General features: G+C 35.8%; 2 protein-coding genes across 4 annotated transcripts; one reads left to right on the top strand and one right to left on the bottom strand.

The window, feature by feature from the left end:
- Positions 1-46,970: 46,970 nt before the first annotated feature.
- Positions 46,971-50,569, bottom strand: LOC306801401 (uncharacterized protein; the record flags this gene model as incomplete). The annotated part of the gene is made up of 4 exons (XM_079304469.1): positions 46,971-47,581; positions 47,840-49,150; positions 49,737-50,321; positions 50,494-50,569. The coding sequence occupies 3 exons, from the start codon at positions 50,567-50,569 to the stop codon at positions 49,047-49,049; spliced, it is 765 nt and encodes a 254-aa protein (XP_079160595.1). The 3' UTR covers positions 46,971-47,581; positions 47,840-49,046.
- SLC16A7 (solute carrier family 16 member 7) lies at positions 49,584-128,370 on the top strand. 3 transcript variants are annotated; one of them, XM_079304691.1, is made up of 6 exons: positions 49,584-49,801; positions 82,015-82,107; positions 94,753-94,997; positions 116,052-116,195; positions 117,730-118,542; positions 120,912-128,370. In XM_079304691.1, the coding sequence occupies exons 3-6, from the start codon at positions 94,784-94,786 to the stop codon at positions 121,181-121,183; spliced, it is 1,443 nt and encodes a 480-aa protein (XP_079160817.1). In that variant the 5' UTR covers positions 49,584-49,801; positions 82,015-82,107; positions 94,753-94,783; the 3' UTR covers positions 121,184-128,370. The 3 variants fall into 3 exon arrangements, with proteins under 3 accessions (XP_079160817.1, XP_079160816.1, XP_079160818.1); XM_079304690.1 differs by lacking the exon at positions 82,015-82,107; XM_079304692.1 differs by lacking the exons at positions 49,584-49,801; positions 82,015-82,107 and adding an exon at positions 66,043-66,096.
- Positions 128,371-144,179: the final 15,809 nt, after the last annotated feature.

Below are 144,179 nucleotides of genomic sequence, written 5' to 3'. Positions count from 1 at the left end.
TGGGTATCCAGGGAACATAATTCTGGACCAGAAACATTGCAATGTCTTAAGCGAAAATAAATGTTATTTGACTTGACAACAAAGAGATTGGTTTCAGCTGATTTAAATCAGAAGGAAAGTTTTAACATTTTCACCTAAACCCTGGGGATCTAAAGTTCATGGAATCATTGGATTCATACAAGGTTATTCCATAGATCTGGATCTTCAACCATGTAAAGACACACTTTTCCTTTTTTTCCCTCCTAACATTCCACTGTAGTTGAGCCTAATTTGTGTAGTAATAATCTTTGTGTATAACTGCAGGGAGAACACAGAATTAACAGTTTGGTGACTATAAAAGGGTTTTACTCAATTTTTATTACTTTATATTCAAGCAGCACACTGGTTGGTTGAGAGATCTTTAACTAAGAGTGAACTGTACCTAAATACATTGTAGTGAGACAAAATCCAGAACCACTTTGTTTAGACAGTCTTGGTGACAGCAAATTAGTGCTGAAGTTATACTGCTACTGTGCTCTCAAGGGACTGATTCTACTAAGCATTTTTTGTAGAAATTTTAAATCAACACAGTTGAAACCTATGTCTTTGACAGGAATATAGTTAATACCATATGGAGATGATTTATTATGAACTCCATAATACTTGAACAAGTATCATGACACAAAAAACCCTGTTAAATAAAGTCTTTTTTGGAGTGCCAATTTAGTTGTGCAGTACATTTCATCAGTTGAGATAAATCACAGAAATGACATGTTTTTCACTTAGAAAATTATTAAAAACACTTGAATATAGGATAGGAAGAATGACTTTCTAAGTCAAATGATATGAACATTCAAAAATGATAAACCCAGCTGAAAGGTAAGTCTTGGATGACTTCTATTTGTTTGGAAAAGGGGAGTATCAAAGTGAAGATGATGGTATAGGCAACTCTCCAAAAAATTTATTTAAAAATATATATGTTCTTGAAAATTTAGTGTGAAAAATTGTTTTATTTTTGCAAATTAAAGGTCAATTAAGTTAAATAAATTACTCTGTTTATAATCAAAATATTTATCAAAAAAAGCTATGTAAGTTATGAGTGGCTTTTTTTCTGTTAAAAAATAGCATTCTAAGTCCACATGGTTTTATCCAGAGGACTACTTATTTTTCTAGTCCTCATTTTTGGCAAGATTAGATGCTCTCATTTGATTTTGTCCCTAGCTAAGGGTCATTTCTGGTTCAGCCTACACAGTATCATTCCAATATCCCATTGGAAATGGGAATTAAATTAGAGGTAATAAGGTGGGATACAGAGGAATGCTGAGTCAGACATTTCTTCTGATGTTAAATAATTATTACACTTTGTATTCTTCCCTTACCAATGGATACAGCTCAACACTGTTGTTCATCTTATTTTCACCATATTAGCCTAAAAAACCCACTGCTCCCATTCTGGGATTTTTCTGCTTTGGCTGTGGATTTGCTGTCATTTGTTAAAAACCTAATTTATTTCAAAACCTATGGGACAGATTATTTATTTCTTTTTTTCAAATGTCTTTCAGGCCTTGAGTCATTTTGTTGACTCAGCCTCTGTCATGGCTTCTGAGTCTGTGGCCAAAAGTTCATAGCCTTCAGGCTGTTAGCTGCATTTCAGTGCCAAAAAAGGGCAGTCTGATTCAGAGAGGGCATAAGGAGAAAGGAGAGCAAAAATTAATGCCAAGGGTAGAAAAGACCTGAAAGGATGGATTAAATCAGTGCCAAAATGTTGACAGTGCCAGTGCACTGTGAGGACAGGAGTGGTGGAGACTGCCTATGAGCCAGGCAGGGTGAACATCAGCAGCCAGGGCCAGTTCCATGATCTCCAGGACCTCAGCCAGAAAGGTCCTGCCCTGTCTGCCCCCAACTGGGGACATTATCCCAGGACTGTTTTTGTAACGTAGACCTGACAATTTGGTCGGGTTTTTTTTTCCTTTTACAAGAAACTGAAACAATTGGAAATGCTCGCAAAGGACCTTTTCAAAGTTAAAAGATTTGACAGTAAGATAAGTTTAATTTCAAAATGTCAGTCTCCTAAAAAGTTAAATTTAAGGTGATTTGCATTCCCTGTACAGGCCCTGATACAGGCACCTCGTAAAATTACTTTATTGTTCTGGTTCATTGTCCTATAATAAGGATTTCTGACCAAGTTGCCAACCTGGAGAGAATGTCTTAGACTACAGAGGAGCTTTAAGTCTCACCTTAAGTAGACTGCAAACTCTAAGGTAGTTAGATAAATCCCTTCTCCCAGGACAGAACTGGCCATTATCAGTTTATAGTGGTTGGACTCTCTGGGCACAGGTGTAGCTCTCCTCTATTCCCAAGCAGTTGATCTAAAATATCTAGTTTATCAGAGAGATAAACTGGGTGGGTCTCTTTAAGGAAGTGTCAGCAAATATGAACAAAGAGCTTTATGGGATACAAATCCCTTTTTGGCACAGGGCACTCTGATCAAGCCCAGTTTTCAAAGCAATTAGGATATTTGAAACTATGAGCCATAAATTCTTCCCTTTACTGTGATGTAATTTATCCAGGAGGGAAAAAAAAACCCCTCAGAATACTGAGGAAAAAAGTATAAATCATACTTAAGGGTGAAATTCCAAGAATTAAAAAATAATTGCAGCCTTCAATTATCATTTCTTCAAAGAAATAACAAACTTCATATCTATAATAAATAGCAAATAAGCCTATCTTGTATAAACATGACCTCTGGGTAGCTTACCTGAAATCCTGAACTAAACTCATTAGGAGAGTTAAGTTTTGAAAATGATGAAATATATAAGCCTCATTCAAGCAAAATGGCAAACTTTGCTCTAGAAAATAATAATGAGATTACTTCTAACCATGTGTGTAATTCCAGTTGAATGATATTCTTCATGTTCCTGATGAAATTATGAATGTGGTAAGTTAAGGACATGCCTAAATGCTGAGAGGTGCCACAGAATTCAGTATATTCCTGAAATGGAGTATGAGATGCAGTGAAGATCATCTTTGGCTTGAAATTTTACAGAGAAGTTAGTTATAGCTAAACTGATTAGATTATATGTTCAAACAGATAAAACTCAATTTTCAGGCTAAAAGGGCAAGTTTTAATCACTTCTTGACCTATTCTTATGTCTCCCACCACCATACTTATTCTCTAAGTCCTTTAGAACATTGAAACCACCATAATATGTCTGAAGCATCCCACAGAATTTGTTGTTTTCTGTAAAGAAAAAAGAAAAATTGGTTAGACTTTAAATTATTTGAGATGGAATAATGTCTTCAAATATGGTTATAAGACCTTGATACTGGTTTAACCTTCAGTACTAATTAGAAATATTACTCTAAGTAGCTCTACCTCCCTGTCCACAATTATGAAGCTGATGTTCATTTGAAATAATTTATCAGCCAATAGGTGGCACTGAAAGTATTTAACATTTATCTAAATATTTTTTATTTCTTTTAGGATAATTCAAGTTTCCCTCAAATAAATGGTATGGTTCTGCTCACAAATTAAAAGCTGAGTCACATATTGAATTTTCTTATTAAAGATATTTTAAATAGTTGGAGAACTGTTGAGAATTTAAACAGTTCCCTGAAAATATGAACAAGTGCATCCTAGTACTTGTATCCCTTTTAAAACCCAATCTAAAACAGGAGCTCCTTTTGAGATTATGGAACCATTGACATTCCAGGGAGTATCTAACAATGAAGTTTAAACTAAAAATATCTGGGAAAATGTGGTGTTTCAGAAACTGGTTCATATTGCAGTTTTTGCATGCTGTATGTTAATTTATTTTCTTTTCCCAGCTGCTTTCATTCTTGTAAACCTGTAAGGAAAGAAGGAGAGTTTTGTAGTAAATATATAGTAATGTTTTGTAACTAGCATTCACCTAAATTAGGACAAATTTTAAAAGAAACTTCTTCATTCTCTGTGGTAAACAAGTTCACAAACTATTCTACAAATACAGATAATGAGACATTTTAGATCAGATTTCTATGTGCCATAAGATATTCATAAAGAAACAACCTAGCTATGTTAAGTTTTAATTTAAATATATTTTTTTGAGCAAATGTGATTCAGAAGATTTGTTAAGTATCAGTGTTTTGGTTTATACTGAGTGTAATTCAGTTGATTTCCATGCATTGTTTCATACCTGCATATTACAGTTCCTCCAAGGTTTTACTGAAAGTTATGCCAGGATGGTGAAATAAGAGTGACCTGATCTGAAAAAATATAATATTGTGATAGAATAGAGAACCTAACTCTTCCACTTTCAGACTACCTCTCTACCACCTTTGTATAGAAATCTAACTTCAGAACAAATGTAGGTCACATAGGTTTCAGCTATGCCAAATAAAAATGTGACAAGATTCATTGTACTGTCATCAACCACAGTGTTAGAGAGGACAAGTGAATAGCAGTAAAATAGAAATACACCCAAAACTGGGTAGTGTATAGAGAGAAACAGATTCACTTAGCTGTACTAATGCATCTTAATTACAAGGAACTAAAAGCTTTGAGTGTGTTCCTGCCTTCATCATTTCCTGCCAGCAGGAAAATTAAAGTGCCTTCAGATTGCAAAGCAGTAGAAAACAATAATTTAATGCTATAGCACCAGAGCTCAGCAAGGTATAAGACTCTCTAGCTTCACCTGAATAGGTTCTGAAGACTTATGATGTTGCAATTGGAGATGAGAATTAATGTATCATATCAGAAAGTAATTCAAATTAAAACCCAAGCCATTAATTTAAAATAAGGTATTGTTTTCTCTGTTGAGGGAGCAAAGCAAGGAACTACATAAATCAAGGAAGACCAAGCAAAGACATAGTCTTTATTAGCAATACAACTGAAAATGTCATCCTTCTGAGATTACTGGGAATATGAGTGGGTATGACAAAAAGAAAGACCAATATTCTAGCTGTAGATATCTTGTCCAGTTAATTCCTTTTAAACAATTTATATAAACTAATAGCAAACAGAGGACCATTACAGTGTAAGCAAGGGGAGAAGTAGGAATAAAAGAATTCCTAAATATTCTGGGAAAGAAAAACATTGAATTTTATTGCCATACATATTTATGAACACCTGCATAACCATAGCCTGGTCACAAAAGTAAAACTAAGCTTAAAAATTGAATGTCTTTAAAATACCATATTTTTAAATTAAAAATTTGTCACTAATTTAAAGATACATAGACAAAAAAATCTACAAAATAAATTAAACATTTTAGACTGCCTTCAGATAAGTAGTCTGCTATTGTTTATTTTATATTTTGCAAAACATTTGTGGATCAAATATTATGAGAAGCTTATGTATTTCCAGTCACTTTATTATGTAACTATTTGCAAACAGATATTTGAATAGAATTTAAATAGAACATCAAAAAGTGAGAAAAGGCCAATTCCAAAAATATCAGTCTCAAGACTATGAAATAAGTGGGATACAGTATTTCACAGGAGTGTGTTCACAAGTGTATCCAAAGTCCTGAGCCCTCCATGAAACCCCACAAATTAAAAAGCAAGTCCTGTATTTGAATTAGCTGAAGGGGGATTTTATTTGTTTGTTTCTTTGCTATTGTAACCTGCCAGGACTCCTCAAAATGGGATGACCATGCTTATATAGTGAACAACTAAGGAGAGCTATTGAAAGTGTCCAAATAATTGCCCAAGGTGAGATTTCACCTTTTGCTTCAGTGCATACACTTTCTAATTAGTAATGGAAAAATTCAAAGCAAGATGAGAATGACTTGAAATGCAGATAAATAACAGGGAACAAATCAGTTGTTCACAGAAAGGGAGACAAAATCAGCAGGTAGGAAGGCCAATGCACCCTAAACTAAGTCTTTATTTTTACAGAATCAGCAATCATTTGGGAAATAGGAGAATGCCCAAGACTACAGTTCTTCACTGCCTGTCACTGTTCTATTAGTCTCCAGGCACACTGAGAAGTCTATGGCAGACACCAGTTGCCTTATCTTCCTGTCTCCATTATTTTCACCTTCTCTTCACTGGCCTTCTCTTGACATTCCTCTGCAATGACAGTGTTTAACTCTGCAGAGCAGGGCCTGTGACATCTCAATTGAAAAATGAATACTGCAACTGTTGGGTAGTAGAAAGTTTTGGAAGGAGAAAGGATCAGAACAACCATCTGTGAATGGCACCGAACAAATGGAAAAAAGAGATCCCACATAAGTCCAGATTTAACAGAAAAAACAAGTGAAGAATGAAAGAATAATAATTCTCCTACTTTGAAAAAAAACCAAACCATCAAACCTGCAGAAAAACTAGGAAAAGTCCTTGTTCTATAAAATGCAAATTATTATAAAATTATTAACTTGAGTATATTTTACCTTTGGATTATAAAGCTCCACACTATTTCTCAGTTTCACAATGATCATAAAATTCAAGAGTTGCAAAATTAAGGCCTGGCAAGTTGGGAAATGTCAGAGTCAGTCCCTACTAGAAGTACATTCCAACATGCTTATCCATGTAATGACCCCATTTAGGACAAGGCACCTCCAAGGGATTCCATTTTTCAGTGTATTGTTTCTAGCTCTTGGCTCAAAGTGGACAAGCAACTAGGCAACCAGCTAATGAGCAAGTCAAGACTTAAGTTCACTGTTTGCAATTTTGTCTGTGAAATTTTCAGGAAGTCAGAAGGGTGCTTTGAAGATCTCGTGGATCTCTGTGGGCCTCAGCACAAGCCAAGACTTGTTCTTGATTAGGTGTCTAGATACCCACAGGGATCACAAGTAAAAAAAACATGGTTTCATTGACTTGTCTAAAATCACACTATAGTTCTAAGGCAATCACCATGAAATACTTTTCCTGTGCCCTGGCTTGCCAGTACATATATTCGAAGTTTAGTAATCATTCTGTATGTTAGAGTTCAGAATCATCCTAATGAATCACCAGGTTTACTGGAACACTGAATGAAAGAAAGATCCCAGAAAAAAAAAAAAAAAACCAAACAACACTATAAGCACACAAAACAAAATATACTCCTAATATGTATGTATTTGGTTAAGGCTGCAAAGAAATATAAACCCTATCCTTCCCTAAATATTCTGTACTTGACTGTGCTATCTTCGTGATGAATGTTTTCTGATTTAAAAAAAAAAACTAAACAAAACTCAAAGAATCATTAGACATACTCCTGATGTTCAAGAGCACTGAAGAAATGATTGGCAACTCATCCATGACACAGCCTTTGCTCTTGGACATAATACACACTTCATAGAACATATCACTGACTTTCATCCAGCATATTGATCTGCCCTACAGATTCAATTTATGCCAGTAGGTTTTACAGATACTTGCTGGTAAATGGCACACTCAAAATGCAGCCCTGCTCTGGTGCCAAATGTCAAGTAACTTTTCCCATATTGAGTTACTAAAGCTTGACAGCAACACCACTGCAATTCCTTTGCTTGTTTTTAACTTGAAAGGAAAATGCAGTTTTCTTTAGCCTTGTACTAGAAAATGGCCAAGTACTGTTTTACTGGTGATTTCCACTGAAATTTAGGCTAAGACGAGACTCTCAGATGGAAGGCTTTATTCTAAATGCTTAGAAACTGGCAAAGTTCTGAGAAATTTAACACAAGCTATTGAAATGTTTGTGAAATTTAACTTCACAAAACATTTCAAGGCTATTTTGTGTCCAAATTAAAATTTTAATGCACAAAAATAATTTAGAAATACACTTTTCATTTCATTCATCAGCAGCTTTTTTTTCAGTGGGAAAGCGGGTTCTTCATGCACATTTGTAGCAAAATCCAGAATTTCCACACTACTGTTGGTCCATAGGAACAAGTAAACCTCTTTCTAGCCAGTCCATGAAGAAACTGACACATAGCAACAACCATTATAAATAATAGACTAATTTCAAAGTGTAATATTACATCAATATTCACACTTTTTGAATATTGATGTAAATTGGTTTAAATTGACCAGATGCTCTGAAGATGGCATAGACAGGTGCAAATTATTTTTCTCCTGTTAGCAAATCCCATTAGTCTTTAGGGGTGATGCACTATAAGGGAAAGCAGCTGTTTATTCCCCTTAGGGACTGCAGAGAAGGCACCTCTAAAGCCCCCATGGAATTTCATAGGAGTGCTAAAAATGCAGAATAAGCTTGGAATCAGATCTTTAATCAACACTTTATCATGAATGACTACACTTTTTACTATCCATTTCTCAATATAACAATGCTGTTACAGGATTATCCATGCTCTGTTCCCACTCTGAGTCCTGTGATTAGATCTACAACAGAAACTAAAAGAGGCTGGGGTAAATTTCTAACCCTGAAGTCACACATGCCACTATGCTGTAGTTCATGTTCATCTGCTTAAACACTCTCCTTTCACAAGGAGAGAGAAGCAAATCTACCAAATTTCTGAAATATTTCTATTTCATTCATAATCTTACCAGTTAGTCATTGTGCTAACAAACAAGTTATACATGAAGTCACACATTACTGCTTGATTCTACAAGGCAATTCTGTTTTATTTAGTGCTGTGAGCAAAGCCTTTTAAGCACAGTGAAGATTTCCTCTTGAAGTCGTGACTACTTATCTTTTCTGATTAGCATCTGCATGTCCCTCAGAAGGGCTCATTGCCTTTCTTTATGAATCAGTGAGTAGCTTTCCAAAACATACATCTCCTTTTTACTTGATTCTACACAAGACCTTTCTTAAAAATCTTTTTTCTAGTTGGACTTTAGTGTCAACTATAAATCCAGAATAAAAATACAGTTGTAGTATGAGTAGTGATGCAATGTAGATATTTTATGCTAATTTTGCAATACTCTTATAATAAAGTAAGGTTTGCACTGTATGTAGTGTATGTGGATAGCTGGAGTTTTAAACAGTTATATATAAGACATTGCATGGGCCAGGGAAAAGAATAAGAGTATGGGGTCAAGAGCAAGAAACAAGATCAGGATCAACTGAGCAAAGGAATCTCTGGGTTTTTATCCAGCTCCTGCTGTGTCTCCCATTGCCTGGTCACCTGGTCAGGCCACAGGCTGCTGGTCCCTTTTTTATGCAAAAATAATTTTTTAATGAATTCATGGCCTCTTGTCTCAGGCCCCCAGATCTCAACCAGCAGCTCAAAATGCAGCTGCATCCTGAGATACCTGCACTGAGAGCATCACACACCAGCAGAGAGCAATAAGGTCTGCTCTGAGCCTTCTCCAGAATAAAGAACCACAGTTTCCTCAGCAACATAAAAAAAAAGTATTTTGGACATTAATTTCTAGGCTATTGTGCTGGTTTTAGCTGTGATAGAACTACTTTTTCTCACAGTAGCTGGTATGGGGCTGTCTTGGATTTGTGCTGGAAAATGTGGATGACACAGATGCTTTGGATTGCTGAGCAGCAATACACAGAGTCAAGGCTTTCCTGTCTCTCACTCCACCACAGAGTGGGCTGGGAGTCCACAAGAAGCTGGGACACAGACAGGACAGCTACCCCCAGCTGACCCCAGGGTTATCCCACAATATGTGGTTTCATGATCAGCATATGAAACTGGGGAAAGAAGGAGGAAGGAGGCAATGTTCAGAGCAATGGCCTTTGTTATTCCAGCTAACTGTTATGCATGATGGACTCCTGCTTCCCCAACAAGCACTTGCCTGCTTATGGGAAGTGGTGGAAAAATTCCTTGTTTTGCTCTGCTTGTGTTCGTGTCTTTTGCTTTACCTATTAAGCAGCCTTTATCTCAACCCACGAGTTTTCTCACTTTTACTGCTCTAATTCTTTCCCCCTTCTGAGCAGCTGTTGGTGCTTAGTTTCTGGCTGAGGTTAAATCACAACAGTCAGTTTTAATCCTATTTTGTACACAGGGTTTGTTAGATATGTTCTTTTGATTCTTTTCTGAAAATCCATGAATGCCTCATACAGTAAATGATCAATTACTCTTTTCTTCTTTTTACCTCTACTCTTGCCTGCTCGTGGCAAAAATACTTCTTAATTTTCCCTTTGAAAGCAAGGCTGTCCTTAATCATTAGTAAATGCATGCAACTTCTTGCTTATAGAGGTCTGTACATTGTCTGAAGGCTTGCATACAACATGCACACAGGGAAATCAGCTTCCAACAATAATCTTGCCATTTGCATCAGATTGCTAAGGCTTTTGAAGCTTTCCAATTTGCATGACTTAGTGGAAATAGGGCATAAATCAGCTCTTGGAGTTCGTGTTGCTGTTCCAGAGTGTTATGGGAACAGCAGCTTCTCTTCTGCATTCCATTAAAAAAAAAAAAAAAGAAAAAAAAAAAAAAAAAAAAAAAAAAAAAAAAAAAAAAAAAAAAAAAGGCCAGCTCAGTAAATAAAGGAGAATATGACTGTATTTGCAAACCATTACAAATACACAGGGTAGATTCACCCTCCCACCTTGCTCAGTATGTCTCTGATATTCAGACAAAATCAAATGTAAACAGCCACTACCACAGTAGACATTCAGCTTCGTGAATGCTCTATTTACAGGGCAAAGAAATGGGCCAGGCTTTACAGGAGTTTTAGAGAGAAACACAAATTGCCAGAACTGGCAGTGTAAATTGAAATAGCAGGAGGCAATGCTATGAGAATAAATACTGGAAGAACAACTAGGAAACTAGATGCAGGCAACTAATTTTAAATCCTTTCTCCTCTGCAAATATAAAAGCCTGGAGTCACCCATCTCTAATGTTCATAAGTTAAACCTTCCCAGTTACTTGATACAGGTGCCACTGGAAATGCACTGTGAAAAATCAGGTGATTCAGAAAGTAAATGTGAGAAATGATGAAAAATGTTTTGAGATAGACATGTTTTTAGCAGGTCAAATGTCAATGCTAGTAACTGCTTTTATCACAGTAATCTAGTGAAGTTTGAAGTACCCAATCCCTCTAAAAGCTACCATCTCTGGGATATTCAGAGATTCCTTTCTGAGACACTACTATCATGTCATTCCCTGGGCTGTGTGATCTGTTGCAGTGGGTTGAATGAAATTAACAGGGAAGGAGGGTGAATAAAATGCTTTACACAATGCTACCTGCCATACTAAAGATGCTGCAATAATGTAATGCTTTCATTCCACAGTAATCAAAGCACCTTTTAGTTTCATACCCAACAGATTGCAAAGATTCATGTAACTATAATTTTGTTCAAATGTATTCAACATCCCTATCCCAAAAATTAGGTTCTCTGAATTCATGTACAGCAAGAATGTCAAACAGGACTCTACTCATATGGGAAGAATCCTTTGTGAATCACTGGAATTTCTAATTGTAATGGCTTAATGGCTTTTCTATCATTCTTGTAAGTAAAACTGATTGTAAGTAAAATAAAATGCAAAATAAAACAAAGACATTCAGAAATACCTGTAGCTCCCCCTCCCTAAACAGATAAGCTTTCTGCTGCCCTGGAATCCAGTATAATCATTCATAAGCAGTCATTACAAAGATGCATCTTACTGTCTGAAAGCATTTCACTGACATCTGCTAATACCACCCTCCTCTAATACATATCAGGTATGTTTTATACTGGATGAGATCCCCATAGGTGAAGTCTTTCACCTGAGATCCTTCCACCTGAGATGCAATCCCCCATTAGAGAGTGAAATTCAGATATAAATACAGAATGTTCAAACCAACTTTAATTATAAAATGAAAAAATGTGGAAAGAAAAATCATGCTTCAATAGCTATTGCTATTTCTGTTTGAAAGCTTGGGGGGAAAGTGGAAGGCAAAGGGAAAAAATAAACAGTTTTTAAATAAAAGTCTTATTCACTAGGTGACAACTAAAAGTTGCATGCTACCTTTCTTGTGTTTAAGGAGAAGAACACAGTTTTATAAACTAATCCAGTCATATGATCTGACATGCAGTAGAATCATATGATTGGAAAGATTTGATTATATACATAGCAAATGAGATAAACCACAGCAGAAAGGCAAGAAAAAAATCCAAACCATCTCTCCTTTAAAAATTCATCATTTATAACTAATGAACTAATAGCCTCCTACCCATAATAAGCAGGCAAAACAATGATGAAGGAAGAGAGGAAGATGACAAGAATCAGAAACAGTAAGAAATGTCTGAATAAAAGATTTTCAACCAGAAGGAAGAAAAGTGTCTTTAGATAGGACACCATCCAGCCCCTCAGAGAATCCAGAGCTGCCCAGTGTGAAAGCTTTTGTATAAAACTGGTGTACACATTCCTGAGCAAAGAGAAGTGCCTATAGCAGTATGCCATAAGTGCTGTCAGACAGCATGAATGGGAGCACTTCAGCAGTGACACTCAGGGACTGCATTCACGAGGGAAAAGCTACAGCTGAAAGCAAATTACAATTTGAAGGCATGCCCACTTGCTCCCTTGGCTCCAGCTCCATGATCCAAGCTGTGAGGGAGGATTGAAATTAAATAGAAGGCCCACAAGCCAAAGGTACAAATGCTTCATTAGTTTTTCAGACGAACCCAAGTCTCATACTAATCTCAAACACTTTCTGAAAGAGAAAGGATCTTGAACTGGCTAGGGAATTAAGAATTACAATGATGTGGGGTTTTTTGAAGCCTGCACTTATTACCCACAAAAAGGATGCATAATCAAGGTCAGTAAACTAAAGTGCTGGGCGAAAGAGTCAGTGCACTGCAAAAAGTAATACAACTTTAAACAGAAATCTGCCATGAAGACAAACACCTACCAGAGATATCTAGCACACAGAGAAGCTGCATAAGCAGCCAGCTCTTCCAACGAATGGAATTTTCTTTTTCCCACCTACAGTGCCTTCCATAAATAACTTCCTCGTGATGTTAAAGCTGCCATGGAGCTGCACACTGGGAAGCTCTGCCAGAAGAAAGGATATTTTGAGCTAATTCTGTAAGCTTTTAGTGTTATTGCTCTGTTTTAACACTGGCATTTGATATATGCCTTTTCCTTTTGACCTTCAGACTGGCCAAATGGGTGTCAGGGCTCAGCAGCAGCTGGCTGCTCCCTCAGGGCTGAGAAGCCACGAGTGACAGTGCCCCCATCACTCTGCTCTGTGCTAGGGTGCTAATAGGGTCTTCAGGCAGTCACAGACAAAGCAAGAGATGAGCTAGGAAGCTCTAGGGCTGGAGTCTGTATAGGGGATCCACCCAGGGAGAAGGTCAAGAAGGTCTTAATGCAGGCACAGCTGTGTCATACCTTAAATCAGGATTGGAGCCTGAGCTTAAATGAGAGTTCTGGGCAGGGTGTGGGTGAAGGGCCCTAGCTGAGGGTGGGTTGGGCATCTTAATGCTCTCAGAGGGCTGACAGCACCTATAGAAGCTTAATAATAGCTTGCCAGAGGAAACAAAGATTCCTGGTATATTTGAATTTATTACAGCTTCAGATCAGCCAGTGCAGGCATCAGATCTGAGGGGCAGCTTATTGTGCTCAGTCCTCTCACACTTTCAGAGTGCTTCTAGACCATATGTTCTTTCATAGCTTCTGCAGTGAGTCATGGGCTCAGCAGTGGGATCATATAACCTAAATGTAAATTAAAGTTATGGACTCACTAAATGAAAAGTCAGATTTTTCCATTTAGCAATTTTCACCGTCAGGAAAGTAGGAGTGGGATTGCACAGATGCTAGAACTAGAAAAAATAAAAGGGTACTTGTCTCTTCACAGGCTGTCTGTGGTACACCCTGCTTCTCCAGCCTGCAAGAGAGATGGAGGAGGAAGTCTAAGCATTGACCTAAAAGAGGAGAGAGGATACAAATCTTAGGCTTGTTGAGGAAAAATGGGAACAAATAAATGGATGATAGAGCAGATTGTGGTACAGATCTTGTGGAGACTGAAAAACATCCCAAGTGAAATAAAGAAAACAAGGAGCAAATGACTGGCAATTAGCAGGGCTTCAGGGAATGGAGCTGCTGAGCAGAGAAGAGTACATTTGGTAATGAAACAGAAAAAAATAATATAAGTGCTGTCAAATTAGGTTCATTAGAACTGGACCAAAAATTAAGGATTAGACTAAGCAGTCAAACTGGGCAGCCTCCAGGGGAAAGTAATGCTGTTAAGTGCTAATATCTCTAACTCTGTTAATGTCTCTGACTAAGCACTGGCCCTGAAGGGATGGTATGCCCCACTGCTCACTCCAAGTTCTCATTTTGCCTAGTACATATTCAAGACAAGACCCTGTCACACACCAGACACATCTTGGTTCCCCTGACAGAGAAGGCAGCCAGAGGACACACAGCTCTCTGTGGTCTTCACAGATCCAGGAGCCAGCCCTGAACATGCAGGTACTAAAACTCCCAATTTCTAAGGCAAACCTCTGTTATTTATCAAGCAAGCTTCAAATATTTCTTTAAGATCTGAGAAGGAAGAGGAAAGGTCTGCAGCTGTCCTTGTGTCCAAATCCTTGGCTCTCCTTGTGTACAGAAGCCAAACCAGTTTTACAAGAATGTTCCAGAGGTGTTGCCTTGCAACACTAAGTTACACATTACTTGCCCTTCAACAAACCTTTACAAAGAGACACTGCACACTACTACATATTTGCTCTGTGTCTTGCACCTGTTGACACTTCCTCTGGTCCTTTTTGCTCTCTAGCTTTTTTCCTTTTTAGAAGACAGGCACATAGGATCCTTCTCTTTCCTGTCTTCTCTTAGTGAAGGCTCTGAAAATATTTTCCATTCTTAATACAGTTGCTTTTGCTTTTCAAGCACCTCCCCAGATTAAGACAAAATTCATCAAAAATTCCTATTCTTTTGCCTCTATTCTTATGTTTTATTTGAATTTCAATAGTATACACACAAACCCAGTTCTATGGTGTTAACAGAATTTATATATTGGGCCTGTCTCTCCTATCTTTATTCCCCCTCCCTATAAATGCCTATATGTCTGTTCTGCACCCCCTACCCAATCTTTTATAGTATTTACAACAGCATACAGTAGTGTTACTTTTGGCTAAAGAATTTAATAATCTTATTTCTGATTTCACTTGAACACTGGAACAGGTGAAAGGATCAGATTCAAGGATACTAGTCTGTAATTTAACCACAATTTAGCTGACCTAAGTCTGTGTTTAACATTTGTGTTTCTGGCATTACCATATGTAGAAAATTACAACCAGAAATCAACACAGAATAAAATCTGTTGTTCTTAAGCACAGTACAGTCTGTCTCAGAAAGATCTGCTTCAAAGTTGTTATAAAGCCAAGATATTAATAACCATCACTGTTTTTGGCAGTTTGATTTTGTGTTGTGGCTTCTGCAGTGACAGACCATATCCTCTGAGAGAGGACTGTCACACCTTGTGAAGCATTTTATCTGAACAGGCTCACCTAGCTCAAGTATCACACCTTCATGTCTTCCTACTTGATTTCTGTCCCAAGCTTGAAACAAACTTCCTGTTCCCACAAAGTCTTTACCTCCTCCTCTCTGCTTGTAAATCATACAACTGAAAACTCAGAAGCCTTTTTTAACTTCTTTTGTAGTCATCTTTCAAAACTCATGAACCTTCTCTATTAAAACTGGATTCCCTCAGAAAAAAAAAAAAGCAACATACATCCTTCTTTGCATGCAGTAAAGCTAGAGATCCTTTTCCTGCTTTTGCACAACACTGCTCAGTCAGTCCATGGTTTGGAAACATGCTCACATCTCAAATGATCCTTCTGCCTTTGTGCAAGTGTGCCCTGAGGCCCTGCTTGCATGCATCAGCTGACACTTGTCTGGCACTCACTGTGCTTGAATGTCAGGACAGTTTTCTTCTGCTGGAATTGTGTAAGAATGTCAAACTCCTTGTTTTGATGATATCTCTTCCCTGTTCTGAACTCTTACTTCTAACAAGAGGCCCTTAATAAAGCAACTGAATAGGCAAAACATAACTTCCCACAAATTTTTGGACATGATTTTCTTCTATAGAAGGAATCACTTCTACCCTACTGACACATCCCATCAGACACTTATTTTCAAAGAAAAAAAATCTCAGTCAGTACAAAATATTCAACATATATATTTTTTTTTGCCACAAAATCTCTTATTCAGTACCTAGGGGGTGATTTTTTTAACCACAGATGGACCAATTCTTTGTGACCATCTTCTCCCAGCAAAATATAGCTACCAAACTTCATAGAATACTAGATGGACCTATCAAAAGTATCATTGAGAGAGCTCCTTTGATCTTGGCAGGACTATTTTTATTGCATGTATTCCAGGGAAATTACATTCTGTCCCTTGTTTAATCTGCTGAAACATTACCTCTTCTGTTAACGATGTCTTAGAAAGATATTTTTGTATCTCTAAGGATTTTTTCCTGTAGTATAGCAGCTTTTTAAAACACATGCAAAATCCAAACCAAAACACACTCCCTAAAATCACAACCAAAACACATGTGCCTGATCCATTGGCCTCAGTATTTCAAATTCCCATACACTTATGAAAAGCATCTTATCAATACCTGATTTATCTTCACATCTGGCTAAAATCACCCATAGTAGGAATTAATCCCCAGGTTCCCAGTCTGAATCTTTGAATGTTGATCAAGACCAGGATTACTCTCCATATTACTTATTGTGTCTACAGAGAGAACAAGAGGTTGCTTTCCAGGGTCTATATATGCTAGATATAATGTTCAATTTTGGAGATGTATCTTCTTGAGTAGCCTCTGCCTGTGAAGTTGTTTTCTCCTGCTGCTGCTCCTTTCATGCAGAAGAGGAGCATTTCACTACCTTGTAGATAAGTGTGGGTTCCACTAAACTCTTGGCAATGGTGCTGTGCAGGGCCAGGAGGTGGACTCAATGATCCTTGTTGGTCCCTTCAACTCAGCTTATTCTGTGGTTCTGTGAGAACTTAAGTACTTCTCAGCTGGCACTCCAGTTTAATAATAAATAAACTCATATTTAATAGGCAGAATTAGAATCATGTAACTCCCAGCTGAGTATCCAAATAAAACACTACAGTCTCACTTTCTCTTCTCTTTCCTCTTCTATTTCCACAGAAATAATGGGAATAGCTCAATTGTAAGAAAAGTGTTGAAGAGCCTATTCACCCAGGAAATCTTAGATTCTGTTATGAAGGTCATACCTCTGTGCTTCATCTCATATGAGCATCAATAATTGTTTCCTTAGATGAACTAAACACCAAGAGAATCGAAACATTGGACATTTCCTATTATTTCCTACTCCTATTTCCTATTTTCTTTAACTCCTGAAAACAGGATGTAGCTACCTTGTTTAAGACTGGGCCCTTTTCTGAGAAGGCTGAATGTTCTGTGTTTGACAGAGAAAAAAGCAAAATAAAAGAAAATTCAAAGTGTGTCCAAAGGAAAATTGATTTCTGATTTCATTGCTTCCAGCAGGTAAATTCCAGTTCTGCTGTATGCCTTCTGCTAACTCTGCAGTTTTTGAGGCTGTATTTAATGATAAGAATAGCAGGGAAAAAGTAATCTAACCCATATAAATGTAAAAATCTTTCTCACACATTAATTCCATGAACAGTTGGGGTTAAAAAACAATCAATAAAACAAACAAAAATGCCAATAAGCCTGTACCATGATGAAGATGGGACAGGCAGTCTAAGACCAGGGAATATACAACATCAGACCCCACTCTCAGTAAGCCAAATGCTTTTTGCAGATGTGTTTCACCCTCCCTTTACTTAATATGGAATTTAAATTATTGCTTAATCATTACATCAATATATACTGGAGCCTTTGCACAGCATGCTGTTTTTATTGGGATGGCAGAAAACTAGATAGCAATTTATCATTAAACACTATCTTAAAATCCACAAATATTCTAAATAAGGTTAAACAGATAAACAGAAATGACATTCATCAAATTTTGAGTGACCAGTCTTACCATCTTCAAAACATTCTCTTCTGTAATTGTCAGTCTGTAATAGTAAGTAGACATGTCTGGAATCTTTCAATGAATTTGGAATATAAACAAAGCTATTTTAAGCACCAAAAGATAAATAAAATTATTGTGGGCTGTCTTAGATGTTTAAGATGCCTGTTACTTCTTTGATTTAGTTAAAATACAAGTAAAGTTACCTTGAAGAATGCTGCAGAGGAAAGAAGCACAGTAAGCTGTCCTGAGTTAACAGAGATACTGAATCTAAAAGTTTTACATGTCAATATTTAATTTTGGATAAAACCTACTTGTCTAATTCTTTTCACTTTCATGACATAGTCTTGGTTTTTCTTCCACTACCACTTCTCTTTCTGGCATCTTCTCTTGCATCTCCACTTCTGGCATTCCATATTTGCTGCAGCAGACCCCAGGAGATTAATTTACATTGTAGCCATCAACATCCCTCGAAAGGAGCATTATAATGGTGCCAATGTATTAGACACCATTAATCTTCTCTCTGCTGATCAGGATAGGACCCAAGGGAATGGCTTGAAGCTGCTTTGGGTAGAGAGGTGGGCATGGGAGGGGCAGTTAGGTTAGACATTAGGAAAAGGTTCTTTGCCCAGAGGGTGGCTGGGCACCCAAACAGGCTCCCCAGGGAAGAGGTTACAGCACTAAGGCTGCCAGAGTTCAAGAAAACATATGGACAACACTCTGAGGCAGATGCTATGATTCTTAGGGTGGTCCTGTGCAGGGCCAGGAGTCCAAATTTTATGATACTAGTGGGCATTCCATGGATATTCCATGATTCTATGGATGACTTATCCATAACTCCCCTCACTAGGCTAGAATAGCTGGAAACAGCTAGAAAATGTGCCTAAATTAGTATACATGCATAATCTGCTATGTAGACAAGGAATTAGAATCTGGAATATGTTGGGGTCTGGTTATTTTTCAGAGCACAAAAAGCAGTGTGCAAGAAAAGTCAGTAGGGCCCATGTTTCTGTTTTCCTCTCACAGCAGCTTACACAAATGAGAAATAGTTGCTGTCATATATGAGAAAAGAGTGGTAGTAAGGGTAAGAGTGGGGGATCCTAAGATATATTCCATTAAAAAAACTATGTATTGCTTTGAAAAAGAGGGTGGCCAGTTCATATTCATTATAGTTAATTTTCTGAAAATGAGTGATCACTGACAAGATGGTATTTTAAAAAGATTTTTGCCTTTTACACATCTGTTGCCTGAACAGGCTGACTTCCCCAATGTGAAGAGGCTGACTGAACTACAGTCTGCAGTGCATATAAGCTCAGTTTCACTATGGTGTAGCACATCTTGATTAAGAGTTTGCTCTAATGTAGGTAAGTGCTAAAACATAGATCCCTGACTTTGTCAAGTCCTTCATTTCCTGAAAGGGCTTTTCAGAAGAAAGCCTTCATTGTTCAAAACAGATAAATGAGATTCACCACATAGGCTGGGCTTTCTATTCACCTCTTTAATGCACTGCTGGCTCCACTTTATTTTGGTTATTTGATTCTGATCACACATGATGCACAACCAGACCAAATGGATCACCTAATCTTTGATAACCTCTAGAAATAACTCCCACACTACACAAGGCAAAGCTAATTCAAAGGAGCAACTTGCACATTCTCTCAGCATTCACGCTTTCCCTGGAGGTGCCAGCAATAAGTCTCAGTTTGCTGAGACTAACTGTCTTTATAGCACTCTTGATTATTTACAAATCCCTGTACAACCATGATCCATTTTATTTTCACAGCTGTTATCACCCTATTGTCCATGATGATACACTCAATTCTGAACACTGCTAGTCTGTGGGTAATCGTGAAAAGTAATCTAAGGTCAGTAGGTGCCTAAATTTTAGTTTCTGCTTTTTCTTCCATGATTTAAGACCTTTAGGACTCTTTCTTTGACAAGAATAATAGATAATACTTGTCATCGTTAAAAGATTTTTAAGTTCCACTAATAAATGTTTAATTGAGCAGTTTTCTTTTGTTTTTTATTTTTATTTTTCTTGTTCTTGTTCTTGTATTATGTTCTTATTCCTTAGGTGCTATTTTAATACAGATACAGCATAAACAAAGATCTTAATGGGAAAAAAGTGAATATTTTTAATCAGTTGTTTACATAATTTAGAACCTGTGACAGAAATGCTTTATAAAATGTATGATGTCAAAACCCACTTTTTTCTGCTCATACTTTCTAATGGTTAGGAAAATTATTTATTAATGACTTCATAGTAAGTCATATCTGTTGTATACTTTAACGAAGCTTAAGCACTGGCTTGACTTTCTAAATGGAACAACAACTAAAGATAATATAAGCAATATGAATTCAAAGATTATTTACTCTGATAGGAAACTTTGAACATATCCACATTATCTAAAAATAAACAGAACAGATTTTTCTTTATTGTCAACACTGGAGAATGCCATTAAGGATTTATTTCAGATTTAAAGAAAGTAAAGAACAAATAAACCTTCAAGCCCAACATGCAACACAAAGTATAAGTACAAAATATCCATCCACATTAGCAATGGATACTGTGAACTCAGGAGTTTTTAGAGGGTGTATATTGTTCTGAGTGTATTTCTGCTACACCCAGAATTTATACGAGAGGTACTGCTGCAAACAAGAAAAATAGAAATTATTTTTTATATTTTGGGTAAAGGACATTTGATGAGTAGCCATTCTTTAAGACAAAAAAAAAAAAAAAATCTCAGGAATAATCTGTCATCCATTTCTTGTGAGTGGGTAAGATGTTATTTAAATACTGATAATAATGTCCTACTAAAAAATAAATTATAGTATGGTAAGGATAGTTTATGTGAGAAAGGATAAACACAGTGAAAACTTTATTTCAAAGACATAAGCTGTTGAGGATGCAAACTTCATGAGTTCATTTGAGACAGTGGTCTTCATCCTGTGGTATGCAGATTTATCCAGATCTGAAATCATGACACAATGCAGAAATCCTGAGTGCCCCCCATGACCAGAAGCTGATAATAGTCTTTCTGTGTAGCAGCATTGCAATCACACAGTCAAACACCCAAAACACCAATCTAGCCCTACAATCACCTCCCTAACCAGAGATATAGAAATATTGTTTCCACATGCAGTCTCTGTCTTGCAGTAACAAAGGCAGTATTGAAACATCTGATATTGGTGGATTTTATTACTTTCTCAGAGTCACACTGCTATCCACCATGCACTTCTAAAACTCTATTGAGACAAAATGTTATTCAGAGGGTTACTGGTTAAGAGCTAGAACTTTGAATGTTTTGTGTGAAATCAAATTAATCTTTAAACATCTGTGGATTTTGTTTATTCCTTTGATTTTCCCTTTTTTTCCTCCTTCTTACAGCCAAAATTTTTATCAGCTAGAGCCATTCTCAACTATTTATCTTTCTAATTTATTACTTATTGTGAATTATAGTTGTGCATTTTAGTAGCTGTCCCTGTAGGTAAAAACTGAAGATTTATTTGTAATTATCCTGCAGCATGAAAACACCTACCTTGTATCTTATGATCCAAATTGTGTGGCAATCTGCCATTTCATTTTCATAATGTTATAAAGTTTGAAAACTTAAGCAAATTCATAGTTGCATTTTATTTTTTAAACAGTTGCTTTTAGTTTTTTAGGGTTTGGTTTTTTTACTATGGAGTCTCTTTTCAAGGTAAAAAATAGAGCATTATTTTGGTAAGAAAAATGAACAAGGAACTGATTTGATTTAATGCTTAGAAATTTTTTCCTAAAGGAAACCTTACATAACAGTTTGAACAGTGAAATGTTTCTAAAGATACTCCTTTTTGATGAATCATGTGTTTGTGACTTTCCTTGGATATATTTATTCATGGCTTCCTACTGCCTTTTATCACCTCATCAGTAATCATCTCTTGTACAATGTCATTGCATGACTGTAGCTGCTCCAAAAATGAATGATGCATTTTCTCTAACATTTATTCTGGTTTTGCTTCCACAGGCTGTACTGGATCCTTGATGAGTTATCATAGTCTCTTTTCACATTTTGCTGGGTGACTGGTGGTTTGGCAGTATTTTTCTCTCCCAGGTCCCAGACTTCTAGGACAAACAGGGAACAAAGCTATTCACTTTTCCTACACAAAACAATGCCACAGACATATCCTAGTTCAAAAGAAATCCATTAAACTATATTTTACTTTTGGGTTAAACTGTCTGCTGAAATTCTTGCAGATTCTGTTCTTGATCCTGTTCCCTCTGGTATTCACAATGTCTCTGTTTCCTACTGCTCAGTCCCAGGACACCTATAATCACTGCCAGCAGCAAGCACTACAGAGAAACCCTTTTTGTCTGTCATCTACTTCGGATCCCAGCTCCAGGGCTTAAATCAAGAAAATATCTTCTGACCTTACCTCATTTTTCTTACTGAATCCCATGCATTCTTTTTACTTTGCTCTATTCCACAGACTTTTTTCATGACCTCAAGAATTTACAGCAGCTCCTAACAGCTACATAATCCCCCTTCCCTGTTTCTCCACACTTTGTGTAAAACATTTCTTGGCAGCTTACCTTGGCATGCAGTAAAATCGTGTTTGTTTGGATCTGAATCGTGTGGTACATAACAAATGTCTGACAAAAATGTCTTTTACCAGGATCTAAAATATCAGTACAGTCATGCTCTTTTGCAGAATGTTTAATCCAGTGACTTTCAGATATCTGGAAGCCAGGAAACAAGGAGTTGATGCATATGTAACTTAAACTTGTGAATATCTAGAAAAAGAATGCTAAAATATGAGAGTGAGATATTGACTGTATTCTTCCTCCCATGCTGGCAAAAATCCACATGAATTTCAACTGGATTCACTGTGCTAAGTGCAGTGATATTGAATGGTGAAGGGATTAGTTAGAGAAGCTTGGCAGTGTAAAGAGATCTGGTTCTGAGCCTGTACTGGCTTTATTCAAGGAAAGAGATATGTATGTGTGTCTTAATCCAGTATCCATGCAAAAAAAAAAAAAAAAAAAAAAAATCAAGCCATCTCTTGACATAGATACTTCATAGACATATGCTGTGAGAGTAAAAATCCTGCAGAAAAATCAACTTAATTTATGGAAATATATAAAGGGATTGTAGAACATTGTCATTTGGGGTTACTTCCTAGTCATAACCCACTGTTAACAGCTGCTGGGGACATCTTCAGCCCACTGTAGTTCATTTAGCTGCATTCTTGCATTTGAAAAGGTAAAAAAAAACCCATTAGATATCATTTTGTTTGTTCTCAAATCAACCTTGTTGGCTAAGAATACAGGTGAGTCTGTATAACTGTGGTCTTCTAAAGACATTGTTCAAATGTGGCGGATTAATAGCTCCATGTTCTACAATTTGGAATTTTCTGATTTTAAAATGTTACAATTCACTGACCCTAATTCTTCGGTAGGGCACAAATACATGGGCAACCTTAACTCAAATTTAATGAAACACTTTCTTTTCTCAGAGAATGTCTGCATTGAATTGAGAGTCTTTCTAAAAGACAAACTTGACACCTATTAATAATAATTGAAGTTGGTTTGGTAACATGTTTTGGTAACTGTTGCCATTCTTTCTACCATTCAGGAAAATCTTTCCATTAGGAAATCTCACCCCAAATTTACAATGGAAATAGATTGTTGTTTTAACTTTATGAAGAAAGAAAGATGGGTCAGACAGCTGTTAAAACCTATGAGCAGAACTGTAATAGATGTCAGATTTCTAGTCATTACCCAATACTCTTATTGATAAATTTCATAATGATTTATGCTCTTCTTAGTATTGCATCTGCATGCTTAAAGGGTTCTGGCCTGACAAACCCTTGAAACTTCTATTACTCTGGTCGTGCAAATCCACATGCAACCTTTGGCCAGTTTGTCTTTCATTCCTATCTTGAAAACTCAGTCTCTTGTACTATGTTGAGGATGCTTCTAATCTTTTTAATAACAACTGTATTATCAAGCAAACAAGAGATTAGTCTTCAAAACCTTGGACCAAAATTAATCCAACATTCATACTTATGAAATTCAGCCTGGACCAAAACATAGTCTGTAAATGATGCAAACTGTGCTCACACAAACTGACCATTGCAACGACTTTCACACCATTTCTGGAAATTAATCACATTTTCCCTGTTTAACACAGAAATCTCTGTATGAGAAGCCCAAAGCAACATGATGTAATTTTTTTAGATGCATTTCAAAAGCTTGCAAGTTTAGCTTTTTTATTCCCCAGGTTTTTAAAAGCAGAATATTCAACTGTGAATAAGAAACTGCCAAGTCATAAACTTGGATGACATTTCCCATCAATTTATAAAGCTGAATTACAATGGCAGAGGTGCCATCAATATTTGACTGCTGCTAATCCAAGTTCTACTAACCAGGATCAAGGAACTTATTTCAGTTGGAAGCATGACATTCAAAAAATCAAAACCATTAGTCATGTCCTTCAATTACTACAATACCCACATTTCATACAGTCTTGTTTTCTGGTTTGCTCCCTTGCCTCAGACCAGGCTGTTGATTGTAAATGTTGATTCATGAATGACTGACTACAATACTTTGAGTTTGTTGAAAGAATTTTTCAATTCAAAAAACCCAGCAAAATGTATTTCTCTTACAACCTGCAATCCTGCTAATCCTGATGGCCTTGATCACTGCATAACTCAAATCTTTCCCTGTTGAGCCATTCCTCTAGATACCATCTATAAATGTGCCTGTTTTTTTACAGATACTGCATCTAATCAAGTCCCTGTTGTCTCCAGTACCGTCAACAGGAGACTCACAGTTCACCTCACAGACAGCCTTGAAATTCTCAGTTGAAAGACAGAGAAATTTGTTATTCTGAATCTCGTTACCCAGACTGGAATTTAAATAAAATGATTTATCAAAATATGTTACACTATGATATCTAGATAGAAAAGTCTTGTGGTGTCTATCTGAGCTCTAACATCTTTCTTATACTTTAAAAGGATACTGCAATAATCCAGTCTCAAAATTCAGTGTTGAACTGTTGAACTTTTGCATAAGGACAGAAATTAAGAACAAAAAAAAAGAATTAAAAAATTAATTCTATGACAAAATCTTATATATAATTCTTAATTTTAAACTATATCATAAAAATGCATAGAATGTGAGATGGTATAGAATACTTTGCTACTTGAAAGATGGCCTAGTCTTCACTTATGAGAGATAATAATAACAACAATAACAATTATTTTGATAAAAATTATTTCAACAACAAAATTCCCAATGCATTTGCTTTCACATATCCTATGAAACCCAGTGTTATTGCCAAGAGATGAGGCTGCTTTTACTGAAATGAGAATTTTAGGGGAGTGTACTATGCACTGGCTGACACTGCTAACTAGGTAAATTTCATACTGATCCCCTAGGAAACTGATGATGGAAACAGACACTCCGGCACCACTTTATATTTTCTGTTGCCAGTATAGAAATTCTCATTATCATCAGAGTTACTCTTTCTATTGCTAAGGAATTTCTGTAAGGGAAAAAAAACCCCAACAAGCAACCCACAAACCCAAATAAGCAAACAAACAAAAAAAACCAAAAACCCAACCCCAAACTAAAAAAAACAGAAACAAACCCCACATGAAAGAAAACATCATATGCTAAAACATGTTCCTCTGGAGTCACTTTTTTCTCTCTGTACTTATGCTCTTAATAGAGCATATGGAATTTTGTCAAAAGAATACAGCTTTATGAGCAAAATAAAATGACACTTTTACTACCCCTTCCACTCACCAAGAGACAGGATGCTACAAATGTAGAGGTCTTCCAACTACTCCAGACCATCTCAGTGGAAAACTTATTTAATATTTCCCCTGTAAAATATTTATTCACCTGTGCAAACAAATAATGTTTATCCTGTTAAATGCAAGGTTTTCCTATGAAAGAAAAATCCACCAAACCTTTTTAGAGGAATGGATATATTTCCCTACAAGAGCAGGTAGACACAAAACTCAATGGCCTAGAAATTTTGCAATTCCATGTAATTTCTACAAGAATATGGCATTCACCATCCAGAACTGGAAAACAGAAGAATGACTTTCATGATGGCAAAAGGCTAAATATTCTAGGAGGCACAGTTTTTCCTCTGTGATTATACCTGCATGCTTGAAGTGGTTGCTTGTCTTGTTGGTTTACAGAAATTCTGTTCATCTGCAGTATCTGTTCTAAAATTACATTGATGTCTAATCACTGCAGTTTGATTTTCTTGCTCATTCAAACATATGCTTCCTAGAGTCTCATATGTGGAAGGAACATAAGGATTTCCTTTCCCTTTTGTTTCTATTTCTCTCCTTTGGTCTGCTTCTGAGCTCTACACATACTGATTCCAGGTTACCTAAAAACATACTGCATTCATTTCTTTGACATTCATAGAATGGTGAGATTATGAAAGATTGATGAAAAATATAAAGCTGCATTGCAAAGGGGACCTTGTCACTGTAGCTTAATATTTAAAATAGTAATCTTTTCACTATAAAGAAATGTTCTTATAATCATAAGTTTGTATATTCAGTATTTGTTGATGCAAAAATAATTGCTTACTCTGTTTGCAGCAGTTATAGTATTTCACAATTCAGCTTGGTAGATTTAAACCTGTAAAAAAGTATATATAAATATATGCATGCTTATATATATGTATGAATATGTGTATAACAGAAAAAAAGACCCTGGAACATAAAAGCTAGGTAATACTTGTAAATCACTTTCTGGTTGAAAAAAATGAAAAAATGAAAAAGCATCACTTGGAATGGAAATAGATCTTCTTATAATACGAACTATTTATTCATAGAAATGTCATAATAGACATAACAGTAATACCAGCATGCTAAGAGCAAATTATATTTAGGAGCAAGTCTGACCTTATTTGTCACAGACTCATTTTTCACTTTCAGTTTTGCTAATATTAATTTTCAGAAAAACAGAGGAAAAAGTGTTGAATTGATGTAGTTTATCAAAAGCTGGGGAACTGAATACTTTAAAGACAGCTATTATTTCTTGTTGAAACTACCTGTGTCCAGTTTAGGAAATATGTGACAGAACCAAAGGCTTTTAAAGCAGGCACCATTCTTTTGTAACAGGTACACACACACCCACAAACCCACATCTACACACCACAAGACAATAGGCAGAGCTCTGGACTATGTGTGTTTCAGCTAACTTTCTCTTTAACTCAAGACTAGAGCTGTAAATTTCCTTCTGAAGACAGGCATTGCAAATTATGCTCCTCCCTTGTCTGTCCTTTTCCTTGGAAGGAGAAGAAAACACCTATCAACCAACTTTTGTTCCTGGCCATGCTTGTGGAGCTCATGTATTTCAGGATGTTGGAGAGATAGAGCAATCTGTCAAGGACAGAAAGAAACTATTAGAACTCAATTAAGGGTAACTCAATTCACGTGAGGACCATTGTCTGTTAACATAGAACCTGGGAGAAATCTGTTTTGGTTCAGTCTGTTTTTTCAGTGGGAATGTTAGGGTAATTTGCATGATAGGAAGTTGAAAAATGGTGGACATGCATAGGCAATATGGGTATGAGAAAAGTGCTTGAAAAATAGGTGGGAATGTCAGATATTCAGAGAAAACTTCTAAAAAAAAAAAAAAAAAAAAAGAAAGAAAATAAAGATCCCAAGAAAGGTTTAACTATCCTAAACTTTCAAGATTAAGAAACTCATCATAGGCTATGCCACCCATCCATGTGATGGCCTCTTGACAAAGCATTGAAAATTATGAGTTTGTGGATAATCAGCCTGAAAAGAGATCCTTAGATTAAAGAACATGTCTGATATTTACTGAAAATATGGACACTTTTCAGAACTCACTTGCCCTTTGTACATGCCAGGTGATTGTCGTAACCATCAATATCTCTATGCAGTTGCTTCTCTTCCTATAAATGACTAAATGTTCTTGCTAGAGAGAAGGAAACTAACTCTTGTGGAACTAAAATTCGCCCCTGTGAAGAACAACAGTAAAGGTGAATTCTCTTTTTCAGTTATTATCTATATCTATGTAGAAAATTAATTGCAACAGAACATGTAAAGTCATACCTTTTCTACTTGTACAGTTGTCTCATGTTAGAGACTTGTTCTGTTCAGAGAAGAGGCAATAAGATTTAAAAAACTATTAGCAAATAGAGCATGAACAGGTCTTACCTTGGAAAAGAAAAATATTTCCATAAGGAAAAAATCTGGACTATATGTTATTTCAAAATATTTTGATTGGGTTGAACTTGGTAATAAACTATTTGCTCAGAATGATCTTTTCCTGTTCTGCTGAGTGCCCAAAATTTTAGCTCTCAATCAATGATGGTGCACTAACTTATTGGAAGAGAAAAAGATATTATTCTCTTTTTTTGTTTTCTGTAACTCCAGTGTTGATGTCATAGGTACTGACATAGTACTAATAGTGTCACAAAATACCCCAAAATAACAGCATTCTGTAATAACCTCAAGGCAGAGAAGTTCTGGAAAGAACAATGTTAAATTAAGCAGCCTTCTACTGACAAAACTTATAGCCAAATTTGCTGTGGAAGGCATTTTCTCTCATTAGAAAGTAAAAGTGCAAGACATTTGTTAAGATGAAAAATAATCTTTCCTACTTAATAAAAACCAAGTATAATAGTTGCCATATCAACAGGGACAGACCAAGATGAAATTACTACATATTTAATATTTCTAATTATAACACAAGCATAACTTCTCTTTGATAAAATGCAAATCACAGTACATTTTCCACAGTTCATGCTGGATAGACACAATAATAATGGCCTGGAATAAAATAACTCTCACATTCAGAGCTAAAGAATAAAAGGAATTAATTCATTAGTAGAATTCATTAATTCTACTGAATAATCTTCTGTATCTAAATCTGCACTTAGTTCTGACACCTTTATTTTCCTTCTTTAATATATAAATGTGCTTTCATTGAACCACATCAAACTCCTGCATTTTTAAGTTGGACTTGTGCTACTAAACATAGAAGGTTCAGGTTTGCTACTTTACTGTCTTGAGCAAAAATGTACAAGAAAAGGCTTATTTATGCACCTAATTTCACATCAGCTTCAATGCTAAGCAAAAAATAGCAAGAAGCAAAAACATGTAATAAGAGCACAGGGAGAAAAAAATATTTTTCTGTCTAAGGGTTGCAAGGTGATATTTTTGACTGGCAAACAGCTGACAGTAAAACACCTCACAGTGTTTTCATTAGGAATATGCAAATTGTTAATACAAAAATGTTCCAGAACATTACGCTTGCTAAAGTCAACAACGGTTTTATTAAATCATCCCAAAAACTGACAGGAAGGTTATGCAGCACTGAAGGACAAAGCTTACAATGGGTGAGCAGTACCACGAACAAACTATGCTGGAAATGGATTTCTCAGATAACAGAAAAACTGTCTAAAAATACTGCAGTGTTAGCTGATAAAATCATGTAGAAAATTCCTATTAATATATACAGCCAATATTTTGGCTACTACTGGCTTTGAGACTTAATTACAACTTTGCAAAAAAATTCCTGACAGTCAGATTTAAGCACTCTGCTTTTCTTTAAGGGAAAAGCAGCATGGTCAGCAAGGAAACTGAAAAACTATTGCAGTAACTCATGACCTGTTTGATATTATTAGCATTTCATGTGTTCCCATTCCATTAAAATCATCATGCTCCACCAAAAATCTATTTTCTTGTGCGGTTACTAACTACTCTTGAAGCAGTAGTAGCTTTGCAATAAGTGTACATTGCAGAGAGGTAAGCAGTGCATACAGTGTGCTAACTCCCCTCTCTCCTTGCTAGTGCTTGCACTAGAAGTAGCTTGTTCTATCAGTAGCTCCAACTGATTGTTTTGGGCTTTTTCAGGCTTTTCTTTTATAAACTGCTAACTAGTTGATTTCTCAGTTAAAGGCTTGTATGATAAAATAATGGCCAACAGTCTGTGACAAGTTAGCTATGTCAGAAGTGAAGTGAAAGCTGATCAATCTTCCATCATTATGGAGGATTTCTTCAGGACAGAGTTGTAGGCTAAAGAGGAGAAATACATGGGGCAGAAATACTAGTAGCACATTACTGTACCTGAGACAGACACTCCAAGCCATCTTTAGGATTGATGGATGAAGCTAGACACCTCAAGGGCAGCACATTGGAGCAATTTTGGATCAGTATATTAAGCTGAGCTGAAACTTTCCTGTAGCATCTATTTTTCCCTGTTGATTAGATGCCACAGCTAAGGTGGATAGCTAAGACTAAATTTAGTGTCTGATTTTCAAACACTTTCTTAGAAAAAATACATACAATTCTAAAGAGCATCCTGGAATACACTGTCCTCTTGATAAATACATGCCAGGCATATGCTCTGGAAATTATATATCTGAAGGGAAAGCAATCAGAAACACAAAAAAACCTTAATTTTATTTTCCAGAAAGATCAAGGCTATTTTAGAATTTAGTTGTCTTAATGAAGAAACAAACAAAATCTTTGCCTTAGAGTTTTGAAGTAAAGATGGCCATTCCTTTATTTACTAAGAGACACCCATTTAAATGCTTTCCTTGATTATGACCATAAACTATAAAAAAATATGATGTGTGATAGACTGTTCAGCTGATTTACTAATGAAAAAATTCCACAAGAATACAGGCACATCAACAGGAAAAATGCCAGTTATTTTGCCACAACTACTTGAAAATTAGGCATGAAGCATTTATGTCATCATGGAAAATATCTGCATTCAGATATTCATTCCCAGTAACTTGGAAATATGGCACTTAATTAAATAAACCACAGCTACTGCATAACTAGGCTTATTTACACAATTATACATAATACAAATTTCATGTAGTTTTTTTGAAAAATGGAATTTCTGCTCTTAAATGCAGGATGAGACCAGTTTTAATTTCTACTCTAAATCACACTGAGGAGGACAATGTTGAATGTGACTCTCTGCCTCGCTGAGAAACACCTCTGATGTTGATCTCTCTTTTTTATCCCTCTCTCACAAAAATGATTCACACTTGTCTTGATGAGGGATTCACAGGCTCACAAGCACCTTGAATCAATCTGTTGTATTAAGTGCATTCTTTCCTTGGTAAAGAGGATTAATGCAAAGCAAATGTTGACACCAGAATTTACAGCAACCCTTTCCAGTCCTTGTCAATGCATTTTGGCCTTCTTGCTTCATCCACCATCATATTTGTAAACCTCATCCAAACATGTTCACTGCCTTTTTAAGATGCAAGGACAGAGAAAAATTTTCCCAGTTTCACTGTCAAATAATACTATCTGTAGAAAGTGCCTGATTGCAGCACAGGCCTGTTTCTCTTGCTATCTGAAAATATCACATCAGCCCAATAAAAAATGAGAAAGAGAACTCGGGCAGCAAGTTGTCTAGTTCCAAGATGGATTTCTTTCAAATAAGGAAAAAAAAGGTGGTTTTATAGCACATAGGGCCAATATTTGTCACTGTTGAATGAGGTAAAGAACTGTAGACAGTTGAGGAAATTAATCTAGTTTCCTCCAGATTTAGACTCTCCAGGACAGCAATTCACAAAACAGTAGCAGGCAGAATCTGGACAAAATCCATGCTCTTGATAAATTCCTTGACTGGGTGGCTAAGGCTGATCATCATCCTCTCATCTATGCAGATCAGAGATCTTTTAAAGCAAGACAGTTTAAAACCCTTTTAATACAGTATATACACACTCTACTTAAGTTTATTGGGATTTGTGCTTGTAACTAGCCACTGGAAGATGCAGTACAGCATCTTTTCTCCTAGTCATGAAGGAGATGGGGAGATTTCTCAGGCTCATCAGATTGAGATTGCAGCCCTTTGGGCTTTCTTCTGAAAGAGAAGTCCTTATGGTACAAAGCCCTTATGATAGATTTGTTCTCAGATCTTCATCTTTAGATGGTAATGCAGAGCATAGAACTGTCATTCAGGCTTTTCCCACTGTCATCTTTGCTAGTAAATAATGCACTTGATTCAGTACCTTTGCAGCTTTATAGGTTGTCAGTGCTCTAAAAAATAATAGGTTAGTGCTCCTTCCAGAAGTAAGAGAGAGTTATAGTGGGGGGATCATCAAAGGAATCAAATATTTTGCAGTTATATCTTATCTCTCCTTCCCAACTTGGGATCTTGATTTCTCAGCAAACATACCTTACAGATTTGTTTATCCCCTTGAAAAATTAGAAATAATATTTCTCATAGAGACACTGTAAGGCCATGTCCATGAGATTCTAAAATCAGCAGGCTGATGATTTACTTTTCAATGACAAAAGGCTTGATCAGCTCTTCTACACTTCAGGCCATTATTCAGTGAAGTACCTCTCACTCTAAGTCTCAAAAATTGTACTGGAATTGAAAGGTAAAAGCACTGCATGAAGAATGACCTGCCAGTTCAGCCCTTCACAGATTTACATTCCTACTGCAGTCAATGTACTTTGTTGAGGATGCAGTCACAGCATCAAATTTGTCCTATTGACATAAATAGTATAAGTGTGTAACTGATGATCACCTACAATGTTTTAAAAAGTGATTGAACTTTCCTCTAAATAAATACTTCACAAAAGTATCTGCATGGAGTGTTGTGAGGAAAATTATAATAAAACAGATTTTTTTCAAGAAGCAGAAACAGTGTCCTGTATTTTAAAAACTCTATTACAACTGAACTGTAACATAATTGCAATTAATTGAAATTAATACAATTTGAATTTTTTTCTTTATGTATAATATCTTTTGTTTCAGAAACCTGCCAACTGAAAAATCTCTTGTATCTGTTGCCCTTAAAAAATTACTACAGTAATTTTCAGACAAAGACTTACAAATAATACTAATGGTAGGAATTTGAGTAAATTAAAAAGCTACAAAATTATAATTTAGAATTGATAATATAAAAATCTATAAAGAATGAAATGAACTTCCATATTTGTGTTTATATTTTGAATATATTTCTCATTTTATTGTACTTTATAGACATACTGTCTCAAAATGCTTAAAAGGATGATGTCCACTTAAATAATTTTTAAGAGAAACAGATTCAGATACCAGGGCTGTCCAAAGATGTATCAGTTCCTTTTTAAAATTCAAGAAGCCATCCTGTTTTACTGACATTTCTCTAGACTATTTATTACTTGGAACTGCTATTTAAAACAAATACCTGAAAAAATGTGATACCATAGGAATGATGTCAGTAGTCCTTCCAAAGATGTATCGTGGGCCTGGGATGAAGGTGTCATTGCAATCTGTTGCATTTATGAAAGTTCTGTTTAAAGCTCCTCTTTACTGACTTCTGTAGTTGTGAGTTTATAACACATTCATAGTTCTTTCTTTGCATGTCTGTGATCTGGTTTTCTCACTTATTTTCCATTTCTGCTCTGGTGTCTCTGCAGCATTTCCATTCTAAAAAAATCCGATAAATGTGTATATGTAGTAGAGGGTAAAAGAATAGTTTACTTCAGCTGTGAAGGGGAGAACCAAGCCTTTTGTACTACCTTTGCCCAGTCCTTGTTATTGAAACCAACATGAAGTTATCTGCTTCTATCTCCTTACCTACTCATGTTTGAACATTTTTTGGGTTAGGGGAAAATGACCCCAGCAGTAAAACCTTATCTCATCTGTCTATGTCTACACTGCTGAATAAACTAGGACTAGAGAGCAAGCTCAAACCCCAAACTCAACCATTCATACTGCTTAATAATTTACATACTCTCTGGCATGGTTTTCACATGTGTCCTCTAACTCTTTGAATGCAGCTCACTATATAAATATGTTGCAGAAAATTATGTCTTTTCCTTCAGCTCCAACAAGCTTAAATCCACAGCTTTCAAACCTCAAGCAAACTGCCTCCCAATAAAACTATAGTTAAGCATGGGGCTGACAGTGGTATCCAAAGCACTCACCTAGAAATGTTAGTTTTGGATCGGCTTCATAGAGTGTGAATAATGTTGTTGGCATTATTATTTTGTTTTAATCCCACAATAAATGTGCATAAATTATCTAGGATTAAATTTATGTATATTGCCTTCCACCAGGATGCCCCAACCTCTAAGCAGTGCAACAAGTAAATGCACCCCAGTAATCACATTTTTCCAGGCAGTGGTTTCTCTTGCCAGTTCATGAGACTGCCCAACAAGCAGTTTCTAGATTGGATCTTTCAGGAAACAGTCATTAAAACATAATGGAATTCAAATTTAGAGAAGGCAGTGTTTTTCAAGAAAACCTAATTCTGCAATCATGTAAATTACTACAAAGCTTTAGACAGGAAAAGAAGGGTTCATTACATACAGACATCTCCAGATTCAGAATAGCAGAAGAGTATGTGTCCTCTGAAACATTTTGCTCAGTTTCTGCTATGGAAAGCATAGAACTGAAAATTCAATCTATATGCATCACAGAAAGCCAATTTTAAAGGTCTTGGCAAAAGACATTGCTCCATAAAAATAATACAAAGGCTACTATCTGAATTGGAATAGCTGTAGGGAGTAGGTAACTAAGTGCTGAAGGAGTTAAGAATTATATTCTAGGTTTGTATAGGAAGCTGAAAGGGAAAAAAAACCTGCAGGGAGAGGATCTGCCTAGCCTCTGCAAATGGAGCCAAAGATTATCAGTTTTGGAGAGAATAACTACTTGTCTTTTGGCAAAATTCTCATGGTGTGTTTCAAAAATAGTTCTCTGCATCTCAAGACTGCTGTTAAATCAATGATTGCCTACTGTTGTGAATGGCCTCAATTAAGAACCAGGATAAACTCCATATATTGATGAAAATGCTTGTGTTAATACACTTATTAATGGACAGCTTTATCTAGTTACACAGTGCAGTGAAATAAAACATTTCACTCATAAATTTACATTATTAATTCCTTGAATGAATAAGTTTTTTCTTGAGTCAAGGCAACTAATCGGTCAATAATTAGAGGGAGCAACTTGAACCTTGAATAAAAAATAGGACATATATTAAAAAAGCTAATTTAGAACTTAATTTTAAAGCAGTGTCAGAATAAGGTAAAGATAAATATGTGAGTAAGGAGAGCAAACCTTGGATGGGGCAATTTTGGTAGAGAGAGATCATAACACTAAGCAGATAAGAGAAGCTCTAAAATGCATCCATTTGGAGTGAAGAGCTTTGGGAATAAAATATTGAGGAAGTATGGGAAGTAAAATTTATTTTAATGCAGATGTCCAAATCTTAAAAATGATTGAAACAACATAGTCAGAAATAGCAGAAAATTGAACTTAATTGCCAAGAATGTCCTTTGAAATCATCTTTCTGAGACTTACAGAAAGAAACCTCTGATAGCACTGTGAATGCACACTTCCTCTCCAGGAAATTTCAGGTTCTCAGTAAGACAAGGTTCTCTTTGACTTCTCTTTATGTTATCTCTGACTTCCCTAGAAACTTCAAAACTGCATAAACTAGAGTAACTTTAGTTTAAACAAATATAATTTACATCATTCATGTCCCTTCTTTCAAAAACAAGTTTATATAGCACTAATAGGATAAAATGGCCTCATTTCCTCTTACTAATTTGGACTTAATTTAGGCTCTAATCTCATCCACAAACTAAAACTATCAGATTATGAAAACTCATTCTTAATTTTCTGTGTGTAAAGGTGGGATAGAGAGAAAGAAGACTTTTGTATTAAGGAGGCAATAACATGGCAGGAAATAGGATCTGATTAATTCTGTTTGAAGTCCCTTTCTTCAGTCTACAAAATACTGAGATACATGACAAAGGAAACAAAATCCATCCAAATATAGTCAAGAGAGTCACTAACCCCATAAGCAGAGGAATAGAGGGAGTTATTGCTGTATTTGCAAATCTCCCTTTTTCATACTAAATTTGCAATGCATCAGTATCTTCTTTATTTTTTTCCCTGAATCTGCATTTAAGCTTTTCAATTCTTAAAGACAAATGTTTTTATTCTGTAAATCCAACACCTGATGCATTTGACAAACTAGAAATAGTTCTTTTCTCCTTTTTTGCAACTGCAGTAATTTAGTAACATGATGCAAAATGAAACATACTCCATATCAAACACCCTTTTTGTGCCAAGTGTTCCCAATGGTATTTCTTATTTCTGTTCCATCTTCATCCACTGAAGGACTGTAGCTAAGGCTGATGTGAGATGAGGGGACATGAGGAGAGATGATGATGATGATGATAATTTGACAAAGCATATTCTCCCACAAAATGCATTTTCAGTGCCTTCAGAATGATGTGAGCTCAAGCCAAATGTGCTCATTACCAGGATTTTCAAAATTTCATTACATAAATGCAAATGTATCATTATGTCTGTTCAATCTATTGCTCCTGACATTCATAAAAAATGTGGCATTCCATGAGTCAATTCCCAGCTTCCTGGGACACATCCTAGGTTAGTATCCTTGCTTCAGAGTCAAAGCAGAAATGAGACAGCATTTTTAGCTTTAACTCTGTTGTATTTCATTAGTAGTTTTAAATCCAGTGGTTCTTGAAATGTTTTCTGAACCCCATATTATCAAGCTATCACTGACTCAGTGATGTCTCACATAAAATGAAGTATCCCCAACATGTGGCTATCCTATTCATAAATTTCCCAGCCTTCACATGCTCCACATCCCACTTGTTCTTGCCTGAACTCAGGTTTGTTCTCTTTCTGGCTGGGAGTAGGAATCTGAAACAGTTTATTTCATGATTTAAATTATTAATTTCTCCTGAGGTTATAGATATTCTGACAATAATGCAGAAAAGAGAGGAGATGAGGCTTCTCTTAATTCTGGTAGAATTGTTCTCTTTTCAAAGCCATTCACAACTTGGCATTTAGGATTAGAGAAGTTTAAGATTTAGTTCCCATAAGCTGAGCTGAAAACTAAACCTAAGGTGCACAGTGCAAAAGGATGTTATAACACCCAAACAGAAAGGAAGATTTGGCTTTCTCCAGCAGCTTTGTCTGGATCTGGTCCATCTTATTCTTTGCTTATTTTACCTGTGCTTCAAGAAAATTGTTAATACAAGGCCACAAAACAATTTAGTCTCACACTAAGTGATTTTTTTTTTTCATCATTCTGGGAACTAAAGTGAAAAATAAAACCCCTACCACAAAACACTTGTTTTTCAGAACAAAAATTATTTCTATTGCTTAATTTGGAAGCTAAATTAAAAAATCAATTCTTTTCACAGCCATAACATATAATCAGTCTCATTGACATAAATGCACTAAAGTACACAAATTAATTGAAAACTGTATTCCTCTGTTATTGCTGAGATCTGTCACAAGTAATTTTGGAATTACTTATTGATCTTTCATTATTAAGATTTAGAAAAGCTTACATTTGCTGATCTGAACATTTCTGAGTTCATTCACAAAAAAAAACCCCAATTACTATACTCCTATTAAAATGAAATATTTAGAAAAACACTAACAAAATTACCCAAATATTATGCCAATATAGGAAGAGATATTCTCCTCAGAAGCTTTGGTATTTAGTTTTTTGAGTTTCTTTTTTGGAGGGTGAGCTGTTTGTTTGGGTGGTTTCTTTTCAATGTTTTTAAGCCGCACTATCTTCACCTCTTTTCTTTTCAGAACACTGACAGAAATACCAAATAAACACACACCCCTATGATAAAAAGTTAACTGTATAGTCATATATGCGTAACAAAATGAGAGTGTTGATTTACAAACAAGTAATCAGTCTCATTGTGTTCACTCAAAACATGCCTATAATTTTCTGACTTTCTCTCCTTCAAAAATTCTCACTGAGAAATGAATGGAAATTGAATTCATTATATATACATCCAATTTGCTCTCCTTTGAGTGTCAGTGCCTTATTTTATCAGAGAATTCTAAATGCTCCATAGCAGTACAAAGACTGGTTGCCAGGGTTTTTTAATGAATATTAGTTCTTATACTGTATTTTTGTAACTCTGGTTAGTTAATTTTTTATGAAGTCTATAAGAAACAGAGAATATAGATGTTGTATGTGGGAGAAAACCCCACTGAACACCAGTGTTTCCTATCAAAGCGGAAAATTTTAGAATCACTTATTGATCTTTCATTATCAAGATTTAGAAAAACACTCATTTGGTAATCTGAACACTTCTGAGTTCATTCACAATAACAATAATGGACATTGAATATTGAACACATATGTCTGAACACACTCAGCAAAGAGATGTTGCACATATCAAAAAAAAAAAATCTTCTCCATGGATATCCCAGCTCAGCAGCCAGCTGAGGGCAGGTCTGTGGCAGCTGCATTGCTGGCCTGGGGTCATTAGCCACAGCTTTGGGCTTGCCAATGAATAAAACACTCCTGCTCCTGCAAACTCTATGGCAGCTCACACCATCTGTAAGAAGATTCTTTATATTTTTATATGTTACACAAAATACAAGTACAGCAAAACTGTGCTATTTTTTAGCTTCTATTGGAAATTGTATCCACAGGACCCTCTCAAAGCACACTTTTCAACTGGAGCACATTAGCAACTCTGGAATATTTAACCTCCAGTTAAGTGAGCTGACCAACAAAGTTTTGTCTTTATATTTAGCTGCATGCACTGGTGGCCAGGTGGGACCAGGCTGAAATTTCTCTCATTGCATCTAAAATAAAATCAGGGAAGATATTGCAATCCTCATCTTTTCCTTTTTTTGTCACTGTTCAATGTTGAAAACTGTAGGAAAAAGTCTATTACCCTGGACATTCATAATTTAGCATGCATAACATGGCTTTTTGGTTTTATTTTCTTCAGTTTAACTAATAATGTGTTTGTCTAGTGCAGAAGTATTACTCAAAATTTGAAGTATGTAGTAAGTTATTGTACTATAGAGTGGATATAATGAACTCTTGAGTACTCAAAAGTCAGCTAAAGGCAGTATACCTGTTTTGAGTCCACTTTTTTGCATGAAAAAGGATGGCAATATGAAAAAGAGGGAAAAGTCAGAAAAAAAGAAATTTCATTTACCTTTTGATTTTAAAACTGTTGCTGTTTATGCTTGTACTAACACAGTGGCCTGTCTTTATAGTCAATAGAGACAAATGGGTAGATCCAGAACACAGTTCCACTGACCCATTTTAGGCTCAAAATTAACTGTGTCCTTCAAATACCTGCCACTAACCACTGAGAATAAGCCAAGATGCTTAGCTCCAGTGTAGCTAGTACTTTGCAAGTTTAATTTGGTTTTATGAATCTTATGTAGAGTAAGTGAAATTCAAAATGCCACTGGCAAAGGCTCCTCCCCATGAAGGGAGTCTTTAATATGGAATGTTTGTGACCTTCCCAACCTTTCCTATGACCTTGCTGCACACACAGAACACTATAAGCCCTATAGGAGGGGCTGCTGTATTTCACTGTGTCTGTCACCATAACTCTTCACTGTTTCAAAGATAAAGGATAGGAACAGTAGCTTACAATCAGAGATGACAGGTCCTCTTAGCCATTCCTTTGCCCTCAGCCAAGAGCAGGAATATTTTCCTTCAGATTTGTCAAATTATACTTTTCCATGAAAATAGTTAAATGATATTACAAACTATTACAGGGAAAAAACCCAACCATAACAGGAAACCTAACTCTGTGATGCTCAGCTACCCCAGATTTGAAAATAGATGGGCTCTAGAGAATAAAAATCCTGACAAAGCTGTATTCAAATGCTTTGGCCATTCTAACTGCAGCAGTGGTAAAATGTTCCTACATTCCTTCTTATGGCCATGACAATTTTATATAAAACCTACACCCATTATTCCAGTGATTTGTAAGGGACAGAAATATCTGTAGATCTAGATGGTTAATGTGCAGGCTAATGGGAGCTACAGGGTAATAGTCTGCCCTTAATTTGCTGACTTCTTTCAAAGATCCAGCTCTCTGTGCAGCCTATTAATCTACTAATGAGTCAAACCATTTCTAAAGTATACAGGCATCAATTCCAGCATTGCAAGAATTTCTTTGCATCTCACTGGTTTTCTTCAATGTCAAAGCACTATCCACAGCATCAAGCTAGTCCATTTTAAGAAGTGCTTTCAGAAAGGATGTCCTTATCAGGTAAGATTTTTTATTTAACAGGAAAAAACCCCAAAAACATAGTACACAGCACAGATGAACTAAAATTTAATGAAAAAAATATCTATTGACATTTAAAAAACCCCCAAACAATTTGTTTCATATCCAATACCACACCACATTTCTACAGAATATTTTCATACTGGAAAATTGAAAATGTTTAGAGGAGTGGTTCTGGCATCATTTGTTTCCATAGCTAACCCTGAGTACTACCTACACAGAGTAACAGGGAGGGTTGCAGACAGCTATGGGTACTCTGCATAGATAGATATTTTTGAATTGCATTTCTTTTCCTCCTGTTTGAACTATTTAATTGCCTGCTTTTTAATTGACATATCTTTGTGTCAGGGTCTGCAACGATCCTGTAAAACAATAATATCCTTTATAAATAGAATGGGAAAAATAATTTTTTCAGCCAGCAGAGATAAGACAGCTTATACATTACATCTGAAAAATGTACTTTTCAGAGAGAAATGGGACTTTTATAAATAGATTTTGTTTCTTGAAAGAACAATTAAAGTACACAAGACACAGCAGAGTATCCTAACTAGCCCACATGAAGAGTGGGTTAGTTAGGATACTAAAAATAGTATAGTTGGGATAACAGATTCTAATTCCCATTCAGAGAAGGAAAACCAGGATTACCTTTGCATAAACTGCAATGTGCCTGTGAGGTCACAGCCTCAATTTAATGGCCTCACATCTAAAAATACAATTACTGGGTATACAATTTATTTGAGAGCAAATATTGTTTATGATGTGCCCCGTAAAAACAGATTTTTATAACTAAATACATCTTAAAATCTAATATTTTTAAAATACTTTGGCTATGATAATTTATATTTGAGGAGTTGCAGAAGGAACTTCAAGGACTTTGTTTCTGACTAGATGTTCTAGTTATTTTCTGGGTCTGTAAGGCTCTTATATAGCTTGTTCATTCTATATTAGTGCAGCTAATATCAGAGATTTAAGTCCTCCTCCTTTTGGCCTCGTCTTCATCTATTCAGGCATTCTGGCTGGCTGCCACTGCTCTGCAGCTGTCTGGGCTCTGTCTCTGTTGCTGGGGCAGTAGCCACACTCTGTAACCTTAGTTTGACCATAACTTGAACTGTGTCCTTTGCTATTGCTTTCTGATCTTATTTTATGCTTGGATTCCAACCTGTTCCATAGTATATTAGTTGGGGATCTTCAGATTAACCCAGTGCTCTAAAAACCCCTGTGGTGTCAGTGCTGTGAGAAGCAAAAATCTCCAGGATAAGGGATGAATGACTTTCCACAGTAGACAGAACCACTACAAAGGAAATTAAAAACTCTGTTTAAAGCAAAGTATTTTATTCATGTGGAACTGTAAAGTAAGACATATTGACATAAAATTCAGAATAACCTACTGCATCAATAAATGCAGTGTCAGATTATTTCAGGTTACCAACTCAAATAATCCTGTTAATATCTTAAATGCATTGAATAAGTCTGAGAGATCCAAGAGGTACATGGATACACATTTTCAGAAAAAAGGCACAGAAATGTTTTCAAGACTACTTTACCTGGCCAGTAGCTTCAAGTACGTTGTATTGATGTGCATGAATCAAAGCAAATGATAAGTGAAGATCCAACAATTTTATGGAATCCTGATTTGTCTTTGGGAGAAACTCAAGAAAGTCTTTTCATTACTTTTGTCAGGAATTAGTGATTAAAATATATTTTAAATGTGTTTTTCCAGTTTCAGGGAATTTTATTCTGTAGAGAACTGCAAGACAGAAACTGACAGTACATTTCTCATGATTCCATAATTTTTATCTGTGTTCAGATGCAGCTTAGAGAAGAACTGAGTTCCCTCTGAAACACATGCAAAGCAGTTTGTCAGCAAACAAGGCATCAAGAAGGGTCCAAAAATTGCATTGACTCTGTTGTCTAGAACAAGAGTTTACACATATAGTTTGCACCTGAGCCCTTCCATATAGACAGATGTCTAAGATGTCTTGATCCGCCCCCAAGTCTCACCCTAGACCAAAATAAATTGTTTCAGAATTCAAGCAATTTGACAAGAAGTAGATATTTGACTACCAATTCAAATTTGTGCATCCAAAGACAATACTGACAATGAGAAAATGACTGACAAGAAATTTAAATGGGGAAAAGAAACCTATTAATACTGATTTTGTGGAATGAAGAAAACAAACACTGTGATCCTGGGGCATTAGCAGAAGCTCCATCAGGCCTTGTTGTTAAAGAACAAGAAAGACACCAAAAAGTAAGAGGAAATATGTGAACACCTGCAAACACATTACCATGCTACATATTTGTTGAGTCTGGATCAGCAATCTGAGACCTTCCCCAAATATTGATTATATGATTATATATGATATAATATTATATTATATGATTAATATATCATATTATATATGATTTCTACTTCCTCATACTACACTTTAAAACCACACACATAAATATTGTGTGTTTTCTTCTTCAAAAGTCTTCTGATGTTGATTTGTGTGTTAGAAGAACAGCTTGTTTGGTATGTGCCCCCAAAATGTTGACATACATTTTTGACCTATTTAGTAAAGAAAGTAAATACATTATACACTGAAGATTTTTACAGTTTTGGAGCATGCCAAGCACTAGTATTCTAACCATAGTTCTATTTCTAAGGCTTTACGAACTTTGTAAAAATATGATTATGCCAGAAGTGAGTTACAAAGTAAACTAGGATTTTAATAAGAATACATAATAACATGAAGTGAAAGCTCCTCATATATGATTTTGATCATATACTCCAGTGCTTTCATCACAATGAATAACAAGTGAAGTACTGAAGACTGTTTTAATGTACTCATGGTATTCAAGAAGTTCATTATGCTCTGTGAAACTGTTCAGGAGTTGGACTGCCATGTTGCCTTGAGTGAAGAATATGATCCCATCAGGGTGCTTAAGGCCCAGCTTTGATGCTTAACATTTTTGCAAACTCATCTACTCTCAAGAGCCTTATTCAGAGCATTATAGCTACAGAATTGTTCACATGCAGTTCCTAAGGCAGCCCAGCTCTCAAAAAAGGAGGGATTTAGGTGCCTCCATGATGAAATTCAGAGCCCATAAGGGCTTTTACTTTCTCTTGGTGGTAAAGCAAATAGCTTTGGGAACACTCAGGCATGATGTCTGAACATTTAATCTAAGACATGTGCCTATATAGAACAGACACCTTCATTCCCTGAGACTGAGAGAATTGAGTTAATATTTGAGAACAACCAGATAATGAAGTTTGTCCCCCTTCAAGCACAATTAGCAAACTTGACCATAACAAGTTTCTAAGACCTTCCTCTGTTCAGACCTCCTACAGTAGCACCTAAATTTCAGAGAGTTATATAGTGTGAACATGAGCTGAACTATTTATTCTTCACTTTTTCTGTTGAATCTGGAGCACAGCACAGAAAAAGACTGAAATACTCAAAGGATTCATAAGAGAGAAAAAAAGTTAAATAGATCTGTTTCTAACCTAATTATAAGGCTGCTTGCCTCTGAGTGATGTTTTCTTACTTCTAGCTCTGCATATTATTCTAAGTATTATTTGCACTGCTTACACTGCAAAGTTGTCAACATCTTTTAAGTTTATAATTATTGATATATTAGATTCTCATTTAATAAATATTTAGGCAGATTCTGGAATTGTATCTAAAAAGCAATTTTTTTTTTGCTATTACTTTTCATCTTCATTTAGAAGAAAAAAAATGTATAAGTCAGAGAGAAAATTCTCCTGCTACCTAAGAAGTTTTGTAATGAAGTTAGGCATATCTTAAAACATAATGGTAATTTACAATTGTACAGTTTCATCTAAACTGAGACTGATATAAAAAATGGCTCTAGACTGACCAAAGTATATTGCTAGAATTATAATGGAAAGATGAATCAGGCCTCAAAACAACAATGATAACTTGAAACTTTTCATGCATTTGTAAGCTTTAAAAATTTGCCGTTTATTTTTCTTTGTTTTAGCAGTCACAGAATGAGATATGACAGAGAAACAACCTTAAAAGTCAATACATAGAAGCAGGATTTACATATGTGCACAACTAATTCATGTCCAGTATCATAGTAAATCAAATATTAGAACAATACATTAAAAAAATCCCCGAATCAGCAGCCACTTTTTAAGACTTTGAGACTGTTTAAATGAATCCCATTATTTCTGCAACCAGCAACAGGGACATATGCAAATTTTTTTTGTTAATGGATTTTGTGAATTTTGTGAATTTAATATGTTGCTTTCCTAGCTACTGTACTGTAGCAACTCATAGTGTAACTGCTACTGTAATTGTAGCAACTAATACTTTAAAAAAAAATTTCGATGCATGTGTTTTGCTCTATGTTTTTTCAGTATAAATGGACAGAATTTTTTAGACAGAATTCTTGAAGACAGATTTTTAAAAGCATCTTTCAAAGTAAGTTGAGCAGCAAAAGTAATTTTGTTGCTTTTGTTGTTTGTTTGTTTTTGTTGTTGTTGTTTTTTTGGTTGTTGTTGTTTTTTTGTTTGTTTGTCTTGTCCAGCTCCACAAGAATTAATATTTTCTGTGATCCACCTGAGTGGTTTAACAAAATAGACAGTTGTCAGTGGATCAATTCAAGAACTTTTCTGGTGAAAAGATGCCACTTTCTTTTGAAAAAGGCCAAAATCTTATTTCCTGTGCTCACTCTCACAAAAATATCTCATACTCTCTCCCTATAACCAATACAGTTCTACAAGAGATCAGAACCCAGCAAGAGGAGTTACCAAAAGGTATCAGTTTCCTTGTATTTTCACACAAGATTTCACACTTTCTGTAGTCAGAAATTTGAGAATCATGAGAGTGACTGAAAAGATGTTTTTTAGGACCCTTTTAAAATGCAGCTACCAAGATCAACACCTTCTTTTACTCATAGACATTGGCCTTTTCCTTCCTCTCTCTGTGCTCATGGTAAAGAAAACAGAAATAGTTCTATTATCTTAATATAAACATAAATTACACAAAAAAAGAAATCACTTGCCCCTCAGACAGTCATGGGCAGTGTGGCAGGTATACTGTTGGTTTCATGGCAGTAGAAACAAAGTAGCACGGAGATAAAAAGTGTGTGTAACTAGTTTTCTATTTTGGCAACTGTAATTTAACAAAGGGCCATATTGCTCCTGGGATTTTGGTTGCCTGTCTTTAGATAGTAAAATCCTTCTTTACTCTGTTGTATAACTGAATATACCAAACTGCCTTAACAACAACAACTTAAATATTACTTCAGAATATTCAAAATATTACTTCATAATGTTAATATTATATATTAATATTACAGGCATGAACTGCCACTGTATTTTCAGTGATATTAGACAAAACACTGATCTAGGAGTTGAATTCAGCAGTGACCTACCTGAGTTACCTCCCTTCTAGAAGAGAGGCTTAATATCTCTTCCAGCTTTCCAGATTGCTTTTCAATTATCTATTTATCTTGTACAGTTCTGACTGCTTCAGCTGATAACTGCCATCTGCCTCAAATTCTCTGTGATGCCTGATAGAGATCTTTCAAAGCTGAGTCTGTTCCTGTAGTTACAATGTGCTGTGTTCTGTGTCACCGTGAGCTGCAAAAGAAAACAATTTGATTTGGCCTAGAATGGACACAGTTGATGGTTACAGAGAAAACTAACCTCAAGGGAAAGACAGGCTTTGGCTATATATTATCATAGAATTCTACATTCTCATTATATTTCTATATAAAACTTGAAGTACATATATAATTCTCTCGCTAGCAGGACAAGGATTAACTTTTATGCTAGTGCCAGAGCTATCTGTGTGTATGGATGAAGGTGCAGTGAGACACAGACTGACAATCATTAGCTGTTGGTGTCAAGCTTACAGAAGGTGGCCTAGATGATTTGCCAATACAATATCCTGTGTATCACTTGGAGATGAGAAGAATGCACACACGACACCAGGCTGCTTATGGATGTGAGAGAAGTTCAAGGTGTGTATTTATGGAAACGAAATCAGTGCAGAAAAAATAGAACATAATCAGAATGTAATCCAACGTAGGCCAGAATGACACATGATCGTAAATGTGCACCCTTTAAATTCAGACTCTGTGACAAGAAGACACAATTTGTAATGTAGCAAAGCAGTTCTAAGCTTAGAAGAGGACCTGTAAAAATCTGGATTCAGCTAAAAGTGCATGACAAGGGTATGTGGGGGAAAAGGGACTATTCCAGTAGGAGACTTACCCAAACAGTTAGTGGAGAGACTTACACAAAGCACCATCAGGTGTTCAACATTTGCAGCATTTTCTTTTTCTCTAGTGAAAAAATGGTACTTACAAACCTTTTATGTTAATATCACTAAAGTACTCAAGGTGCTATAACTGAAACAGGATAGTGTTTAACATGCAACCTCACAAAAATCTATCAACTGGACAAAAAATTAACAACCAGAGATTCGGCTCTTTTCATACACATATGATAGATAAGTTGATTTAATTTCTTTTTAACAAATAGTTCACTGAAAAATACAGAATACCACACTCCCATACACAGACTCACACACATGCACACAGAGCTCTGAAACTGTAAGTTTCTTAAAATTCACTCAGAAATTATTAATTGTTATCACTCTATTTTTAATTTGAACAATGGGCTTCCTAGAGCAATGGTACACTAAGACTGGAAAGATGCAGAATGACAACAGGATTTTTTTCAATCTGAAACTGAGAACCAAATTATTTCAGGCCCTTCATTCTACAAACATTCACAGAGGAGTGCAATCACTTAAAAACATAATATAATTGTAATCAAAATCCAAGTAAAAAATTAATTAATACATCAACTTCTAGTCTGAGGGCTCATGGTAATTTTTGTGACTTTAAGCAGTTGCAGGCACTTAACACCCTGCATCTGAATGTGTGTCAACTATAGGCCAGAATCCCACAATGTTATACCTGCAGCTAGTTTATATTCTGACTCTGCCTTGGACTAGAAAACACCAAATGCAATGGAGCACACAGCAGGTCAATTAAGATTACCTTTCCTACAGAAAGTATTCTGAAAAGAAATACTGAAAGAAACTGCATGAGGCACACACATAAATATATATATATATATATATATATATATATATATATATCAGACGTATATGCCTGTAATAGCCAACATATGATAATGTAGTCTGAAATTTCTATATAGATTTTAATATATGAAGTATAATATAAATATAAATTTATTAGCACAGAATACATCAGCTTGAACTGTTTGCAGAACTGTGTCATATACAGCATGCAACATGTACTATGTCATGCAGGAAATACTGTGTTTGCGATATACCTTACAACATATAAGTGTAAAATTATAAATTTTACACTATGTAGAATTTATTGTGTATAATATAGTATACATTTATAAATTAAAAATATATATTTATATGTACATAAATATATATTTATTTTAATTAGGGGATATCAGTGGAGAAAATAGAGCTATGCAATAAAAACCAGGAATCATTTCTATCTTCATGTATTTATTTTTCATCTCTCTTTGAAAATTACTTCCCTAAAATTATATAAAACAGCATGTAAACTTTACTATTTCACTGTAAAGGGCAATGTAGACATGCTTTGCATTTTACAGGAACTGTCTGAGATCTTATATGGCCTACAGCTTTCTTCAAGGCATAAAAAGTGTTTGAATAGGGAAGACAGCTTTAGACTGCTGTAGTGCCAAGTATACAACTTTGATTTCAGCACTGGCAGTTTTTTTCTACAGAAGATTTTATATTGAATTTCATCCTACTTTCAACATTTTTAACCCTGTAATTGCAGGCCTGCCTGGAAGAGTTTGACCATGGGTGTCAGTGTCCAAGTTTTCTTTGCTTGCATGCCCAAGAGTCAGGGCTCAGTGTCTGTTCTCCCCTCCAACAGGCTCAATGGGCTCCTCATGGGTCCTTGGTCTTCCAGTGCCTGTAGTGCAACCTGCTGCAGGACAGACACTGTGAGGGTGCTGGGCACAGGCTCCTTTGACATACTTGCACAAGAGATGACCGATATTGCTACCTAAATTAATGCAACTGTGACTTCCACTAGCTGCCCTGGCAGGCATCATGCTTGCTCCTAAAAATGCCCCTGGACTCAGATATATAACTCAAGTACTATTTAGTTTATGCAATGACTCCATGCTGCTCAGTTTGTCTCAGGAAGAACAGTGTTTGCCGTCTCTACCAGTGAACTACTTACTGTTCCTTACTGCCAGAATCTGCCCAGAGACTGTAGAGACCTGGCTGCTTTACAAACATGTGACAAAGTATTCCCTCCTGAATCTGGAAGACTTGCCCTGGAAATGGATGATACGTAAATAATAACAACAGCATTCTAAAGAAGAATAAAGAATAACAATGCTAAATTGTTACATTACTGATATTTCCAGGTCTGTGTCTTCTGATGGTTTAAAACATAGAAAAGTTCCTAACACTTTTCACATAAAAGCAAATCAATTTATAAGAAAAGGAGACAAAGAAACCTGATTTCTATTAATTTTTGCTTCACACAGAAGTTCTCTGTGAATGGATTCTTTCATGTAATAGGTTTTGCCATTCAGCCTCCTGGTTTTTTGAGGGGTGACATGCTCCTTTCCAAATTATTTTGAAACTTTTTTGAAAGCGGCCAATTCTAGCTAAGGGATTCAAATGTTATTAATGGAAAATAAACAGATAAAAATAAACTGTACAACTTCAAGTCTTTCCTTCATTTACTAGCAGCTCAGGAAACTAGAATATTCCCAACTGCAGCCCAAGTTCTCCTCCTCTACGTATAAGCAATCTCAGTTCCTAACATGCCTGTAATGATCCTGTTCATAAAGCTCTAACAAAGTGCTTGCAAGCAAGTTTCTTTTTTTGTTTGTTTGTTTGTTTGTTTGTTTCTGTTTTAATATTAACATTTCCTTTTGTACATTTCACAACACAGTGTCAACAACTGTAATTACTCCAGTTTCCTCACAATACTTAAGTATTGCATATAACGCACAACCTTTAGATGAGAATAGGTATTATGGTAAAGGCTTTAATTATGCAATTATATGATTATGTTTATCTCTTTCTTTACAGGATTGTAGCCTTAATGACAGGATTTCTGGATAATTTAGCAGTAGCTTTCATAAATATGTTCATCATATGTACAAAACACTTCTCATAACTTTTTTTTCTTAAGGAAACAAAAAAGCGGCAAATGCTGAGGTGATCGAGATTTTCGTCAGTAACTCGATGCTGACTGGCCGAATTTCAGTTCCCGTTTCGGAAGATGAAGGCCCTGCGTTGAGCACAAAACGAATTCGGTTAATCTTCTTTTTATTTTTCCCCCAACACGAGGAAACCGATACACTGTTTTTTAGACTTTAGGTGGACCAGAGAGCGCAAACTCCCTTTAATGTGAAATACTTGACGCCCTCAGCGCAGAAGAGGAGCAGGTCGGGGTGGCACGGGCGGATGGACGCGCGGGGTCAGGAGTGAGGTTCCCTCCTGCCTCCGGCCCCAGCTCCGCCCGAGGGGCTCCGGGTGCGGCGGGGAGCGCTCACTCCCGGCCCGGGGGCGCGGGGCCCGGCGCTGCCCGCCCGCCCCAGCCCTGCACATCCCGCGCTGTCCCCCCTCCCGCGCTGGCTCCATCCCTTCTCCCGGGCCGGGCGCCGCGCCCCCGCCAGCCCGCGGAGCCGGGTTGGGCAGCCCGGGAGGCGTCTCCTCCGCAGCCCCCGCCCCCCCGCCTCGGCCGCTCCCCGGCAGCACCCCCGGGACAGCAGCACCCGGGCCTCCCTCCCTGCCGCCCGGCCCGGGCTCTCCCGCCGCTGCTCCGCTGCAGAGGACACCTCATGGAAAATAAATAAATTAATTCCCCCACTCACCCCCGCGGCTGGGAGAGGAGCCGGCGGCGGCCGCGGGATTAGATCCAGTCCGAGCTAGAGACCAGGTAATGTAACCTACCCGCCAGGAGGGAGGAGGAGGAGGACGAGCAGCGAGGCCGCTGAGGCTGTCCCCACCGGGGAGGGCTCCGGGGGACGGAGAAGCGGCTGCCGCAGCCGGGGCGCGCCGGCGTGGCCCCGGCGGGCTGCGTGCGAGCGGCTGCCCCCGCGCAGTGCGCGCCTCCCTGTCAGTCACACACACACACGAGCCGCCGCCCACGCAGGGATGGATGCATGGATGGAATGATTGAAGGATGGATGGACGGACGGACGGACGGACGGACAGACGCCGCGTGGGACGCAGCTGTCGTCCCCCGGTCCCAAGGCAGCCAGCGCAGGCAGACGCCGCACGGCCGCCGTGCCCCGCTGCCACGCGGGCGGGCGGCTCTGACAGCGGGGCAGGGAGGGAGGCGGGCGGCGGGGCCGGGCCGAGGCTGCGGCTCTGGGGGGAGCGAGGCGCGATCCCGCCCCCGCGCCGCTGCGCGCATCCCCGCGGGGCGGCGAGCCTGCCTGCGAGCCGAGGCAGCGCTCAGCCCGAGCAGTGCTGAGCCGCACGCAGCGCTCAGCCCGAGCAGTGCTCAGCCCCAGGCAGCGCTCAACCCCAGGCAGTGCTGAGCCTAGGCAGCGCTCAACCCGCGGAGCGCTCAGCCCCAGGCAGCGCTCAACCCGCGGAGCGCTCAGCCCGAGCGGAGCCGCGGACCTCGCCCGGGGAGCTCTGATGGGGACCGGGGGCAGGGAGCACGGAACACGGACCGTGCCGCCGCGCTCGCCGTCATCAGACGGGCCTGCAAGGAGCTCTGTGCTCTAGTGACCTTGGAGAAGGTGGATCTGGAGGGAGCCACAATTGCTCCATGCCAGCTGCAGTTCTGTGCTCTGGGCTGCTCCGAGTCCCACAGCTCTTGCGTTGTTATCTCGAAACGCTGCTGGCTTTAGTTAATGGTTGTGTACAGAGGTCCTGGGGTAAGTAGTACCAGAGCCACGAAAATAGTCCTCCATCATTCTCTTTGCTTGACCTCTGCTAACACACAGTCCTTGAAGGGAAAGATCTGAAGACTCTTCCTGGCAAGGAGCAATTGTACAGGGCTCATCGCTGTTGATGTGGCCCCTAAAGGGCAGTAAATCTTAGGAGAGAGTAAGAAGTTGCCCTGTTCTTGTTTCAGAGACCAAAGTGACCCCTGGTACTCTTGGGAAAGCACATTACCTTTCAGTCCTGCAGGGTCACTGAGCTGACACAAGTTCTCCACTGCTTTTCCAGTGAGGTCGATAGGAAAACAAAACAAAGCAGGAAGACATTTGCAGGTACCAGGATTTTCTAGTGCCAGCCTGTGCTTTTGGTAAAGGAGTCTTACTGAAATTGTTTTTGAAAACTCTTTCGGGAAAAAGAGAGAAACTAAAGAAAGCTGGTGCCTCATGAAGGTGTCCATTCTTGTTTTGTTGATCTGCATGATAATTGCTCATGTTTCCGTAGTGGCTCCCATCTGTGGTTCTCAAGTTACTGATCAAATAGTAATGAAAAGGTGTTTGCAGCTTCCATTGCAGAAATGGGGCCATAAACATAATCACACACCATCTGAGCCAACAACTCAAGAGACTTAGCTCTGTCTAGATGAATCATGACAGAAAAGTTATTTATTGAGGCAGAGGGATGTACACATATTTAAAAGGAGGAAACTGACAAATAATTCAGTAAAAGTGATATATACTTTCATGTACTAGTATTAAATATGGGAATAATACATAAGTGATTCCCTTTTTATTTTTAAATCAGCTCTCTCCTCTCTCCTTGCATTATTGTCCGCTAACTTTGAATAGTGTACTTGAGCCTGAGTGTTGAACTCCTACATGGGAGAATACATTTATACTCCAGATGTTTCTATTATTTGTGCAATTTGTTACAGAAATGTAACTCCAGGTATCTGTAAGGGCCCAGCTAGCTTAGTTTGCAGCATAGTGTTTACAGTGTAAGTGGCTTCAAAGCAAAACAGCTGATCATTTTGAATAGGCAGAGGGGTGGCTGGATGTTATGGTTTTTATTTTGTTGCAGCTTTCAATAATTTTGTAGCATAGAAAACCTGATTTTATTAATATGATGTAGATGTGGAATAGCCTAAATATGAAGTGTGGTCTCCGTGGAAGGTCTTTATGGATGATGGAAAACCAAATTCACGCATTTTATAGATAGGAAAACTCTTTAGATTGGGTAGTGATACACTGCTCTGAACGGGTATTTTACACATAAAGGGGGATATTACAAAAGAAAATGCCAAAAAACCCCAGAGTACAGTTGAATATTGTGGCCCTGCAGCTGCAGTAAGGAGTGAATGAACGCCTTTTCAGCAATTTTCATTGTAAATAAATGCATTGTTAATAGTATTCAAAATTTTTCCTTCCACCTCTTTAACCTGATTTAATCTGTCATTTCTCTGTAGAGTATATTGTATTTAAGCTCACTCAGCTCTTGCTATGGCAGAATTCTTATTGTAGAAGTTTTCTCAGGGCAAGAGATATTTGGGCAGCCTAAATTTACGGACAGGCAAGTTAAGGGAGAGAGAAAAACATTTATTGAATCACAAGCTGGTGTTTTTTAAAAATGTTTTTCTTTCATTAGTCTTCTTTCTTGGATATGGTTCACTACATAATACTTCTATTTATTGATTTTTTTTTTCCTGGTACTCAGTGTTTTTCTTTTTTCTTCATTTTAGAAAAAAATCCTCCATGGTGTCCTTTGTTTCTTAAGTAAATTATATCCTCTTTTTTGAAATGAGAAGGTGGCTTTATTTCCAGTTAATATGGTCATTGGACCCATTTGATTTCAAGGAAAGAGGCTATGACTTACCTGATTTTATTTCCCGTTACAGAATCACATGATGATTTGAAGAGTTGCATTTTTTCTTGAGAAGAAATTTGCTTTAGCAAGGATGTTGTCTGAATATAATTCTCAATTAAATTGTATCCCTTAACACCATTTGCCAGAATTTTAGCTGTCAATTTTCTTGTGTGAGAATCAAGAAGAAGGTTCTTGGACCATGCTAATAATCTGTGTTAAACCTTGTTTATGTTTCAAGGTTGGTATAATTGCAAAAATGTAATTATCTTTTGAGTTTTATTAAAATGTTAGGTCATAGCTATAAATCATTGATAGAGAATGTTATCAGTTTCTGTGTCTGTTTGTGTAATATATATATGGCATAATGTTTGCACAGCACCAAGGAGGAGGCTAGATAGGAAAATATGATGTCATTGACCAACTGTTTTATGTGTCAAATGAGGAACTGGCTGAGTCCCACATACACATCTCAGTCCAGACCTGCATTCCTTCACTTGCATGTATTTGTGATCTATTGGGCCAACTTCTCTAATTTTATTGGGAATCTCAAAGTTTGAAGAAAAGTTTTCAGTATTCAAACAAAAGTAATTTGGCCACAGGAGTAAGGAGACAATATTCTATGACTTAAGGAGTTGAAGGTGTTGGACAAACTGACTGTGGACCTCTATTTGGCTTTACAATCTATCCAGTATTTTTTATATTTCTCGTTCTTATTGTCAAGCAATCAAAATCTTGTTAAACTCTTATTGAAGAGCAAAGGGTTATTTAACTAAGTCACAGTAGCTGGTGAACTAGAAAGAGTCACAGTCTTCATTGCTCTGTTTTTATCTTTGCAATCTTAAGGCTTTTAATTCATAGTATTTTTTGGGGAGAGATGGGGGTGATGGTAGTGAGGAGGAAGATTCATCATCATTAGCTCATTTTGTAGATCTTAGTTTTTGTGTATGTGTTGTCCTTAAGTAGTTCCTTTATTCATATGTTTTCAAGGTCAAGTTTCCAGTTCCATGCTAATATTTTTTTTATTTTTGAGAACACAGTGCTTTTCTGTCTTATGACACTTATATATGAAGAGCTTGGTATAAATGAATGGGTTTCCATGAAGAGCAAATAAAAATGTAAAAGCATTTCCAAAAAGATATGAGGATGACTAGGCCACTTTAAAAGGTTCCCAAAGATGAAGGAGGAAAATAATGGAAAATAATTGGGCCTTATCACAATATACTCTTTTCCTTCATAGCTGTAAGACCTAAGAAATGGAATGAATGTTAATTCATGAAGGCAGGAAGCACTAGAGAACAAAAACGGGTTCTTTTTATTATTTTTTTCAGTGCTAATGCTTTTTCTTTCAACTTGGTGTCATGATTATTGAATGTTATCTTTTCAATGTATTTCATTTCCACCCAACAAGAAAGCATGCTTTGAATATAGTGTAAATCATATAAAGTTGGTTATGAACTTTAGACTGTAGGAAACTTGTACTTTTAAGTCATCTGTCAAAAAAACACAGAATGCCCAAATATTGTAGCAGTTGGAATATTTAAGAATAGGTGGATTTGGCATTGAAATGTTACTATAAAGGATAAAGACAGTATCAAACTCCACAAACACAGTCAAAGCATGAAACTGCAGACTGAAGTTGCCCAAACATGCAAGATTGTTTAAAAAAAATGCTTGTTTTCTTTCAACATGATTATCTGTATCCCCTAAAAGAACACTTTCCAGTTGTTTTGACAGCAAGATTCCTGGTTATTTCACTTTTATCTTTCTTTAAGGTTTTCCAGTGGAAGACTCGTGTAGGTGATGATCAAGGTTCAGAAAGCCTGTTGCACAGAAGATGACTCAGAATGACTGTATTTCATAGCTTTTCTTATTTATATATTTTAAAAGTACTGTTCCTTCAGAGGAGCTCATCTTCCCATATCTTCAAACAGACTCTTGCTGTAGCTTCAGGCATGGTCATTGTCTAGTACCCTCCCATCTTGTAGCTTCAGGATTGGCAAAGTGTTGGCAACATTCCCAAGTTTGGCACCTAGGGAAAGCACTGCAACAAAGAGTTGTAATGGTGTTCAAAATGTCCTTGGTGTCAAAGAACTTCAGCACTTTCAAAACTTTCTGTCACTGCAGTGATGGTAATGACAGCTAGACCTCTTTCCTGTGGTCTACAGTTTTTATCAGAATCAGTAAAATCAGTCACAAGACAGCAGTACATCCTCCCAAAAGATAAAAATTACTTACCCGTAGAAAAATATTAATTAATGTTTTAACATTCATACTTGCCACTCAGCACTTCAACACTTGGTGTCTATGGTACAAACAAAAAGGAGACAAAATAGATGAAATCCCAGTTTGCCTGTCATGTGAGTTTTAACCTCATAGTGTCACCTTCGGAGCTTTACTTTTCAGTTTGTGTGTTCTGAAATCAAGAAATACTGAAAACAAGTATTTATTTTAAAATACTAAAAACATGTGATTAAAGAAACCAAAAAGAATGGTGAAAGCATATATGTAAAATGCATATTTGATTTTTCTTAGCATAGCTAGTTTCTACTGCAACGTATTTGGTCAGTATTTCAGACACAGAAATGAGCATATGCTCACTTAGCATATGCTTTTCTAATTAATTGTATTAGAGGGTTTTTCTTACCATTGGAAATTAGGTTCTGTGTGGTATTCTTTTCAAATCTCTGGGATAGCAATATAAATACTTGGTGGTGAGGATGAGAAGTTTTGAAATGATACAAGGCTGTGTTCAAATTATCAGCTTTAACATTTTGGCTTCTGAGAGACACAGCTGCTTTTCTTTGCTGACCTTATTGAGAGATGGAAATTGGAACCTAAAAATATGGGATATTTCAACAGTTACTCATGCTATTGAATTAAAATGCCATAGGACTTGTCATTACTAGTTTGAGCTCCTATAGTTTGCATTTTTTATATGGCCCTCAGGGCAGGTTCACAAAAGAAGCCAAGAAAAGAACAACTTAATGATGCAAATAAACTCCCCTTGGCAATGTAAGTGTCTGATTTCTTAACAATTGGAATTTTATGTGCTAAATTCCTTCATAATTCAGCCTTTGCTGAGTATACTTTCCACTGAACAGGTCTTTTCTGGAATGCAATTGCTTTTACATGCTCTGCTGGGGATGGATTTGGGTCTGAATCTGGATAGTGGACTCTGTTCTCAGCAGTGTCTCCTCCTGATGGTGGAAATGAAAGTTATTGAGATATATATTGCCAACTAGAATTGAAGACTGGTTTCAAAGACAAAAGAAAGTGTGCCTAGAACAAAAATTGAAACAGATTGAGCAAGGGGATTGCATCTGGCTGCAGGTGGAGAGAGCTGAATAGACTGAAGGAAATCACAGCTGGAAGCTGGAGGCAGCAGTGGGCCCATCATCCTATTACCAGCCCCTTTGGAGAATGTACATCTTTATAATAATTTGTACATAGTACTAAACTAAAGGATTCCTTTCTGCCCTGAGGAATTTGTAAGAGCTCTACTCATTTTATCACACAGGCATCCTAAGTCCTTATGTTCCATTAGGCAGCCTCTTCCCTTCTTCTCACCAACACTACAAAAGACCAATCAGGGGACTCAATAGCACATGATTAGAAACCACAACAACATATTTTAGCAAGGCATGAAAAAAGCTTTTGTATTTTTTGACCTCTGGGTTATATATATAAAGAAAATAGGTAGAAAAGAATATGCCATAATAGCCTGTATTTACAAAGCATGAAGTATGCTTTATATTTGTGAAGAATAGGATAAAAAGACAACCTGTTTCCTTTTTCTTGTGCAGATATAATTATGTTGGCTAGAGGCATAAAGTAGGGTTTTTTTCTCATGTTTTTCTAATATAGTTATTCAAAAAGATGTTTTGTTGTAGTTATGCTGGATTAAGGGGTACATTATTTCAATTTATTTTATTTCCTCATTCATACATAACAACACAAAAACATTATGACTGCCTTGCATCGCCTGTCATCTGTTTCAGTGTTAGCATTATGAAAATAATGAAAGTTGGTTTTAAGCTAATGAACATAAGGGCCAAGCTCACACGAGGTGGAAAAATCCAGAAAGGGCATTTTAAAGTTACACCTAAAAGCACTGGGGTGGCTTCTCTCAGTCAGTCTGTCCGTGTTGCTTGACTGGTGTTTCTTCTCTGTGACTCCAGGTCCATGCTTGAGCTCCCTTCTTCTGGTGTAGTTCTACTGGACTATAAGGGATTACTCATGGTTTACACTCAGTAATGGCTGAAGAGACTCTGACTGCTTCTTAAGACTCCTTTATTTAGTCTTTAATTGCTTCCTTTGACTTGCCTGATTAGGTTAGATGGAAGTTATTTCTCATAATGATTACCAAATGATGTCTATTTTCAAATAAGTACCTTAATATATCCATCCATCTGCCATTCCTGTTTTTATTTTGGTGAGAATTTTGTGCTTCTCCCCATTTAGTAGAATGAAAATCAAGATACAGTAGCAAGTTAGTATTCTACTCTTCTCATCCTACTAACATACTGGGTTTTCCACACTAAAACTTGAAACTGCCAGCAGAAGTTGTCACTTATAGGACACCTTTCATATTGATAGAGATGATGCTCCTCCACAGTTACCAGTACTGATGTTTTACCATGTTATTTTTAATTTAGAGTTACAAATGTTTACATTCTTTTTCCTTGTGGTTTTTAATTCTGCCTTTCAAGTGTCATTATCAGGTTACTGAAAAAGTGTAGCCTTAGAAGAATGATACATTAGAAGGTGAAAACAGGGTAGATGGGAGAACACATTATCCTGAGGAAATAGTGTTTTGAGGTGTTTCACAGGGGAAAATATCTTCAGCCTAGCAGAAGTGGAATGACATATTATGTTTTCAGTCAGAGCAGGTTTTAGTTGTCTTCTGATTTTTTAATTTTTTTTGAGAAAGGAATAGAGAGAATATTGGTCTTTGCTTTTATGATTTCTTAATTCTAATTGTAAGCCATAGGAAGGTTTTTGTTGTTGATGAATAGTATCATAATAGGTCCTGTCCTTTCCACAATTAAAATAGATTTGTCTTTTGAGTGTAATAGCATAGACAGGTGTTAATGAAACAAGATGTAGTAGCTAAGTTGGATAATGAGCTTGCAGTTCTGGATGCACTTCAGCATGGCTGAAATATTGTATATGTGAAATAGTGACTTAAATTCTACTGTTTTCAGTGAAAATGGATTTTATCTATGAGGCCATGATTTTTTTTTCCTTGTATGTATTTCCTGAAAAAATAGCAAAGCTATAATAATTGTCATATCCAAGCTTACTTTTGAATTATTATGCTTAAATTGATAGTTTAATTGCACTAAATAATATGTTTTCTTAAGTATCCAGGATATGTTTTTAACTTTAATAAGATAGTTACAAATTTCTTTCTTTTTTTTTTTTCCTTCTCTCCCATTTACCAGTTTTATCCCAGATGTATAAATACTACAATTTTTTAATGCAGAACTGTACTCAAGTGATACGTAAATTAGGCTCTCTAATTTCTGTGTGAGTGGATCCTGAGTAAGTAGGTTGTTATCTCCTAATAACTGAAGCTTAAATCCTACTTTTAAATCAATCCCCTCTACTAACGAACATGTACTGGGTGAAAACAGAAGTTATAACTATATGTTGAACACCCTGAACTGTAAGTACTTTGAACAGCAGTTGCAGCAGTTTTTAATGCAGAGAATTTTGCATTCTCATGTAGTCTGAAGGAAGTATTTACTTCTCAATATGGTAGCTGAATATACATAAATGAGTAGATAGTTTTCCAATAGTAATAATTGTATGTATATATACAAATACACATCACATTGTGGTGTGATAATACAAAGAAATATGCAACATGGTGCATACTAGGAGGTGAAGTGGGGAAATGAAGAAAGCCCTGGAAGGGTGCAATTATATTGCTTAGGAAAGTTCTAGTGCTGCAGTATGGTATTTACAGCCTGTACTAAGCAGCCATGAATATCATATATACATGTGTATGTTTTTTCCACATGGTCCTTTTGATTTCTGTGGAACAGTTCTATGACCAGGTGCATGGAAGGAGTAGTGGGTACTGATGGGTGATATTGGCAGTACAGGAGTGTGAGGAGATGCAGAATTTGGACCAGCTATGAAAACAACAGAATGAAGTGCTTGGGGAGATATTTCAGTGCCAATACTTTGACTTTGGCTTTGGCATGTGAACTGTCAGAACTGAATGGATGAATCTTTAGTCAGCATTTAATAGTAAGTTTAGCTTTTAATTTTAGCATGGAGGACTTCTGTAATCAAGGAAATTTTTACTCATCCAACCAAAGCAGAGCAAGTTCTGTTTTCCTGTGCCAAGAGGCTAAGAGGCTAAGGCTGTTTGCTTCATAGCTGTTCTCACTGCTCCAAAGGGGAGTCTGAACTGTTTGGTCAATCCCTGCTGCGTTCATTAACTTGGTGTGTTTGTTTCTGTTTCTCCATTGAGAAGGGAATGGTTTGTGTTTGTGTTCCTAAAAGTTTGGACCTGGTTTATTTAACCAAACCCTGCTGAGCACAGAACCTTTTATATTTGGTTGAACTCATGCTCCCAGGCACATTTTATTCTCCTGTGATTTTGACAGAGGGAATCCCTATTTCTTTCTTTGTTTGGTAAAACTGCTTATCTGGGCCCTGCTGAGGATAGAAATGGGCTGCCTACTTTCTGATGCAAGCAGGAACCATGAGAGGCTCTTGTCCTAAAGAGAGAAAAGCCAAGATGGTTTCTAATTTTTTTTTTTTCTTTCAGAGAACTGATAATATCCAAAGGATTAGTGATTCCTTAAGCAGGAGTAGGAAGACTAGTGACAAGCAGTGGAAAGACACAAGATCTTGAAGGTAGAGGAAGATGGAAGGAAGGGACATGATATAAACTATCAGACTACTGGGCTTTAATTCCTGGGCAGTCCAGGAAGACACTGCTCTGCTTTTGAGGAAAGCCATGGCTGCATGAGCTACCTAAAAAGCCCACTGTGCCTCAAAGTGGAGGCTGTTGAAGCACTGCCTTTAATTTCAATCCTAAAATGCAGCAGCATAAGTAGAATAGATGGAGCAGTTCTGCTGCAGACATTGGGCTGCCCTTTGGGAGGTGGTTTGTGTTACTGCTAAATAGCCTGCTGCTGTAGAACTAGAGTGAAACTGTGCACCATCTTTCACCTCTGGAAGTCAAAAATGTTGTATTTATCTCAAATACACCTACTCAAGGTGGCTTGGAAGAAACTAATTAGTCTAGAGTGCAAAAAAGAAAAGTCAGCTGTAAGGGAAAGGTGCTCTGTTGTTGCAGTGTTCAGGCCTGCTGGGAGTTGCATAAAATGTTTCTGTCTTCTGAGCAACCTCAGTTTGCAGGATTTGTGTGGATTTTTACCTGTAAAACCTCCCCCCCTGCTTTAGCTTTGTAGATGCTACAGTCAAGAGCTGATCTTGCAGGGGTGAAAACTTCTGCCAGCATAGCTGCCCTTCAAGGCAAGGTAGAAATGCATTATACTACACCCTTTAATCAGTTTGTGCCGTATCTTCTTCTTGTCTTTAAATAAAATTACTTTGTCAATTGATGAATATCTTTATTACTATGCTTATCCATTTAAGTAATACATACCCAAGTACAACTGTCATTTTCCCACTATAACATATACCTACACTTACCTGTCTTAAATGCCTCTCTTAATCATGGTCCAAATCCAGATGAAAATCTGAGTGAACCTCCAACAAGTATAGTACATATTTAGCAACTTACATATCTGTGCATAAATCAAAAACTTTCAATCTGGAGAATATCTTGAATTTTTTTACAGGTGAGAAACAAGTATTTTTTGCTTAACATTATAATTGTGCGTGACAAAGATTGCTAAGCTAAAAGTAAGAGGTACAGGCTTTCAGAAGATGTAGACCATTAAAAATTAAGATGCTAATAAAGGCAATAATACTATTGCATTCAAGCTCATTATCCTTTTCACTTGTACTTTGTCATGTCCCCACAGCATCCTCTCCCCTCTGAAAAACACCCTTTAGTTTCTAATACTCAGTCTCATGTACACTCAGTTCCACTGAATTAGCCTCACAAACACTATCTGATCTGACTAGAAAAAGATTTTATACCATTAAAAATATACTTGCCCACAAATAATTTGTAAAACACAAAGAAATGGACTTCATATAAGCATATAAAATAATCTGAGCAAAAGAGTAAAATTACCTGAATATATTAATTACTTGAACTTATTTGGTCTTCATGAGCTACTGCAGTGTTTTGGAAAGTGGGAATGTTAGTGGCTAAGTTTATACTTCTTTTTTTAAGGCAGAAAGTGATATTCAAATAACCACAGATAAGCTCTGCCCTGAGAGAGTAGCCTTAAAAGTTACTTCTGAAGTATTGCATTTTTATTTTGTGTAAGATTATCTATGCATTTATACAGATACATTTAAATACAAGATAGTGAGGACAACTGAAGGGAAATCAAAGAACCAGGGGAAACCTAAAATACCAGTTCAGTGATTAGGAAGGTGTAAGTAATTTCTGGAGTAGTTTTTCCTTACCTTGGACTTTGTATGCTGGCATGTTTTTGAGTTCCTAGGGCTGTTTAGGCAAGCTGGGTGAAGCTGAGGGATTAGGGAGGAAGAGTGGAGGGAGGGCAGTGGGCAATCTGTGGAGCAGTTTGAAGCAGTGTCTGCAGACTGGAAAGGGCTGGTGGGGGAGCATGTTTTCATTGCAGTACCATTGCAATGAGTGTTAATGTACCACTTGGTGAGAAGGAAGCCTCTGATATTTCTCCTTAACCTCTGTGTTTGTGACTTGTGCACAGATGTTTTTTAACCCATCAGTGTGTCTGGCTCATTCTAAAGGGTGGTGTAGAAGAGGTAAGAGTTACTGCTGTGTTGGCAGATGACAAAATCTATGTTTCCTGTTGCCCAGCTTTAGCAGGTCTTGTCCTGCTTTTCTTCATTCATGGTTCCTGATGGTATTCTCCACTCACTCCTTCATATCCTTTGAGTCTACCCACTGGTAAAGAATGCTTACACAGAAACAGACAAGAAGCAACCCAAAAGCTGGGATGTTGGACAATGTGACGTGCATCATACCTTTCAGATTTGTATTTCCTTCATACCTAACACACTCAAACTTGTGTACTGGCACACCCTAAGGCATGTGTAATTACTCAAACTCTTGTGTATCTGCAGTTATCTAAGCCAACAAAACTATAGGTTGGATTATAATACTTACCAAATAATTCACAGAGAGTAGTTTTAAAATTAAGGTTGCCTTTTTTTTTTATTTTTAATTTGTTCTGCAAAGGAATATGCTGTGGAATTCTTGAGTTTATTTGAAAAGATTTGGCAGTATCTTGTGCAAAAAGTTACTGGTATTTTTGTTAATTTTTGAACAGCCCCTGGTGCATATTTGGTATCTACATCATCAGAGACAGACCTAGCTACTTTGTTGCCTGAATCAAATCTATTCTGCTCCTTCTGTTTCACATTTGGAAGAAATTGTGTTCAATACCAGGGACTTTTACAGAACTGTAGAATGCCACATATTGAGATAGTAGGAAATACAATCTCAAAAATTTTCACAAAAATAGGAGATAAAGTATGTATGCATTATAAAATTTGATGTCTTGTTAGCAGTTTAATCAGTGCAATCACGAATTGGCTCTAAAAATGATTTAAAAATGATTGGCCTCCAATCCTGCAGATCTGGGCAAGTGTCCAGCCTTTACATAAGGTAAGCTGTCCTCTATGTTGTTCTGTAAGGCATTGAACATTGTTTCAAGTTTTGAGTGGTTTAACCAGTGACTTAATCGAGTAAATTGTCAATTAAAATTGCACATATGAAAGTTGTCACTATTTTGTTTATCATGCCATGATTTTCTTTCCTATACTTTTTTGCATAAGACTTGACTTGAAGATTTACTTTCAAAAAATACTGTTGTCTGTGGTATGCAAAGCATAAGATTGTCTGCACCTTCATAAATTTTTTTCTATGAAGCCATGACAACCACAAAAATGTTTGTGATGCAACAGTCCTGAGTTGCACATTTTACAAACACAGAGACAGAATATGGGCCTTACAGCACATGCTTTTCAGAGGTGCAATACTGAGCTAAACTGGACATATTTTTCTCAACAGTACAGAAAAGATTGCAGAATTTCAGATTTCAACATCATGCTGTTAAGCTGTGGATCAGTTTCAAAGGAGATGAAAAGAACATTTTTAGAATCTAGAGCATACATATTTCACTTCCTTATTTTGTAAGAGCTAAATAAGCCAACAGGATAACCCTTGTCCTACCTCCTCCAAAATACTTAAGATTTAAAAATACTGTACTTACTGGAAGAAGGGACTGGGTTATTACTTTCAGTCCACAGCAATACCAGAAACTGTTTTGCAACTTTATATATAGGTCTATATTCATCCAAACACAGACTTCAGTAGCATATGCATCTATAATTGAACAACTTTCCAAATGTACTTTAAATAATGGAGAGATATAGTCACTTGTAGGCCACATACCATTTTGTTGTAGCTTACGTGTCTAAAACAGGTCAGGGAGAGATGCCCCAGAACTTAATGGTAGCACTCAAATAGAGTGCTGTACTGCTGTTATATGCAGCAAAGATTATTTCTTTTCAAGTGTCTATTACTAAAACAAAGTAGCGAAGCAGATGTTAGTGTGTAGAATACCTGAGATGAAGTTTCACATCAGCAGCCAGACTAAATGATTATGGTGAGTTTACTTCAATTTTAACAGTTAAATCTTATGATCCCAAAATACATTCTCCTTTTGGTGTCTGGCTGTCTTCCAGGCAGGAATAGTTACATTTAATATCTGTGAAGGGACAGCAAGGTGCAATAACTCAGCCAGCTCTAGGCACCCTTCTCAGAGGAGATCTTGAATATCTGAATTCATATTATATGTAAAACTCCACTGCCATTGCTATCCACAAAATACACTGCTGGATACAGTCTCACATGGTGAGTTGAGTAATAGCCCTCTTGGTATTGTTTCTATATAGTCAACAGTCCATGACTGTATTAACTTTTGTTTTTGTCAAGCTCAAGCTGACAGTGCACTGCAGGTTAGCTGTCTACCACTGGCCTGCCCATGCCAATTAGCTGTGTCACTTGGAAATGCACTTCAGTGTTAGCTCTGCCCTTCTACCTCATGCTCAGTTCCCTGAATTTAAAAAGCTCAGCCACAGGGTAGGCACAGGTTTTATTCCTCGTTGCTCTCTGGAGTCAGTGGTGGTCCCCCAAGGGAATGCTGAGTGGGTGCTGTGCTGTGCTTGCTCCTGTGGCAGCATCCCTAGAGACTCTGCAGTGGTACCTGCTGTTAGCCCATCTCGCTGCGGCTGTTTCTCACGGGTACACAGATCTTGGGGCCAGCAGTGATTTTCTCTTCCCCTGCCCGGGCTGGGGATCCTGTGGAAGGAAGGGCCTGCCACCGAAGGGCTCAGTCGGGAGAGCAGCTCTGCTGACACAGCGAGAGGCTATACCCGGGGCTAAACACAAGTTGTCAAAATGTAACAGAAGGTGTCCAGCATTAACAATGTCTCTCTTCCTTCTTCGCTCCAATTATAGGAAATGTGGTATTGTTGTCACTGCAGGGTCTTTGTCAGCGTTCAGCAACCCATGTTTACCTTCTTTGTTGTCCTCTTCTTGTGCTCCTGTGTCAGCAAATATATTCCCTTCCTGCTGTTGTGCTCAGTGCTGATATGAACATCCCTTGCAAGTATCCTCCTCACAGTTTGGCATTAGAGGCTCACCTATCACTGCCTTATATTGTCTCCAGTATGTTTCATTCTTCCCGAAATAACTGTTTCAGATTAAAATTAAAGTCTTAGACAATACAGAGATCAATTAAATGATAATATTTTCTCATGATTAGGCTGGTTTTTTTGGTTTTTTTTTTTTTGTTTTTTTTTAAGCAAGTCTCCTATTGGGTTAGCTTCCAGTAATTCTAGGCCTTGTTTTACTTTTCACATGAAATTGCCACACATCCTAGAAATGCAGATCATCATTAGGATCATTATTTTCAGATAAATTAAGAAATTTATTCTGAGAGTTGCTTTCTTTCCTGTGAACATTCAAAGTGGTTGTCAGGGAAAATAACAGCAGTTTGCCCATAAAATCTGTCCCAGAGATGGTCAGAAATTCCCAAACAAAGCACTTCTAAGAACTTTGAGGCTTTGATATCAGTTGCTTAGTAAATATCTAGCACAAGAGAAAGTTTTAAATTTTTTTTTCCCAGCCTGAGTCATCACAATGTTTTTCTGTTTCTTTTGGCCAGGCAGTTTCATCCTTTCCAGCATTTTTTTGGGTCAAAGCAAGTATGGTGTGTGAGACTGATAAAAAAAAGCAGTTGTGAGGACATACACACCTTGTTGCCTGGTTTTCCAGAAATAGTTAAGAACATTTTTGCATTTAAAAAGAAAAGGCTTTTGATGTGAACTTTGAAAAGCAATTTGCTCAGAGGTTTTGAGTGAAGGTATGATCTGGTCTTAGGTATAACCTATCTTGTAATATATTTATTCTATCATCAGTTCTGCAGATGATTCCATTTTTTTCCTATACAAATATAATGAGTTTTTTTAAGAATTTCAAATATAGTGAAAATAATTTTTGGAGCTCTACAGCAAATTCTGCATTATCTCCAGCAAAATACAGCTTTTTAAATATTGTCATGGCTAATATACTTATTAATACAGTTTCTAATTACTCTGTAAAGCCTTATGCAGTATTTTATGCTTTCATTGTTAATTGAGCAGTCTAAAAACATCTAAGTTAATTGCACACTTACTGTTAATCGCTGGACAATTTTGTCCAAATGAGAAAAAATTGGACTTTTGCAACACGATAGTTGCATTAAGTGCCTCTAATTTTCCTTTTAAGCTTTCACTGATGATCTTTAGAGCATTTTTATTACACTTTTTATTCATTTAACAAAATAATATTAATGTTGATCTTAACTTAGTGTATGTTATAAAAGGCAGTTTCCCAGCCAGTCCCACCATATATGCTGAACTCTAGAGCATTAGACACAAACTATGTTCAGGTGTCCCCAGACATTAGCATTCATTTTAAAGGCTGTATATAGCATCTCAATAGAATTTTGAAACTGAACAGAGGATGTTAAGAAAAAATCCTACATGTCAGACAAAGAAGCTGTGAAGGAAACCCTGAACAGGTGAGGGAATGTTAATAAACCAAGGATGTCCTTCTGTGGGATTGTGTTCTGAATGTTGAGCTTCACTATAATCTCTTGTGCCTCAGTAATTTGAGATGCTTGTTGGTTTGGCAATTGGTCACACAAAATAAACTGTCCCAACATCATGTGTGATAATCAGCCAATCAGGTCTCCAGAGAGTCTTTAAATGTTCAAACTGAACAAAGGCTCTGTGTCTCTCAAGTTCCGATTATTGTCTTGGACAGCAGCTCTCTGCCAGGTAATGTGCTGTTTTTCTATTTCCTTTTAGCTTTATTTAGTGGCAATAGGCAGCTTCAGATTACTGTGGTAATCCATGCAAAACTAATTGACTAATTAAATGCAAGACAAGTCAGTGCACCAGCACTTGTTGCACAATATTTGCTGTTGGCTTTTTAATGATTATCTAACAGGGATTGACAAAATAGTGTGAAGCACTTCAAGAAAGAAATATTCTTTTACTCTGTCTGGTCCTGTAAAGTTATAGCAAGGATTAACAACTGAATGGTGACAATTCCCAATCTAACCAAACCCTGTGGATTTGATGGACATATTTTGTTCATATAGGTTGCCAAAATTTCTGAGAAAATGAAGACTTCAAAGATGAGTCTTCTAAAGAGAAAGTTAAAAGAAGGAGAAGAATTAGTAGCCCAGGTCAGATAGGAAGAATTTATGCCATGTGTTTTGAAGTAACACCTAATTTATCAATGCAACATCAATTTTATTTACGAGACAAGTCTTCATGATAAACATCTTATTTTCATATGGATTTGGGAAGGAAGCAATAAGGTAATCCTCCTGCATGAAACCTAGTGTTGGAATGAAGGTTATTCATCCTCACTGAGCACTTACACAGACAGTTCTGCAACACCAGAGATTTTTAAAATAAAGGTTGAGGGGTTGCTTTAGAGAAAACAACATAAGAATGTATTTTACTGACACAAGTAATTAATTTCAGTCTTTTACAATGTCAGAACTCAGTATCCTATGCCTCATTTCAGATATAGGCACTTAAAAATTATTAGATTCCTTAGAATCAAGTGCAAAAGTAATTTCCAATTCATTTTTATTTCATTATAACAACCTCTCTAAAATCTCCAGCCAACCTAAACAGTTTTGCAAATAGTCCACAAACAGTTTTAGAATGGCTGATTATACATATTCTGAAGAAAAGTTTGCTGAGTTTATTTGATGGAGATAACCTGGTGATTTTTAGGGCTGTTTTTGTCATCTCTGTTATCAAAGCTTAAAGGTCTAAATGTTTGTTTACTGAGCTCGAAACTGAGTTTAAAGCTGTCTTTGATTTCACCAGAGCAGGCTGGTGGCTTAGAGGCCAGAGTTTTTGCTGTCATCTTCACAACTATTCTGACGTCAGAAGCTTGTAGGGGCTTATCACACACTAAGGTTGTGGGCTCAAGTGGGGCAAATTTAAAAAAAAGCATGACCAAACTCCTCTATGGAGTCCCAATGGATGCTTTATACCTTTCTTTAAATTTTTTCCTTTTTGTTTGCTTATTATATGATTCTCAATAGGTCTACATGAAATATTATTCATAAATTATTTCTAAAAATAAAATAGTTGGGAGATTGAAAAAGAAGTAATATTTAATTTTTCACTAGTGGCTGAGATTTAAGTGTTTATTCTTAAAGTCCCACTCTCATGTAGAACTGATGGTACTGTAGCTCTCCAACACTAAAAATATTGCCTTGACTGTTAGCAAAACCAGGAGATGACAGAAAAGTATTCCCACAGGGTGATGGGAGAGAGGTCCCCAAGTCCTTACATAAAAGAGTCATGCTCGAACAATGACTTTTCATGATGCTGCATCCAATCTCAGTGAAGTTTCAATATGAAGAAAATTTCTTTTGCTTTAACTTACTTCCTAAAAACCTGGAGTTTTTCCAGATTTTCACACAAAATTTGCTTATCAGTATGACTGTGTGTCTCCTTAAAAAGCTACAAGAAGGAAAGAAATTGAGTGGTGGGGGGGGGGGGGGGGGGGGGGGGGGGAAATCCAAATCAGCCTGTCTCTTCTCCCCAAAGTCCCAGGGAAAGGGGTGCACTGTGTTTGACCCATGGAGGAAAGCAGGAAAGATGTATGTGAAGTGTATTTACAGACATTATAAAGCAATCACTGCTTGATGTTTAAACATTGCTTTATGGCTTTTCCACTGAGATATTCCATTAGTATGGGATGATAATGAGTCATGGTTGTACTTCACTGAGGGCTCTTGCCATGACTGCATACTTTTCTGATTTTTTTTTTTTGCACATGGAAACAAGGGAGAGAAATTATTTGAAGAACAGAACCAGAATAGAAGCTGTGAAATTACAATGCTGCTTAGAAATGGACAAACTTTTCAACACAGTTTTATTTTGTTTAATCAATATTATTTTATTCAAGCTAGAAGTGCAGCTTTAAATATAGTCTTGAGGAGAATGCGGAAGAATTCTTCTAAAAATGTTCCTGGGCAATGCATATGTGTTGACAAAAGTGTGTGTATGCAGGAGTTAATATTTTTTTTTCTTCTTCTGTAGACATAACTTGTCTACAGCAACTAATTTGAGAAAGAGTATTTTCATTTAAAGAGAGGGATTGAGACAAGACAAGTGCTTCTTTAGTGGTAAGGATCTCAACAGCTCTACAGCATCTCAGTTCAACTGGAAATGTTTGTCCCAGATCCAACTCCTACACACTCTGTGTAAATCTTGAGAGCAGGGAGAATTGCCATCTGGTGATTCACAACAATTCAAAACTGATGGAATCAACTTCTAGGAGATGACAAATGGAAATGGTCTTCAACCTCAGATAGAATTGCCATCTGTGATGTTTGTTTCCTAAGATCCTTAAAACTGACAAAACACTCCATCTTCAGATATCCATTAAATTTTTTATTCTTTCATTATTCTGCGGCAAATTGATATTATATGTTTAACAACAGTAGATCATAACTAATGCATTATAGTTATCACAAAAATGTCAGTGTATATGATGTCTGCTGATACAAAAGCTATATATACTATATGCACCAATTATACAAATTATGGAAATTATGCATATACAGTTATATTTGTCCCTTTACGTTAGATTTTGAACTCTGATACATGATTTGTCATTTACATTAATACTTTAGCTCATGGGTGTGAAACAACAATAATATCTGATGTGTGAAGAAACTAGAGAAAATAAGAGGTTAGAATAATTCTAACTCAATAATTTTTAAATATTTGACAGTTGATAAGCTGTTGGTGCTCTGTAGGTCTCCAATTTAAGAGCAGAGAGACTATAAAAAAGGAAAAGGGGTTGGCTCTGAGGTTACAGAAAAAGAGAAAACATTAAACTAGCAGCATTTCATTCAGCAAGTTCATCTTATTTTTCTGAGAAGAACTATATCATATTAATGTTCTGGTTTGTGGTGAGGATGCATTAGTGACATAGGGTGAGGTAAACTCAATTCTAACTTAAGGTTCATATTTGTAAACATTTAGGTTGAATAATAATTTAATTTGTGTGAGTACTCAGAAATCCAGGTGGATTTTTCTTGTAGAGCATATTATGCAAAGTTATGGGTCTTTTTCATCAAAACTCTCTTTTCTAAAGCTCATCAGGGTGAAATATATTGCTGTGGGATCTAGCAAAAATATGCTCAAGTACTAAAATGCTGTGTGTACGTATTCACAAGAATTGTTCCCTTAGTTTGAATACTGAAATACTTATTGATAATGAGGAAGAAACTGCAGAACATTGATTCTTGTTCTTAGGCAGATATTCTTTGAAGTCGGGAGGCATTTCAAAATGTCAGACCGTATATGTATTTCTGTGAACTGATCTTTCAGTTTAAAAGAAGGGAAATGCATAATGCAAAAATGGTATTTAATGAATATTAGACCATATCAATTTTTCTAATTTGTAATTTGTGTGCTTGAAAAGCATTTACTACAGAGCTGTGTTTGCACATCACTGTTAATATAATTTTTACTTGAAGCCTTTTGAAAAGAGGAAAGGAAAAATTATCCTATTGATCACTTATGTATATGTATAGAATTGTAAAGTCAATGTTTGCATAGAAATTCTGATCATCTGCAGAGTAAGAGCTCAAGGTGTCTTGTTGTACCCTGTGAAGTTGTATCACTCTTTATACACAGTGCCAAAGTTGACAATGCAGAAAAGTAATACTTCTCAGCCAAATCCTATTTCATAATCCCCTTTAACCTGATTTTCCATTAATTTATATTAGTGTCCTGCAATTTAACCCCTGGTGTGAATCAATCACTACAAATTAATACTGTCTTTTATGGAATAGATAACCTTATCCACAACAATATCTCTATTTTTAGGTGATGAGATGATAATTCTTTACATTGACACACAATGACTAGTTGGGTCAGGGTGGGTTTGCATAGTGGAATGAGCTCCCTACAGTTGTTTCCAGGCACCTTGATAATGAGAAGTGGCATGAATGTTCCACTTATTCATTTCTTTCCACTCAGAAGGTCAGAAAGAACTGGCATCTTAATTTCTGTTTCTCTAAGTTTTCAAATTAGTTTTAGTTTTTTGTTTTCAAGTAATATTTAACTTGAAGTATGAAAATAACCAAATTAAATTCTTGGTGTTGATACAAAGTTAAGAGAATGAATAAAAGATAAATCAATTACCTTGTAAATTGCAATAACAAATGTCTAATTTTTATGCAGCTTAACTATTTTAGGAGTTAATTGGTGGTCAAAGCTAATGTTACCCTAAAGCAGAATAAGCAAGAGCAATAATCCTTGTGGTGACTGCAACTGATGATGACCTTTTTGCATCTGTAGTGTTATTGGAAAATTATATTATTTTCTTCTTCAAGAGCAAAAAATTTTAAACTGTCAGCAGTTATGTCAAGTTCTGCTCATAAAACCTTTCACCTTAAAGAATCAAAAAGAATTGAAAGAACTGACTAATTAATTCTCAACACAAACAAGGAGTTGATAGACAATTTAAGAGGTTCTTTGAATTGTAGGACTTGACTGTGGCTTAAAGCCAGCCCTCCTTTGGAAGACCAGTGCTGCATTAGAATCAGAATTCCTTCTGGACAGCATGTGCTGCAACAGGAAGTCTACCAACCTGTGAGATGGAACAGCATATTCCCATCTGTTGCTGGCCAGCTGTCCTGTACATGAGATCAGCCTGACAGCAGTAGTTGTGCTCTTGAGCCATCATGCAGCTGAGCTGCAAACATGAATCACAAGGGGTAGGTGCACTACACAGTCACTTTCCTGTCTAAAATTCAGTCCTTGGGAACGTTGGGCTTTCTAGTTTTGACCCAGAAAAATGTTTAGTGTGTGTTTGTGATACGGAAATTGAGGAGTCTTTTCCTAGAGAGAAGAATAAAGGCCTTGTTAGGACTTGATAATGAGATTGTTTTTTGAGGTTTATTATGGGGAATATTGTTGGAAGAAATCAGTGCTTTTTTGGTAACAACTCATTTACAATACTTGGTAGTTAACCAACTGTTCTGTATTTCATCAAATATGCCATTGCCCTGTCCCTAATGATGATTAAAGAATTTGCCTTATCATTTATTTGAGTAGGCCATCATCCTTTTATTGTGAGAAGTAGCACATAGTTGTCACCTACTGTACTTCTCTGCATCACTGTGCTTTTACTATGTCACAGACAGAGAACAGCAAGAATATGTGATTGATGTCATTACATCATGTTTAGATTGAGTGTGAGGAGCCTTTTCATGTATTTCACTTTATTCTGGGTATCTATTTGTGGTGGCTGTATCAAGTGTTAATTCATTTTCCCACCCTCCCTCACTGCTGTCAGATTTATTAAAGCTGAAGCACTTTCCCTGGTTGACAGTAAATGCCAGGTATTTGTGAAAGAAGAGTATGATAGAAATTGATATTGCAAAAAAATGATACTCATTAGATAACATAGTGGGCTTAGCTTGTGTGTTTGCTTTGCAGCCTGAACTTCCTTGGGAAGGCAGAGATGGAGAAGTGCTGGTGCAGCCTGGTTAACAGGGTTTGTGGTAGAAGGGAAGCCCCTGGCAGGTTGTGCCTGCAGCCAGCACTTCCAGAACTCGGGAGGTAACTCTTGTCTCTGCTGCTGGCTAGCCCTTGCCTGAAGGCATCTGAATTTGGGCACCAGAAAAACTTAATCTGAAATGCAAAGGGCAGGTTCATATAACTTCAGCCTGAGGTCATTGTAACTTCAGCTGAACACCTGATGGTGGTGTGCAACTCAAGCAGCATGTGCTGAGAATGTATTACATTGAGAGGAAGAGAAAAAAAAAAAAAAGGCAAAACTAGGACAGCTGATCTGGGAAAAAAAATCTTTTTGAGACCCTTAGGATTGGCTCTTTTGGATAAAGGGAATGACACATGCTTGAAACATGCAGTTGAAAGGCAAAAGAACTGAGGAGGTAACTGGTATGAATGACGTGAAATGTATCATGAAGAATGCTCCATGAGAAGCAGACAGAAATCTCTTCCTGTTGGTGTTTTCTGGATTAGGACAAAGGAATGGGACTACAAGATAAAAAAATCAGCTGTTTTGGGGCACCATTAGCCAAGTTTAGATACTTAAATGCAGAAATCCTTAAGAGGCAAGAGGGAAAGCCATCACCCTTCTCCCTGTTACTAAATTCACTCATCTTAAGGTTAAAAGTTAACTTCAAAAAACTTATTATTTCAGACAAAATGACACCTTGTGCAAATCAGAAGAATGAGCATAGTATGAGGAAGAAGTAATTTTTTGTTTCATGCACCTTCATGCCTACCAAAGAGGAACTTTAAGATACTAAGTTGAGAAATAAAGAAAAGTAGAAAAGAGAGAAGAAATCCCACTTCATGGAATTGTAAATCTTTAAAGAGTATTTTAAACAAACATGACATTACAGGCACTTTAAATCACTAATCACAAGTAGGCCATTACTGTACTAAAATAGGGATATAGTAGATAGTAGATAATAGATATTTTGGGCTGTCTGGGCTTTTGGGCATCTACTTTTGTATGTTAAAGGGTTTGAACTCTTTCTTTCTTTCTTTCTTTCTTTCTTTCTTTCTTTCTTTCTTTCTTTCTTTCTTTCTTTCTTTCTTTCTTTCTTTCTTTCTTTCTTTCTTTCTTTCTTTCTTTCTTTCTTTCTTTCTTTCTTTCTTTCTTTCTCTTTTCAGAGAGTAGGAATTGAATTTTAGTATCACTGCAATGCATAAAATTATTGATATGTCCTCAATTTTAAATTGAGGTAAATTTTTCATTTTAAAATGAGTAATTTTTAACATGAAAATAAGGGAAGAGGTGAACAGGAATGTAATTCTGTAGACGAGAAATTTTTGCTTTAGCAATGAATGATCTTCATGTATTAATAGGAAACCTAGTTTGTATCAATCAATATGAAACATGCCATTGGAAAAAACAATAGATTTTTTTGTTTAATATTTTATATCTGACTTATGAGGAAGACATTCTATCATGTATGAAAATATTAATTACAGTCTATAAAAAAGGTGTTGTGGGATGCATTGCATCCTTCACATAAAACACATTGTTTTCTGTCCCTCAGTAAGTATTTTATTTGTTAAAAATTATCCCATGATATTAATCTTTGAGTTGGCAACAATGATGTACATCAGCAGTATATACTAACATCTGGCCACAGTGCAGCAGAATTAGTCGTGTGATAGCAGTAAGAGAAGATAATGGCATGCAAATATACATAATTTTAGGCTCAAGCGCCCAGTATTCTTGTGTAACACTGATTAAACAGACTGACAATGCAGAAACATTTTGTGTTTGGGAAAATATCATTAGTTCCAAAATAAAAGTTACTGTAATTTAAACAGTTGATGCAAACTGAGGAAAATAGTGCTGCTAGCCCTGTGTGCAATCAAATCATGCTGCAAGGCTCATGATTTGGCAGGTATTGTAGGATTGAAATGGAAGATTTGAGGAGAAATTGCAAGTCCTTCCCAAATAGAAGCATTATACATACAGTGAAACAGAACAATGACAGAAATGCAGATTCATTAGTTATTGCATTGAGACACCAAATCACTTCTAAAACCTGGGTTAACAGTTGATATCTATTCCTGGGGAACATTTCATTTCTATCAGGTTGCTGAAGGGCAATTTTGACTTAAATTTGCAGATAAGTAGATATGTATTAATTTCCTTATGTTACATGGGAAATTTAGTGTTTTAGCTACATATTAAGTCCTCATCCTTCTTTCCCTGCTACCCATAATATTTAAGAAGTTGAAAATATTTTTCCTTGTAAATAACTGTCCTTATGTCTGTATCCTGATGGCCACATGTAATGGGGCATCAGACAAAAACATTACTGATGAATCTGAGAGTAATCTTAAACTAATGAGCTAGATCTTGGTTTGTGAGATACCTCATTCTAAAATCTCAAAATGGCAATGTAGAATCTCAAAAATTCAAGAGAAGCATTCTTTCACACAAAGGCTAACTTCCACTATTTCCTTATTTCTTATGAGGGCAGTATCTGAACTTGTTTTGAAAGCACTGCCTGTTTATTTTTTCATGGTGAGTACTATAATTTCTGAAGTATGTTTGACTCTATAATGAACAGGAAAGAGGATTTTTCTTAACCTGTAGCCTGATTTAGAAGTGCCTGGTTACTGGCATTTAGCCACTTGTTGATCTTTTCTTTTGTTGTACAGTATGAAAAGTACAAATGTGATTCTGCCTGCTCAGAACTGAAAAGGTATGTTGAACATTAGAAGTGCTAGGTTTCTATAGACACTATGTCTGGGAGAAGATGTCAGGAAGAAGTTTTGACATCATTACAAGTTGTAAAAGTTATTTACATTGTATTAATATTGCCACAAATCTACCAGTTGTTACATCAGCACATTTCCTTAAAAATTTTTGGTACTTATTTTAATCTTTTTATCTGCTGTTCTTTATTGATTTATTTTCACCTTGATTTCTCTTCCATCAAATTTCCACATCTCTATATTAAAAATCAGAATGCTTTACTGGTTTACACAGGTATTAAGAAAAAATTATCATGGAAGTCTCAAAGGCACATAAACTTTTTCAGGTTTTGATCATCCTAACACATTTATGAATAGAGAACCAACTTTTTTTTTCTTTCCTGTGCTCTGTAAGTGAGGATGAAGTCCATTAAGGATAATGGACTGATGTTATAATTATATAATAACCAAATGTCACTATATTCTTTGAGCCTCAAGCTTGCTTTACAAATTTGTCATTTCAGCATTTAACATTATGTGCATACCTATAGTGCTGATAAAAGTAATTTCATTACAGAATTATTGTAATATACAGAATAACAAGCAGACATGAAAGAAATTCAAAGAATAGCAGCAAGCCCAGCTTCAGAGAAGCAATTACTTTCTGTGACTTTCCTTTCAACTTTTGTCACGTGTGGTTTTTACAAGGTTTCTTTTATTACCCTATACAGTTGCCATAACAGCATCTCTGTTGTTGGAAACCTCAGGCTGTATTTGTCACAGGCATGCCATGCAAGTAGGAAAATTGTACTTAAGCCATGCTGTAGTACAGCATGCCTTGGTTCATTTGTCTGGATTCAGGCAACTTTTCCTGTTAGTGTAAGATTTACTTCCGTGTCATTTTTGGTAGATCATTAATTACTCTTGTCAGGTAGCAGCAAACAGTTTTGTAGTTCAGGTCCTGCAATAGGTTGTGTAGGATGTAGAGTTATTTCTGAGCTTATGTGGAACACAACTAAAATAAATCTGGTTTTGATATGCTTTTATGCCTTTTAACATAATTGTCAATATTTCTCTGTCTGGTTTATTTGCCTTGTTTCTCCTGCTTGAGAAAATACTACATACCATGTGTTATACGCTTAAATTGGTTTTGGTACATACAAACCAGTGTGTTGGATATTAAGTACTGATCCTATTCTTCATTTGCATTAGTGAGATGAAGTTTCTTGCATATTCTTAAAATGGAAATTTCAGTTTTGAAATTGGAAGGTAACATGAGCATCATTGCTACTTAATGATTTCTGATTTAAGAGATAATTTTGAAATACTTGGTCAGTGTCTTGCATAAATTAAATCATATTTCTATTGCCTTATATCCTAATTATACCATGTTACTTTGCAGAATGTGTTTTCTACAGTTTCTGAAAATCAGTCTTTTCTTTGGCATGACATGAGTTGAACACTCAGAAATTGAGATTCATTAAATAACTGGTCAATTAAAAAAATAATTTCTGAGTCCTCATTGAAAGCTGAACAGTTGTAAGATTTTTTTTTTTTTTTTCCTAGAGAAGCTTCTTTTAACGTTTGCATGCACAGATGAGACAGACGTGCATCCAATAGAGAATGAATCTGGAGAATTATTTCAACAGGTTTTAAAATAATATTGATTTTGTTTGTTTGCCTATTTCAATTAATATTTTTTTTCAACTACTTTGGCATCAACATTTATGTTTTGTATAAGTTTTGTCTCAGACATGTTGGCAAAAAATCAAATCCAAAGCCCAAGTTTCATATAGATTTAATTGCTGGAAACTTCTATTAAAATATTCTGTGAAAAGTTTTACATAATTTTGTTTCAATAATAAAGACTGGTTGGTGTCCTACCCTCTTTTCCCCCCTCCCCTATGTGTAAGACTTCTGAAATTGAGAGAAGGAAAAAAAGTTTGTGGTAGATATTTCTCTCATCTGGCCCTAGTTATTAACTCCTTTTTATATTCCTCCCTAATTTGGTTCAGGATCTGATTGTTCAAGGTAAAAACCAATTTTCTTCATTGTAGCAGATCTGTGGCTGTGCTCATTCCACTCTGTTGGCCAATGGTGTCTTTGGACATGCCCATGCATCTGTATTTCTTGCAGGAAATAATGAGTCTGATAATTGTAAAGAAGGAACTGAGTACATGCTGGATACCAGGAAACAATCTAAAGAGTAAGAAAACAGTTACCGAGAATAAAATTTACCTAAATCTAGTGTTTAATCACACCGCTTGATGAAGAAAGTATCAGCTATTAAACATCCCTGAAATTCTGTGTTGATAAATTCTTTCAGATAAAACCCAGCAGTTTTTCCCAGTTGGCTGTATTGTTTCCTATATCTGTTGAATGATTTCACAGTTGAAAGCTTTCTGGCATGGCAGTTCTTCTCCAGTAATGGCATGTTGTTCTGTACCGGTCAGCTGAGGTGAGAATGGCCATTGGAAAAATGCTTCAGGGTGTCAACAAGCCACAAATAGTTTTCTAAAATACCTGTGACTGTGCCATAGCATACAAAGAAAGATGCCTTTAATTTTATGTGAAAGTACAGGATTTATGCCTGGCTTTGCTAGAAAAGGGCAGAAAGAAAAAGGCAGCAGATCACCACAGAGAGATGCAAACTGTGCTGGGAGGGGAGAGTTGAGTGCTTCTTTTCTAAGAAGTGCATAAGGTTATACATGTTACTGAGCCTGCCCACATTTTCTTGCATAATCCTTTCCACCTCCTTGCATGACTTAACTCAGAATATAGTACAGGCAGGGTCAATGAGGGTGAACCAAAAGCTCTGGTCATGAGACTAAAAGGTGACCTTGTTAGACTGTGATGCCAAATCTCAGCTGAGGCCTCTTGAGATCCTTGAGTTGTGAGCACAAATACTAAAATATTGGAGAAATAAGAGACTGTTTAAATAAGATCAATGCGATGAAGAAATCAAGCCCTCAAAAAATGTTACTCATGCAATGCTAATCCCTCAGAATGCTTTCCTGATTTGTTTATGGCAAAATTTTGTTTCTTTTTTTATGAGTGAATTCTACTTTGGCATTGCAAAATGCTAATCTGCTCCTTTTCTGTGCATGTCTTTTAAAGAAGGACTTGCTCATGCTGCAAAATGCAAACAGGCAATAACTTGATTAGTGCTGAATATGTGGACTTTGCATGTATAGTTCCAGCTAAGTGATGTGTAACACCAAAGCCAGCTTTAATTTCATTTTTTCCAGTAAATCAGTACATATCAGGATGAACACTGGACTTTTTTTACAGATTGCTTCTTTCATTTGCAAAAAATAAAAAGAAAATATTCTTGCTGCATTTGTATTCCAGATTTTCAAAATTGAAATGTCATATTTTTCCAGTAGAGCAACTTGAATATTGGATTTCCACTTGGCCCACTGAAGATGGAATCTGTTGTATCCAGAATAATCAAAAATATTTATTTCTTTGCCTAGGAAAAATAATGTGGATGAACTGTAGAGGGACTGTTGCTAGCATGCAGTCAACAAATTAGCACTGCTACTAGGCTTCATTCACTTGCAATTAAAAATGTGATTGGCACTGAAATGCCAAGTTTTTACTGAAGACAAATGAGAATATTTTTTTCAGAGACTGGAGTATTAGCTTTAATTTGTAATGGTTTCGCATATCACTAAAACTTCTCATCTGAAATGTTGGCTTTAATGATTTTTTTCTCTTTTCAGCTAAAACCAGACTTGCTCACCCTGCAAAGTATATATATCTATAAATCTTGAATGACTGTACTAGACCAAATAAGAAAATCACATTAAAATAATAGAAGTTTTACTTTTTTTTTTTTTTAGGGAGGGAAACTTTTTTAGACTTTTTTTTTTTTTTTTAATTTTATCTTATTTGATTTTGGAAGAGAGAAAAGTTTCTGAAATGGCCTTTGCTCCATTAAGGTAAAGTGATTTGCATAAACAAAGCACTGATGGTTTTTCACAAATAAGGGAAAATAAATACATCACAAAAATTATGATATTTGGGATTCCCCACTACCACTCTCATTTCAGAAAGTTTTATGCAGAACCTAATTTCTTTTATGTTGCCCTGGATCAAGAGAAACTTAATGATCTCACAGTATTTTGAACACACAGATTCCCCTGCCTATCTGCAGACAGCCTGCCTGTTGTTTTTTAATTGTTGACACCACTTTGGTGGCAGTGCTACAGTGATAAATGCTTTAAAAATGCAGATAGGCTAAGTAAGTTGTGGCAGTGATCTGTGCAAAAGGCAGCTTCAAAGGGCAGAAATAATCCAAGGTTAGAGACCTTTCATTGAGTAGAATACATAGGCTCCCACTAAAAACTGAATGAGGAAAATAGAAGCTTATGGACAGTTTATTCTACAACAGCTCCCCCTCATTGCTGAATTCCCATAAAGGCCAGAAAATGATAACAACACCAGTTATATATCTATATTTGTAACTTATATATTTATCTATATCTGTATCTATATCTATAGCTATAGCTATATCTATATCTAATCTATATCCATATCATCTATATATAATCTATATAATCTATCTATCTATCTATCTATCTATCTATCTATCTATCTATCTATCTATCTATCTATCTACATACACACATTCATACATAGATACATATATAGGGGCACTTAAACTGTAACTGTGAGGTTTTCATAGTTGGAGAAAATGGTCTTGTTTGCTGTTTGCATTGGAGACCATATTTGACCAGGTCTCATTTAATTCACTACACTACAGTAAAGTTTGATACAGAAAGGACTATAAGTTTCACATGTTAGCTTAGTATGTGATAATAAAAATAACCATGTATATAAAGTCTGGCAATTAAAACCTCAAAGAGCTGCTGTATGATAGTAAGGGCCCATAAATTTCTTTTCCTAGTTGACTTACAGGGCTAAAGTTGTGCTTCTAAAATGGTCAGAAATGCCCCAACTTTTATTATGATGGATTTGTACTCCCATTTGGTATATTAAGTAAACAGCATGAGGTAATTTTTTAATTTTCTACATTTTAGAGATTACCTGTTAAATGGCGTGTCACACTGTTGGTTTATTTTAAGTGATGTGGGTAGTTCTTTTTTTAGGCACTTGGATAATAACTCCATGTTTTCTAAGCTGGGTACATTAGCCTATGTATAAAATAAACATTGTAATTCAGAAAGGCTGCATATTTTTCACTTTCAGCTACTCAGCATTGATATCCAGATAAAACAAAAATCTACGACCAATTATTCTATTTAAATTTATCTGTATGCACATTCTTCTGTGAAGTGTAATATCCCAGAATGGAGATAATAATTCTATTTTGGATAATGCTTTGTTAATAAAATATATCTTTCTTTGTGATTGATAGGGATAAAGACCCCATTTTGAATTGTTAGGGAGCCATTTTATGTCAGACCCATGATGCAAATATGCCCTAGAGCCATCTTTGCTGTGCTTAAATAGACACTTTATTTCAAGTGCTTTATTAGCAATTATCAATGATTTTGAAGTTACTTAGCAGCACATGGCAGGGTGATAGTAAATTATTTCACATCAGAGCATGTATGTGGGATATATTAAACTAAATAAACCATCACTTTCCTCTGTTGACAGACAAAAAAATTCTTTGAAGTAAGGTGTAGCTGTGCATAGGTTCTTCATAAAGACTTATTCACATATTGGTTATGTGAACTATGAAATGGTCAATTATTTTTTCATTACGTGATTATGAGGGAGGCCTGAGTACAACCTTTTTGTTTAGCTTATGTCGACATCATTACTATGGCTCAGAAATTTTGACAACTCGGAGTGATTTTTGATATTCTATAATCATTTCTGACAAAGGATATTGTCCTGTTTTGCTGTCTTAGGTTTTAAGAGAAAGATGCTGTTTGTAATGATTTTCTTTCAAACTGTGTTAACTTGTATGTTTTTATTATAATCACAAAAAAACCCCCCAAACACTAAATAATTCCACAGTATCTGCAATAACATATTTTCCAATGAACTTTGGAGGCATTCCTCATGCAGAAGCTAAAATACAGAATATTTCAGTGAATACTATGAAAGTTTTTAAGAGGGTGAGTGTGAATGACTCAAGGCTCAGACAATGGACAGAACAGCCTTTTCCAAATGTTAGGAGCAACCCATAGCAATGAAAAATGCAGAAAGATGGGGTGTATTCTACTGGATGATTTTGTTTCTTGACATTTTAAGGAAGCAGGATAAACCAGGGCATTTATAAAAGAAAAAATTATAATGGGTGATTCTACCACTGGTCTGAAGTACATCTGATGAGCATTAAGTAATGCTCATAAAAAAAAAAAAAAAAGCAATTAAGTAATCAATCACTCAGTCTTAATCTTAACCTTAAATCTACTGAAGTATTGCGTTAGCTTTACACGTGATTTTTGTCCTACGTGCCTCAAAGAAGGTGTTTGTTTTATGTTTGTTTTTTTCCCTGCATCACAGAAGCCATGCAACTTTATATGGCAGGAGTTCCCATTTGTTTGGATTTGTATTTATGTTTTCTTGCAGTGCTTCTGGTCACAGTTTTGGTCAAGTATTCTTATTAAGAACTATATAACTATATAAAGCTCTGTGTTTGGCTTTTCTAATAGTACTCAATTCAATATAACGGAATAAATATTCTAAGTGCAGAGTTTCATTCTGTTTATTTTATATCTAAGAGCAATTCAATTATTAGACTACCTGTTCTAAACCTGTTTTTTGTGGGACAGCCTTCCAGATCAGAATTAATTGTCAAATGCAAATGAAGTTCAAGGGAGCTTTTTTTAAAAAAAAAACTTCAGTGAGCACTCATGGTTTATTTTGCAGGAGGTAGATGCATACATATCCACTTGGTAGAAACCAACACCTACCTGCATGTTCAAATGTGGGATGTGAAAAGTATTCAAAGTTTGCATCATTCAAAATCAGATTGTTGCATTATGTTATTGCTTTTCTGCTCTGTTATTGTCCTGATGTGTAAGGTATGGGTTCCCCACTCTGTCTTTTCTAGAAATATTAAAGAAGGAGTCTGTATTTAAAAAAAAAAAAAAATCACTTATATTCAGAATTTGTACATCATCTTTGCATATCTATTTTTTTTTTCCTTTTAATGGTTGTAAAAAAAAATCCATGAACTGGCATATTAAAATAATAATCTTATTTAGGGATGGTGCTAGAAAAAGGCTATGATTTTCTTTTGATTGGTGGAAATTAAACAGTACTTTATGTTAATCTACCATTTAAAATATTCTCAGCTGTAATGGGTAGTAATAATAGCTGTTTGTTATGTGTATGAACTGGAAATGTATTCAAGACTATAGCTAACCCTACACAGCAGGTTTAGATCTTATGCAGAGCAGGTAGAAGCTAAAGCCATTATGTCTCATGCGTTCCACCTCAAAATCCTGTTTTGTTTTGCAGAGGGTTTATAGATTTACTCACATATTGAAGATGAAAACAACACATTTACTTCATCTTTTTGCTCTCTGATATTTGCTCTGGAAATCTGAACAGGTACATTCTGTTACTGTCCTTTTTAACTTCCTAAAAATTCAAGATTTGTCAGTGCTGCATCTTTTAACAGTCAGTTTTATTATGCAGGAGCCAATCACAATTTTTGCTACAAAGGCCAAATAAAAAACTCTGTGCATTGAAATTTCATTCCATAGGTACTATCATCTACATACCTTGTACCATTTCCTGAGATACACAATCACAAGCCCCCAGCTTACATATGTTCTTCCATGATATGCTTCTTTCATCATGTAAAGGGTACAATAAATGCATGTGGCATTTTACAGGCATGTTTTTTTGAATTGTATTAGGGAAAAAGGAAAGAAACAAACCATGATTTTCTATACATAAAAGCCACTTGTCTGGAGTTCATTAGGGCAGAATTAGTTTTACCCAGTGTTTCTTTTTACATATAAACATTTTGTTCACTGATGAATTTTACAATGCTTCACTCCAAGGGAAGAAAAGAAAAAGGACAAACTCAAATTCCTTGTTCAATATTCCAATTGCAAAATATAATGAAAATGAAATAATCATGTTAGGGTTTAATAGAAAATAGTTTTTATGCTTGAATCAGATTGCAGCAAGAAAAACTTCTCCTCAGGAACATGTCACAGTGTACCTAGTAATATTTTCAGAGATGAGAGAAATATTGAAAAGTGTGTTTGGAGAAGAATCTGAAAAGAAACCATATTGTAATTAAACTGAGTCATCCCAGGAGGTGGTGGTTGTTTCATCTGCAGCTATTGACTGAGAAAGAATCTAGCTAAATAAAACTTGAATGGAGTTCAAATCCATTTACTTCCCTTTGAAGGCAGTCAGGCTGTATGTGAAAGTTTATGTATAGGAAAGTCTGTGCATATCTATGCATAGGTAGGTAATAGTTTAAGACTTCAGTGAAAAGAAGTAAAAGATATGTTTTTAAAGGCTTTAGAAGAACACACAAACTCTAGAGTTGTTTTGTACACAAAGAAGAATATTACTGTCTTGAAGAGTGCAAGTGGTCTTCAGGGGACTATAATTCTCAGGCTCTGAATCCCAGAATTCTTTTGGTTTTCAAGGAAAAACCTTGAGGTTTACACAACTTGACTAGCTCTTTTTTGTCTTGTTATCAAGACAAAATGAATAGGTGTGCAGAGTGCGCTGTACATGTTTCTATGTATTAGAAACAATTTTGCATATAGAAAGTGTGTCTAAACTCTTATGAGTGCATGGGCCTTCAGCAGATCTCAGGATAAACCAAATGTGTATATACATCTGCTTTTTACAAGGAACAACACGACTCAGTGTTTTGCCTCTGAACTGATTAAACTTCTGTCCTGAAAGGGACAAGACTAATTTCTTAGATTGATGAGATTGTTGCCCTACACTGGATATGGTTTACTCTTGATTTATTAAGCTTCCTGGTAAATATGACTTAACTAGTCCCTTCTGTGAATATTTTTCTTGTGCCCTTTTGCTAATTGCAAGATGCAAATGCCACAGAGATCTTTGTATTTCTTTTCTCATTTGCTACATATTTTTGTAAACTCTACTAGTGTTTCTATGTAGCTATTATAGTCAAATTTTGAGGATCTGAAATTTATTGTTCTAGATTCTAAATAATAAGGGGTATTATGTTATCTCAGTTTGCAGAAAAATAATCTGAAGTGTAAAGCTTTTCTTGCGATGATGCAGAAATTTAAAAGCTGATGCTTGTGAGTCTGTTTACATAAGTATGGCTTTGGCAAAGAGGGGTTATGTAGAGCAAAGCACTTTGGTATGTGGGAAAAGTGTCACAGCTAAGAGTCCAGCACACCTCAACAAAAATGAATCTTGTAGAGGATTTATCAGGTTTCTTTTGTGCAATGAATCACTGCTACCCCATATTCTCTGTCAAGCAAAATGAGAAATTTGCCAGCTAAAACACAGCTAATGCTTAAGCAAGTTAATATCCTGTAGCTAACAGACTATTGCACTTCAGGGCTTCAGCTTTCAGGTCTACCTTTGGGTCTGCAACCCAGGCAGTTGCCTATTTGGATTGTCCATACTAAGAAAAAGAGTTCCTCTTGCCTTAATGTTTGAAAGGAGCATGAGGCTGAGATTGCTGGCAAGTTCTAGTCAAAAGGTTTATGTTCCAGAAGGCTTATGTTTCTCATTGTAAAGGAATTGGAATATAGATGGTATTAACCCAAATCCATAGTGCTGGAATTAAATGGAAAATCTATAATAGGAGATTCAAATATGGAAGATATGACCAAAAAATTGGGACAAAATTGATTCTTCAGAAATTCTTGATATCAGCATGAGAAAGGAGATCCTTTTATTTTATTTTATCTTTTTACGAAAGATCTGAAACTTCTCATAAATTCTTCAGTGGTTGGTCATCTCTTTGAGTGTATTGGCAAGCACCCAACAACTTTTCAGTGCCACTGTGCCAGAGCAGAACCACGGGCTTCATGTGTATATTCTGGGTATTCCATTAGGAATACCCAGGTAGTGACAGAATAAAAAAGTTACAAATGATGCATGTATAAACAATATGATTTACATAAAACCCTTGATAGATTCTAAAGCTTGTTAAGCTTGCTGGAAATTGGTTGATGTTTGTTTTTGCTGTTGCATTGTAGAACTGTTCTCTAAGAGGTACAGCAATGTGTTGTACTCTGGGTGTTGCACACTTTCTACGTTAGGAAAAAGTGTCTCTGTAATAATCAAGAGAGGTTTTTTGATCTCCCCATGCTCAGTTTCTTACAATGGGTGGAGGAGTACATGTCAGAATTTGATTAAACCATCTTGGTCTTTAAAGTTGTTTTGTATATATACCACAGGTCATCTCATTAACACTTGGACAAAGTACATAGTAAGTTTGTAATTAAACATCCTCTTCCTTCCCATGGAAATCAAATACAATCACAAATTCTTCCTTCCCTGTATTTGTTTATGTTAGAGCATTGCCACTGCCTAAATTATGTTAGCTTTGGTACATACTTCAAATGAATTTTTTTATCATTATGTTCCAGACTGGACGAATAAACATCATACGTGTACTTATTTTATGTAGCACCATGCCATGATACTCAAACAAGGCTAAGTTCCCTCAATGGGATACTGAGCTAGCACAGCTCTTCTGCTTCTATTTGTCATGTCTAGTCATCAGGAGATGGCAAGTGTGTCTGTGAAGTACTTCACTGTCCCATGTAAATGTATGCCTCCTTTGTTTAGCTATTTGCTCAAAATTGTGGGTTATTAGATAGGAATAGAGTTTCTTTTATGATTTCTCTCCAGCATAAATAGCAGCAAAAGAAAGACAGAAAATTGAGTGGAATGGACATGGCTGGTGACTTTAATGTTGGGTGGTTAGACAAGTTAAATTCCCCTGCACAGTCCTCAAGGTGTTATTAACATCTGATTTCTGCAGAAGGGGCAAGTGCATCTTCAGGGATAGCCCCTGGATGGTCCCAAGCACAAGCACTGTGCTAACACACCTGGCATGATACTGTGTGATTACGTGTTGGCCAGGAACTGGAAACTGTTGGAGAGGGGAGCATACTTTGCTGTCACATTTTGCTTTTTTTAGAGCCATGGCTATCACTGGTTATGAGATAAAAGTTAATGAAAATTGGTGCCTCCAGCTAGGAAAAAATCTCTGTTAGATGTCTCTGTGAAAATAATGTTGAAATTCTATAACTCTTCCACTTTGTTTGGCAAAGTCACACTGATTTAGTTCTAAAACTGATTTTTTTATAAATGCATAAAAAAATTTCACCTCTTCTGTTAGTGGGAAAGAATTTTCTTTCTTTCTTTCTTTCTTTCTTTCTTTCTTTCTTTCTTTCTTTCTTTCTTTCTTTCTTTCTTTCTTTCTTTCTTTCTTTCTTTCTTTCTTTCTTTCTTTCTTTCTTTCTTTCTTTCTTTCTTTCTTTCTTTCTTTCTTTCTTTCTTTCTCTTTCTCTTTCTCTCTTTCTCTCTTTCTCTTTCTCTCTTTCTTTCTCTCTGTCTTTCTTTCTCTCTCTTTTTTTTCTTTCATTCTCTCTCTCTCTCTCTCTCTCTCTTTCTCCCAGTTCACACTTCTAAAAGACTATGTCATCAGAAGCATTCCTAAGTTTGTCCATTTTATTAGTAATAGAGAAAAATTTCTTAAACTAGTAATAATTTCCACATTGGCAGGAATAAATGAAATGTGAAGCCTGTATAAAAATTCTACAGTCTGGAGTTGTTTTCCAGCCTTGGCCTGCTGCATATTCCCTGTCATATGCTCTTAGGAACAGAATCCAGATCAGTTTACTTGCTATTACATAATCTAAGTAGTTGTCACTAAGACTTAAGCCTTAGTAACTATTTTCACCCATGGGAGTCATGTGTTGTGCGAGAATAGAAGAAAAATACTTTCCCAGTATGGGACAGATGTTTCTTTTAGGCCAGGATTAAAAAGAGTGGTAGGACAGGTACAAAAAATACACTGGGCCATAATACTGGAGCAGAGAAGACAGCCAAGGGCTGGATTCTGATGACAAGAGCCCAGAGTAACTTCTATAAAGCTTACAGAGATTAATCTCAGAAGAATTTCAATTGGAATCTATTGCATCTTCCTTATTTCAAATGCTCAGCTGTTAGATAAATATTTAGGTGAATATTATCTTCAGCAATAAATTAATTAAATATTGCCACTTCCAAATTACATGTTTATATAAAAAGATACGAATTTGGATTTTGGAAATATTAAGTAGTGGTACAGCCTAATAGGCTAGCTTTTCCCATAATTGACATTTTTTCCTGCAGCTTAGTATTGAAAGAAGGGTATTAAAATGAATATCTGTTACTATTGATAATAGAAATTCTGCTGCTTTAGAAATATTATGTTATTTATTTTCTTAGAAATGTTCAGCAGCTGTGCAGATAACTCCATTTTCACTGACTTAAAACCTTGGTTCTTCCATTTATAAAATATTACAATTGCATGAACCTACAAGTCCTCGTTTCCAAACATCAGAATTCATCAGATATATATCAAACATATGGCTCCAAATTGACATGAATTCTGTTATTCTGGGAAGTCTTCTTTTTAAAACATTTATTCAATGTGAGATTTGGAGAAGATGACTGTGGTGATGTAGTTTAAAGTGTGGTGTTACCAAAAATAGTTCAATATTGCTCCAAAAAGAGTTAAAAATATCAATCATCTGTAAGTTGTCACTCTGGTAACCACCATACTTAAATATGAGGGATTAGTGCTAGAATTTAAGAGATCGTATGAGTGGTTAGAAATTAATTAAAAATTTTATCAATACTCTTGCAGTGTAGGGAGCTAAGACTTTTACTTACAAAGGGTTAAGGTGAGTTTATTAAAACTAGTTCTTTAATGGCAGGACAAATTTTTGGTTTGGGTCTTTTTGAAACATTGATTAGTTTGGTGGTTTATTTTTTCAGCTCAACAGAATTTGTCATCAACTATAATCAACTTTTTGTTAAATCTGTTCAATTATTCAGACTGGATCGCTGGCATTTTCAATTTAGCCATCAACTGTTCATTTTAGTGCACTTCGGCTTGAGTGGAGTGACAACCTCTTTAGGTTAGATATTCTATTAGCTGTCTTTTTGAAGTAATTAAAACAGAATTGCAATCACTTTGGTTGGAATTCATTTCACTTAACTCTAGTCATATTGGCATTTAGTCATCCAGAGTAAGCCAGTGAAATAGGTTTCCCTTAAAAACAGTAAAAAAAGATAATAACAGAAGACATGATGAATAGAAGCCCAGCTTATGACTATGATTTGGATACAGATAATGGATTCCCATGAGATTGTGGCAGCACAACATATGAAATTTCAAATAAATAAACAACTAGAAAACTAAAATGGGGAAAAATAATATTAATTATAAATACTGAATTAATATTAGTTTTGGCAGATTATGTTTGTTATCTCACTACTGGCTTAGCAATGCTCCAAATCTGATATCAATGATGTAACAATTCCAATATATTTGCAATGTAATTTTCTCAGATGGAGGTTCCAGTACTGTAAAAACCTCACTTAACTGACTTAGTAATAAGTATTGGCCATAGTGCAAATGAAATTTTAATTACACTAACAGTGTAATTTATATGTTTTTGCTTTTTTATAGGGGAGTATCTTTCAGGACTCACATGTGTGTCAGTAATTCTATATTGAGTCTTCCTAGAAGAAGAATGGCATTACATGATATGCATTTATTCTTGGTCAAGGTGGATTAGACCTTCAAATGCACTCTGCAGTGGTGCAGCCTCAGCTTGAATATGTGTGCATTTGAATATGTGTGCAGTTGAATATGTGTGCAGTTGAAAACTGCATGCAGTTTTGGCCACCACAATATAAAAAAGACATAAAACTATTAGAGAGTGTCCAGAGGAGTGTAACAAAGATGGTGAAAGGCCTTGAGAGGAAGCTGTGTGAGGAGTGGCTGAGGTCACTTGGTGTGTTCAGCCTGGAGAGCAGGAGACTGAGGGGAGACCCCTGTGCTCTGCAACTTCCTCGTGAGGAAGAGGCAGGCACTGATCTCCTCTCTGTGGTGACCTGTGACAGACAGAGAGATTGGCCTGAAGCTGTGTCAGGGGATGTTTGGGTTGGATATTAGGAAAAGGCTTTTTACCCAGAGGGTGTTTGGCACTGGAATAAGGAAGTGGTCACAGCACCAGCCTGACAGAGTTCAAGTGTTTGGGCAATACTCCCAGGTGTGTGGTGTGATTCTTGGGGTGTCCTGTGCAGGGGTGAGAGTTGGATTTGATGATCCTTGTGGATCCTTTCCAACTCAGCATGTTCTTTTATTCTGGGAATATTCCCACAGCCATCAGGAGCTCAGATCTGCAATCATCCTTGTATAGCTCAGCAAAAAGTTTTTGCTGTAACATCCAATTATCTGCCCAGTTGATGCTGTTCCTAAGAATCATTCCATTGAAATGATAGACCCTAAGAAAGAAAGTTATAGGGATTGCTCTTTTAGTTTTATCTTACAGCATGAGTCTTTCCCTCTTTTCTGCTTCCCTTCACAGAGCCTGCCTCTGCCAACCTCCTAGACAGTTGGAACAATGATATGCATACATCTGCCTTGGATGTGTGAGGGGCTCTTGCTTTCCCACACTGCTTCAAGCATTTGCTTTGTTACTGCTTCAAGGGGATGACAAGTACACCACAATAATGATTCTTAGCTGCAAATAATTCCATTTTTTTTCATAGATATGAATATTTAGAGCCAGTTCCTTCATCTGCTCTTCAAGAAAAAAGAAAAAGTTTTGTTTCTCAATAAGCTAGTGATTTATATTTAAAATACCTGTAGGTATATTTTTAAGAATGAAGTGAAATAGGCTTTAAATTACAGTGGTGATTTTGGGATTATTTTTGTTTAGATTTTTAGCAAGGGTAGCAAATTTTAACATTAGCCCTTTAAATACAATTTAATGTAATATATTATATGTAAGTTTATATTTTTGTCACATAGGGGTCTGGAAAGCACTTACAGACATGACCCTTAGATTCAAGCCTGTAGGAGAACAGGTTTCTAAAATGCTCTCTAGCCTGGACACTTTTTAAGTACTTTTGGTCTCACACAGGGTATATTTGTCCTGAAGATTAGACCCTAGTGGAAAAAAGGCAGTGAAGTCTGACTCTGAGTGCATCTTTCATCTATCTGGGTTTTATTTATCACATACTCCTTAGTCTCTAAATACAGACAAATAGGAGACTATTTTCCCATTTCAGGACAATTAGCCTGTTTTTAAGGCTAGGTACCAGAGCTCCTTAGGAACTACTTGCCTCTGAGTAGTTAGAGCTAAAAGCAGAGAACAGACTCTTTTGCTACCTTACAGTCTTTTCACGTCTTCCCTTTCTCCAGAAAAAAAAAAAAAAAAATCTCAAGTGGGAGCAAAGCCTTCTCACAAAACTAACAAGATATGTTTTTCTTCAAAGGTTCAAAGTAGTTCCCAAGATTATGTCAATAACTTATAGAAGTTGGTGAGGCAATACCATTTGATGAGATGGTACCTGCTATTCTACCATCCTGCTTAGAACTCATTAAAAAGCAGTTAATGAAAATTGAAAAACTTGCAGCATTAAGCAAGGATCTTTGATAAGAATATAATTATTATTTAACTCATTGTGTTCTAATGCTACTGCAAAGTAATTTATTTCAAATAGGGCAGTGTGATTAACATGTGTTAAGTTGGAGCAGCAGAATATTCAAACCTATAAAGCAAATGTACCCCACCTGAGCTCCTAATTCTAGTATTCATTGGTACAAATAATCTGCATTTGCTACTTAATGGGATTCTAAAATACATATATATTTAAAAATCTCAGTCATAACTCACATCTCGTTTGGACATTAGTCCATTTGCCAGCTCTGACATTGATCTGGGACAAGACTTAGGTTACTCATTCTGTTATCACATTTGTTTCCCATGTCTAAAATGTAAATGTGGATTATACTTCTCAGTCACCTCACAGGGATGTTATAAGACTGATTTTATTTAAATTTGCAAAGCTTTTTGTTGTTCTTGGCTTACTGTCTGGAACTGGAGGGCAGTACTCAAATGTGAAGTATTTCTACTATCCTACAGCAGCTGGGGACAGATTTTTCACATGCCAGTTCTTTGAGTCTGGGACATGTGGCTGCTGAGTCAAGTGGTGATGGGGCACACTGAGGACAAGACAGACAAAATGCAAGCAGGAAAGCAAACAGTTGCTTTAATATTGCAGAAAAAAACCCAAAACTAAAACTCTCAGTAAAATCACAGTCTTAGTAAACAAGAGTATAATATAAACCCTTCTCAGAAAGGTCTTTGACAAGCTGTTGTATTGATAGCTGATTCTGGCAGCTGGCAACTGCAGAATATTAATGAAGCATTGGTAGGAACACGAGCAGTTTGAACAGGCTGATTATAACTGACTGAAGTCTACAATGCATTATATAAAGATACATTATTTGTTTGTAGCATTTGCTCTTAGTTTGACCTTGTTGCTTGCTTGCTACTTTTTTTCCTTTTTTTCTTTCTCTGTTTTTTCCTTCCTTTCATGTCTAGCCTTTCTCCCTCCCTTCCTTCCTTCCTTCCTTTCTTCCTTCCTTCCTTCTTTTTTTTTTCTTTTGTTCACTAGTTCTCATATGCCTAATTAAGTTCAAATGTGCTGAAAACTTCAATAAAAATGTTTCTTATCAGATGTTATAAAAGTGTCCTCTTGTTTCTCTCCTATTATTTGTTAGCAGACACATGCAGCTCCTGTTACAGTAAGCTGGGTTCTTGTTCACTGCTTACATAAATGGGATTTATACAGGAGAACTAGAAGGAGCTTAGGAGAAAATCCTTGTGCACATCTGACTCAGGGTATGTAAAGGCTGAGGAATCTCTATGTATTTGACAGCAAGAAGTGAAGTTGATGGCTTCACTCCAGTCACCATTCCCCTGCTGCTTCCCTGGGAGGGGGCAGGCAGTGTTCCTCACCCACTGCTTGCCTATAAAGGCATAGGTACGAGCTGTGCTCTCTTGCTAGCTCTAAGCACATGATGGAATTCATATGACTGATTAAAAACACTGGTGATCTTTATTTACTCAAGTGCTGTTTCATTTTTTTTCTTATTTTGATCTGGTACTTTGCTTGTTTTTATGATTTCTACCATATTTCTTTTCATTCTTTGCAGCCTGCAATAACCTATAAGCATTCTGAAAATGAATTTTGATTTTCACTGCTTCATTCCTTTATCTTTTTCTTCTTCCTTTATCAACACTTGTTTCTACTAATGTAAAATCCTGTGGTTTTTTGTTGCTGATGGATATTGCACTTGTCATAATACTACCTATATTACTCAAATCTTACTAGTCAGGCTTAGGTTAGAGCTGGGTTTATGAATGGATTAGACTTCTTTAGGAGGGATTGTGTTTTCAGGGATTGTGGCAGGACATTAAGTGCATATTTTACAGGAGAATACTGCTTTAGCTCCTGACCACGTATGGAATGAGATGTTGGATTTAATGTTTGTGAGAAAATGAATATATTTATGTATTTGTTATTTTTTTCCTCGCCACCTTTTATTGACTGGAGCTAATACTGTCTATGATGATCATAAAGGAATATCAGGGAAGCTATTCTTAGCTCTACTTTGTGGGATAAACAGGAGGTGTGAGATACTATGATCCAGTCTCTTCTTCGTGACAGGGTAATGCCCACTGTAGGTTGGCAGACAGGACCATGCAGTGGCCTTTGAATTAATTTGCCTCCAGACTAAAGCACAGGAGAAGCCAATGCCCCTTGGGTGTCTCATTAATGCTCCTGTAATTTAATTGAGCTTTTAAAGGGAGGAAAGCACTGAACTGTCAGAGCCTGTTCTACCCTAAAGGGGTGGATATAGTGGGATCTCTCCAAACCATTCCTTAGTGACATTCAGGAACCCTCAGCATTCTTTTGACTAATGTGGTGGCTGTGATTTTTCAAAGTGCTTTTGTATTATTTTTAGGAAAAGGAGTGCTTCCTCAGTAAATTGATAAGCCATTTTTATGTGAAGAGCAATGTGTTGATGTTGTTTGCCATTAGACAAATTTATAATAGCGATAGAAGTGTTGTCATGTGAATATTAAATATGAAAACAAATATGCTTAAGCTTTTGAAGTGTAAGAAAACAATAGTTAACCTTTTTTCATTAAACAACCAAAAGTTTTCTCAGATGAGCAGAAAAACAGCTTTTCTGTGATAGATGGCAAATCCTTGTTCTTTACTTCCACTTAACTCACAGATAAGGAATTCTGCTTTTTATGGCAAATTTGAAGTTTTATGCTCCTGGACATGCAGTTGATAATTTTTATTTGTGCTCTAAGTTACAGTGGGCTCTTTCTGAGATACTTTTCCTTCTATTGGGTCTTTATTAACAAAAACAAAGTTAAGTCTCACCAAGCAGAATTGTTTCTGTTTGTCCAATTTGTCCTAGTGGCAGGCCCAGGTTTTCCTCTCTGACTTTTCTCAGTAAACCAACATTAAACTGAGACTGCGATAAGTAGAAACAAAGTACATACCAAGGGTTCATTCTGGACGTGTGTATAACAAGATTTCTATGTTCTGTGTACAGAGCAAGAGATACCAATTGCTGCCAGCAGGAAATCTCATTTATATGGTGTAGAAGCCAAACTACCTGGGCTTTAAAAATTTTGCCTAAACATCTGATGTTTTAGTCATTGCTTTAGCTTCTCCAGAGGTGTGCCACCTACATGAGATTGCAGCTGATGTCTATAATCAGCTTCAGTGGGCTGGAGAATCAGAAGTTCTGGATTTCTATCACAGGGCTAGCCAAGTAATAGGTAATCTTAAAAAACAACATTTTGCTTGTTTTGTGGCATATATTGCACGCAGTGCTACATTAAATGTACTCCAGGCACTATCCCAAGAGATAAGTATAAGCTGACACAGTTGATTTTTTTTTAGTTTTTGTTAAGGTAATTATCTCACTCCCACTGCTAATACTGTGAGAAATTGGAATATGCTGTAAGTGGCACAGAAGAAATCATGTAGGGACTTGCTGGTAATCATAAGTGTTGCAGCAACCTACTCACTGTTATCATCCACAGTTTTCAATACCAGTATGGCAGGAGACCAATCAAGAGTAATAAGTTGCCTAAATGCCCAAGAAAGAAACAGGGAGCAAAGAAGAGTTTGCAGTTCATACTGTCTCTGTAGGCTGGATTACACAGAAAAAAACACAGGGGACTCCAGTTCCGTGTTTAATAACAGTGGGATTTGTTAGTGGAAAAAATCTCAGAAATAAAAAATGGATTTTCACTGCTGTGTATTTTCTAAAAAGGCAATGCAGAATGTAAACAAATTTAAGGTTTAGATATGAGGATATTAACAATATGAAATTTATTTCAGGCCTTAGAAATTTTATGTGGATTTGAGCTGCCCAATGTGTTGGCTACACCTCTTGGAATCTCTGTAAAGTATTGTTGTGGTGACAGCTCTTACGGTCAAATCTAAATTATAAAAGAGCTGTGGAAAGGTTCCTAATGACTTCTAATATGTGGAAACAGTAAAATTAGTACCATCAAGCTCCACCTTGTTCCTGCAAGTAATATCAACATCAAAATACAAAAATCTTAAGAGTCAAGTATGGAATTTTAATACTGTGTATTTATTTTATGGATACACAGGGAATTTTATATCTCTGCTTAGATCTCTGCTTTCCAGATGTTCTCAGTTTGTTCCTCTCTGTTGTTGGTGTTGATTTTGCTGCAGTACCAATAAATCTCACACTTATTTATAGCATTTAGTTATAATCTAGGTGTAGCATTTTTTCATTGTTTCTTCTCCACACTGTAGATGGTAGAGCTACATAAATTAACCCACAAAAACTAGTCACTTTGCAATAAGTGACTAATTGCAAATACAACTTCAGAGACTAAGATCAGTGATTTTTAATAGTTGCCACGTACTGACTCGTCTATTGGAAATACTCTTGCCACAATTTTTTTTTGCAGAGCAGCTTTTGCTTCTGAAAACAAGTACTCTTGTTCTGTGGTCCCATGGAAGCTGGAAATTGTTCTTTCCTCTGAGGGTTTTTTGTCATCCCTGCAGATGACTATTAAATAATGTAGTTTGATTAGGAAAAAAAGGAGAAAAAGACATTGACATCCTGTTTCTTTTCTTGTTTTTCAGTCTAGTTGGAGAAGAGACAGAGACCAAAACAATGCCACCTGCAACTGGAGCACCAGATTATCCACCTCCTGATGGAGGCTGGGGATGGGTTGTTGTCTTTGGGGCTTTTATCTCCATTGGATTTTCCTATGCCTTCCCCAAAGCCATCACAGTGTTCTTCAAAGAAATACAAGAGATCTTCCACACATCATATAGTGAGATAGCTTGGATATCATCAATAATGTTGGCTGTCATGTATGCAGGAGGTAAGACATTAGTGAAATTAGTAAATAGTATTGCTTGTTTGTTTGTTTGGTTGGTTGGTTGGTATTTTATGGTCCTAAAGCATTTTTTTTTCTTTTAGAGCCTTGTTTTTGTTTCTCTACCTAAGATGTAGATAATTTAATTAAAAAAGATTTTGCAGTCTTTCCCTAAATTTGTGAGAGTATAATTTCCCAACAAATCAATACCCAAATAATTTATTTTGTGTCTGGCAGTACATTTGGTCAGTTTCTGTTGCCTGGTGATATCTCTCAATAAATCCAATGATGAAGCTTAATCACAGAAAATTATGGTAATGAAGGTTCATTCGTGAGCCACAGGTATTCCTCTGTAGACAAGTGGTTTATATTTGGTCCTTATTTGTCCTAAAATCCTATTTTCCATTCAGACTATGAGTAATGTTTCAAACATGCTATATGTATGACAGCTAGGATGCGGACAATCTTATTCTTGGGACTGAACAGTGAATATAAATTCTCTGATACCTTTTTGCTTGTAAGCAAGCAAGTAAAGTACAAGACAGATGTAAAAGGATTTTAAAGTATAAAGCTATGTTTAAGAACTAAGTGTCAAATCTGCTTTGACAGGCTTTATGTCTATCAGTCCCAAAGGCTAACTTGTTAAATTCTGCATGGTTTCTTCATTTTTGTCAGATTTTTTTTCTCTTTTAACTATTGGTGAGAACTAGATGCTGCTTAGGAAAAACACTTAGTTCAAAGGTGTGAATGCAGACAATAGATTTGGTATTTCCCTTTCTTTTAATGTTAAGAGGTAGCAGAAGTACCTGGAGCATCTGACTATTTGTACTGATGGAGCAATTAAATGCATACATTTATAAATGTGTGTTTATGTACGTATGTGTGAATGTATACACATAGAGACTGCAAACATTGTACTGATAGCATACTGATACTGAAACTCTTTAATCACTGAAAAGTATCACTCCAGTATTTTTCAGAAATGGTATTTGAGTCATAGCAAAGTCCAGTGATGCCAGGTTCAACAAATGATCTATTAACGGATGAATGAAGTCTCATTTTCAGCCTGGTAGTTTTTTTTATGTCTTATTTCAGTCTCCCTAATCTCTGACACATGAATGGCCCTACCTTACTTAGCAGTCAGGGAAGTAAGGAGTATGTCTGCAAAGAGGATCAGGCTATCTGGATTACTCTCTCCAACTACTTCATTTTCTCCTCTGACTACAATAATGAAGCTGGAGTCATCATAGCATTAGGTTTAACACCTCAGGTAAATACTTTTCTGTTGATGGGATAGAAAAATGGATCTTTTTTCAAATTCTGTCAACCACAGAGACCTTATGAAGATATCTTGATAAATGGTATCAATACCAACAAAAACATGCTATTCAGATATTTTGATACTATTTTTATTCATATACTAATCAGAGGTTATTCACATGCTGGTGGAGAAATATAAAAGATTTTATAGGACCAGCGACAGCAGTCAAATGAATTCACCAAAATTCACCAGATGAAGAAATGACTTGTAGTTTATTACTCCCACAAGAGTGGAGTAAAAGAGGGCATGTCTTATCATATTCAAATCCCCCGGTGTAGCACTTTCTTAAGGGTGCATCAGCACGTGCACTGTGGAGAATTACTGTGACGGCCTCTGAACAGGTGCTGAAGCAATCTGGAGCATGGGAGGAACCAGATGTTGAAAAGCTGGATTTTTCTTCTTTCTGTATGCTGTGACTTGCTGACCCTGTGCTCCTTTAACAATGTAAAGCAGGTTTGTTCTATAGTGCAGGTGCTGCTATGGTGTGTTCTCTGCATAGCATTTAATTTATGCCACTTCTCTCAGGTCAAAGTTCACCCAGGTTTTATTAACAGTGCACATGCAAATCTCAGGGTGTTCAGCTGTGATCATTTTTATCTGTGAGGTCAAATGTGCACAACTTTTCCTGTTAAATACGAAGGATTCAGTATTTCTGCCTTTTCTCTAATACTTCTCTGACTGATTACCAGTTACCAATTCCACTTGCATATTGACATTAAAATACAAAATTGTTTGCTGTTCATTCTACTCACACCTACCCCATTTACTACGAATATTATCAGCACAGGAACAGTAAGCAGAGTTGTTTGGATATCTTGTTACAGACTCGTGATTTAAAAATGCTGAGAATGACAACCCTGCCTGATATAAACACTCTTTGAAGCCAAAGCTTTTCTAGGACCACTTCCTAAAAACTAGGCCATTTAGACAATCACTGGCAGAGTATGAAATAGCAATCCGGAAAAACATTTCTGAAGGAAATCACTGCATTGTTTTTAGTGTCTGAAGGTGGTTTGATTCCTCCTTCACATTTGATGTGCTATAATGTGAAATACATGTTCAGGCCACAAGTCCAAGGTGCATTGTTTACTATGAAGTGTGATACGTACACCTGCAATAAACACTGTTCATCATGCTCCTAATTAAGGTAACCTGAAAACATCTCAGATCTGTCATCCTCATTACAGCTTAGCATTCAACCTATTAATCATCACAGTGGGGTCAGTGAATAAGTTAGACTCTGTGCAGACACTTTTTGATTTGGAGGCTGCAGCCTCTTGCAGTAATTAGCTGGCATCTGTGTTTCAGCAACAAGGTATTAACTTACCTTTCAAGCCTCAGAAAAAAGCTCCAGTAAGGAGCTAAAAGAATGTTAATTATATTTATCACTTACTTCATACTTAGAATAAATGGCATTAAATTATAGCAGACCATCTGGCAATCCATATGGTCTTCTGCAGTCCTGGTTAATTCCAGCAAATAGGTCAAGCACAGCATTCACCCTGTTAGAAAAGCACCAGGCAGAGGTGACAAATCTGATAAATCATATCAATATGAAATTCCTTTTCTTTCTCAGTCTGGCACAATATGCAGTTTCATAACATATTCTGTTGTATTTTAGGGGGTTGGTTTGTTTGTTTTCTTAAGCTCTGTCTTCCTTCTTCACCACCCCCCAACCTTTTGATGTTTGTTAGAGTTTACTAAAAAGGCATCCCAAAAAGCATGATCCAGTGATGTGATTAAGGTTACTAGTATTGCACAGCATCTACTGTTCAGGCCATGCTTGATAAAAGCATCCTCTGGAGAAGAGCAGTCGTTCAGTCTCCATGGTAACTCCTTCTTCTGCCTCTCTTGAGCAGACACTGTCAATTGCATTAAATTAAGGGTGATGGGTTTGTGATGGATTCCTACACCCAAGGGACTGAGACTGGGACCACCAGACTTCTGTTACTGGAGGACAGAAGCTGGGATAAAATAGAATTGAGTTATCCTGACAGCACAATCTGTGTTCCTGTGTTTATGAACAGATACTGGTATGAAATGCATGTTCATGTATGTATTCTTATGTATATAAAATATATAAGTATCCATATACTTAAAGTCATATTTCTGCTCAACACACAAATTAAGGAATAGAAGAAAAGGTCAAATACCTTTGACCTCAAGTTCTCTCAGTTCATTCTTCTCTTTTTCAAAACTTTACCTCTCCCTTTGTGCAGCATTATCAGCCAAAGGTGATTAAGGAGCTTCTTATCAGAGTTCGATCTGTTTCCAGCAAAAATGTTTTCATTGCTTTCAGAGTGGGTTTGATAGGAGCCATGGTGGCAGCTATGAAAGCCATGTGACAGGTCTGGTGATTTCAGACAGAGCTGACCTTGAGTTTTAGATTTCCTCAGGGAAAAAACAGTTTGTTTGCTCTCTGGTCCTAAACTCTTTTTCTGTCATTTTTCCAAGGGCAGTTTCAGTGTGTGGTTTCTGTTTCTTTTGTTTGTTTTCTCAAAAAGAACTTTTTGAGTATAACATTGGGTTATGAAGATTAGCTTGAGAGCTGATAAATCCTTCAAGCCATACCCAGCTGTGAAATGTAGGACAGTCTTGCTGGTCTGAAGTTCAGAAAACATAAAAGGTTCATTTAAATTCTGCATAATATTACTGAGTAAATAGTTTACAACACATCTTTAGACTGCTTTTGAAGAAAGATGCTATATAAATGTAAGGAGTGGCCATTACAATTTTTCAAAACATGCTTGTACTTTGAAAATGTAGCATTTAATATCTTCCTTCCTCTTCTGTATTGATTAAGATATTCAAGTCAGAAGTCAAGTTTTTCCATACAGTAGCAAACCCTTGAAGGATTTTTCATGTGACAGCACAAAAGCAACCTATAGACAAGTCCTCATTTTGACTTTGTCTGATATTAATTTGGAAAATAATGTATCATATGGTATGTTCAAAATATTTGTGATTTTATCTCAGTGGGTGTTTTGGTGATATTGCTGTGAAGATGAAATGGCGTGCACAGTGGAGATGACAGTTGTGAAACCCATGTAACACAAACAACAGATGGTTATGGATTTTTACTTTTGGGCAGGATCTGGGTTCCTACACTTTTCTTCCTCCCTGATAACATTTTCTAATTTTGGTTTTACAAATACTGGCACAAGGAATTTAGTGGCCATCCATATGGAGATTGAGAATCTTTCTTGAATTGACCTCTCTCTTTTGTCGTCAGGGACAAGTGTTTTTCCCCATCAGAATATGCAAAGTGTTGAATTTTAATAACCTCATTTAGAGTGTCCTTAAAAGCAGAACTTACTAAGTTTCTGAGTGCCTCATGGGAATACTTCACGTTTAGCTTAAGATATATGTAAAACATCTATGTCAAGTTAATTTGAGACTCACAGATTAAGGGAAAGGAGTTGTAATGAGGTTTCACAAAACAGAGCATTTTGACTCTTATTTAGCAAATGGACATAAGAGTAACAAAATATTATAAATATACATTAGTTGAGTTCTTAAAAAACAAGACCTGAATGCTAAAGCCTGGGAAGGGTAACACAGCCAGGTCTTGTATTTCTTGGAAGGCTTTGAGTTTTAGTAAAACTGGATGTTTAGGCTAGTGTTCTGCAGTAGCAATAGATGTTTAAAACCAGATATTTTAAACAGAGATGTCTTCCTAGATGTTTGGAAAACACTCTAAAATGGTCACAAGAAGAAAGGTGGAAAAAAAGCATATATGTTGAAGATGGTTTTATACATTTACTTTTCAAACAGGTTTGTCACCCTGTGTATAGGAACAAGCTTCTTTTTCTCTCTGCAACTTGTTACATTTTGCTGGACAAATAAGATCTAATTGCTAAATATTCAGTGCCTTTTGAGGATCCAATTTTGTCAAGTTTTCATGAAAAAGAGGTTTTGCTGAGATCCAAATACACTCAGGAAGTCAGTCTCAAAGCTAAGGACATACTTCCACTGAGAGAAATATGGAGTTTTTTGCCTTTTATTGTATGCTTGTGTTAATTTTGAGTAATTGTCAGAAAGACATTACATGATACAGAGTTCCCATTGTGTTTCTGCAAACCTCTTCTGATGTTCCAGCCATAGGCTATTGGTCATGGTTTGATAATACAATCACCTGGAACGTGCTTTTGAGGTAGTGCTGGGTTAATTATTGTGATTGGTGATCTTAGAGGTCTTTTCCAACCTTAACAATTCCATGATTCTGTAGAAATATTTGTGGTAACTTAAATTTAATTAACTTGAGCCCTTTACTGCAACAGATCTGTCTTATTTACATACAAGTAGGCAATGCAGATTACATAATGAACATTAATTAATAACTGCCTTTGTAAGACTTTGTATTTGTCTTGGTCTTAATTTGGTTTTATAGACAGGGATTTAAATACGTGAATCAATATTGCAAGCTTTTTTTTTTTTTGGTAAAAAAGTATTTATTTTATTTCCACAGTTTCGGTTAATAGGTCAAAGTCTAACAATAATAAATAACACGCATCATTTTCTAAGGGGCTAAAATTTTTGTTTTGTTTAAGAAAGGTATCAAGGGACAAACTGAGGTCTTTGATATGTTCATTTAGCTTGTAAAACTTTGACGAAGGAATGCTTATTTTGTGAGTACTGCAAATGTTGGATTAGTTCCCATGTAGTTTTTCAGTGGATCATACAATAGTTGTGTTCGTGATGTGTGTTGGGTAATTCAAAGGTAATGAAACAATGGTCTAGCACAACTGGGAAGCATGAGACATTTATACAGATACCAGAGAAGAACTGTGGGGAAGGAAAAGTCTGTGTATACCATTGTAGTCATCCAACACTTCAAATGAAATAATAAACCCAGCACTTTACAAAGAACTTATTATAGAATTTTACTGGTCCATTGTTTTGGAATGTCTAAGAACTATTCCCGTGTTTATTTTGGAGAATATATTCAAGGAAAACAAAGTTATACTGATATGTTTAGAAGATATTCTAAGCCAGTATCAAATGGCAGCAGCTGAGATGTACTGTGATTCCTAAAGGTACAGAGTTCTGCAGTCATTAACAGAGGTGAGTGTGCCAGGAACGTAGTGACAGGTTTATGGAGAAGCCAGAGGAGCAACAGAAATAAAAAAAATATGATGGTTTAGAATGTATTTAATGATGATATTAGGCACTCTAAATTGATTTGATGGTTTTGAAGATTTTTCAAAGACCACATGGCACATTTGTCTAAATGTATAAACCATATGAACTCCATTTCAGGAGTCAGAACATTTTCATCTAATAGTGATACTCTATTGAGATTCTGTATGTCAAAGAACACAAACAAATACAGCTTTAGTAGGTAATACATGTTTTGTGGGTGCATACAATCCAAAGAAAATCTTAGCTTTCTTTTCTAGAAATTTTGGCAGGTACTTTTTAATTGTCAAGACACAGTTAAATATTGGCATTGCAATTCTACCTGATTGTTTGGGGGAGTATATACTGGATGACATGACATCCAAATGAAAGAATGGGATTAAAACAGGAACCCTATTGTGAAACAAGGTGTTGATTTCCTCATATAATTCCAGCACATCTTTTGACAGTTTGTCACTGATGATGGAAATGTGCACCTGTCTGGTTTTCTATGTGTAATGCTTTGAAACGTTTGCCATTAAAAACTTTAAGAAAACTTTGAAAAAAGTAATGGTATCCTTCCAGCTTTTTAGCAATAGTAGGTGGAGATAATATGAACAGGATTCATGTGTTGAGTCTTCCTCAGCATAAATGAGGCCAGTTGACTAGACATCTGTTGTCAGTCGATAAAGATGGGAATTTCTAATTCATTCTTTCTGAAACTAATGTCCAAAACACATTAAATATAAAGACTTCTTTGGCTTTTGAGTGCTAAAAGAATCTAGAGGTAAAGTTCAAATTTTGCACATCTGAGTTGATGCCACCCTACATGATTGTTGCCCTACACTAATATGTTATATTTTGCTACCTAGAGATCTTGAAATCAAAGAACATTCTTATTAGAGATACACACCTATTATTAAGAATTTTGAGCTTGTTGTGTTTAAGGTCTGATTTTCTTCTTTAACCTTCTTGTGTGTTCAATGGGTTGTAATTCTCCCAAGTTACAGTGACACTGGACTCAATTGCATTAGTTTTAATGCTATTAAAAATATCTGGTAATTTTAACAGTACATTTGAGCTTGTAGATCTCTTACCTTGCAATGACTTTCCTCATACATATAATTTCCTTTCTTTCATAACCAGATAAGAAAAAAACACAACTGACTTGTCTAATAATTGGCCAAGTTTACATTCTTCTGTAGCTGATTATAAGCTGATAGAAATCTGTGGATCTGTTATATTTTCTTATCTTCTGTGAATGATTTAAAAGTTAAATACAGTTCGGTCTCTTTGTAACAAGATCCCCAAACACTTCTCTTATCAGTATCAGCTGGCAGCACCAATTTTGTCTTGATGCAAACCTTACTCATATTGCTCTCCTATGGAATAATCCTTTGCTCTTCCTGGAACAGACTTATTTGACTGAAATTTTTAGTTCTTTTACAAGGATGAGTTTTTCTGTTCTACATGCAATGCTTACAGATTTGCAGGATTTCCCAAGAACCTTGCACCAGCTTTCAAGATTGGGCTGTCACAAGAGAAGGCAGCAGATGTCCTATTTGGCCTTCCCTAGAAGGTGGAGTAATCTTACATCCTTGGAAGTAAAATTTCACTCAGAAAAGCTGCTAGAGCAGTGCTGGTCTAAATTATTTAAATTATTGGCGTATACCAAACTTGCAGAATTAATCTCTCTGTATTGTGACATTGCTAAGCTTTAAGTATCATCATAAAGTGATGCTATTACTTGCCTCATCAGAATAGTTGTAATTTTCAGACCAGCAAGTAAATAAACAAAGTGCAGGGAGTTTTACTTCTGGATATTTAGCTTAAAGACTGTCTTTAGAGGAGGTATACAATCCATAAGAAACCAAAACTCCAGAATGGTTACCATGAAACCATTTAATTAAGGAACATAAAGGTTTAAAGCTGGAGAGAAGGAACATTTTCATTGATGATGATACTCTCTTATCAGAGACATCTAAAATAACTGCCTGGGGCTCCATTGCAAGTATAGCCATTGGTGCTTATTCTGCAAGAAATGCTTAATTTTAAATACCTTAGTGATCTCATAAAGTTCAAAGTTAAAGTAATTTCTTTTCACCTATCTAAAGTCAACGTATAAGCATGTTTATATATTTATGCAAATATGTTCATCCTTAGGTGTGTTTGCTACATCAAGATTTCTTGACAGTGTGCCTTCAATGACTTAAGTGATTCCAGAGGCATTCATTAGAATCTCATTTTTATTTATATTCACCTTAAAAAGACATGATCCATTAATGATTCATATCTTTTCCTCAAATAAAATATAAATAAAATATAGAATACTAGCTTTGAAGATTTATAGGATTTGAGCAAAGCTGATGGTATTCACTTTACTGAAGTAATCAGTGGATAAAACTTCTGACTTATTTGTTAACAAGCTTATCTCTGCTTCATAAATGGAAAAAAAAAACCTAAGGACACAGTACAATTTGACCTTAAGCATGAATCTCCTAACTTCAATTTTAATTTATTTAAATTAATGGATTCCATAGAGTTCCAGTGATGCAAAGTTCTCTGAGAAGTCAAGGATCAGTGTGACTGTAAGGATTATTCATTGGAGCAACAGAGGGTGACAAAACACTTCCAGGTAGTGACCTGAAAATGCATGATTCTCACATGGAAAGAGAATGTAGTCAACATTGGAGGTGATTCTAAGGGGCTCATGCCCCCTTACATGAACAATGCCTCGGAGGACAACACAGAATGAGATGTGACAGTTCATCTCAGAGAGCTTCAGTGTGTGTTAGGTGACTGCATATACAGTAATAAACAACACATTGGGCTTATACTCAAATAAGAAACTGTAGAGTTGCAAGTTTCCTAAGACTGTTTGGTAATGAAATGCAATATGATACCCAATAACCCTGAAAAAAATGTTTGTAATTATTTTGAGCTAAGAGGAAGAATTAGTTAATGGTAATGCCACACAGTTATATTTTCAATTTGTTTATTTGTATGGCAGAGCACATTAGAGATATTTCTGAGTGAGCTTTTTGAAGACTTTTAATTTAACTAAAAATTCTGAGGATGAAAATTTTTATTTCAGCTTGGGAATAAAATTGATGTTAAAGCATAAATTTGATTAATGCAATGCTTGTTTAATTTTCTGTATTGTTCCTTAAAAATCAACTAACATGCCACATAATCTATGTGAGAGTGATTCTCTTGTCTTTTACACAGCACCATAGTTTATACCTGTGGAAAGAGTGTGCAAGGTTGCATTTGCCATTGTGATTTAGAAGCTCTTCATATTTACTTACTCAAATGTAAACAGTAAGCTGAGTGCTAAGCACTTGACCCTATGCTCAGAGAACCAGAGCTGAAGTGGCAAATGGGGTTAAGAAAAGAACAAACTTGTATTATGGAATTTCTTCCAGATTATTTCACCCGATGTTATAAAAAAATTACCTGACAAGGTGTTCAGATGTACACATTGCCTAGATCAGTCAAAGTTCTGACCAATTGCTTTCCAGTAAGATGTATTAAAACTTACTAAAGAAACATAATTCCTCCTGTAGGAAGAAAATATTACTTTCCCCAGTTACCTCAGTAATATTCTCCTCACAGGCACACATGGTAAATCTTTGCAGAAGTAGGTATATTTCATTGGATTATTTTAATGTGTTCTTGCTGAAGAAAGTCAACATAATTCTTTAGTTGAACGGTGATTCCAGAAATGCATGATGCTTAGGCAGTATCTGTAATACAAATCATGAAAAGCCTGTATTTTAATGGGCACTAATTTATTTTGAATTTATGATGCATCACAGTCATTAGAAGGAAGCTGCTTCACATTACTAGATGGAGAATATGGTTTCTGCCAGTGGCAGGTTGTTTTATTTCTTCACAGCAGCTAAAAAACCCCTCGTTCAAAAGCCACACAAATACTATCTGCAAGTGCAAAAAGATGGAACTAGGTCACCAAGCCCCTTCATGTTGCTTTTTGAAGCAGAGCTCAGATACTCCTTATTCATGTAAACAGATCTCATCTAGACTTTTCTACCCACACACTTTCAGAAAATCTTGTCTATGGAGGGGCTCTTTGCTGCTACAAGAGAAAGGACTGTGTAGAGAATGTTATGAATGTTTTTTCCTCTCTAGTCCAGCCAAAAGGCAAATGCCAAAATGGCCTTTGTCCAACTCCCTCATAATATATGTCTTTTCCACTGTCCAAGCCACAGGCTTTTCTATTAATTTTTAATGACTCTTTCACTCCTAACTTGGTCATAATTTATGCTAATTTTGATTGAGCCACCAAATAAAGGGCATGTCGCTCTTCACAGAGAACAGTTTAAAAATTTGAAAGTGCATCAAGTAAAGCTCTTTCTAAAATAAATGGAAACCTAAAAGTGACAGTTCAATGGCAAATTCAGCTCTGATGAGAAAACATATGTGAGGTGAGTATGGGAATATGCAAAGATAAACTGACATGTACTCAGATGTGAAAAGTTAAAAAATGTATCTGATTTTTCCTTCAATTTCTTTGGATGGAGTTATTTTGAGACATATATTTGACTGTAAAAGACTAGAGAAATGCAGGAAAAATAGAACAAGAAGATATTAGAAACCACACAAATTATTGAATATTCAGTAAATATTTCACTGAATATTGTTTTTAGAAAGCAGTTAAACATGGGCTCTTTAAATTTAAGCAAATTGGAAATCATAGGCTCATAGTTGACCCTAGGTTGGGTTGGGACACTTTCAGAATTTTGTACATGTTGACTGAGTTGCCCTCAAAATTTCCACTATTTCCAGTGCAGTAAAGGCTACTAATTTGAGCACAGTTGCAATGAAAATGCATTGAAAAAATGAAAGACATCATATAAATCTCATTACTGTTTTTAATCGAGTTATTTTGATAACATTTGGCTGCACATTATTCTGATTTTAATTTTTGTTTCCGTCATGTTTCTAGGCATTTAACAGTTTATATTTGCTTTAGTCTTTTTGACTAGGAAGACAAATAGTGTTTTTATTACTTTGCATATCACTCTATAATTTAACAGATTTTTCTCAATATAAACATGTGTTATTTTTTCAGTTGTCTGAAAACAGGGAAAAAAACAAAGCAAAAACCTCAAGAAAGAGACTCAGTTTTAATTGGCAACTGAATATATTTTGAAAAATAGTGGGAAAAATGTAAATTCTCTGTCATATGATCCCATTAATACACTACCACTGTCTACATTTACATTCTTAATAAGTTCCAAAAGCTAATGAGGATCCTTAGTTCCCATTTTATATCTTTAACACACAGATAAATTCCTTTCCCTCTTCTGTTTTTTTTTGTCCTTTATTTTCCCTTCACTATTCCCTTTTCCCTTTTCCCTCCCTGTTCCCATGCCCTCAGCACATTGGAAGCTACATATTTGAATTTATTTAAAATATTACTAAATATAATACTTTATTATAATATCAAATTATTTAGAAATTATATAATTATGGTTTGTAAAAGAGTTTGGGAAATTGACACAGGCTTCTAAATTTTAGCACTGAAAGAAACCATATGTATTTTTCTGCATATTAGTAAAAAATTTCTAATGAAAATTATAAAATAATGCTTTAGGGTTTTGGGTTTTTTCTATAAAATAGAGTTTAAGCCTGGTGATACTGATGTGTTAAGTGCATTTGGAAATAATCTTACAAGGTTATTGACAATGACCTAAATATGAGGACTCCTCTGGACACTTCCAAGTTATAAATACATACATCCAGATTTATACTTCTCATCACATTTATTCTAGATGAGATTTAATGATCCACTCATGATCCATAATTCACAGTAAGTGGTCCACAGAAACATCCTAGGTAATAGATTCAGTATTTTCAATTTGAAGTTTAATTATACAGTGCAAAACTGAGTAGAGAAAGGAATATGATAAAGGAGCAACTGAGAAGAAACAAGTGTCTTGTGTTTTCTCTGAAATTACATATTATTGCTTGTAACAGTATATAAGAAATTATTTCCAAGTTTAGTTAGTTATAATATCATTATGAAATAAACTGTAGGATGGGGTGCATGGGATATTGTATGAACTTTGATATGATGGGCAAATTGTGGAAGACAGAGAAATGACAATATTAACTTTAACCAAAGTTGCTGAATTTTTCAGTGTGAATGCACTATCTGAAAAACGTACTGGTTTGAGTTGGAGAGAATATGCCCTGCATTCCTGAGAACTACTCAATAGTGTGGGTTATTGTATTTATTATGACTTTTTACTCACTAAAATTCTTCTAGGCAGAATTGGCAAACTACTAGTCTTCTTCCAGGTAAAGTAGCCAGGGATTTTTTAAGTAGGGGTATAAAAATAATGAATGATAATAGGGAATAATAAATAGAAAGTGCTGAGTAATGAGCATTTACAAATATTGTGTTCACATGTGCATACACACAGATTTTTAGAAAAGACAGCTATTCCTTAAAGAAGAAGAAAGAAAGAAAAAAAAGAAAACCTTTGTAACTATCCAATAACATGGTTTGGGAAAAATGTTTATGAAGAATTAAAATAAATATTTACATAAACACTTAAGTTTCATTATTTTGTCTTTTCTGCTTTTTATTTTTTGATTCTTTTTCAAAGAGTTCCCAACAGTTATCTCTTAGATTATCTACATATATCTTATTTTCAAGTTGCTATAATTGTAATTTTTACAATGGTATAGTGCTTTGTTTTTTTTCTAGTTGTATGATCTGCCGAAAATTTACTAACAACAGAATATACAGAACTTGTTTGTCAATCTGGTTCACAGTTAGCAAACTGTAAAGACAAATTTCATAGCTAAAAATTGTAACCTGCTTTGGGAAGGCACCAAGTACTAAACACTAAATCTTCAATTAGAAATTTTTGAGTTCTTTGAAAGTGAGAGAGTGAGTTCAGAAGGTTTCAGATGAAAAATACTTATAAATGGGACAAGTATGTTCTATTATCCCTGGAAAAAAACAACCCATTTTTCTCTCTGAATCCATCATTTAGATGAGGGAAAGCATTGGGGTTTTTTTTTTTTTTTGTTTTGTGTTTGTGTATATGTAGTCTCCATGTCTGGGCATATGAGTTTTTTAATACCATTATTTTTGAGACAGAAAAACTATTAAATAGAAAACTATTAGATAGAAATACTGGTTAGTTATAAATAAATCTCTAGTTTCTGATTAGTACTAATTTCCCTTTGCTTCCTCAAAGTTGACCTATTAGGATTTATTTTAAATACTCAGAAATGGGATTCTTGCAGTTCATGTGCTGAACACAGCCATTACCAAATTGAACTTAGCCTTTCATTTCAACCATCTACAGAGACAGAAGGATAACACTCCAAAGATGATACTTCTAAAAAAAAAACCCACTACACATTTTTATGAGAACATTTGAGTTATGCCTCATGAAATACCTTAGAAAAATGCCTCCTGAAATTCCAAATGAATCCCTGAAAGAAATGGAAATTTATTATTACCTTGTATAGTTTATAATTGTGTTTACTAAAATTTATATATTAGTGTTATTATGTTTACTGCATTTCCAGGGGGAATAGTGAATAAGTCCTTGTTTGTTTTTTCATTTAAAGGACAAGTAGCTTTTTATGGCACAGGTTCATTGTGCATTTAACAGTAAAATTATTTAAGTGAAATCCCCAACACATTTTTTGAGTCAGAAAAGCAGTTTTAAATTTAGATTAATGCCAGCCTACGACATACTGACATACATGACATATGACATACATACAGGACTTAATTGCTGTTAAGTACTTAGCTTTAAAAGTCATTGTCTTCTCTTCTGCAGAAAGCTTTCAATAGTGCCTTTTCCCCAGTGCCTTCATTATTTGCCACTGAATTTTCTAATATAAATGTTGATTCACTGCATGATCAAGTTACAAGCTGGTTGCTCTGGTTTTCTGTGAAGAAATGAACTTTTTTCTGAGAAGATTTTTTGCAATGCACTGATGCTATTTCCCTTTACAGGGGCATGCAGACCGTTGGAAAAATATGTGCTTGGTGTTACAGGGTCTCTGTTTTAAATACTCTGTTTAAAAGCTCTCTTAGAGGTGCTTGTATTCCACCTCATCATTAGCTTGTTACCTCTGTTCTTCTTTATTGTTTCTTACCTTTTTCTAAGTTGAAAGACTAGTTTTTGAAAATATCTATGCATGGGCTTCACTCTGTTCAGTGATACTGAAGGTAACAGGAAACCATATATAAGGAAAATTTTAAAAAATGCTAAAATATTTTTCTGCATTTTAATTATTTTCATAAAAAAGATGTCAATGGGAAATTTGGGCCAGAGCTAGCATATATGTTTCTGGAATCTGCTGAGTGTTCAGTAGCTCATAGAATTACACTCATTCCTTATTAAATATGATAAAGTTTCATATTACTCATTTCAAAACAAATGTCCTCATATATCTTAAAGTGTTCTGCATTTTGATCGTGTTTTAGCCTTTCATGAAAAAAAATCTGCAGCAAAGCATGCAAAACATAATTAATATAATGCATTGATATGCATCCATGTAAATAATAATTATCATGGCTACTCCTTGATTAAAAACTGGGCATTTTTCCAACTTTTTAAAATTCATAAATATAGAGCAATTTGCTAACTTGAAGGCATTACCTAAATTACATGGTCCATAACTCCATGCACATTTGCCTCCTAACAAACAAGAAATAAAACCTGAAAGCCAAACAAGAGCTTTAATCAAAATATGTAAAGCCCTTGATTCGTGTCTGTGATGTATCACTAGAAAACCACAAAATACCAAAGCAGATCAAGGATCTGTAATTTCTCCATAAATCAATACTTAGAACAAGTACCAGCACTGTTGATCGCTCATTTTGGTTTTCCTGAACATTTCAGGAAAAAGCAGCTTATATTTGCAATCACAAAACGTGTTTCTCACTTGAGCACTCCAAAACTTGCAGGTGTAAACTTTTTGGGAGGAGAAACCATGAGGAAGCAGCTAGAGTTGAGCACTCTTCCATCAGTCATACTCCTGTGTGTTACCACACACACAGTTACTGCATTCCTTATAAACCTCCCAAGGAATAGATGAAGGTCAAATTAGTGTTCATTGGAGATCAAAAGATAAAAACTTGATGGAATACAAGGCTCGTTCAGGACACCAGTGAGAATGTGAGCATTCAGAGTAATGACACTGAGGAAATGTAGCTAAGAGCAGGGGAAGTGGAGAGCAAACTGTGATGGATGGTTGAGCAGCTGGCTGTGTCCTCCCAGGCAGGCTGAGCTTTGAGCTGCTGAGCTCTCCTAACTCATCGTCTAACAACCCTAACTCGATGTTACGTTTTTCTGTTTGGTGGTATTTAGTGCAAGAGAATTTTTTTTCTCATTGCTTTCTGTCAAGGTTGTGGTGTTATCTGGGTTTATGGAATCAGTGCAGCCACTTGTAAATGTTATATGAAATGGAAAAAAAAATGCTGCAAAATGCATAGAGGAACTATGGAGAAAACTTTCCAATGATTCTTGAGCTGATTTATTTCATTGCTGTTACACAAACACATAGAATATGTCAGAAATGCAGGTTAGCATTCCCAGAAACATGATACAAAATATAAATATAAAAATAATACAAAAATAGTTCTTTACTTTTTAATATTTTTCTTTTTCTGTCTAAAGCCTGTCCAAGAGTACTAAAATAATTTAGCCAAAGGTTTTTGAACAAAAGACTGTCACAGAGTGCATAATACTTTGACTTCATCCTGCCTGACAAAAAAGAGCATATTTGGAAGGTGTTTTCCAAGTTAGTGAACAGATTTTAAACATTTTGTGTTGCTTTTTCTCTGAGTACCAGAGATATTATTCCATTAGCAGTACTAAGTACTTGCTTAAAGCCTTTGTGATTGAATGAGTTTTTGTTAGTGGACTTCATATTTTATTTAAAAAAAAAAAAAAAAAAAGGAAGAATAAAATGTTGCACTGATCTTGGCAAATAGTTTATACTAATATTAATTCTAAAGCTGCTTGGGCTTTTCCAGCCTTGAAGAAAGCAGAAATAAAAGATAAACCTTGACTGGAAAGACAGCTGCATTGACTCTGTAGAGCAGATGGCTGAAAATGTGTTTAAACCACTTGACAGAATGCAATCTACAATGTAACATTAGTGCAATTTGAAATATTATTACATTCATTTTCAACTTGTTTTAGCAATTCACTTCATTTAAATAAATGCCATATTGTTCAGACTGAGTCATTTCATGTTGCTTTGGGTCGATGACACTATGAACACAGCAATGATATTGTCAATATATGTTAAAAAAAATTCATTTTTATCAGGAAAGTTTATCTCTAGTTCCATACTAAAATCAATGGTGGTAGCAAAATAAAAAACATAAATGCACTGGCAGTATGCAAAACAAATTGCAGAGTGATCTCTAATTATATCACTGTATTACAGGAATGAGAAATCATACTAAGACAAATATTAGCTATGCTTAGGTGCATGGAGAACAGGGAGGTGATTCAGGACAGCCAGCAGGGCTGCAGAAAAGGCAGCCTGACCAACCTATTGGCCTGCTATGATGGAGTGACTGTATCAGTGGACAGGGGAAAGTTTACAGATGTCACCTCTCAGGATTTCTGTAAATCCTTTGACCAGATCACCCACATCCTTGTCTCTGAATTGGAGAGAGATGGACTTGATGAGTGGACTCATAGCTGGATAAGGAATTGGTTGGACAGCCACATCCAGAGGGTAGTGGTCAATGGCTCAGAGTCCTGATGGACATCTGTAACACATGCTGTCAGGAGTCTGCACTGGGACCTTATTTATAATTATAATAAATTATAATATGTAATATCTTTATTCTTGACAGGGATGAAGTGATCAAGTGCTCCCTCAGCAGGTTTGCAGATGACACTGAGCTGAGTGGTGCAGATGACACATCTGATCACAGGATGCTGTCTAGAAGGGACCTGAACAGGCTTGAGCAGTGGGCCCATGGGAATCTCATGAGATTTAACAAGCCAAGTTCAGGGTGCTGCACCTGGATGGGGCAAACCCTGTTACCAGCACAGGCTGGGATGGACAGATCAGAGCAGCCCTGCTGAGAAGAACTCGGGGGTGCTGCTGGAGGAGGGGCTGGACATGACCCAGCCATGGGCACTCCCAGCACAGAGCCAGACGTGTCCTGGGCTGCAGCCAGAGCAGCGTGGGCAGCAGGGCAGGGAGGGGATTCTGCCCCTCTGCTCAGCATTCATAACTTCTCTGTGCACAAGTGCATGTAAATTCTCTTTTGAGCCATTGAAGTAGAACTTAGGTGTCACAGTATATAGACTTTGTATGGAACATCATAAACAGCTCCAAAATGCATGATCCCATCTTTGCTCACACAGCTGAAATGACTTTTACCACTTTTCCCTTGACACAATGACAAACAATGTGAAAAGCATTTATTTTTTCTTGTCTTATAAAGCACAGCTCTTCCTGAAAATGTTTTTCTGCGGTGCTGGTTACAGTTGTTGTCTTACACCTTTTCACAGCCTGGTCCTTTGCCTGAAACAGAAAGATATAAAATAAAAGTACAGCTGTGAGACTGTTAGCATATTAGGGTAATGGTCTTAAATTTGGTTTAGGGAGTATATAATCTTTTGTGGCTGATGGTTTGTGGGTGTTAAGGGAGAGACCACAATAAATATTCTTGTGGGTCTTCTTACTTAACATCTGTTATGCAGTTACTTCAGGCTTCAAGAAGGTAGATTCAGAGATCCAGCCATCCTCTAGTGCATTAACATACATTAATGTATAGCAAGGTTTTGGTAGTGGAATGTTATTTAAACAGCTTAGTCTTCCTTCGTCTGGAAAGAAGGAATACACAAAGAATATAGACCTGTGCTGGCATGTGAGCATTGCTTAAATAATTGTAAATGTTAGATATGACATAAAATTTGTGCAAGGCTATAAAACATATGATGGCAGGCAAATAGCTGGAATTTATGTAGAATCATCTATGTTAAGGTATAAATATGCATTATTTTATGAGGCTTCATAACTAAGTGTATGCACAGATGTCAGAATAAAATGTTTAACTAATTTATCACACTGGAAGTATTTGTAGATAATTTAGGGAGCTTAAACTAACTTTATGGCTTGTAGAAGAATTAATATTTCCAACATGTGCAAATTTTAAATCAAAATACTGGAATATACATAAAGAAACCTCAAATTAACCAGAACTGTGGAAGTAAGTACACATCATTAACCTAAAGAAAACATCTCAAAGAGAGTATTATGTTTAAAGGTTTTTTAAATTCATCATACATTTCAGATTTATGCCATTTGAGAATATAGTCAGGCTCAGACGACCTACCTAAATTAAGATATTCCATATTTGAGCTCAGCTGTTAGGTCTTGCAGGTGAAGCTAACATTAGGTGCTTTGATCTGGAAAGCTGCAACTTAAAGTCCTGGTCTAACTGCCACAGTGAAGATCTGCAGAGATGCAGTTTTTCTGTTCCTAGTGAGGAACTTTCTGTTAACAAATGCTAAACAAATTTTTCATTTTCGATTTTGCAAATATTTCCATCTCATCACAGAAGGAAGAACTGGGAAATTATTTTTTTTTTAATTTAAAATAATTGTTTTGATATGTCTTAAGTGAATACTGTTACTGTGCTTAGTAATAAAAACAGTTAGATTTTTTTACTTGTCTTAGATTTATTTATTTTCATACCTATAGCTATTATTTGATACTGGGATGAAACTTTTTTCTTTAAGAGATTTCCAGTTAAAAGGGTCTTTTCTTTTCACTCAGATAAATTATTTCTGTTGTTTATATATTGCAAAAAGGCTTGCTTTCTAACTCAGACATGAGCCTAACCACTGATTTTCCAGGCATAGCTCTATAAATAAAAAAAAGTGTTCCATGTTTCAGTGCTTTCTTCATATGGTCTCAAAGGGGAAAGCCCAGCTTGTCACAGTTCTGCTTAGTGGTTCCCCTCAAATGGATCTAAAGAAATGCTAGTTATGTCATCATATAAGCTGTTAGTTAAAGGTTTTAGTGCTTCATGAGTGTTCTAAAGTCTTTTAATAAATCCCTGGCTGTTGTGTATTTGGGTGTCCATTCCATGCTGTGAGTGTTTTAGTCTGTTGGCTTTGGTATATAGTTATGCTTAAGACTACTTGGGACTCAAGTAATTTAATGAATACACAAACTAAGATCCAAATAAGACTCAAATCTTTGCTTTCCAGTCAAGTTAATTTCAGGTTGTTCTCTGTATTCATGAGCTATTAGAAAAGAGGCAGGCACAGGGCAACTCTACTGCAGAAGCTTATTTCCATAAGGAATTAAGGTAAAAATTGATAATTTGCCATATTATCAAGACTTCTGTTGTGTTTATGCAAATAGTAATTAACATTTGCAGTCTATCAATAATAATACTCTAATGCATTTAAGGTAATTCAAATAGTGGAGTCTAAAAAGTAATTTTGCCTATGAAAGCACACTTTTAAATTTTATTAGATTTGGTTTTTCATTGCATGAAATTTCTGGCATTTATTCCTTTAGATATTTATAAAAACAGACTTAAAACTATTATCAGTATTGTGAATAACTTGCAGTGAATTCAGATTCAAATCAAAGTAAATTCCACTTTGTTCTAGGTGCCTGCTCTATCTTAAGTTTGAAATGCATTGGTTTTTATGCCATTGGGTTTTTGGGTCCTTTGTTTTTATTTTTTAAAATTTTTGTATTGGATAATTTGAGTTATTGCAAAACCAAGACTGTTTGTAGTGGTTTGGGCCAAATACAGTGCAATCAGATGCTGTGCAGGTTTACCTAAAGAGTTTGACAACCTCTTAATCTTGATATGTAGCACACCATCTATTCTAGCCATGGCTGTTCAAAAACATATAATGTATGTCATGCTAAATTGCAGGCTGGATGTTTAGTTAGTGTAGATGTAATTATACCATAAACTGAATTGCAGTTGGAACTGAAGAATGGACCTGTGGCAATATATTAAAATTTTATAAGTTTTTATTCTAAACCACATTTTAGATTTTTCCGGACAGCCTATAGTTATGTTACTGCCCATTAACACTCCCCTCTTGATGAGGTAAGGGAAAGCAATCTCGGGGGCCTGAGATTTATATTCTGATTAGACAATCTGATTTTTAATCTGATATATGTGATTCTAAGTAGGGATGCATGACATGCTGCAGTATTAGGTAGTTTTAATCTACTTGTTTGTAGGTTCTTCCTGCTCTGTGGAGTTTTGATACCTCTCAAATACTTGAAATACTTCAGTCCTTGCACTTTCAAAACATACATTGACCAGTCTTGGCATTGATTGTTTGTGAACTGTAACAATCCCTCTAGCTTGTCTGATGTCTTTAATCTTTTTATCCATCTCCATAAGTAATCAGTGTTTATATTGTGATGGAGGCAGTATATCCACATCCAGTCTCATATGTTCAAACTCACAGAGTGCAGTGTTTGTAGATAGATTGGTATACAAACAGTTTAACATTTTCCAGGATGGAGGAGGAAAGCATTCCTACACATTGTAAATGCAATGATAGAGTTACCTGTTACCTGAAATTGCATTTTCTCTCTACCCACAGGTCCCATAAGCAGCATTTTGGTGAATAAGTATGGTAGCCGGCCTGTGATGATAGCAGGGGGTATCCTGTGCTCTTTTGGAATGATTGCATCCTCTTTCTGCAATAGTGTCCTTGAACTCTATATATGCATCGGTGTGGTTGGAGGTAAGAGCCCTGTCTAAAGGTTATGTTATATCAAACTATTTCTAATATTCTTCTACAAATGAGCCTCACTGATCAAGAATCTCTGCGTACAGATGCAATCCAAGAAGGTAGTAAGATCAGTTAATTTCAGCTACCTGAACTATCTAATCCTTTAAATTAACTGTTACGATTTTAAATTATTTCTTCGGACATTTCAGAAGCAATACAGCATTCAACAAGTGCTGTATGTATGTAATTTTCCACATTGCACTGTAATTATGGTATAAAAATTGATTGGCTCATGACAGCACTTGCTACAGTCATTTGTGTGCAATTTCACATTTGTTGTTTTAGCTTTCACTCATGTTGCACTGCAAACAGGGTGGCAGAGACTAGCCAAATTCTAGTAGAATTGTGAAAGCTTGTGCTAGCTTTTTTGTAGGTTTGTACATGCACATACTCCCGCAGAAAAGTATAACAACTTTAGTTCAATAGTTTTTCTGTTTAAAACCTCCCAAATAAAATTATTCTGATTCATCTGTCAAAGGTGTAAATATTACCAAAAGCAATGAATTAAGGTTATTGTAATGCCAGATTAAATTAAAGAATTTCCTTAATAAATGTTTGGGTTTTTTTTAAAACTCCCCTCTCCAAATAATGAGAGGTGAAATATTGCCAGACAATAAGTGAATGAGATACTACTTGTATATTCAGGCTCATCTTCCTCTATATTGGGACTAAAGGAGTTTTTTATTCAGTGATTAATCCTTAAAACTCTTATTTCAGTAGGCACCTAAACTTGGTGCCTACTGGAAGAGTAAAGTCAGAGTCCAGGCTTATCAAGGAGGAAAGCTTTTCTCCTGTACCATAAAGCAGAAGCATATTAGAGTTTTTGTCTTAGATGTCTTTATACAGAGAGAAGGCCTAGAAGTTCAGCTTTAGGTTCAGTTTATGCACTTAGCTGATGTGGGTAGGTGGTCTGCTCCCATGTATATGCTTTACAATTCCTTTATTGTGACCTGGGGAAGGAAAGCTGAATGTGCTGGAAAAATAATTTGTCATTTTATGCTTCAGTTTTGCAGACGAGTTGGATCTTAATTAAGGTTGGAAATAAGAAATTGGGAGATTTATGCATTTAAATTAACCCTACATTCATTGTAGCTGAGGTGACATTTAATAACTTTTGTTAAATGAGCCAAGGGAGAATTGTATTATAGTTTAGCAAATATGAAAATGGTGAGTCAAGGCACTGATACCATCATTCTTCTGTATGTGATTCCCCTGTCTCTAGCATTGCTGAAACACAAAAAGGAGATTTGGCTTTCAATGCAGTGTTACAGGGGAAAATAACCAAATGCCACCATGACACACTCTTGTTATTAATGCTCATAGACAGCAATGAAGCTGCATTTCATTCTCTGATGCTAGTTGGTTTCTATATTGAGAATTACTGGATGGGATACTGATAACTTAAAAAATAGCTTGAAAGAGCTGCAATGTGATTTTTCACTGCATGACCTGCAATAATATATATTGTCTTTTATGTGTTGTTTAGGTCTGGGTTTAGCATTCAACTTACAGCCTGCCTTGACCATGATTGGCAAGTATTTCTATAAGAAGCGTCCCATAGCCAATGGATTGGCAATGGCTGGAAGTCCAGTGTTTCTGAGCACATTGGCACCTCTCAATCAATTCCTCTTTAATGCTTTTGGCTGGAAAGGAAGCTTTCTTATTCTGGGAGGACTTCTTTTGAACTGCTGTGTGGCTGGGTCGCTTATGAGACCTGTTGGACCAAAAAGAGTCCCTCCTGTGAAAAAAGATGTTGAAAAAGGCACAGGAGATTCTTCCTTGCACAAAAACAACAAGAAGTCTTGTTGGCAAACTATGAATAAGTATCTGGATCTGTCCCTCTTCAAACACAGAGGGTTTCTGATATATTTGTCAGGAAATGTCATTATGTTTATTGGTTTCTTTGCTCCAATAGTATTCTTGGCTCCTTATGCCAAGCACAAGGGAATTGATGAATATTCTGCTGCTTTTTTGCTCTCTATCTTAGCCTTTGTAGACATGTTTGCTAGGCCTTCCATGGGACTTGTTGCAAACTCCAGGTTTATCCGGCCAAAGATTCAGTATTTTTTTAGTTTTGCTGTCTTGTATAATGGCGTCTGTCATATCTTGTGCCCTCTGGCAAAAAATTACACTGGCTTGGTGATATATGCTGTATTTTTTGGGTTTGCATTTGGAATGGTTAGCAGTGTTCTTTTTGAGACATTGATGGACCTTGTTGGAGCTGCCAGATTTTCCAGCGCGGTGGGACTCGTCACCATTGTGGAATGTTGCCCTGTGCTCATAGGCCCTCCCCTAGGAGGTAAGAATCTGTTCCTTTCCATTTTTGTCAGACATTACAGCATAATCTTGCAATGTAACATTGAATTAATATAAACATTGTTCTTTATGTTATTTAATGGTTTTACTGTGACTAGAAATGTACTGTAAACAGTCTAGTAAAAAATAACCTCACCAGTTACTTTTCTCCAACCTAGGGGCAGCTTGAAGAGTGGTCACTTACACTTGCTTAAATAAGTTAAATTTATCTAAACAGAGATAATTGGCAATTCCAGAGGGGAAAAACTAATAACAAAGTGTCAGAAGGAGCAGAGGCCTGCTCAGCATGTTAGGCAGGGTGCACACATGGTGGGATTCCATCAGGGTGCTGTGGAGCATTGACTCTGATTTCACACCCCAGCTCTGCTCACAGCCAGTCCCCTAGCCTGTTTCTATAGCCAATAGATGTGGACAAGGCAATTCAGAGGTTGAACTGACTGAAAGATGTCAGTGTCACCAACTTCTCTTTACAGGTGTCAGGGGAGCTTAAAGGGAGCCTAGGTGTATCACAGACTATACTCCTAACACTTGAGCTTCTAGCAGCAAAAATGAAGAGTATTTTCAGAAAGTATTTTCACTTTGCAAGCTTTTTTTGTCAGTATTCAGTAATGCTGATAGTAAGCTTTATATTATTGAGATTTCTGATGATATAAGAGATTAAAAAACTAGATGCTTTAATTTTATTGAGAAGCATTGACGTGTACTTGGTGTGTGTGTTTCAGTATAAGCCAAACAATACGAGAACATAAAGACAGTGAGAGTCTTATCAATGTATACTGTACCCACATTAGCACTGCCCCAGAAGTCAGTAAGATTATGTGTGCCTAAAAGCATTTATATACACCAAAGTACTTCAGATTGCTGTCAGTATTTCTATGAAAATAGCATTGCTGTGTGCAATTCTGAATGTGCCAAAACAATTCCGCTCACTTCAGTAAAATAATATTTACACAAGTAAATTTTTAATACTTCTAGAGGCATTCCATATATTTCTCATCATTTAACATACAAATCCACTTTGGCAAACATAGAGCAAAATATATCCTCACACAGACTCTTTCTATGCCACCTAGTGGGGGTTCTGAGCCTGTAACCATTGGAGTCCAGCCTTTTAAGTTAGGTTCTGAAATCAGTATCAACTAAAAAATATTAAATCTCATATTTATGGAGCAGTAGCTTCATAAGTAGTTATTCATTTTTCAGTATATTAACTTTTCAGGAGTTTTGTAAAGCATTTTTTTGTGCTATAACACTGTGAATAATTGATTTAACTTGTTAAACAGAGGCAACAAAAGGGATAAACATGGAAAAGCTAAGCTCAGTAGTTCATATGTTTTAAAATAGCATGCTGAAGCATGGCTAATTCAGAATTTTGCTTTTAAATATATATTTTAATGAGACTGCTCATTGATAAAAATCAGCAAATTGCACTATTTACTATTTAATTTATTTCACTATTTAATAGGTGAGTTGTACACTTGCAGTGCTAATTTGAATTTGTCCTAATACTAGGTTTGTAAAAAAAAAAGTCTTGAATTATTTCATGGCTAGTAAATGTATCAGGTGAATAGGCTTGCATTATGTTTTCAACCCAGCAAGAGCATCAAAATACATACTAAATTGAAGTGTTCAGGTTGCCTTGTGAGTTTCAATTATAGTGCAGGAAAGTTCAGAGCTAAATACTTGGATACATAGAAATGTTAATTTGGGAGTTGGGAAATTTAGAAGGAATGTCTCATAAATTGGAAGAATTGTTATGTTTCACTCTCCTTGTCATAAAGAAATTTAAACTCAGAGGTCTCAATGTAAGTTTTAGATACAGGGCTCAAAGTTTACACCTCAGCAATTGATCGTGATGGCTGAAGGGAGAAGCCTTTCTATCTCTTTCCAGTCACAGGAAAATAAATGTGAAAAGCAGGCAGCTGATACACAGAGACAGCAGCCTAAAAAGGCACACACCTCTTCATTCTATTGTCTTTATACAGCCTCAGTGAGTGTCAGACTGTCACTCCAAACAATAGGAAACACAATTAGGAGGTGAATAAAATAATACAGCAATGGAAGAATGAAAATAAAAGAGCTGAAAAACTGTCATTATTCATTAAGCTTTACTTTGTTCTTCAAAATTTTTTTATTGTCAGTGTCTTCAATGATAATTGCTATCTTGACTAATATAGGGTTTTTTAAGAGTTCCACTGTCTATGTTAAACAACTGTACATGTTGAAAATGCATTTCTGCTCCAGCTTCAAAACTGAAAAATATATAGATATTTCTCCAAGGGAAACATGTGGATTATATTTGGTATCCTAGTCTAAATTCTTTTTTTCTCTCCTCTTGTGTTTTTATTTCAGGTTGGTTAGTAGATGTTACTGGTGAATATCAGTACATGTATTTTGTCTGCGGGGTGATTGTGACTGTGGCCAGTATCTGGTTGTTCATTGGCAATGCCATCAACTACAGGCTTTTGGCAAAAGAAAAGAAGTTAGAAGAGGAGAAGCAGAAAGCACAGAAGAATGCTGACCCAAAGGAAGCAGAACCATTAACAAACAATGAGAATGAAGATGCTTCCAGCAGAGCTGATAAAGCTTTTGAAGATACATCAGAAAGAGAAACCAATATTTAATCTGAAATATAGCTCAGAAGGCAACATTTATGACTTCCATTAGGAATATGTCTTCAAGACACAGGCCAGGTTTTGTGGTAATAATGATCAGTCACAGTATTGGATGGGAACAGATTTTTGCCCTATGGTAAGACTCTAAGCTAAATTACTACCTGTGGTTTATTTGTTTCAGCAATACAAAATTACAATTACAGAGGCAGTGACTCTATGCAAATGAGTCTATTGAGTTTTGACTCTGGACAATCAAGAGTCAGATAAAGCAGGCTATAAAGCCTCCAAATGACAAATAGTTTTGTTTCAGAGGTATATCTAATGCAAAATCATCTCCTATCTTATTTGGGAAGTTACATGCATTCATCTTTGCGATGCAGTCTATTGAAATAATCTGCCCAAATTCTACTTGCCACTAATATTAAAGAGAACAGAAATATTTGTTTCAAAAGAGACATAATACCTGACTGAAGCACACTGAAACATCCTTCTCCTTTGTACGCCCACTAGATAAAAAATACAGCTGCATAAGCATTTATGGTTGCAAAAGTGTAGGAGACAATAATTGGTGAACACACATCTAAAACACAATAAAAAGCTGACTTATTATATATTCCAGAAGTAGTTACCTCCAGTGATAGCTGATTACATAGTACTTCAACATATACATTTGAATTCCAAATACATTCACACCTTGCTAATTCAAACTAAAAATCTGCCTGTACATAAAAGGCTTAAACCCAAGATAAACATTTCTAACAAGAATGGAAACCTAAGATAAACATTTCTAACAAGAATGGCAATCAGTTTGTTTGACTATGTCTTCCTGTGCAGCTGAAGGATCTGGGTCAGACTCTGAAGCCATTTTCCTAAAGGGACTAGATTCATAATCTGCTGATGTTAAAAGGATACTAACCCTTGGCTTTTGTGGCCTTAATGAGTTTCATGACAATGACTTCAAAGTAGATGCTTGGCTTTATTTACAAGTCGTTAGCTGTCTGATGGTTTCCCCAGAGGAGATTTAAGATCTAACTTCAGATCTTGGCAGATGAGTATCTTCATACCAGTTCCCACTTCCCTTTCCCAGGAATTTAGTGAAAAGCTACTTCTTTTTTTTTATTTGTAATGCTGCTTTTAGAAAAAATGCTGCAAGGCACCTTGACAATGCCAGTCTGGAAGCTTTGTATTGACACATCAGTTTTATGCAGGATGTTTAGTCTTGTGTCTACAATTTCATGCAGACTGTCATATAAATTAAAATGTACACAATTGTTCCTCTTCCTTTAGACAAAAGAAAGCATAAATCAACAATTTTACTTTACAGAAATAATTTAATATTGCATTTGTAAGTTAAAAGTGCAAGTATCTGAAGGTAACATGTGAAATTATTTCTGTTCTATTTCTAGGTAAGGAAAGGTGCTATTCATTTTGGAGGGATGCTTATTAATGCCTCAAAAATTGTGAAAATTAAGGGTCTGATTCATAAAACATTTATGCACTGTTTATGCAGGATACACCTACACTCAATTCCAAGAAAAGAAAATTATTCATTTTAGTCCTCTTCTACAACTCAAAAAGTTAGAAATATATTGGACAGATATCTAACTGTAATAAACACACTTTGAAGTGCCAATAACAAAATTAAAAAATCAGTAGTAAAATCTAGTAGATCTGAGAGGGCTTTTAAGAAAGTTATTTCTTACTGTTATTATGTTCAATATTATTTTAATTTTTCTTCTAAAAATGTTGATAGTGCTTGCGTCTCTTTTGCTGGTTTGCCATTTTATAAAGTTCCACAGTAGTGCTGAATTTTTTAATTTTCTCATCACTGTTTAGGGAGAAACATCATGAATCTACTCTCAGCATGGTACGGAATTTAATACCTAATTTTACCTAGTTATAGTCAGGAAAACCAAACTTCTCCAACAAATCCTGTAAATTTTTAAGAGCATCAGAAACAAAATATATGCATTTCAGAGTTTTTGGGAGAAAATGCAGGCTACATGTTCAGATTTGAGCCGTGTACTGTGTACTGTATAAAGGGGAATGTTTCAGTCCCAGTAAAATTACAGTTCCTCTCCCAAACTCCAGAGAGGAAGTAAAACATTGCACCTCCCTCTGAACCTTAACCTTGCCAGCACCCCATGACACGAAAATATTGCTCTCTTTTTGGCTATATAAACATACTGAGTGAATTCCAGGATCTGTGGAAACCATAGCCAGAAAGTGATGAGTTTCATAGACTCTAAGCTTTCACACAGTGAGGATTATCAGTTATAAATACTGGATTGTCAAAGATGAACTGAAATTTTAGTTGAAGACTAGTCATCAGGAATATCACTTTGTTCTTGACAGCCACTGATAGAAAGGCAGAGATTATTTGAAAATAGATTAATACAGGAGGTAAACCAAAATGTCTGAGGTAAAATTGTAGGTGCTTATTATCTCTTTGCAAAAAAGCAACATGATTAAGAATACAGGGTAGAAGACAGGAAGTGTCAGCTTTTGACTGAAGGCTGTTAAAAGTTGCTGTTGAGTAAATAAAGGATGCAGAAAAATTATTTTAAAAAGTCTCTCAGGAAATATGCAGGCCACTTGCCTATTCTATGCAGGTTCTCAGAATACAAAACAACATGGCATAGGAAATAAGGGAAAAACAAAGTTCCTCGAGCCATAGACACAGCTGACCACCAGTAGCAAAACTTATGTTACTATCTCAGAGGAAATAAAAATTTCTATTAACACTCCACAGAGATGCTACCCTTTCATTTCTGGTCAATTATTTTAAAAGATTATAGGAGTGCAAGAACTTCTTTAACACCACTCACCATTGTGCAGTTTTTAATCCCATAAGGCAAAATGATGTGGCAGGTAACTAGAGCAATATAAAGCAGGAAGAGTCAAGTTAAGCATTTCCTTACACCTCTTCCATTACTCTTTCTCTTAATAATAGCAACAAAATAAAACCTAACAGCATACTCTTGATACTACTGAATATTAAAGAAGTTAAAACTCAGAGATGAGTGAAGAAAATTGGTATCTATGCAAAAACTGCCTCAAATTAAAAACCTGTGTCTTCCAAATAACAGGTCCTAAAGGGGCAATTGCCTAGTATAGGTAGCTCTTATTTCTAAAAGTAATGGTAATAATAAATTGCCTTGAATCAACTTTATTCTGAGAATCAGAGTAGCAAAATGAGTATAGCTTGCCTTCAAACTCCTAAATGTCACTCTTACTTGCACTGACCTCTAATTTGTACTGTAAATCATTTCATCATTGCATTTCTACTTTTGAGATTAGACCTGGGTATATATGTAATCTCTCTAAATTGCTCTAGTTTCTCTTAATTACCTCACCCTCAGTTTGAACCTGAAGGGTCAAGACTAAGACATTCCCCTGATCAGTGATGAAGAAATGTACTCAAACTTCCTAGCACATCTCTTATGAGCTCCAAGAATCTGTAGACTCAGACAGTGCAATCAAATCCTTAATTGGTTTTATACTCATTTGTACTCATTTGTACTTAATTCTTTTAATTTCTCTGCCACTGTATTGCTAAGCCTGATTACCCTTTTTCTCTTATAGAAAAAAAATAATGCCAAAATTTTAAAACTAGTAGGAATGCAGATAGCATCAATATTTACCCCAATTTTATATCACAGTTAAAGTTGTTTAAAGTACACATCCAGATACTTCTATCTCTTTAGGGTTTTTTTATGTCATACACTCTATTAGCTGGAGAATTCTCCTGTATTGCCCTTTCCAACTCCAGACAAAGTCTCCTTACTAATAATTCTCAGTACTATTTCAGGAACATATCAAAATTTCATCCATCCATCTCTCCTCATTGAACTGTGGTTGCAATTGTTGTTAGTTCTGTATTTCCAAGGAGTTCAGAAAAGCATCTTTTTATATGAAAGACGACAATGCTTTTATTTCAGGAGTGTGTTTTGTGAACTATTTTGACAGAGCTACAGAAAATCTTACTTTATCTTAAAATAGATTTTTTTAAGTGACACTGTTCTTATTGAGAGGAAGTTCAGCTTTACTTACTGCTGAAGAGAAAGGCAGAAATTTCACTGACACTCATTCAAAATTCATATTATTTTAAATGGTTTTTGCATATCAGCATCCGTGTGTTTAAAAAGCACTTGGCAATGTGTACCTGATTGTTCATCCCAGAGGATTCTCGTTCCTTTTAAGCATTCCCCAGCTCTACCACTCCATACTTTATTTTGATCTAACACAAAAAATTTGGGCTGGGTAAGTAGTGACTTATCTTTAATTCTTTCTTGTTGTTTTTCCTGTAATGACACATTTGCCATGTTGCCAAATGCAACATTTTTCACTTGCTTCTTTCATGTCTGGTTGTGAATATTAGTGGAAAGATATTACTGGTTGCAAATAACACATGCAGCCAGATTTCGGACTGCTATCACGATTTCACTAAACAAAGCCAGTCATCACTTTTATAGATGAACATGCTATAAATGACACTGACAATTTTGCCTATAACAAAATTGAACCAGGCAATTTTTGTTAGTTTCTCTATAGATGACTATTTTTCTACTCACAGAGAGGAATTTAAAGGGAATTTTAAAATAATTATTTTCACAGATGGCTTACCAGTTTTAACAAGGCTGTTTGGATTTCTTTGGGGGTGGGTGCACTTCTGATATTTGTGCAAATATATATATAATGAAAGTGCTTGCATGGACTATCACATTTTTATCAGAATTTACATAAGCATTGCTCTGTAATTTCAACATGATTTGCATGTTGTAGTTTTGCATTTCAAATTTTTCTTATCATCTACCTCTCAGTTGAAGTTTGGAGACTTGCACAACCCTGAAAGAATAGAGTTAAAAAAATGCATGATGGTAAAACCTTTGCAGACTATTAGAAACTCTCCCAAATATTTAAAGCTGCTTACACTTCTGTTTTCAAGACAGTGCATATCTATGACCACATCTTTGTATTAGTTGGCATATCTTTATTCTTAACCTATGCCTTTGAAGTTTTTGCATCACTGATCTGGTATGAAAACTCAACGTCTCATTTAGATATCCAAAGTCTATTAAGTGTATTGATCTTTCTGTGAGATACTGGCCCGCTGTTTTTTTTTTTTGTTTTCTTACAATTTCTGAGTTAGGGAAATTAACAAAGTTTATATATCCAAACACTTTTAAAAATTATAACAGAACATTTTGCATCCCCCTCAAAAAATTGTGTTTCTGATTTAGAAATAATAGCAAATTTTAGCATGCTTTTCCTTTCATGGGGCAGTTGAAGGAAGTAATCACAAAATATTAGATTGGGGCCAAGGAATGATGGTTATTGTTCATATGCTCTTTGCAAAACCAGAGATGATTGTTCCTTCGAAGATATTCTTCAAACCATTCTTGCCTTCTAGGACCTAGTACAAAATCCACTAAAGCCAACATATAGATACCAATCAAAGAGCTTTATCAAACATTGGAGGTGGCTTTAGTGGAAAATTCAGCCTTATTTTCTCCATTCCAAATCTCAGGACTGTCAGATATAACACAGCAAACGCAGGATTTGTTACAACTGGCAAATTTGCTATGCCTGCATAATATTCCTAATGAATCAGTCCCTAAATTAACGCACAATATGTATTGTTTTAATAGTCTCTGTAAATAAATTTTAAAAAATCCCACCATACACCCTGAATGTAGATTATAAAATACAGATTATATATTTAAATAAATATCCAAACAAGTCTGTTAATCCCAATGAAATTAACTATTTACTTTCAAGCCTTCTTTGAGCAGTTTATAACCTTCATTTTTTTTTTTGAATTTCCAGAGAAAATGGTTTATGTCTTCTGTGAATGTATATATGGACATATATAAGGGAATATATATGCTGATGTGGTATGTGTGTATATATGTATTCCCCTATATACAAAACTCTAATTTATATATATTATATATATTTATGTATATATAAAATATATATAATGTTTTAGAGTAAGTTGCATTTTGTGCCTGATAAATGAAGCATAATTGTAAGCAAATAAAAAACTTTCACAAATGGCAGAAAAATTTGAAGTTTTTCTGTAAGAGCATATGTTATTTTTCAGTTTCTGCTGGATTTATTTATAGTAGAAATTCATTCAAAACTCTGCAGTATTACATAACACTGGTTTCTAGCCATGACTCAGTTCAAAGCAGCCTAAGATCACTGAGAACGTTCATTGAGTTAGATGACAAAACCTACATTGTTGGTGAACTTGTTGGTGGGGTGTCACTGTTGTGGAAATATTAACTAAATGATCTCTGAACAGACTGCAACCAATATACTGGGTTTTCATCTAATGTGATTTGCACAAACAGTTCATACAAAGTATTGGTGGACATGACATCCTTGTAACAAGTATGGAAAGTGAGAATACTCAAGCGCCTGCAAACAATATTCCTGTTAGATTAACATTGGAAATTCTCCAGAACAATAGTCACTAAAAACATTGACAATGTATCATACCTTTTGCAGGTTTTGGTGGTTTTAATTTGTCTGCAAATAGGCAATCCCTTTGAAAAGTCTACAATTGGGTCACATTCATTAAAAAAGTTCTACCTTAAAATTGCTGGGAGATTTTTCAGAGTGGTACATACATCACTTACATAAATTCCTTTCCTTGAAGAGTGATACACCTGCATTTTCCTCTTATAACCTACTTGGAAGATTCACCCTATCTGCAGTTTATCAACAGAACCCAGTATTGCTATGCAATAATTAAACATGCAGTAACCATTGTTGTTGACTAATAAAATTGTTTCTTCCTTTCTATATTTTGCAATACTGTATGGTTTTTACTTGAATATATTGGCTAGTTTGGTTTTTTTTACAATCATTTGTTAGCTAGAGGTGCTATTTATGTTCCAAAGAGATATGAGTGAATGATAACATTCTCTTTATAGATGCCAAATCCTTTTTTTGACCTGACAAAATTCATTGTTCATAATGTATATTAACCCTGTAAAATGCTTATGCATTGCATTAAATTGTATTTAAATGCATTTTTGTTCATTAACTTCTATTCCAGGCTTGTACTACAGTGTAATATGTCAAGTTTGTCCACATATATTTATGAGAAATTACAATGAAAATTGTGTATAATAAGCAATTGGGAGAAAGGAAGAAAAATTAAAATAAAATTTCCATGTAAAGTTTCTGAAAGGATGTAAATTCTGTTTTCCGAGGCTTCTTAATATTATTTATACCTTCAGAGTGTGCAAATATGCATATATATTTAGATTGATTCAGTATTCAATTGTAGCAAAGATCTCGAAATCACTTCTCGTTGCATACAGAAACAGAACTTCAAGATTTCTTGTGGAGAAAAGGTACTACTAGCAGCAGAACATTGTACCAACCCCTTGCTATCCCTAATTTCACCATAGTTAGGATTTATTCTCATACATAACTCAAATACCATCTGGATACTAGGGATTTTTTTTTTTTTTTTTTTTGCCATTACTTGGACTGGGATGTGCTCCTATACTCCATGTGCATGGAATGTTATTCCTTAACCACCAATATTCATTTGGCTACAGAGGAGGAATTTATCAGTGTCTTGTAACAGTGTATGTAGATAAGTCTTACTTTGTATCCTCTGAATGTTATCTGTTCCTATGTTTTTTGTCACTTGGCTTCAGTCTGTGATTGCTTGCCCCAGTTAAATTGTTGTTTATTTACAGAATGTGATTGGATAATTAAAATTAAGGTATTATGGGGTGTGTTATGACAGTATTAAGATGCACCTTTGCATACTATCTACACATATTTTATACAGATGCACAGTAAGCTGCTGAGAAACAAAGATGTAAAAGATTAGCTATTGCATAAGAAGGAAATAACTTTATCAGAGCAAATGGTTTTATATTTCCAATTACTAAAATCTATTTTCAAAGAATTGTACTTATAATCTTCATGATTTTTATTCAGCTACCAAAATATATTTAGATTTTGTTTAGTTTATGGATCCTTGTAGTATTTGCATATATGACTGTTTCAACATTCATGAAAATCCATTTTCAGGTGTTGATCAAGCAAAATAACAATAAAAAAAAAAAAGTTTAAAATATCCAGTCATAAAGATATAAAGGTAATTATGAACAAGAAGAATTAACAAGACAGGGTATTTAACCCTGCTCAGAGACATGGCTGATATCACTTTCATGCCTAAAGATATGTTGCCTCACTGAATCAAAATACATGACTGAAATACATTGATGAGAAATAGATACTGATTTCAGAAAATCATCCCTTTTACTGAGGTTTTGCATTTTGATAGTGTAGTGGCAAGATAAATGGAGACCTCAGTCTGTAGTTCGTCTCTAATATCAGCTGTTGCTGTTTTCCAACAAATATTGTTTTATTCCAGTAATGAGCCCTTTAACTCTGCTGGTTATTCCAAGTCAAGTAAACAGATTGCATTTGCCATTGCAATTCAACATTAATAGATTCCACAGTTTTATTCCTCTGATCAGGACTTTAACAACAAGATCATTCATTAAGTTGTAGTCTATAACATGCAGCAAACCCTGAATTTGTGTGGGATGTGATGTGCCAGCAGGTTCCCTGAAAGTCTATGGGACTTGATGGGATTGATCTGAGAATACTCCAAGTGCTGACTGATGTCTTTGCCAGACCTCTATCAATTGTTTTTCAATGGTCTTGGGAATCTGAAGAGGAGCCAGTTGACTGGAAGCTGGCAAACATCTACATTTGCCATAGCACATTAGTTTTTGCTTCATCTTCTTGCTTTACAGATAAAACTGTGCCCTAGAGATCAGAGGCACCAGCTTGTATTTTAAATATAAAGTCTGACTCATAAGTCAAAGAAAATTATATTATATATTTAGTGCATTAACAAGCAAATTATATATATAGTGCATCACATAATTGGTGATTGTGATTCACTGGTTGAATAAGTACTTCTTACTGACTTCTAATTACCCTGTGCCCGGTGACATCAAACTGTAAGTCTGTCTTAGTTACAATATATCAACTCATTGAAACTCCTTACAGGATCCTATTGTATAACATGATGATGTTCTCACCTCAAAACTTATATGTGAGAATATGATTCAATTCTTTTTTTTTGACTAGCATGAGACCTCAGTCTTGGTGGCTTTTCTGTACAAAGGAACTCTTGACCTATCCAAAGTTTCACTGTTCTCACAAGAAAGATGATACACCTAGACAAAATCCAGAAACACTGAGTCAGATTGATATTTTAAGGACACTTTTTTATCAATTAGCACTAATGGATCTTAAAATATCCAGAACTGTGGTGTCTTGAATTCAGTTTAAAATTTTATAATCACAGTATTCATGTATTATTTGAAAATTACTTCCAATCAATATTTTACATTAATACATGAGAATTTAAAGTAATTTGTCAAAACTAATACTCAGATTATTTTCTTTTCTGAGATTTTGTCAAAATTTAGAATAAAAGTGTCTGGAAGTTAATTAAGTTATGTTCCTTCTCCTAACTTTCTCACCAATACCAATTATGCAAATGTGAGAGACTGAAAATGATTAATTGTTTAAACATTGTTAAGATCATTGAAGTACTTTTGCTCACTGTAGCCACTACTGACCACTGAAGGCTACCCCTCCCCAAACATTCCTCCTGACAGGAATTTGGACTCTGTTGGGAAGTTGAGATAAGATAAAGGTGGTACTTTTGTCCAAATATCTCAGGTCTAAGGAGGAGGGAACAAGGCTGAGGGAGAAGAATGAATGCACAAGGGAAGCCAAACTCAGCAGCTGTGCTGAAAATCATCTCTGGATGGGTTCCTGTGGGGGAGGCCACAGCCCACAGGCTCACCTGCTGAGGCAGCATCACACACACTCCTCCTGTGCTGAGGGAGAGGAGGAGAGGTTTTGGTGTGACAGGAGGAGTGAACACCCACACACAAACTCTCCCAGTGAAAAATCTCCCAACAACAACAGTAAGTAACGTTAAAAACAAACAAACAAACAAAACCACAAAACAAACACACAAGAAACCCCACTTCATTACTTCTTTTCGAAGAGTTTGGACCTTATATGATAAAAAAGCACCTATGAGAAATTTCTTGGAAATTGTGAAGTCTCCATAAAGAAAAAATGAATCAAAATGCATGCCTGGAGGAGATAGGGCTCAGCATTTGCAGATATCATCCTAAAATTCTGCACATATTATTTCAATTTAAGATCTAACTACATTTTATTACCTGGAAATTGTCCATTTTAATTTAAGTGCTTTTAAGAGTAATAACTAAGCAAGGATTTATTTTGTTTCATTAAAAACATCTATGAATTTTCTTTCTTTTATATGTTTCTCTTTTTTTCAAAATTTAATTATAGTTTTTTTCCCCTGGAAATTGTGTAAACATAGTTAATCAAGCAATATATATTTATATATATATAAAAACTGTGACAGCTGAATAGTTTTTGTGGCTCATATATCAACAATATAGAGTTCAAGTCAATTCTTACAGCTGTTCTACTTCCCCTTCATATCATTTCCATAAGCTGGAAATATGTGCAGACTATTTGAACACTTTAATGTCTATGAAGTTGGAATGGAAAATTTGCTAATGCTGCTGTACTTGTTTCTTAATTTAAGACAAGCAGAAGTTCATCAGCACAATCTGGTTCAGTTTTATTGTCCTCATCACAGTTCATGAAGACCTAAAACCTACACGAGCATTTAATTAAACTTTTATATGGCATTAAATTCTCAGCACAAAATCCATGTGAAATATTTAGGAAAATGTATTATGCAAGCATAGTAAAACTCTCAAAGCTTTCTTTTATAATAAGTTTTAGCTGAATGCTAAAAGAAATTTCATCTTAGATAATATAGTTCAGATATCCCTAATTTATTTGTGCTTGTATTTTCCAGAAAATAAATACATTCAGAAATGGTTCTGTAGAACCCTAAAGCCATAGCTAGGTACCAGAAGAAATGGCAGCATTTTTTGATATATCATACATGTGTCAGTTTTCACGTACGAAGAGTTTATTTTGGAGGAACAGTGATTCATTTTGCCAACCATCATAATATGCTTTGATTAATAACTGCAATTCCAGTTTGGCCTGAATGATAAATGAATAGCAGTTAGGCACTATAATTTTTCAGTTCAATCACTGAACTGAATAATTGGGGGAAAATGGTTGAGGATGAAATGAAGAGTTTTTTTTTTTTCCCTTCACAGAAAAAGGGCTTATTTGCCTTAATTACAAAACAAAGCTTTTCAATTCCATTTTGAACCTTCTAAATTGACATTAAAAGGAAAATTTGATTCAATTTATGAAACAACAGAGTTTAACAATGATCACATTATTCATCAGACATATTGAGAGACAGATTCTGTTCTGCCTGACATGAATGACCCCATGATTCCCTCTCCTAAAGCTGCTGAGGATTCAGGACTGAGTTTCTCTACTGCTCATATATTTTGCTGCCACAGAAGTAAGCCATCTTTTGTTCCAGTTTGCATAGTGACACTGTACTATCTGGACTATATGTCTTCCAAAATCAAATATTTTATATCAAGTGAAAGAACACTAGTAAAAGTAGTTGCTAGTACCTGCATACCAAAAATCCCCTGTGGAATAGTGTTTCACAGCAGATGCATTGGTTTGAAAAGTCACAATACCCACAGCGTTTGAAAGACTGAAAAAAAAGAAAAAAAGTAGATTAGCATTACTAATCTATTTATTTTTACTCAGCTGACATCCACAGCAAATATTAAAATAATAAATAATAATAAATATTGCTGTCTGGCATTAATAAAATCCATTTGCTCTATATTTACATTGACATTGGATTTATTATATTTGTTTGAGGTGCAATTTCATGAAGGACCCACAAGCACCAAGTCCAGCTCATTGAGTTCCAGCCCTGGAAAGACATCCCACACTGTGTGCCTGAGAGTGTTGTCCAAATGATCCTTGAGCTCTGTCAGGCTCTGTCAGTGCTATGACCACTTCTCTGGGGAGCCTGTTGCAGTGCCCAGCCACCCTTTGGGTAAAGAATCTTCTTTTAATATCCAGCCTAAACATCCCCTGACACAACTTCAGGCCGTTTCCCTAGGTCCTGCCACTGGTCACCACAGAGAAGGGATCAGAGCCTGTCCCTACTCTGCCCCTCACAAGAAAGTTGCAGAGTTCAATGAGCTCTCTCCTCAGTCTCCTCCAGGCTGCACAGACCAAGTGACCTCAGCCCCTACTCCAGGCTTTCTGCCCACACACTTCACCATCTTTGTTGCCCTTCTTTGGGCACTCTCCAATAGCTTTATATCCTTATATTGCAGCATCCACACTGCTCACAGTACTCAAGGTGAGGCAGCAGCAGTGCAGAGCACAGCAGGACTTGCCCAGATGGGGATGCTGTGCCTGATGTGCTCTCCTGGCAGCCAGACCACACTGCTAATTGAAAATGTCTGCCTCACAGAACTAGATACTTTTCTTCCCATCCACAAACCCAGAGGCATAAAAGTTTGGTCTGCATACAAAAGGTTACTGAAAATGAGAAGTTGCCTCAAAGTAGCAATTATTTTCTAAGAAAGTTAATTTTTCTGGCACTGTTAGTCCCACAAGTAGCAGTGTCATTAAATGATCTTAATTCTGGCTTCCACTCAAATTTATTAAAGATTTTTCTCTTTAAATTAATCAAGGGAAATATATTAAACCTCATTCTTAAGTTCTGTCTTTGTAACAGCAGCAGCAGCAGTAGCAACCCGAAGATTCAGTGGCAAAGGGTTGCAAGCAGGCTGTTAGAAGTATGTAGTCCTAGGTATTGAAAATGTGACATACTTAATTGTCTTAAGAATGACACTCACAGAGTTTGCAACCAGAGAATTGTTTTAAGTGTTTCAGTTGGTGTAGGACATTATCAACAACCATGAAACACCCTGAAGCCATTTCCAACCCCTTTTTGAGTATCTGTTAATAACTTACTCCCACATCTGTGTCCTCAGGCTCAGCCATGCGCTTTCTGTTTATCGAAGCAGTGGTCACTGAGAGGCCTCCATAATAACCTTTCTCTCACCTTCCCTGGAGAGCTGACAAGAGAGCTGGCTGTAGAGCCTGAAGTGGGAATTGCTGGCCTCGCACTTTTTGCACATTCTCCAGAATGCAGCTAAGCATCCACAATATCCTGCTAAGGAATGCTTTGCTTCAGTGCTGCAAGGTGCTCGGGTCAGGGGCTCTTTTCACTGGGATACAGCAAGAAGTATCTGTTTTAAACACAGTCCAGACTCTTCCTCACTCTGCCTCAAACCCTGCAGATCACAAAAAGGGATGATCACAAAACTTTCAGGCTAAATAGTTTGTATGGTTCTTTCTTTTGTGTCTGTAAGCTTAAGTGTGGATAAACAATAGACAGGGAAAGGGTAAAAGTTTTAATTTGGGGAATTCTCTTTCTGATATGTTTTACCAAAAACATGAAAAAACTAACATGAATCATTCAAAGGTCTTTGTGAATAGATTCTTGCATATCAGGGTGCCTGTACCTAGGAGGGTTTCTCTGCTAAGAAAGAAGTTGGTGTCTTTATGGAAAAATACATTCTTGGTCAAAACTTTTTTGACCAACACATGTGACTGGGAAAATTCTTAGTAATCACATGCTGGAAGTACTTTAGTCTGGGTGGAAGGAACAAAACACAAGTTTCAACTAACAAGATTACAGATTAACATCTCCATAGATCTCTCTTCCACTCCTGAAATACTTTATTTTATACAGGCTTTAGGGGAAAGCTCATAATTTAGAAAATTGTCCTATTGAATAGAGTCACGGTATAAATAAAAATAAATTAAATGTGAGATAATTTAAATTTATCTCACATCTGTACTATATTGTATTATTCAGTATATAATGAATTATTATGGGGAATTTCCAAGTAGCTTTCTAGATCGATTTTTCTACCTTTCTAAGTATACAAGAAGTCATGGCTAGAGACCTCAGTAAAGAAAGATGAAACCTATGAAGATCAGTGATTACTAGTATTTTTTTGTTCTCAGAACACATATTGTTTTCCATGTCAGCTTTTAGCAGTTGAAGTACCACTTCCCCTGTTACAGAATTGCAGGCAATAAGTTCTCAGTGTGAAATTGCTAGCATCCCTGAAGAAGGGGTACAACACAGCTGCTCACTTTCTCACACCTCTGGCCTGAAAAGAGCTTCATGGCTCAGAAAAATTCAGATAAATTTAAAGGTATTTCTCTGTTCATCTCTTTGTTTGCAGGTTTTTTAGGTGGGGTTTATTACTGTAGGAAAACAAGTGTCTGAATCATCTGGTTACCCCTACATTGAATCAGTTGGTTTACACTATGCAGTGTTGTGGACCTGCAGAGATTGTGGAGCACAAGGAAGGTCCATACACAGTCCTACTCCCTGGAGCTCTCCTAGCTGCTATGCTGACTCATAGACAACACTGTTTTTGTTGGCAGTAATTGAAAAAAGACCATATGCTGTTGAAATTATGTTCTTTTTCCATCTTTTCCTCCATTTCACAAGATAGGGCATGCTCTTTCATAGTTCCTAGTCTCCAGACAAAATGCAACAAAGCAGAAAATGTCTGCTTTCCCATTAATATGTCTGTAATAGCTAAGCTAAAAGCAGGTAAGTGGAATCTAGAAGCTGGTCTTTACCTGGCTCACTCTTCTCTCATATTTTTCTTTAACAGGGACTTTCTAAATGCACTATTGCATCTCTCAAAATGGTCTCTAGCTAAAAATATGTGTGGCTGCTGATGAGTAGTGTTCTTACTGAAATATGGTGTTTTGCTACTGCATGAGATGTTATTATGTATTATGTTGTAGTCACTCAGTGAAATATTTATGCCACAGTAGCCATTTGCTTCAAGGCAGAGAAACAGATTACCTAAAATAAACAAATTAGCTCTGCTTGAGGATCATCCACACCATCTCTCTTCTGCTATCCTTAAGCCTAACTGATCTACATCAACAAGCAAATAGCTCTTTAAACCACATTATTTTTCCTATTTGCATCTTCCTGAAAGGGTGTGTTTGTGAGGAATATGGGCTGATGAGCAGCACTCCAAACTAGCTTGGTTAGTAAGACTCTTAGGTGAGCAGAGAAAATGGGGAGGTCCTCTAGAGCCATGTGCTGTAGTTGCTTCAGCTTTTCCAACCCACATGTGCTTGTGACACAATAATAAATGTGTTGCCTGTTGGAATACTGCAATGAAATGGTGGTGTCCTCTCAGGGTTAGATAACAGATTGTTCTACAAAGCCCTGATTTCAAAAGTATAAATAAAAGGAAGAAGGGAGGAAGGAAACAATGAGTGCAGTCCACAGAGGACATGATCAGCTCTGTTTCTTAGTTAATATCTGATTTATAAAGTGCAAAGTATAGTAGTCTGGTTCAGTCAACAATAATGTTTCTGAAATATTTTATGAACTAATGGAGGTCACAGTTAGCCTCCTGCCTTTAGTTTCAATACATGACAGAGACTTGAAGGTTAAATGCAGAGTTTATGCCTGCTGTGAGGCAATTCTGGATGTCACTTTTTATTTACAAGTGATTTACATTACATTAGAGAAGAGTTGAAACAGATAGACCTTTAAGAAGACACTTTGTGACCTTCTACAGTTAACCTTTTAATACAGAACAGGAATGAACATGCCTATTGTGATGTTCATCCAAAGCATTGAATTTCCTGAATTTCTGAATACATATAGAAACTGAGAGTCTTCTTGAAACTCTGGAAGTTTCAGAGTTGTTCAACAGTTTTTTTGCTTGATTGCAACCTGATTAAAAGAAGTTGGTATGTCTCAGCTTGAGATGTTAGGAGTAGCTTTGAACCTACTAGCCATATATTTCTTTGGGTAAATCTTACCACTGAAATCTATCAGCTGTTATGTAGGTAACTGGAAACTGACTGTGACTCCAGAGAATTGCAATTCTTAAATTAGTGTCCAGGAATATCATGTATATATGTAATAAATACAAACAGCAAAAAAAAAAAAAAAATTAATTTGCTTCAGAAAGCAAATACTTAACAGAACTATTTTCCTGATCTCTTTACATTTAAAGAAAATATGGTTGCAAAAAGAGTCAGTCAACTCATCACTAACACAAAAAAACTCTCATTCCCTATCAAATAATTTAAAATCTCCATTCTGAATATAGCTTTTATCTCTTCACTTTCATTTTCCCTTGCATGTATGTGCAAAGTTCCATAAGAATCTGCTATACTAAACTTATCCTTTCTATGGAGCTCTCCAGGTAATGTTCAGCTGTATTTCCATTTGATTCCCTTCAATTTTATAATATTAATCATTAAAAAAGTTTCATATTTCAACTTCTAAAGCTTTTATGCTCACAGGGAACAATCCTCATTTAATTCAGGCAGTTTTTCTATATTCATAATTAACTGTCTATTTTATATTTCATCTACTTAAGTTCTTCCGTGAGGAAGATTATTTAAAAAAGAACATATATGAAAGTGTCAGAAACTTCATCTGCTTGCACAGCTCAGTAAATGAGATCTATCTTTATGATCTGAGTCATCAAGAGAATCTTCTCAGAAGATTAAAGAAATGGCCCTGAAATGTTCTGGCAATCAAAGTTGTGTAAAGTCAAAAAGCATACTTGCTGCTCTGTTCATGAAATTCATACTTTCACAAAAGAAATGAAAGGCATCTTTGGCCTTCTCAAACTTCAAAACTGCAGCTTAGAAATGAGTTCAGGAAAATAGAAATTTAGTTTTAAATCTTTAAAGAGTGATAAAATCTTGAGACTCTACATCTTTTAACGTAGTTTCAAGAAGCGCACTGAAGTACCAAAAATTGTATGCATTTTTAAAAAACCCCAAAAACTCATCAAAGACCAGGTTAATGGGCTGAAGTGACTCTTTATGTAAGGATCTGAGAATTTACAATTTTATTTCTATCTACAAATTTCTAACCCTCTCTGTTAACCTGGTCTTCTGGTGTGCTACCCACAGCATTGCAGTAAATCCCTGTGCAAAGGAAGGAATCATCTATTTATTTCCACAGCACTATGGGACATCTTATAGTCATGACTTTCATTCAGTAAGAGTTTCTTTCCACTCCAGAGGCAAAGAAGTTTTCATGAAGTTTCTTGGTTTATTTCTGAAAGATGTTTGTATTCAGCATAAGTATTTGTATTCAACACTATGAGGAGAAAAAATTGCTGACAGAATGCAAGAAATAGTTAAGATTACCTTCTCAGAATTAAATGAGATTTGACTGCTATATAAAGAAGCTATAACAACTGATACTTGACCATTTGAGGAACTCACTGCTTAAGTCATACTTCATATAAAGCATCACAAGCCTGGTGTTAAGAGTGTCAATTTGTCACAAATTATTTGGGAAAAAATGAGAGGATTTGATGTGTCACATGCCTAAACTGTGAAAGTGATTGAATATATACAGAAAAGATGAATGCATTTTTTATGTAAAAATAGATCCAAGTAAAACTGTATTCATAGCTTGATTAAGTAATGGCATTTGAGAACTCAGATCTTCCTCTGATGTAAATCAACACTATTACTATATTTCTACACAGCACAAGCACTGTATTTATTTTTAAATTGTTTTTTTTGTACATAATAATTCCACCCAGCTAGCAAGAAAAAGAGCAAAGTTTATAGCACAGTTCATGAAGTTTGAAGAAGTCATAGTGGAAAGCATTCCAAGAAAATAAATGGAGCTCCTAATCCCCATGAGCTCAGTAACTAAACTGAGCATTTTCACATTTCTAGTGAAAATGTATTGGCTACATGGTAGATCTGACGTCTAAAAACTAATAGTTATTTATGGATGTATTCTGCAACTGAACTAATTTTACACTATTTGGAAATACTTCTCTACTAGTATACTGCTTGTATTTGATACCTCAGCCATAGAACACATCAAGTCACTAGTCTCTTTGTTGTCATAAATCCTAGAAGAGGATTTCTGCTGTCCTCAGAGCTCTAAGTAACTTAATTTTCAAGATGCCTGTCTCTTCCTGAACACTATGACTGGAATATTTGTCTCTGTCCCTATTCTTCTCTGTATTCTCCCTCTCCCTCTCCTTCTCCCTCTGCCTCTCCCTTTCCTTCACCCTAACTCATTTTCTTCCAGCAAAATTTAATTTTTCTTCACAGTGTCCAGATTTCATTTAAAAAGTACAAAAATTGTTTTTTGATTCATCAACAACAAAAAAAAAAAAAATCAGCAAATTTATAAAAATAAAAAGTCTTTTAAGACCTATTCATTAATCAAGCAGTAAAATTCAGTATTGTAAACCCAATTTACCCCTGGGGTAGGGCTAGGTCAGGGTGAGGTTCACAAACTTATTTTTCACAGAACCCTGACCCTAATGATGTTTTACAAAGAACATTCATCCTGAACTCTTTTTTCTCCCTTCAGGAACTGTCTAATGGATTTCATAGTACAGTGATCACCAGAATGAATGTGATTACATAAATTTGGTCTAGTAGTATTTTCCCTATGATGTTAGCAACAATGGAAATGATGTAGTAACCTTCACATTGCTCCATATTTATTGAAAATCATCATGTTTCAGTTCTTAGTTTTTTCTTGACCTTAACTAGATTCAATACTTCTTTTCAACAGGTCAAGATGAAAATATTATATATTATATTATATATTATATATTATATATTATATATTATATATTATATATTATATATTATATATTATATATTATATATTATATATTATAAGATCTGATTTATTTCTGTTAAAATATTAAACTGAAATTCTACTATTTTTTAGCAAGCTTAGTATTGTCCATGACTATCAGGGAAAGGGCTGGCTGTAGATTCCTTATCTTATTACAAATACCATGATATGTAAATTTAAATTACAGAAATGAAAAGTTCTGAAAAAAATAAATCCAGCTAGAATTCATTCATTACTCTTATGTTGTAAGAGAAAAATATGTACATTTTCTGACTATGTTGCTAGCTCTATCTTAGATAAACAATACATTGTTTGCAGAGAAAATTTCTGTTGATAAAGCCAATTAAAGCAATCACAGTTAGGAACATTTAGACCTGGACTTTGAGCTGACACTCCACTTCACTGACTTTGTCCTCTTTTTTAAAACTGAGCAACAGATGACACAGCTCAACAATCAGCCCACATATTCCAGCTAGACTAGGGTAGCTAATAAAGTTCCTAACATTTTTTAAAACTAAAGTAGCTGCAAGTGAACTAATACAGTGATGATATAGGGACAAAACCATTAGCACAGCTATCCAAGGGTCAACAAATGAGAACTGCTGCATCCTGTGTGCTTTGAAACTAATCTGCCTAATTGGCTCCTTGAGTCTCACTTCAAAGATGCACTTTTATTTTCTGATAAAAGAGATGCAATTACTACGTGCAAGATTGGGTCAGCCTTGATGAGGAACAGAAAGAAAACCAAAATGGCTTGCCACCCCATCCAGTCTCTTTATCACTAAAGAAATGACCAAAATCTGTGTGACCTTTACAATCTTTTTCAGTTTGCAAATATTCCTCCTCTCCCAGTCATGTTGGTATGCTTTCCTCTCGCTTCTTTATTTCTTTATTTTTGAAGTTCATTTTTTAAAACTCTACAAGTATGTGGTGGTTTTTACTACAATATCTCAGATGTGAAAGAGAAGTAGTGATAATTGTTGTTTCCTCCTGGTCATTGTTAAGAATCAGATTCTGCTGAACCAAGTATGAGAGAATAATCAAATAAATCTAAAACAATACAGGAGTTGACTCTTATACACATCTTCAAATCGGATTTAAGATCTTTAAGTTTATAGTTGCATGGTTTTCTTCTAGTTGCCAATTTTCTTCTCATTTTATTCTTATGCATCTTCTGCTACAAAATTCTTTCTAGGTCCTCTATCTCACTGAAAGCATTTTCTCAGCAGTAAGTAATGTTTTATAGGATATTAAGATATTATCGTTATTTGTTGTTTGTGTTTTCTTTTCTTTTTTGAATGGAACATCACAAGAGATAAATCACAGAATTCACTACAGCCACTTTTACAAATTCTAAAGAAATTAAAATCCTTGTGTTTTAACTTGTTCCTAATTCTTTCTCACTTGTCACTGGCACATATGAATGACTTCAGTGTAGACAAGGGTTGAGGGGTTAGAGAAAATGGAACAAGGGTAACTGCCATCCATGTACTGAACTCAAATCTCTACATTAACAGTGGAAAAGTGTTCCCCATCATTGGTCTTTGCATCTCCCCTCATAATTTATCCAATTCAAAACAAAAATATAAGTAATAAATTAATCCTTGTATCTGCTAAGGGAATATGTGCTTACAAAGTACAATTTGTTTTCCTTTAATAATCAGAAAGAATTAAATCTGAAATTATTACAGAACAACATGTGAATGAACTATACTGTCTATTTTTAAAGAAACAAGTATTTCTAAATAACCTCTTGAGAGATGATCTTTGTTTATGATTAGAACGAACAAGGGAACATTATCTTGGATGTTGTTCTCAAAAAAATTCTAAACAACGTCTCCAACACAAAAATAATTACAATAAAAATGCCTTTTATTAGCTAGTTATTAAATAAAAGATCAACCAACTCAGATGCAATGAGGTTATTGCTGTCATTTTAGTAAACTATAATTATGCAGAAATGGCTCTTGCTTTATGCTTCATCTTCTCTCACCTATTTGCTCAATCTTAAGTCTATAACTATATTTCAAAATTGCTTTTCCTTTTACTTCTTTTGTGATATTTTTAACTGTTCTTTTCTCTCTTCTTAATAATTATTGTTGACTTTAATGAGCCCCTAAAACTTTTAATCACTGTAATGATGTATACATATATAATGGAATCTGAATGCTTTTGCTTTTAAGTGCTAATAAGAACATCAAACATTTTAAGGATATATCATGGCATACAGGTATGAAGCACATATATGCCAGAATTAAAAAGTTTATTTAAAAAAAAATATCTGGCTAAAAACCTGTAAATACCTATTCTTATTGGACACTTCAAGGAAGGGGCTAACGTAAAATAAAGGCTAAAAATAATGTGAGTATTTCTACAAGCACTATTTTCTTTCTCAGCAGGGTTCCACATACACTTTAAAATATGAAATCTTGATTTATTTTGAGAAATGCAATCTCACTAGTTGTGTTTGATGGGATTGAGAAAATTACTTTGAAGATAGGAAAGAATATTACATTTATAAACAGTTTTTTGTCATATAACTAATCTAAGAAGACTTTGTGTGAAGGGTAAAGCACAGATATATCTGTACTTGTTAGCCAAATTAATTTGTGGAGTGATAATGAGATCTTAAATCTGTGCAAAAAGAGAGTTCTAAACCTTTACAGATTCACCTATAATTGTATCTCCCTCAGTTTGGAGGAGTGGAAGGAGAATGCATGTTTAATGCCACCATTCCTTGAGTGCTTCTGCAGACCCTGCTTATGTTAATCTCATGGAGTGCTGAAGGACCCATTTTTTGGCCAAGAGATAGCACAGAAATGCCATGATGGGCAGATCCCAATGCCTCAGTCAGAAGCAGGAACTCTTGCCCTGCCTTCAGGACTTTTTTCCCATTTTGAGAGAATATTAGCAAATTCTATCACATGAGTAGGACCTCATTTTTGTGCTATGGAGTGTCTGCAGAGTCTTCTGACTTGCATTTGTAACAGATAGTGCTACAATGAAAAATAAATTCCTTTCATAGGTGTAAAATATTTATTTTTGTGCCCTGCAGCCATATTACTGTGTATTGTGATCCTGTCAAGTCTTGTAATTAATGTGTGAATGAATGGAAAGGTGAAGGCATTCAGTCTGGAGACTATCAAGGAATATATGCATGATCCAGGAATTAGTACTGGCAGTTATTAAACAACACTATTCCTTTGGGTCAAAGTGTGAAATTATCTCCACTTGGTGGTGAATGAAATGGAAAAAGAAAATATTTTTTTCCAAATAGTAAAGGGTAATAACTTGAGCAACATATCAGTTAAGGTAGTACCATTTTTTTTTTTCTACTGTGTTTGTCCCGTACATTTAAGCAGAGATAGTTACATGTTAGAAGAATGTCCTGCAAATATCTTTTTAGACAAGATCCAATTAAATGTTTTGGTGCCTTCAAATTAAACAGGCAGTTACCATGCTTTTAAACTATTCCTTGTTTGCAGAGTTGTGATCAGACTCTGAGCTACTCATCAGGCTACTGAGCAATACTCTGTACTGTAAGTCAAGTTTTAAAACTACTGCTTAGAAACTGGACCCTGAAATTCAGAGGATTGCTACTTGGAATATATCTGTTGGTCTTTTTGTTTGATTGTTTGGCTTTTGTTGTTGTTGTTGTTGTTGGGGTTTTGTGGAGTTTGTTTTTGCTTGGTTTTTTGGGGTTGTTTTGTTTGATGGCAATGGTACAATACGTTTGGGGGTTTGCTTATACTTTTCTTGTTACCTAAAGGGTTGTTAATGAAAGTGATACTCTGGTTCAGCATTCTATGGGAAACTAGAATTCAAAGCTCTGCATGCTAAGAAAGTTCCTTAGCTTCCATGAGAAAGATTGCCTAGTGTCTAAGAATGTTTTATCTTTCTCCTGTGTAATTGCTGAGATTCTGGATCCTTGTCCTGCAGGAAATAGATGAGAAAATAATTCTATGGGTTTATATTAAACCTTCCCTTCCAAAAGACCTCTTAGACTTTGGTTTGCCACTATTTTGTTGCTGTTGTTGCTGCTGCTTCTGTTGCTTCATTCAACAGCAATATAATTCAAACTGAAGAAGGGCTTGAGGACTTGTGCTTAGTAACATTGAAGACAGTAATCTAACAATTAAACCATAGATTTTCATACTATTTCCTAAGGAAGAGGCTATTCAGCCTACTAAACCTTTTTCTTTAAGAAATAGATAAAATAGAGAAATATAATTTTAGAACTTTCTATTTCCCTCCAAAGTTGAGAAATATATACTTAAAACTCTGAGAGTTCAA

Source organism: Erithacus rubecula (genome assembly GCF_903797595.1).
Source record: "Erithacus rubecula genome assembly, chromosome: 4".
Taxonomy (NCBI): domain Eukaryota; kingdom Metazoa; phylum Chordata; class Aves; order Passeriformes; family Muscicapidae; genus Erithacus; species Erithacus rubecula.
This window is presented reverse-complemented; position numbering and strand designations above follow the sequence as displayed.

Excerpts from the sequence above, each read along its gene's own strand:
- SLC16A7 (XM_079304690.1), top strand. The coding sequence starts at position 94,784 with ATGCCACCTGCAACTGGAGCACCAGATTATCCACCTCCTGATGGAGGC. Across the intron at positions 94,998-116,051 it reads GGCTGTCATGTATGCAGGAG|GTCCCATAAGCAGCATTTTG; the intron begins GTAAGACATTAG and ends CTCTACCCACAG. Across the intron at positions 118,543-120,911 it reads CATAGGCCCTCCCCTAGGAG|GTTGGTTAGTAGATGTTACT; the intron begins GTAAGAATCTGT and ends TTTTTATTTCAG.